At 50.8% G+C, this 121,896-nt stretch overlaps 2 protein-coding genes across 9 annotated transcripts; both read right to left on the bottom strand.

Annotated features, from left to right (window-relative positions):
• Positions 1 to 6,094: 6,094 nt before the first annotated feature.
• On the bottom strand, positions 6,095 to 82,131 carry CUEDC1 (CUE domain containing 1). Of its 4 annotated transcripts, XM_036454292.2 has the most exons (12): positions 82,025 to 82,131; positions 25,224 to 25,591; positions 24,883 to 25,193; positions 20,376 to 20,503; positions 15,490 to 15,616; positions 14,638 to 14,836; positions 13,513 to 13,596; positions 12,009 to 12,080; positions 11,098 to 11,191; positions 10,276 to 10,334; positions 9,388 to 9,458; positions 6,095 to 6,444 (listed from the first exon to the last, which is right to left on the bottom strand). In XM_036454292.2, exons 2-11 carry the CDS (start codon positions 25,267 to 25,269, stop codon positions 9,391 to 9,393), a joined length of 1,188 nt encoding a protein of 395 aa, XP_036310185.1. In that variant the 5' UTR covers positions 25,270 to 25,591; positions 82,025 to 82,131; the 3' UTR covers positions 6,095 to 6,444; positions 9,388 to 9,390. The 4 variants fall into 4 exon arrangements, with proteins under 4 accessions (XP_036310185.1, XP_045443289.1, XP_036310184.1 ...); XM_045587333.1 differs by having other exon boundaries at positions 6,095 to 6,527; positions 24,883 to 25,591; XM_036454291.2 differs by having other exon boundaries at positions 6,095 to 6,502; positions 24,883 to 25,591.
• An 8,581-nt stretch (positions 82,132 to 90,712) lies between these two features.
• VEZF1 (vascular endothelial zinc finger 1) lies at positions 90,713 to 106,374 on the bottom strand. 5 transcript variants are annotated; one of them, XM_045587332.1, is made up of 7 exons: positions 106,077 to 106,374; positions 103,169 to 103,389; positions 100,616 to 101,310; positions 99,806 to 99,869; positions 98,555 to 98,756; positions 97,120 to 97,263; positions 90,713 to 94,082 (listed from the first exon to the last, which is right to left on the bottom strand). In XM_045587332.1, the coding sequence occupies exons 2-7, from the start codon at positions 103,172 to 103,174 to the stop codon at positions 93,655 to 93,657; spliced, it is 1,539 nt and encodes a 512-aa protein (XP_045443288.1). In that variant the 5' UTR covers positions 103,175 to 103,389; positions 106,077 to 106,374; the 3' UTR covers positions 90,713 to 93,654. The 5 variants fall into 5 exon arrangements, with proteins under 5 accessions (XP_045443288.1, XP_036310274.1, XP_036310275.1 ...); XM_036454381.2 differs by lacking the exon at positions 103,169 to 103,389 and having other exon boundaries at positions 106,077 to 106,373; XM_036454382.2 differs by lacking the exon at positions 103,169 to 103,389 and having other exon boundaries at positions 97,120 to 97,260; positions 106,077 to 106,370.
• Positions 106,375 to 121,896: the final 15,522 nt, after the last annotated feature.

Below are 121,896 nucleotides of genomic sequence, written 5' to 3'. Positions count from 1 at the left end.
TGTTGCTCTCAGAGGAAAGCAATGGTATCCTAGTCTATTCCACACACGATGCAAGGAGCAGGAGTACTCCGGGAAGGAGGAAGGTACTATTCGGAAGGAAGGTATCTCGCCTCCAGGCTGCAGACACTCAGCCAGACTGGGTGAGTATGTCCCCAGGACCTGCTTCCTCTCTCCCTCCCTCAGCTTATCTCTCTCACAATTTGATGTTGTAACTCTGTTTACTTGTCTGAATCTATCTAACTGGGCCTCTCTGAGGGCAGGAATCGGGGCTCTTATCTCTGCCTCTCACACCCAGTCCGGTGCTTGGCTCAGAGCTGGCTCTTCGGAAAGTGTTTCCTAGCGAACAGCATGGACGGGTAAAGCCAAATTAGAATAAATGAAGATGCAGCCAGCTCCGTCCTCCCTTGCTGCCTACTCACATCCAGCCCTCTTTCCTGGAGGTCTTACCCAAAGCTGTGGTTGAATGGAAATAACCCGTCACCTGGGCATTTCCAGTTCTGACTGTCCTCTGTGCCTCACTGATGGACAGATCTCTTTTTACAAACCTCTGGGCCTCAGCTTGGTCATCTGTAAAATGGGGGTAATCATAGCACCCACCATCTAGCCTTAGTGTGAGGAGTCCGTGGGTTAATACCTGCAGAGTGCTTAGAGCAATGCTGCTGGTAGTAACTGCTCAATAAATAAGAGTGATAATAATTCTTTCTGACCATCCCATGCTGCTTAAGAGCAATAAATCACAATTTATTGAATCACACCTACCATTAAATCACACCTAGCAATTTGCAAGACACTTTCACACGGCTGCCCATTCATTTCTTCAGCGAACCACAGCTCTGCCCCCAAGGAGAATGAGTTCAGGCAGAGGAGAGAGCACTGTAGAGACCTACACCTGCCCTGGGAGGTCTGTATGCTTGTGGCTTCTTTTGTAGCCAAGGAAACAGGAGCCAGAGTATCCCAGCAGGAGCAACACTCCGGCCTTTTATTATTGAAATCACTCTGCTGGAGTTTTCCCAGCGGGGGGGGGGGGGGGGGGGGGGAGAAAGACCCTTGAAGGCAGCCAGTTCTGGCGGGTGTGGTGTGGGCCCTTCTTTCCTTGTGAAAGGCAAAGCAACCGAGCCTCCTGGGGCTCTTGGGAAATGCAGATTCTGACTCAGTGGGTCTGGAGTAAGGATTGAAACTTTGCATTTCTCCTATTTAAAAATATATATGTGTGTTTTTATTGATTTCAGATGGAGGAAAGGAGAAGGAAAGAGAGAGAAATCTCAATGAGAAACTTCTACCAGCTGCCTCCTACACACCTCCTACAGGGGATCAAGCCCAAACCCAGACCTGCGACCTCCTGGTGCCTGAAACCACGCTCAACCAACAGAGCCACATGGGCCACGCTGAAACCCTGAATGTCTAAGGTTAATGCCAATGGTGACTATATCCACCGTCCACGCCTTAAAAAGCAAGGTCACAGCAAGGCAGACTCATGCAGAGTTTGTACTGAGCTTCACTGCTCTTGACTTCAGAGTCTCTGGAATAATCCTTCTGACCTGATAAGAAATTGTGGCCACTCTCCAGAAATGACAAGCAGGGGAAATGCTGGTGGTATAAGCTTAATGGCCCTTTTAAGAAACAAACAAAATTTGTTTTGCAAATTTTACAAAATATAAGACATGTGGACAGAGTCAATTCCCTTTATTTGACCCAGGTCTTCCTTCTGAAAAACTGATGTTGGGCCTCACGGTGGCCAGAGAGTGACACCTGTGAGAGATAACCACCAGGTGGCAGCAGATTTACACAGTCCCCTCTACCCCCTCTCCTGCCTCACGCCTCAGAAATTTCCAAATTTCCCCCCCAGCTGGCCCAGCCAGCTAATCCAACAAATTAATCTATGCTGTGATAATGGGCAAAAGGAGCTCATGTGCTTCTCTTCAGTAGTATATTTTCCATTTAATGGAAATGATAAGAGACTGTTTTCTAAACCAGATAAAGAATGATTAATAGGTGAGTTCCAGCCACACTGTAGGGTCATGTATCACTATGGAGATATTTTTAAACAGGGGGACCTTTCTGTGCTCCACAAATTGCATCTATGCAGGTGTTCTAGATCTTACCACCTGTTCCCCCACCCCAATAAATAGCTTAGTGTTTAGGCACCAATTCTAGAGTTCAGCTGCCAAGGTTCAAATCCAGGTACTACCACTTACTAAGGATGATGTTGAGTAAGGACCTTAACATTTCTGCGACTGTTTCCTGATCTGTGAAATTGGAGTAATGCCATTGATTTTTATGAAATTAAATAACATTTAAAGTACCAGAAAAGTGACCAGCATACAGTAAGCACTTGTCATCAGTTCTCGTCTTCATCATCCCACACTTTGCTGCCTTTTACCCACCAAGTTCTTCTCCTGTCTTTCCTCCAACCTCAATGCCCTCCCAGGCGCCTCAAAGATAAGGTGACCAGACGTCCCGCTTTTGGCGGGACAGTCCCAATTTTTAATCTTTATAAACATCGGGACTTTTTAAAAATGCTACGGGATGCAGGACAAATTGTTAAAAATTGGGACTGTCCCGCCAAAAGCGGGACGTCTAGTCACCTTACTCAAAGAACAAAGGGAGAATTGAGACCCCAACCTGGTAATAACCACCAGGCAAGTTTTTCTGGGCACAGTGTTCTCCAGATTTCATGACCTCCCCTCAAGTTGGGGCTGAGCTCTAGGGACAGCAAAGCATACAAAAGGGGAGGAACACCGACCGGACCAGACTCCGGAGAGCCTGGCTCAGCATTTCTGCGGGAGATAAATCGGTGAGTATCACCTTGTGCTTACCAAGAGCCCGGGGTTTGCCGGGAACTCGGTGTGTGAGGGCAGATGGCTGGGTGGTCACCTGGCCCCGCTCAGCTCCTACCTGGGATCTGCACACACTGCTCCACGCGGACCAGCTGACCAGCGGACCAGCGGCTTCCTCTCCCGCACTCCTGTTGGATTCCATAAGCTTTCTTTGCCTCCTCTGCCTGCGCCCTCCTCTGTGGCTCCAAACACGCTCATTCTCATCTGCACTAATGGGCACACGGTGAGCGGTTCTCAAACGTTGCTGCATATTCGAATCACCTGGGGAGCGCTTCCAATCCGAGTCCCAGGCTGAATCCCAACCCAATTAAACCAGAGTCTCCGGGAATGGGGCCCAGGCGTCAGAGAACCAGTGCTCTCGAATAGGGTTCCTCAAGCCTTCATGCACATGCAGGTTACCCAGTGCGCTTTTGTTGACATGCACATTCTGGTTCACTGGGGTTGAGATAGACTCTGAAATTCTGGGTTCCTAATCTAATAAGCTCCCGATGATACTGCCGGCCCACAGACGGAGCTTTGAGCAGCGAGGCTGTAGAACTATGGTTCTCACACGGGAGCACCTAGCAGAGCCCTCGGGAGGGCTTGTGAGAATCCACCCCAGGTTCAGACTCAGAAGCTTGGAGTGGGGCGGGATTACATGCATTTTTAACAGTCCGGGGACACACTTGGGGCAGCACAGGTGTAGGGCAGGGGTCGGCAAACTCATTAGTCAACGGAGCCAAATATCAACAGGACGACGATTGCAATTTCTTTTGAGAGCCACATTTTTTAAACTTAAACTTCTTCTAACGCCACTTCTTCAAAATAGACTCGCCCAGGCCGTGGTATTTTGTGGAAGAGCCACACTCAAGGGGCCGAAGAGCCGCATGTGGCTCGCGATCCACAGTTTGACCACGGGTGTAAGGGATGGAGCTCCTCCTGACCCGAAGGAGAGGGTCAGGAGGCTTAGGAGTCTGCTTCCCACTTCACCAGCTCTGGGATGTTGGAAAAGTTATTTACCCTCTCTGAACTGTCATTACGTCATCGGTAAAGCGGCCATTAGGTTAACTGGGCTAGCATGAGACACCTAACAGACTGCTTAGTGCGCTGCTCCTCCAATTTGATGGCCGGCTTGAACTACTGGCAGAGTTTTCAAAGAAACCAACCCATCGCTGTTGATTTCGTTGGTCTGGGGTACTGAGCATCAGGACTTTTTTTATTTTTTTTTAATTACTCAGGCAATTCTATTGTGAAGCCAATACTGTGTCCTGGCCTGGCACCATGGCTCTCAAACTTTGTGTACACCGCACCACAGGTGGCTGGGCTGCGTGCCCAGAGTTGCTGGTTGGGAAGGGCTGAGAACTGTCGCTTCTAATACAGTCCCAGTGCTGCGGGGATTACACTGGTCCCGGGCTGTCGAATGAGCTGGGGTCCGAGGGTAATCTCGGTTTGTCCAGGTCCAAGCAGCATGTTTGGCGCGTCACCAGCTGTCCCAGGCACACCAACCTACAATCCCGCCTCCGTCTGAGAGGGCGTGGGGAGAGCCCCTTTGTGTGTGTGTGGGGGGGGGGGGGGGGGAGCCTGCGTGGTTTGTCCCGAAGGAGAGGGTCAGGCCTCTCAGCTCACACTCGGCGTTGGGGGAGAGGGGTGGCCTTGGCCTGGGCGATGGGGGCCCAGAATCCCGATGCGCAGGTGGGAGCCGCGGAGGCCTGTGCGCTCAGCGCAGGAAGGACTTGCCCGGTCTGGAAGGGCCCGGGCTTCCTCTTGGCGGCCAGCTCCCCGGCGTGGGAGGCGGCCCAGCTGAGCTGGGGGGACCAAGATGTTTGCCCTGGAAGATGTCTGCGGGCCCTTTGAAGCCTGAGCCGGAACCTTCCCGCAGCCTTTTCTCCCGCTTTCTGTTTGTCCAAGGAGGTGACAAGCTGGCGCTCGGGCCTCCCTGCCGGGTCCCTTGGCCTCGCAGCGAGCGGCCTGCTTTCCCCGGGGAACGGCCGCTCTGAGCAAAGCCAGCTCCATGGGCGGCGAGGAGGCACCTGGTGAGGGCGGTGCAGAGCTCTCAGCCTCCCGGCCCCACAGACGCTTATTGGGGGGCTCCCTGGGGGCCCCGGGGGCCTGGGCGCCCCCCGCCAAACTGCGCGAGGCGGGGAAGAGGGCTCAGCTCAGCCCACCCCGCCCGCCGGCCACATCGGAGCACCAAGAGAACACCGAGTCTTTATTACAGGAATCCCTAAGAAACAGCCCCACGAGAAAACCCACACGTAGGAAAAAAGAAAAGAAAAACCAAAACACGAATAAAGCCACACACAGATGAGGGGCGGGCGCTCCCCCGCGGCGCGCAGGGGGGGCGGCCCGGAGCGCAGCCAGGAGCCCCGCCAGGGGCGCTCCTTGGCCCCTGGGGTCAAATCCGACAGGAGCTCGGGCTTCGGGGTCAGGGGGGGGCCCTGTCTGGCCGGAGGGGTTGCCCTCCCCCACCCCCGCACTTCCTGAGCACCCACCGCGCCCTCCTCCTCTCGGGGTGACTGGAGGCCACCTGGCCCACAAAAGCTTGGCTGGCACCCCCAGCCCCCGCGCGGCTGGGCTGCTTCCACACCCCGGGGTGGGGTGGGGTGGGGAGAGGAGGTGACTCAAACCTCGGGCTGCCCGGGATCCATCTCCCCGGAGAGGTCAGCACGGTCTCCTCCCGACCCTGGGGCCGGACACCCTCCCTCTGGCAGTGGTTGAGCCGGGTAAGGTTCGCAGAACCCGAGTTTCCCTTCCTCCTGGGGTCATTCACCTGGATCTTGGGCTCTTGGCAAGGCAGGGGCACCCAGCAAGCCCTTCTGGCCCAGCGCTCCCACCGGGGCTGACAGCCCCTTCCGCTGGCCCCACACTCCTCCTGCCGGACCAGAGTCCTCCAGCTCCGGGGCGGCCACCCTCCCCATCCCTGCTGGGGGTCGAGCCAGCCCCTAACGGGGGCAGCCGGAGGGGCCCAGGCGGGGTAGTCGGCAGATGCCTCTCTTTCCTGGCCCATCGCCCCTCAGAGGGGGGCCCTGTGACTGCCCAGGGCTCTCCCTCCCCGCGCTCTGTGCCAGAGAAGACTGGGAACAAAGGGTATTCAGAGGGAGCAGGGGATAGGGTCGGGGGTCAGGCAGTGTCTGTGGCCCAGCAGGGGTGATGGGAAAGGCTGGGAAGCAGGGGCTCCACCATCAGGCCCAGGAGCCTCTGGTAAGGTCATCCTGCCCTTTGTGGCACTCCAGCCTTTGCCCGTTTCTGCGTGTTTTTGTTTCGTTTTTTGTTTTTTGTTTTTAAGAAGGGGGTTGGATCCTGCATTTCCACTCATTGCCCATAGAACAGCCAGGCTACAAAAGGGGCCCTGGTTGGCCAATCACCGCCCTCCGCCCTCCCCCCTCCCCCTCTTCCAGGTCCTTCCTCCAATCACAGCATGCAACTCCGAAGTTCTAAGTCCCATTGAAAGTGGCAGTGGCTCGGCTGGACTGTGGCTGGAGAATCGCTGGGCCTTGGTACTCAAGCACCATCTGTCCATCTGTCCATCTGTCCGGCTGCAGCGAGGCTCTCCAACTGGGGGCCGGGATTGCTCTCCGGCTGCCTCCACCGGGTCAGGTCATCTCCAGCGAGGAGGAACTGCTGTCATCTGGGAAGGAGAAGGATGGGAGAAGGCTTTTCCACCCGGGGTCCTTCACCACTGGCTCCTGGAGAGATGGTTTTGGGCAGAAGCTACCAAAGACACAAACCGTCGTCTCCTTCCTCTGAGGACTGTGTCAGCCTTGGAACCCTGCCTGGACACACACACACACACACAAACACACACATACACACATATACACACATACACACAAACACATATACACACATACATATATATATACACACAAACACACACATATACATACACACAAACACACATACACGCAAACACACACATACACGCACACACACACACACGCTCCTAGAAATGGTACAACTTGCAGAACACCAGGGACTCTGGCAGCTAGAGATGGAGTGTGGGACTAGAATTCCAGTGGAAGCCGCTGAATGGGAGGGCTGAGAGGAGGGGAGGTGCCCAGCCCTCTGTGACACAGTGGTAGCTCAGATGAGCCAGGCTAGAAGCCTCTGTAGCAGCAGCAAAGTAAATGGGGGTCAGAATTCAGTAGGATAAAGCATCTACCTGCGGACTGAAAGGTCCCAGGTTCGATTCTGGTCAAGAGCATGTACCTTGGTTGCGGGCACATCCCCAGTGGGGGGTGTGCAGGAGGCAGCTAATCGATGTTTCTAACTCTCTATCCCTCTCCCTTCCTCTCTGTAAAAAAAATCAATAAAATATATATTTTAAAAAAAAAAAAAAAAATTCAGTAGGCCCCGCGCACCAGCCTGAGGAGTTCACAAACCTTTAGTGCTCAGACGAGCAAGGGTAAATGGAAGGAACATGTTCTGGTGATGGAGTGAACAGAGTAGGGGTGGGGAAGAGACAAGTGGCTGTTAACCGGGTGATGAGAAGGAAAAGGTAAGAGAAATGACGTGGGGAAGTCAGGGGGAGAGATGGGCCTTCAGCGAGTTGACATCTAGAGCCAGAGAGATAACCGGGGGCATAGCTGGGGTTATGGAACTGAGATGGAGATTCAGATTTTGGAGCCAAATGCACAAAAGTATTACTGATACTGTAACAGAGGGTGGTGGCCAGGCCATGGTGAGTGAAAAGCTTTCTCTCTCTCTCTCTCTCTCTCTCTCTCTCTCTCTCTCTCTCTCTCTCTCTCTCTCCCTCCCTCCCTCCCTCCCTCCCTCCCTCCCTCCCTCCCATTAACCCTCACCAGAGTATATTTTTTCCATTGACTTTTAGAGAGAGTATAAAGGAGGGAGGGAGGGAGAGAGAAACATGGATATGAGAGACACAATTGGTTGTCTTCTGCTCGCATTCCAACCAGGGCCAGGAATCGAACCCACAACCCAGGTATGTGCCCTTGATGGGGAATCAAATCCAGAACCCTTTGGTGTGTGAGGTCAATGCTCTAACTACTGAGCAACACTGGCCAGGGCAGGAGTGAGAAGATTTCAAAGAGGGGTAAGGATGGAGCTACCAGGAGAGGTAGGACTGAGGGAGTAGGAGGAGGAGAGACAGAAAGGGACCTTGAGAATGGGAACCAAGGGAGAGAAGTTTCAAGAAAGATAATGGGCAGAGTGTGCAGAAGAGCACACCGGAGGACATAGCACAGGAGAAGGCCTGTGTCAGTCTGGGGAGGGGAGGGCCTGCCAGCCGGCCGTGGATGAAGGAGGAGGCCCCTTTTTTACAAGCTGGGTGATGTTTAAGATGGGGAATGGGAGCCAAAACTGGTTTGGCTCAGTGGATAGAGCGTTGGCCTGCGGACTGGGGGGTCCCGGGTTCAATTCCGGTCAAGGGCATGTACATTGGTTGGGGGCACATCCCCAGTAGGGGGTGTGCAAGAGGCAGCTGATCGATGATCCTCTTTCATCGATGTTTCTAACTCTCTATCTCTCTCTCTTCCTCTCTGTGAAAAATTAATAAAATATATTTAAAAAAAAAAAAAGATGGGGAAGAGGAGAGTGCAGACTTGAGGAAGGAGCTGGAAAGGGAAATGCTGGAAGACTCGGGAGAGAAATGATGGGCAAGGCCTGTGCGGGAGTGGCTTTGGACTGTCCGTGTTTTCCCTGGGGACCCATGGGAAGGAGACGGCAGCACTGAGGGGCGTGGGGGCCTCTCCCGGGACTTTATGGGAGCCTTTTGGAGCAGTGAGACGTGTGGGTGCAGCCACGTGGGTGAGGAGAGCCTGAGGGGACAGACGGTCGGGAAGTGCCTGGTGGGGAGTCACAGAGGTGATGTGGAGGCCAGGCACCCCGGCTGCAGGGACAGGCCCTGGGAGCTGTTCCTGGCTGTGTCCTCTGCATGCTGGTTTGCCTCACCGCCTCCACAACTACCCTGAGGGCAGCACGTATTCCTGCATCATCTGAAACAGCCACACCTGCCAGACCGTCAGCTCAAGAAGCAGGGGCACAGGACAGCAGCTGGGGGAGGGGCTGGGAGAGGGGCAGATGCTGCTGAGGCCTGGAGGAAGTGACATTCCCCATTTTCTCCCCAAGGGACGCTCAGGGAGAGAGGAGGGACAGCAGCCTGGGGCCAAGGCTCCTGCCAGCATCAGAGCTGACCTGAGAGGGGCCGTTTCCTCATCTGCTTGTGGCAAACACTACCCACCTCACCCCTAACCCCACCCCCACCCAGCAGCCACTGGGAGAGGGGTGTATGTGTGTGTGTGTGTGTGTGTGTGTGCGCGCGCGCGCGCGGCCAGGGTGGGGCCATCCCTGTCTTTTCTACCTGGTCCTCTCAGGGTGCTGTGTGTGTGTGTGTCCTGGACTGTTTCTCACTCATTGCCATAAATTATTTGAGACTAGAGCTGATTATTTTTTTTCCTGTCTGCAGCATCTGGCATTGGCAGGAATGGTTATCCTTCATCAACTAAATAACCAAGTAAAAGAAATGCAAAAGTCTAGTTTCCAACAGAAGCTCGTGTCCCCTGCCACCATGAGGCCAATGAGGAGGGAAGACGGCTGTGGCTCCGGGCCTTACCTCTTACTGTCCTTCCCGTAGGGCCTCCTCCACCTTGGGCACCTCCTGCCGCCGGCCCCGGAAGTCTTCGTCTGAAAAGCAGAGGGGAGCTGAGCAAGAGCACCCGCTTGCTGGCAGGGACACACGCTGACCCCTGGGGGCGCGGGGGGTGGGGGGGTGTCAGGTGAGAAGGTTGCAGGGCTCAGTACAGATTAGGACACCTGTCTGCCGGCCTGGCTCCATCACTGAGCTCCACGGCCCCAGACAAGACTTTCCCTCTGTTTCCTCGCCTATAAAGTGGGGACTCTCCGGATGGCCCCCAGGGCCCCTCGAGGCCTTGTTTCTGGATGTCTCCCGGCCGCCGGAGGCCCCTCTCTCAGAGGCTCAGTGGGCTCTGAGGCAGTGGCTGCTGTCCACATGGCCTCTGAGAGGGACCGGAAGAATGCTCAAGGCCTTGGGCCCACAGACTGAGCCTGCCTGGAGCTTGGTTCTCAAGTTGAAGCCTGTCTGCCCGCCACACTCCAGAGACCATTGCCTGGCAGCCAGCCCTGGCTCTCCGTCTCCCGGCAGAGATCTAGGCGGGGTGTGGCCGGAGCTCCCCTTCGGGGGTGGAAGGAAGGGAGAGGCAACATGGTCCAAGGGGGAGCCTGGCCCTGACCCTCCCCGGCCTCCCATCCGGTAACAGGGAAGCGATCCGCTCCCCGTTCCCCTTTGGCTGCTCAGCTTCTAATACCCTGGGGCCCCTTTTGACAATCAGGGATGGGAGCCTGGGTAAAGATGTGGAAAGCCTCATCTTTTGGGTCACCTGTCCCCCCAAAATCCTTGAGGTGTCACCCACGAAACACCCAAGAAGAGGGCCACTGACTACAGGCAACTTAGAGATCCAGCCACCCCGCCCTCGTGCCTCACCACAGGTGTGGCCCTCCACGTCGTCCAGGAGGTTGGCTGTGGACGCAGCAGCCCCCAGCCTGCCCGGCCATTCAGGAAAACTGTCCCAGAGATGGGTGGGTACTGCCCTAGGACTCCAACTCCCTGCCCTTATCCTCTACCCCCTGCTCCAAGCTCAGGAAGCTCCCACCACACCAGCCTTATCCCCCAACAACCCCCCCCCCCGACACACACACACACACAAGGTCTCCCCCAGACTCTGTTCCTTTCAGCTGGGCAGCCTGGCCCTGACCCTCCCCGGCCTCCCATCCGGTAACAGGGAAGCGATCCGCTCCCCGTTCCCCTTTGGCTGCTCAGCTTCTAATACCCTGGGGCCCCTTTTGACAATCAGGGATGGGAGCCTGGGTAAAGATGTGGAAATCCTCATCTTTTCTCAAGGAAGTAAAAGAGAGAAGGCCTGGAAATGAGGCGGAGAGATCTGAGGATCCGTTCAACTGGAGAAACTAGGGAAAGGCTTGCTGGTTTCGGTAAAACAATCATGTTGTTTACTCCAGGCAAAGAGCACAAACACTGCAGGACAATCCTGAGCCTCCAGGAGGAAGAGAGGGAGGGGGATGCTGGCCCTCTCCCCAGGCCTGGTCATGGTGGTGGAGGTGGGCACAGAGAGAAGGGGCAGCAGGCTGGCAGCAGGGAGAGGGGTGAGGGGTGAAGGGAGGGCCGCAGAACCCGGGCCTAGGGCTGGGGGAATGTGCAACCTCGGGGAACCCAGCCCAGGATCTCGGTGCCCTTAGGACCCACCACTTTCTCCCGTCCCCCTCCCCAGGGCCAGGCCAGAAAGGATATGACTGATGCTTCAACAAGTGTTTCCTCTTTGACTTCCGCATCTTGGTCTTCTCCGAGAAGGCCCTGGCCAGTTCAAACAGCTTCCTCCGGGTGGCTGCAGGCAGAGAGACAGACCTGTGAGCCAGCAGCGGAGCACCAGGGAGCTACCCACCAGGGCTCGGGGCCAATGCACGCAGGATGGTCAGGGAGCTGGGGAGGTGACGCCAGGCTGGTGCCCCAGGGGAGCGAGGCTGCTGTCCTGGGGTGGCCTGCAGGGGCAGCACGGGCTCCAGGGAGCTGGACCAGGGACAGCTGGCAGCCCAAGATCTAGGTATTCCTTCTCAGCTTGACCAACGGCAATGCCTCTTGGCTTTCTTTCCCGCCGCCTCCTCCCATCCCCTCGCCATTTCCAGAGCTGGTTCTGGGATTTCCGTGACTAATCCCAGATTTTCCTTGAAATGGAGCTTGAGAGGACGGCAGCCTGGTGCAAGCACGGCTGTGTGCAGTGGGAGGGGCGGGGCCGGGCGGGGCAGGGGCAGGTGAGCCCTGGCTGGCAGGACTTTGTGGCAAGAGGTCACGGACCCACAGGCCTCTCGCCTGCAGGAAGTGGGCTTAGCAGAGACCTCCCCACTCAGGCCCAGTTAAGCTCCCTCAAGCCACAGCGCATAGTAAAACTTGGGGGGAGAGGGTGCCGCACATTATTTTTCTGCAGACAGACAGCTCAAGAGGATTTAAAACTTAATTTGTCTCCAGACTCAGCTGCAGGGGGAAATGAGGCAAGAAGGCTGAGGCAGCCAGCCTGCGATTAAAATGTCACTTGGGTTCACCCAGAGTCCGCTGCATTAAAAATGCCGGTGGCTCCCCCCCGCACCCCCCCCCCCGCCCGGGGCCGATCTGAGGAGATCTGAGAGGGGGATGTGGGCTGGACTCACATTTGCCCATGTGCTTCAACTTGTCCCTGAATAAGGCATCTTCAGACACAGCGTGGTTGGCATCATTGGTTCCTGGAAGTGAGGGAGACACCGCCGAGGGCCAGTGAGAGAGAGGAGGGACAGCCCCTGCCCTCCGCCCTGCAGCTCTGCTAATCCAAGTCACATTGTTCGCTAAGTCCCCCGTGAGTCCTTCTGATCCATCTCAGAGGCTCCGGTGTCGATAGTTAACTTGGGATCAAGGGCAGAGGCTGCTGTGGAAACCCGCAGATGCACATCTGGCGGGGCCTGAGCTCCAGCCTGTTGCTTGTGAATCAGTCCCACAGGATTTTCTCCTGGGAGCCAGGATCAGCTGCGCTCCCCGCCCCCTGCTCCCCGCCCCCATTCCACTGCACCCTGTAAGGTCCGTGGATTCTGTCTCTGAGGTGGGCAGCCTGTGTGTGTGTGTGGAGGGCTCTCTGGTTGGCAAAGGGCCACCAGGCACATATGCAGGCAAAGCCCAGGTATTGAGTGTGGAACAGGGATCTCTGGGTCTCTCGGTCCCATGTTCCCAGCTCGACCTCGTTTGTGCATCCCAATAGGCTACTGTCCGCCCCTGGCCCTCCTCAGCCACTGAGGGTTCCGGGAGGCATCTGGCCCGCCCTTGACGCAATTCCTGCTTCTCACCATCTTACACATGAAGCTCAAAATCCCCTTCCCCCAATACTACGGCAGGATCTGGCGCCTAGTACAGTGAGTGGTCAGCAAACTCATAGTCAACAGAGCCAAATATCAACAGTACAATGATTGAAATTTCTTTTGAGAGCCGAAAACCGACTATGCATGGGCCACGAAGTTTCAACCACATTGTATGTGCGCACCCGCACATGGTATTTTGTGGAAGAACCACACTCAAGGGGCCAAAGAGTCACATGTGGCTCAAGAGCTGCAGTTTGCCGACCACAGGCCTAGTAGATATTCCCCAACTACCAGATGAATGAATGAATGAATGAATGAACAAACGAATGAAATGAATGAAATGAATGAAATGAATGAAATGAATGAAATGAATGAATGAATGAGTCTTCCCAGACTGCTCCTGCCCTTTTCCTCCCACTGTATTTGCTATAACCAACGGCGTGTCCTTAGCTTTGCTGGTAGCTCTACCCATTTCTTAGATGTATCTCCAAAAGCTCCCCTTGGGCAGAGACCGAGGCTTGGAAGTCTCTTGAGTTCTTCCTGTCCCTCCTCCCCAGATGGACATTATGTGGTGTGGCATGTCCCATTCTTGCCCATGTTTCCAGACACCTCTGAGGAGTTCAGCCCGCATGATAGCCAACTCCAGCTGTGAGCTCCAGCAGCTGCTGGGTTATAAGGACCCAGGGCTGCTAAGCAGAGGGGCCATCTCGTTCCACACTGAGTGCACTGCGGGGACAGAACCCTCCTGCCAGCCCATTTGGTCACCCTTCCCCCAACTCCAAATATGCAAAGCACAGCTGGGGCTTCTCTCCCGGGAAGGCAGGGTTACCTGGGGCAGGAGAGGGAAAGCCAAGGTCATTTCCCACAGCCACGCTGCTGGACTTGGATTTCTGGGACTCGTATTTCAATCGATCTGGAAAAGGACCACATTCAGGACAGAGAAGTTAGCGCCTGGGCTGAGACCAAGGCCAAACCCCTAGACTCGCACACAAGCACACACACACAATATGCGCACACACGTCTGCTGGCTGTCAGGGAACCAGTGCTATCATAGACACTCTTGCCCTGACAAGCACTGGCATGGTAGAATGTCAGAATCAGAGGACTCTGAAGATCATAAAGTCTAACCCTTTTGTTTAACAGGAAATGCCCAAAGACCCCCAGCACTTTTGCTACAGAACTGGGGCCATCCTTCAGCCTCTGTCTCAGCCTCCCCTCCCCTCTGCACACCTTGTTCCTCCCCTTTGACATGCTATCACACACACACACACACACACACACATACACACACACACCACTGTGACCTGTAAGACAGACCTGTCACAGACCTCTCGCTGTGCTCCATCCCAAACACACTCTCTCCCTGAAGGGAAAAGGCAGCCAGGCTGGACAGCAGGGTCCCTGGGCCAAAGACAACCCAAACACTCAAGAGCCCCTGCTCTGACATCCTCCACTCGGGGAGGCTCCGACTCTGGCACCCACAGACCGGTCACCTTTCCCGGAGCTCCAGACACATCATGCCAAGACCAGTGCCCGGCACAGAGCAGATGTGTAAGGGGAAGAAGAGGGCGTAAGAGGGCACATCTCTCTTCCTCTGAATATGGGGGTGGGAGAAGGGATAGCTAGTGATGCTGGTTCCCATTTGGCAGGGTTCTGGGGCTCCCCCAGGGATCATGGGGTGTGGGCCGTGTCTCAGCCCTTGGCCTCCAGCCCCCTGCCTCCCTGAGCCCCAAGGCTCCAGCGAACGTCAGCCACTTCTTCCACCACGGAGAAGGGACACAGCCCCCCTCTCCCCCCCCTGCTCCACCTCTCTCCAGGGCCCACTCCCCCCCGCCCCCACCCCCGTGCTCCACCTCTCTCCAGGCCATCCCCCCGCCCCCCCTGTGCTCCACCTCTCTCCAGGGCCCCCACCCCCGTGCTCCACCTCTCTCCAGCCCCCCCCCCCGTGCTCCACCTCTCTCCAGGGCCAGGAGGAAGTCTCTGTTGCGCTGCAGCTCCTTCATGAACTCCTCGTTCTGCAGGAAGAGCGCGATCCTCTCATCCTCCAGGTACTGCTTCCAGCGGCTCTCCTGGTCCCGGGTCCCGGTCCCAGGCCCGGCCGCGGGGGGCAGGCCGCCCTCTCTGTTCACGGGCTTGGAGCCCCTGGGGTTGCCCTGAGGAGGGGAGCGAGTATGCTGAATGCCCAGTCACAAGGGCACACGAGCATAGACAGCCGTGCACATCTGGGTGGACACCTGTCTGCTCCCAGGACCTGCCAGCCGCACCCTGGGACCCGCATCTCCTCTCGGGACCCAGTCACAGGCCCAGACCCCCTGCACAGACCACAGACCCCTCTGCTCAGGAAGCGGCGAGGGCTCAGCAATGACGTGTCTTCCCCTGGACCGCCCCATGCCTGGCTCTACACCCTGAAGAGTCCTAAAAGGTGATCTGCAAACTGTTCAATAGCCTTTACACGGTCCCCAAACCCAAACCTCTCCCCGCACCTGCGGTCTCAGAGCCCTTGGGACATGCCAACCTCCGGGGAGAGGCGGCCTTGGCCCTTTCCCAGGGAAGGGCAGGAAGGTGCTCTGGCTCCCTGCCATCGGCTATCCCATGCCACCTCCCTCAAGCCTGGGCTGATGGCGGCAGCCAGAGTGTCCTCAGGGCTGTCACCTTCCCGGGTGGAACAGGAAATGAGGCTTTCGCTTCAGCATCCTTTCCCTGCAAACCCAGGACAAGAGCAATCGCTCTGCCCGGGCTTACATATCGGAAAGCGAATGGGCGAGCAGAGCGGCGGCCAGGCAGGCGGGCGGGGGTCCCTCCGTACCTGCCCGCGGTCCAGCTGCTGGGGCAGGATGCGGAGAAAGTCATCGGGGAGGTTGCCCAGCAGCGGCGGGTTCCAGTTCCGGTAGCGCCTCTGGCCGGAAGCGGGTGCGGAGTCCAGCACGTCGATGCTGGAGGGCGAGAGGGGACCGTGAGGAGGGGGCGGTCAGGCCTGGACACGGGCGTCCCGGCCCGTCACTCCGGGATCCTGCTCGGAACGGCACGCCCGCTTCCCGCGGCCCCCGCTGCTTCCGTTCACAGCGGAGCAGCCAGAGGCCTCAGGCCTCCGAGCCTGAGAGCTCTCTGTTCGTGGCTCTTGCGCTGGACGGGGTGGATTCAGACGGAGACGTTTATAAACATCCTCTAACGACAGCAGGGATCGTGTCCTTTTGTGCTCCCACCCCTTGCACCCCGCACAGCTCGAGCTCATGGCTGCTGAGTAACAGGTGTGCTCTGAACAGGCCAACAGCCCAGCCTGCCCGCCCCCCTCCTGCCTTTATGGATGTCATTACTCAAGGGGGGCGGGGAGCATGAGGACACCAGGACCCCTAGAGAGAAGAGCAAATCCCGGCTCCAGTTCTGGCACAGCCACAAGCCAGCGTGGTGGTCTCGGGTGAGACCTGCTCCCCTCTGTCTTTCTCATCTATTGAATAGAATCTGCTGCCTCTCTGCCCACACGGTACAGCCCCTTGAACCCTTGATCGGGGCTCTGAAAGGCACCAGGGGGTGCTCAGGGGCTGCTCTTCCTAGGCTCGGGGCCTGGCAGCCTGGCAGGAGGTCTGTGCCCGCAGCCAGGAGGGGAGGAGAGGGAGAAAAGCAGCAGAAAGCCGTGCTCTCCTCACCCCAGGCTCCTGCCTGCCACCCTGGGCCCGAGGGCAGCCTGGGGCCCCGCCAGGCGCTCCCCACAGCTCCGCGGTGGCCTGCAGCGTGGCAACCACAGGACACGTGTTCGGCTGAATCAGGGAGTGACACACGCCGAAGGCAGCCGGGGGCGGCGGGGGCCACTCTGGCTCCAGGGCCTGGCTTTGATTTGGTCTCCAGCTCCAGGAATCCCGCGGCCCCCTCGCTGGAGGGGAGCTTTTCCGGCCGGGCTGCCGCTGCCCGTGGAAATAACTTCCTCTCCCTTTCTATTTTGGGAGGGTGGCCTGGCGGGGGCCAGGAGGAGGGGCGGGGGCGGCGGCGGCAGACGGGATAACAAGCTGCTAAGTGCGCGGTGGGAGCGGCGCAGGCAGACGGGAGCCAAGGAAACCCCAGCCTGCCTCCTCACCCCCTCGCTGCCCGGAGGAGGGGATGGTCCGCGGAGGAGCCTGGCTGATTCCTAGGCAGTTTTGTGTCTCCATCACTCTGCCTTCTGTCACTGCTGGAGGCTTCGTGTTTTTTGGGGGGGTTTTTTTGTGTGTGTTTTTCTAAGGGCCTAAGAAGCAAGGGAGCAGGCACCCCGTTGCTCAGGGCTTTGAAGACCAGCTTCAATGAATCTCAGCACAGAGACTTCCTCTCCAGGGTCAGCTCCCTTCCTGGGGCTTCAGGGTCTTTATCTGGGACATGGGTGGCCACCCAGGAAAGCTGCAGAGGGAGGGCCCTGGAGTCCCATCTGGACTCCTCTAGACATTTTACTGGAAAGTCCTGGGGGGAGGGTCGGGGGGGGGCAGTGGTGAGGAGGGGTAGTCTTGTCCTTAGCTGATTCCCTCACTGCTGGGCTCCAGGTCCTGGAGGAAGGGCCGGCCCAGCCCCCTCCGGGCCCTGGCACCCGCGGAGATGAGGTCAGCCCGTAGCTGGAGAGACAGGGGGCCCCTGAGCCCAGGCAACTCCACTGCGGTGGGAAAGGAATGCCAGAAATGAGCTGGGAGGCAAATAAAAAACTTCCAAGGCTGTACTTTCAAGGGGAAACAGCAGGTGGCCTGTGCAGAGGGTCCTCTGGGTTTCAGCCTGCCTTTTATTCAGAAGACAGGGAAGGACGGCTGGGGGGATGGGGGAAGGGGGAGGAAGAAGGATGGGGAGGCTCTCCTGCCCTGAGCCTGCCCCTGGACCCCAACATTAGAACGCCACTCCCAATCAGACCTCCCGGGTTACCCACAGAACAGACCCCAGAAGGGTTTCAGAGCCAAACCTTCCAGGCAGGGTTTTGGTAAAAGCAGGGACACTGAGGCCCAGTTGGGTCAGGCCCTCTTCCCAGGGCACCCAGGTCATTCAGGAAAAGCCTGGACCCAGGATCCAGGCCTTCCAGGCACACTCCTTCCTCTGGGATCCCCCTGCCTGTCTGTGCCCCAGCAGGACACGCTCCCAAACCCCTCCCCATCTGCAGGCTCACAGGCACCCCAGTTCCGGGAGGTGATGAAAAGGTGCCAGGCCATTCCTCCCCCAACTTCCTACTCAAATCTGATCTCCAGCAGCAGCCAGAGGGAGATGCTAAAGCACTAACCACACTCTCACTGCACGCACTCTCCAGTGTGAACATCCCGGCTGCAGGACAAGGCCCAGCCATGACCTGCCTGCCTCTCCAGCCATTCCACACACCCTGCAGGTCCCCCGGTGATTCCCTCATGCCTGCCTCCAGGCCTTGACACATGCCCTTTCCTTTGCCTGGAATGCCCTCCTGTCCTCCGCTTCACCAGCTTGCAGCTTGGGCATCAGCTCCTCTAGGCAGCCTTTGCTGTCCCCTGCCCCCAGATCTATGCCTCCCCCAGACTCTGACCTCCATGCAGGGGGCAGTGGGAGCTGTCAAGGTAGTGCTGTGTTCATCGCTGCATCACACACATGGTTCAGCACCTACATACTGCAGGTGGCTCGACCGGTGCTGGGTGGAGAGATGGGCTTAGCAGGGCCATCCTGGAGCAAAGGGGCACCTGTGTGGAGGCTGGAACTGCCCCCTCTGACACTGGCCTCTGAGGGAAGCCTCCCCACTGGTCTCAGTGTTCAGGGTTAGAGCTCAGAGGCAGCCAGGCAGCAGGGGGTGGGAGGAGCAGTGAGCCACCAATGGTAGTAGACTTGACACACGCCTGGCACTCTGCTGAGTGCCCTCCCCTCCCCCCCACACACACACAACTCTCATGCAATCCTTCCAACAATTCTGTGGCAGGGATTAGCATTTCCCAGATGAGGCAAACAAGGCTCTGAGACATTAAGTAGTGAGCCAAGGGCCACAGAGCAAAGGCACCTAAAAGATCAGAAGTTAGGCAGCTGAAGGGAGGGGGTGTGGGGGAGCATTCTGCTCTAGCTGATTCTACAACTCAAGTTCTCTTCTCTGTATCCACCCCCAGCCTAGCAAAGCCTTCATTTCTGGGTCAGAGACTTTTCAAAGTCACAGGGTCTGAACGGGGCCTCCTAAGCTTTGGTCTAATGCTAAGGTCACCTTGCCCCCTGCTTCCAGCCCTACCCCACCCACTGCAGCCGAACACCCAGCCAGAGCAGGGACGGGAGGATGTGGCCCAGAAATCCACACCTGCCTCTTACGGCCTGTTTTCCCTTCTGAAAAATGGGCAGAACCACTCTGCCTAATAGAAATTAAAGCATTTTTAAAAAATATCTTGGGATAAATTTTTTTTAAGTCAGAGGGAAATCATTTAGCCCCAATCCAGGCTGGAAATCCTGCCAAGGTCTCACCCCAATCTACCTACTTACTCCCTGCCTCCCACCCCATTGCAGCCTCCTACTCCCACTTGGAATAAAAGGAACCCAGCTTTGCTCCTGTCCCTGCCTCCAAACACGGCTCCCCACCCTCCCCCCGTAATCTGCTCGGCCTCTCTCGGCTTCCTAAGATTCAATCACAGAGGATTTTCTCATTGGGGAGGCAACTGGACACAGCAATTCAGAGCCCTGGGTTTGGAGTCAAAAGGACCTGGATTCAATCCCAGCTGTGTAGTCTCGGGTGAAATTATGAAATCGCTCCTGGGCTCGGTCTCCTCATCTGTAAAACGGGGGTGCCGGCTGCGCCCACCTCAGAAGCTGTCAGAGGATTTGAATGGGATGGCTCGCCAGTGCTTTGTCAATAAATGGTAGCTGTTATTACTGTCCGTGCCTGTATGATAGCAGTTCTCCACAACCACTGTCTGAGGCTCCCAAGATGCCCAGAAGAGAAGATCCACTAGAACAAGTCACGTCCCCTGCCCCATCATTTCCGCCACCCCTTACCACCCCAGGCCTGACTCACTCTAAGGAACAGCAGCTCTAGGACGAAGAGACACCTGGACTCCAGCAAGCTCCACTCCCGACACGAGGCCCAGAAAAGCAAGCATCTCAGCCACCCAGGGGACCCAGCGGACAGCCAGTTTCATGGTTAATTTCCAAACCACAGAGCCCCTCACCTGGAAGAAGTCTCCAAGGACCTGGCAGGTACTCCCCTGCCTCCAGCTATTGAACTAGCCTAGAAAAAGAGACTTACTCGCTCCCATTGCTTTTTAAATTCCCCACAACATCCCTAGACCAGGGATGCCAAATACATGTCATCCCATCAATCAATACTGGTGACCGTCTGGGAGTACTGCCCTGAGGAGGATTCTGAGGTTCTGTCTCCACCGAGCGGGAACGAGCACAGTGGTCTATCAGGAGGATTTGTCACAGGCGGGAGAGGGGGAATGTCAGTGCACATGTGCCACGTGTTTGTCATTCCCGCTCTGCACCTCCACTGACTATGGGCTCTCAGAAAGCAGAGGCTGAGCTGGGACTGTCCCGTACGGTGTTCGGCACAGCACCTAGCCCCGAGCAGTAATTCAGTGAACGTTTGCTCACGGAAGTTCTTCTTGGTATCTATAGCTAAAATGGGCCTAGCTGCAGTACAAGCCTGTTCTTGCTGAGGGGGTCCAGCCAAGATTCCCAGTGTGTTTGTACTCAGTCCCAGCCCCGGGTCCCTTCCCCACCGCCCTGCACTCGGACGGAAGCTGGATTCTTTCTCACCGGGGAGGCGGGGTGGGCGGGGCCAGGAGGTAAGGCCTGTCGAACATGTGCATGTGGTAAGCCGGCGGGGAGTACACCGGCGGGGGCTCCTCGTCGGAGCTGTCAGGTTCCAAAGTCCTTTCCAAGATCTGTATCAGAGGGAAGAAAGGAAGAAATATTAGCAGCTCTTCCTTGAACTTGAATAACATTGACACACAATCAGGTGTGGGCGAGGATGTGTAGTAAGAGAACTCTGGGTTGCTGGTGGATATGCAAATTGTTACAACCGGCACTTGGCAAAAACCAGTCTGGCTTTATGTACTGAAGCTACATGCATGGCTGCCCCTGACCCCACAATTCCAACACACTCAACAGACAAGAAGGCACATGTCCCCAGAAGAATGTTCAGAGCGGCATTATCCGCCCAAGTGCGGTTCAGAAACAAGCAAAGCAAATCGCCGTGAGAGAAGTCAGAGCAGTGTGACCCCCGGGAGGGTGGGGAAGGCCAGAAAGGGGCGCGAGGGGCCTTTCGGGTTCCTCGGATGTTTCCTGATCCGGCTGCTGGTGAGACGTCCCTGAGCCGCACACGTACGCTTCATGGACTCTTCCAGACGTGTGCTATGGCTGATAACCAACTTTAACATCAGCTACACCCGCTCTCAAAGTACTTCCACGTGCATTATTTCCCCTCAGCCTCAAACAGCTTGGCAGGATCGATGTGGATTGCTACCCTATTTTATAGATGAGGAAACTGAGACCCAGGCTAAGTGACATGGCCAAAGCCACGCCAGTGTTTTTAGAACTGAACCTCAACTTGAGCATGGGTCTCCGCAGCAAAAGTCCCTCCTTCCGTCACGATGCCTGCATCCCCAGGGTGGATTCCCAGGGAGGACAGTGGTAGGGCGTGTGCCCAGATGCCTCTCCCTCTTAGACTCTTGTTTTCATGCAGGAGCCAGAGAGAAGGGTAAGGAGAGGCCAGGGGGCGAGCAAAAGCCTGGGCTCCTGCTGCATGGCCTGACCTGGACCCTTCCTCACAGGCCCACAGAGGAGTCTGGGCAGGAGCAGCTATCAGCCAGGAGAGCCCAGGTCACACCCCCCAACCGGCCTGTATCTTCGCCTCCTGCTCCCGTGTCCTCTCCTCCCAGCTCTGTCCCATCTCCTCTGAGACAAAGAATGTGGGAAGGGCTCAGGGCCTGTCAGTCAGCCCCAGAGTCCCCAGGCTCCACAACTTAACCTCAAGTGAGTTTGCAGAAGTCACTGCTAAACTGACTCAGAGCATTGGCCTGTGGACTGAAGGGTCCTGGGTTTGATTCTGGTCCAGGGCACATGCCTGGGTTGCATGCTCGATCCCCAGTAGGAGGTGAGCAGGAGGCAGCCGATCAATGATTCTCTCTCATCGTTGATGTTTCTATTTCCCTCTGTGAAATCAATTAAAAATATATATATATAAAAGAAATAGGATAAACTGCCTCTGCCCTGCCTCTGCAAGCCTGGGCCGGGCCGGGCTGCAGTCTCACAGGGACACCTGGCAGATGGGCAGGTGGTGAGTGAGCACGCACACATGAGTACACACGTACACACACACACACACACACACACGCACAGGCTCTGTGCATACACAGCCAGCCTGACCCAAGGAGACCTCCCGCCCTGGAATGCACTGACGTTCTTTCCTTTGAGGCGGAAAGTATTTAAACAGATGCTTCTGCAGAAAAGGAGAATGTAGCTGCGTTTCATGCTGCTACCCCAAATTTCCACAAGAAGGGAGAGAGAACACTGTGAGCTCCATTCCTGTGCATGGGCGGGCCCCCGGGACCTGGCAGGGGGCAGCGGGGGCCCCGGGATCTGGCACATCCAGAGTCCATGCTGCCGCCGGCCCCCGGCCCCCGGCCCCTGTTCCCCACACCTCCCTGCTCAGAGGGCCAGGGCTCCAGGCTGAGCCGCTCCTCCCTCGGTGGCCGGTCTGGTCTGTCCCCCCTGAGGCTGGTCTGAGTGAGAGAGGGATGAGGAAGGGAGAGCTCAGTGGGAATCGTTCCCTGAGGGAAGCTACTTGGGGTTTCCCATAACTGGCGTAGGAGTTGGCTCCCCAGATTCAGGGAGATCAGGCACCCACAACGGCACCAGGAGGACCCCCCCCATTTCTCAGCCTCTCCCGTGCCCCGGTACAGCCTCCTGGGGCTGCGAGAACCAGACGTTTATCAGAGGCTCTTGGAGCAGAACGAGGAAACGCCAAGGAGGCAGGCAGTGGGCCAGGCACGCTCCGGAAAGACTGATCCCCCGTCTCCGGGGAGAGTAACCCCAGCCATGTTCCTACCCCATTACCCTCCTCCCCGTTCCCCCCCTCCCTCTCCTTCCCCCCCTGCCCCGCCGGCCTCCCTCCCCCAGCCTCCCAGCCACAATGAGATTGTTCTCCTGACTCTGAAGGTGTGGAAGCTTTCGGCTCTGCGGCCTCCTGACCGAATTCAGGGTGGGTGATGGATGCCTGCCAGGTGCTCTAAGGGTCAGGGTCTGGCCATTCATCTGACAGAAGATGTTTCTCTGCGGCAAGGGTCCCCCTCCGGCCAGCCCACCATCCCTCAGCCCTCAGGGAGGGGGCTTTTTCCAGTCAGCGGTTATTGTCATTCCAGCTGCTGCTCATAAATTTTCCGAAGCGCTTTCCGCTGGCTCAGGAACGGCCCGCCGGCCGGTGCCCCTCGGCCGAGCTCCAGACGTGGGGGGTTGGGGAAACAGCCCAGGAGGGGTGCTGAGAAGGGGCCCAATCCAGAAAGCACGGGTCTTAGAAAAGCAGAAGCACACGCGGTGCAGGCCTCTGTAGGGGACGCTGAAGCCGTGCAGAGGCTCTCCGGGCTGAGTGCCGTGAACAAAGGAGGAAACAGCATCCCACATGCCAGGCCGTCAGAGCAAACAAGATTACAGGGTCAGAGTCCACACAGAACCTTCCTTCCAGCTCACGCTCAAAGGGTGTATCTGTAAACACGTGTGCACATGCACACACACACACACACACTCGCAGTCATACATGCACTCACCCCTCTTTTGCACAAAGAAAATCTCTATTTTCTAATCCTCCCTCTTCTTGCTAATCCAGGCAGGTCAAAGGAGGGGCCTCCAGGGGAAAAGAGACTAAAGAAAACTGGGTACAGACAGCAGCACCATTTACTCACTCAACAACATTCCCTCAGTGCCTGCTCTGTGCCAGGACTGTCCCGGAGCGAGAGGAAACACGAGGATGAGCCAGATGTCATTGCCACAGAGCTTGTCCTCTGCCTGGGGAGAGAAAGCCCCGGCAGCAGCCGTGAGGGAGGCAGGGCTAGAGGGCTTGGCCCTGCAGGGTGACTGAGGGATGGATAGCCGCTGCCTGCAGGGCTGTGTTGAGTTGGACTCTGAGGCCATATCTGGGTCTAGGTTTTCTCGCTGTAAACGGGGGCAATGATAACGCCCCCTCACAAAGCCTGCGAAGACTAGGAGAGAAGAGACATCTAAAGCACAAGGATGGTGCCTGGCACAGGCTGCGACTCAAGGAAGAGCAGTGTTAAGTCCCATCCGCTGGGTCTGTGGCTGCGTGTCCCACCTGCCCCTGCTGGCAGAGACGCTCTCTCTGAGAGACTCTGTGCCCGTTCTGCACCCAGCACTGCAGGTCTCGTGGCGACTGGGGGACCAAAGGTACACGGAGCTCTTGGAGGGGCCAGGGAGACCGGCCATGCCCAGCACGTGGGTTGGTGGCATCTCCCCCGTCCAAAGTGTGAAGAGTGAGGAGAGAAGGGTTTGGGTATCTGTCGCTCACCACTGCCTCCATCGCATCTGATGTCACCCCCCTTCCGTGGGTCCCCGTGCTCTAGGGGGACAGCCCCACCTTCTCCAGGTAAGGCCTCCTCACCTCCTGGTCTCCACGCATTCAAGGATCCTGACAGATGGCCCGGCTGTCAGTTCCCCAGCGACTCATGCTCTGTTTCACCTCGGAGCTTTTGTCCCAGCTGCTCCCTCTGCCCTCCTTCCTGACTCTTCTTTTGGGGCTCAGCTTCGCCATCCCCTCCTCCGGGAAACCATCCTCCCGTCCTGCTTCTGTTTCTCCCACCACAGCTCTCATCACCCTGAGCTGCCCTTGCCTGATCCTTGTCCCTGTTTTCCCCTGGGCCGTGAACCCTATGAGGGCAGAATCTTAGACCTGATCAAGGCGGAGACCCAGAGGTTCAAGAGTAGAATTTCCTGGGGGTAAAAAATACAGACTAGAGGGCTCCCGCCTTGGATTGGCATTCTCAGTGTTGGATGGGGCCTAGGTGTCTGCATTTTTAAGCTCCTTGATTCTGATGACCCCTAGTCTAGTTCCATGCCTGACATACCACTGAGTAGGTGCTCGGAGCTCGTTGAATGTCTGCAGGATTTCTGCCCAACAAACAAGGCCGCTGACAGACTTGGGCACCGTTTCCCTAGGAAAAACTAAGGCTGCTCGGCAGGGGTATAACCCAAGTCTCCTAAGGTTCGAACAGCGCTGGAGCTCCTGGTGCAGTACCAGGCCCTGCGCCCCTACCTCCGGGGGAATGCTGTCCTCCGAGTCCGAGCTGTCCTCATCGCCGCCGCCGGGGCCGCCCTCCAGGTTCATCTGCAGCAGCTGGTCGATGGTGGCGTCCACGGCGCCGCTGTTGGCGCGCAGCACGCACTCGATGATGTCGTAGTCCATGTTGGGGAACATGGTCTTGAAGTCGTCCATGGCCTGGTTGAACTCCAGGCGGCGCACCTGGCGGGCGGGCCGGCTGTTGTTGAGCTCCTGGGAGGTGGGCGCGGCGCTGCCCCCGGCCCCACGCGCCCCAGCGGAGCCGCCCCCGCCGCTGCCACCTCCGCCTCCGCCTCCGCCTCCGCCTCCTCCTCCACCGCCACCGCCACCGCCGCTGCTGCTCCGGCGGAACAGGCTGGTCATCTTGCCCAGCCTTTGGGCGAAGGTGCTGCCCGCCGGCGCCAAGCCCTTCTCCCCAGGTCCCTGCGCCGTCTCGCGCGCTGGGCGGGCTCGGGGAGCTGCTCCCGTGCCTTGGCCTTGGCCTTGCCCGGCCGCTGGGCCACCAGGTGGGGGCCGGACGGGCGGGGTCCCCGTGTCAGGAAGCTAGGGCACGGAGCCACCGGTGGCCCTCGGGGAGTGGTCTTCGTGGGGCGGCGGCATCCGGACCTGGGCCGTGGGAAGCGGCTCGACAGCTGGTCATCCACACCCCCAGAGCATCCTGGGCCGGCTCCACGGACCGTCCCACCTGGAAAGGAGGAAGGCAGAGTCAAGGGCAGAATGCAACTAACTGATAGCCGAGGGGGTTAGGGAGACCCTGCCACGCCCACCGGAGAACTGCTTCCTTCTGCTTTCTCCAGCTGCCCCAGCTCTTCACTGACACGGGAGGGCTGTCCTAGAGGGCAAGGGCTTACTCTACGCCCGGCACCATCCTGTATTCTGTGTGGCCCAACTCAAGACACCACTGAGGCAGGCGCTGGTATCCCCATTTTGGAGACGGGAAAGCTGAGGCATAGACACTGAGAAGGTAGAGGGGCTTCAATGAGAATTCAATAAGGCAATCCTCAGCCCGGTGCCTGCAGCACGGTTAGCTCTGTGACTGCTGCCGCCACTGCCCCAGAAAGCTAAGGAAGAAGCAGGATCAGTCCGCACACTGGCCACGCTGCCACCCAGAGTAGCTGGGGCGGGGTATTCTAAGGTAAGGTGACCAGACGTCCCGCTTTTGGCGGGACAGTTCCGATTTTTAACAATTTGTCCCGTGTCCCGCGGCGTTTAAAAAAAAAAAAGTCCCGATTTTTGGAAAGATTCTTTTAAATCTTTTGGACTTTTTTTAAAACGTCGCAGGACACGGGACAAATTGTTAAAAATCGAAACTGTCCCACCAAAAGCGGGACGTCTGGTTCTAAAGGATCCTTCCCCAATATTTGGATTTATTCCATTTCAACCCCTGGAATTCCCTCTAGAAGGAGATACTGGTCCTCAGAGCGCCAGGGGATGTCTAGCTGGCCTGGGCAGCTGGAGACACGACAGGTCAAGAAGCCTCTTCCGTTAACCCAGGTGCAAAGCCTTGAAAAAGTATTGTGTGTGTGTGTGTGTGTGTGTGTGCCATGCCATATAAAAGGCTGACCACTCTAAGCCAGCCCCACACCCTGCTCTATCACTCAGATGGAGAGATGAGGTCCAAGACTAGGAGGGAGGTGCCCAAGGACGCAGAGCCAGTCGTGGCAAAGCCCGGACTTTCCCATCAAAGGGTGCTCTGCGCATGAGGAGAGAGGGGCTCAGAAACGGTCCTGGGAAATGCAGGGGGAAGGAGCTGATGTACAGAAATGCCATTTTCACAGGACTCTGCAGGGACTCCCAAGCCAGGCTGCCTATCGTTAGCACCCGGTCAGGCAGAAGGCCCCCGTCTCTCAGAGGACTGTCCTCCGCCCCCTCTCACTACACTCAGTGCGGTCTGAGGCCGGGCTGAGGTGTGGCTGTCATGACTGGGAGCAGAGAGAAGGACGGCCCTCAGGGTCACAGTCATCGATCTGTCCCAAGCTGCCTTTGCAACCAGCACGGCTCAAATGAAAAGCAATTTAAAACACATAAGAGAATTAAGGCAGATTGAGGTGTATGAGCTGTGCCAGGCACTTTCACATTTAATCTTTTTTTTTTTTTAAAAAAAACACACACGTATTTTTATTGATTTCAAAGAGGAGAGAAAGAGAAGCATCAAATGATGAGAGAGAAATCATTGATCGGCTGCCTCCTGCATGCCCCACACTGGGGATCAAGCCCACAATCAGACATGTGCCCTGATCGGAAGTGAACCGTGACCTCCTAGTTGAGAGGTCGACGCTCAATCGCTGAGCCACTCCAGCCTGGCTTCACAGTGCATCTAGATTGCAACGCCAGAGACAGATGTTATCATCTCTCCTTTTGATAGCGGTGGAAACCAGTTCAGAGAAGTTCAGTGGCAGGGGCAGAGTCACACAGCCAGGACACGGAGGGGCCAACAGTAGGAACCTGCTACCTAAGAACCAAAACTGCCATGTCAGACTCGCAGGGCTGAGCGCCAAGGAGCCTCGGCAATGCAGCCATGTGTGCCCCGGGCTCAGGGACTGGGCACAGCCCAGCTGACATTCCAGCGCAGGAAATGTGACCCAGAAGGAAGTGGGGACGGGAGGGCAGGAGGGGCGTCTGCTGGATGTGCCCCAAAGCTGGCTCTGTGACCTTGGGGAAACCACTTCACCTCCCTGAACCCCAGCTTCTGGGCACGGGCAGGGCAACAGACAGCCCTGCCCGCCTTCTGAAGGAGGAAGCGAACCAAACCCGCTGAGCCCGTTAGACGCCTTGAAGGCTGACTCGAAGACGCCCTGAATCGTCGCTGTTGGTGACCTGGGGATCGGAAAGCAGACATCACACACCTGTCCTCCCCCAGGTCCCAGGGAGCCAGGCCTTTCACTTCCCAGTGAAGGAGTCCAGGCCTGCCAGGGGGTGGCAAACGGCCAGCCTTCCCTCCAAGCCTGAGCAGACAGCCAAGGCCTGAGTCACTCCCTCCTGGCCCAGAGACGCAGGCAAGCTGCCCCAGTGTTGTTCTCTTGACCTTGCCCAGCATCATCCCAGACAGTCCCCTGGAAGGCCAGGGAGGGTCCACAGAGGGGCGCGGGAGAGCCCAGGAGCCAGAGTCCGAGGGTCCCATTCTAGGATTAATAAGATTATGTCAAAAATAGGGATAATACCCACCGGGCAGGAGTGTTGTGATAGTACTCATAAGGGGCCTGGAGCATAGTCAGCACCCAATGAGACAGGTTGGCGTGGCCTCAACCTCAGGCCTGAGCCCTTTTCCTGGACTACACTCACACCCTGAGTGATCTTATCCAGTCCGCGGCTTTACCATTCCATCCTCATGCTGGATACTGGCCCCTACATCCCCTCGCCCTGTGGTCTCCTGGAACACACCCTTCACTCGACCCTTGCCCACCCACCCACTGCCTCCATGTGGATGTCCAACAGCAGCTCCAACCTAACAGGCCATCCGCCTTTGCGGTTTCTCCCAACCGCAGCCTGCTGCTCCTCACCTTCTCCATCTCTGTTAATGGCAACTCCACGTGGCTCAGGCCAAACACTTGAGTGCTCACATTCTCTTCTACTCCACACCAACTGCAGCAAATTCGGTGTTCCCTGTATTCAAAACGATCCCAGCATCCACCCCACCCCAGCCCACCCCCAGCACCTTCACTGCTACCATCCCTGGTCTGTCTCCCTACCTCCCCTCATGTCATTCCTCTGCCTCAAGCCCAGTGGGTCCTCATGTTCTCAAATGGGCCTTATCGTGGCCCATGGGTGTGCACATGCCTGCATCACCTCTCCAACTTCTCATCAAACCATACATACACACACACACACACACACACACACACACACACAGCCTCACTTCCTCCCTTCTCCTCCCTCACTCTGGCCACCAACATCTCCCATCCAGGAGCCTCTGCACTTTCTCTTCTCACCGTCTGCTACATCCTTCTCACAGCTATCTACATGGCTGCGTCCCTCCCTCCCCTCTGGCCCGCACTCAAGCATCACCTTGTCCGTACTACCTACCCCATCTGCCAGTGCTCCCTAACCCTTCACCCTCCTCGAAGCAGATCCCCGGAGAGATTTCCTACTTAAGTGTCACTGACCATCTTCCCCCGTGAGTGGCAAGGTCATTGCTTTATTCACTGTGGCATCCCCAGTGATGTGCCTGGCCCTGCCTGCCCATGGGCATTTGCTTGGTGGACAAGAAGGGAAGGAGAGACTCAGGAGCACAACAACTAGACCGTCCTCCCTTCCCTTCCTCCTGGGGCTCATGGTTATGGAGGGTGGAGGCTTTTTCACTTCCAAAGCCCTTTCCCCTGTGTGTTCTCCTTCAGTCCTCACAAGAAACCATTCACACAGGGGCATGCCAGACTATCCATCTCCCCTCTTTCCCCTCCCCTTCCCTCCCGGTCACAGACCAAGCCACTGAAGCCAGGCAGTCCAGTGACATGGTTAAGGTGCCATGAGCCATCGTCGCCCAGCCTGAGGGTGGCAGCCAGGCTGGTGTCAGGCTGGTCCCTCCTCTAACCCAGCGTAGGCTCCAGGGGGCAGGAGTCGACTCCCTTCAAGGTTTGACTTGACATTCCACTGCCCCCCCCTCCCCGCCCTAAGGACCAGCACTCTGAAAGTTTAGGGGGGGGGGTCACAAGAGGGGGGGCCTGGAAGGCCAGGGGTCTCCATTGACAGCACTTCCCTGCCCAACCCTTTCTCTTCTGAAAGTGGGTGGGACTGCCCCAGGCCAGCTCTGTCCCTACACACCCCTGGCCTCCCTCTCTGAAAACCCCCCAGGGATAGGGGCAAGGGACAGATAGGATCGGGTGATCCATCTGTGACTGCTTTGATCACAGCCTGGAGAGGGACGCGCTGTATCTGGTCCAAGATCCATCCGGGCCCAGCCCCGGTGCCACCACGCCTGGCCACTAGGTGGTGTCCCAGGGCTCAGGCCAAGGCGAGCAGAGCGGCTTCTCTCTCAGAACCCAAGAATCTGCCCCGCCCCCACCCTTGGACTGACTGAAAGGAAAAGGAACCACCCAACCGCCCCAGGGAGCTTAGAATCCCACATCTGAGAGCTTCAGAATAATGTATTCCCCAAGGTGGGACTTAGGAGGTACACATGCCACCAGTTAGTTTCCTGTGTCCCCGGCAGACATCACTAATCCATCCAAGTGTTATTGTCCTGAGAACTGCTAATTTCTTTCTTTTTTTTTTCTTTTCTTTTTTTTTTTTTTTTAAACAAAGCACACTGGGCAGGCCGCTACCAAGCAATTAGAACTGGCACGCAAGACACAACCTGCTTGCCAGCCCTTTCATTTCCCGGACGAGAAGAGTCGGCCGGGGCTAACTTTGGCCCATCAGGAATCCAGGCCGCAAAAGCCGGCAGGGCCGGATTGAGGTCATGTGACCCCTGGGATGCTTGTGTAACCGTGGCTGAGTTCTGGAGAAACCTCAAGTGGGTAATGGCAGTGTTAATGGAGAGGCTGCTGGGCCGGGCCAGCTGCATCCCTGTCCAATTGTCACCTCAGAGGGGGTGGGGGTGGGGCGTGGGACAGTCTGCCCAGCTTCTTGGCCTCTGAGCTGGAGAGGCCCCAAAAGGGGGAGACATGAAGGGAGAGTGGGACAGGAGACAGGGAGGCTCTCAGGGTGTGTGTGTGTGTGTGAGCGCATGTGTGTGTGTGTGTGTGTGTGTGTGTGTGTGTGTGTTTGTGGGTATGCGTGTGAGCTTCCAGCGGGAGGAGCAGGGCGCAGCCCTGACAGAGGCGTCTTGTCCTCCTGCCCCTGCACAGGCTTGTTTTCTTCCCGAGCTATTAATGTCGCTGCAGCTTCAAAAGCCGGGTGACCTTTAAATGCCGAGCCTCCTGCTCCTGCCCGAGGCTCGGAAATGGCTTAATGGAAACTCGAACGGCCACAGCTGCTGAGGCGGCAGCAGAACCAGCCTCCTTCCCTAGGTGCCTGGAGCTCCTGGGCGGCCACACGGTGCCCACCTCTGGGGTGGGGGGCGGGAGTCGGGGAGGGCAGACAGGACCCTTGGGCATAGCCATTGGGGAAAGGAGGCCTGGGTGGACCTGAGAGGAGGAGGAGGAGGAAGACAGGGAGAGACAGACTCAGCTCTTCCATGCCCTGCTGTGTGATCTTGGGTGAGCCATCTACCTCTCTGGACCACTCCCCATCCTTTAGTCTAATCTAAGGGCAGAGCAGGGAAAAAAAAATCTTCCCCCCCTGAGGAAGATTAAAATCTGTAGAATTTTTTTTTTTTTAAAGGGGAAGCAGGAGAGAAGACACTTCTCTTAATTTTTTTTCTCTCTCTCACCCCAACTCCCATGGCCAAGTCTGTAGCCATGGGGGGTTGTCAGACAAGGACGAGGACACGAGGTGTCAAATGAAGGTACCAAGGTCCTTCCCCGCTGCCTCAGTCCTCAGGACACCCTCATTCATGTCTGCTCCTGAGGCCCAACTAGGAGGCGTGGCTGCCAGAAGAGGCACAATCAAGAAGCGAAGTCTGCCTTCCCGTTCAAAAGATGTAAGACGAAGCTCCTCAGGCACAGCTACGTGGCATCTGTCCGGCTCACCGTGGTAGCTAATGGCAAGAACAGCAATAATGATCACAGAGCACCAGCCCTGCTTCCTGGCACGCCAGCCACTAGTCCAAGCGCGCTATGCATGTTAACGCTTTGCATCCACTCTGCCGCCCCAGGAGGTGTGCAGTACCACTGCTAGTTCCACTTTACAGACAGAAACAGGAGGCACAGAGTCAAGTCACTTGTGTAAGGCCACGCAGCTAAATGGCCACGCTGGCATTTGAGCCGAGACAGTCGGATTCCAGAGTCTTAATCCCTGGGCTTGCCCTCCCGTCCGTATTCCCTGGAGCTGAGCCCAGAGCTGGGCTCACAGCAACAACTCAGCAGCTGGGACCCGAAGTCCTCCTCGCACGGTGGCACAGAGGCTGGGGGCACGGGGTGGCGTGTGCAGGCAAAGCCTCGCCAGGAAGGCAAGAACCCTGGCAGCTTCCTTACAAAAACCTTTTTCCCACCCAAGTTATCAAGTTGCCCTGGCAACCAATTCTTTTCTACCTCTACTTAAGATGGGTGGGACTCCTGTCATAACAATCCCTCTCTCCACCAACAAACATCACCCCCTCAGCCAAGACGCTCACCCCAGGCGCCTGCAAGGAGATCAGACCTCACTGCCCTACCTGGGAGCCCGAGGTCTGGCCTCAGTGTGTGCGTGGGACGCAGTGCAATGGCCCAAACTGGGAGAAGGGAGCCACTGGCCGCTCAGGTGCATGGCGGTGACGCGGGGCTGGCGCCAGGCATGAGCTCATACTGGCCCGGGTCCAGCCCCCAGGAAAGAGGAGCCAGCTGCCCCTCCCCGGGCCTCTCCTCCAGGCAGTGAGGGTGAGGGCCCCTCCACAGGTGGGCCTGCGTGGTCTGGTGCACCCCCTCCTCTTGCTGCACTTCATCCCTTGTGGCCAGAGACCCGCCACTTCCCGGTGGCCTTACCAGGGAGAGCAAGGCCAGTGGGCAAGCGGATGGCTGGGCCCCAGCCCCCGACGGAGGGCCCACTGGGGCAGAGCAGGGCCGGGGCTGGCCAGGGAGCGCCTTGTGGAGGGGTTGGTTTTCCTGGGGCTGAGTTGGGAGGTAAGAGGCCACAGAGCACAGCAGTTCAGGTGGGGCCCGAGCTCAGCGTTCACCCTTACCCCCCCCCCCCCCCCCCCCCCCCCCCGTCCATGGTGGAGAGGGAGTGGACTTCCAGGAGCGAGTTTCCTCCTCTGAAGAACGGAATCCCTGCCCCTCCCGGGATGGGCTCCTGCGGGGAATTCATGCGATGGGCACACGTCTTGTAGGCCCCACCTGGATGCAAGCCCTAAGGCACCTGGTTCTCAGGGGCTGAGTGGAGGAGTTAGGCCTGGGATTATGATAAGGTGACCAGACATTCTGCTTTTGGAGGGACAGTCCCAATTTTTAACAATTTGTCCCGCGTCCCGCGGCATTTTTTAAAAAAGTCCCGATTTTTTTTAAATCACAAAATCGGGAATTTTTAAAAACACCGCGGGACGCGGGACAAATTGTTAAAAATCGGGACGGTCCCGCCAAAAGCAGGACTTCTGGTCACCTTCGATTATGACCTGCCCTCCAGACCTAAAGGGGAGCATGTGCACACAAAGGCCCTCCCTCAGGGGCCTCCGGGACCTCAGGTTGGGGGCTCTGAGACTCCTGAGTGGAGCAGGGAGCTGGTCCCCCCCACGCCTGCCTGACTCTGCCCCCAGAGAAACTTCCTGGGGAAAGAGAAGTGACTGGGACCCCCCACAGGCCCTAGGTTGCCCAGGCCTCCCACGCCTGCTGGGCTGCAGGATGAGGGGTGTCTTAGGCGAGAGGCCCCCTGGACGAGGCACAGGAGCCTGGCCCCAGGCAGAGGGGCCTCCTCAGGAGTGCTGCCTGTGGCCGCTGAGGAATGCAAGCCCAGGGCTGGGAGCAGAGGGGCGGCTGGCCCTGAGTTTCAAAAGTGCAGGCGGCAGCTGTGGCTGGGAGGGCCGCGGCCCCCCTCGGTGGACATCATCAGAAAATTCCACCCCAGGGAGACAGCAGATGAGATTGTTTGGAGCCACTTACCGGGCCAGCTTCTCCCTCCAACCGCAGGCTGCTCCCTCCTCCTCGCCTCCGCCCCTTCTCGGCCTGTGTAGCAGTCCCCAGAGGCAGCTGCCAGGCCTCCTCCCCCGCATCCCTCGGAGCCCTCCCTCGTCCCCAGGGCCTCGCCTCCACATACCTACGTGCCCACACATGCCCTCTGCAGAGGCCACGGCTAGGAAGAAACCTCATGTTCTCACTTCCTCTGGTGCCTGTTGCCAAAGGTCAGAGAACTCAGCGGGGATCTGAACCCTGATCTCGAAACTCCCTGGCCAGTGCTCTCTCCCTGCGCTGGCACACACACTAGCACACTCCAAGCCAGCTCATGTGTCTGGGTGTGCCCGAGTACCAGCTCACTCACACGTTTCACACCCTCCCAGTGCCACAGGCTCCTCTCAGGCCCGCAGCCACAGGGCTCAGACCCCTGCGTTCGATTTCCCCCGAACTCTCCCACCCAGCCCACCTCTCCCCGCACCCAACCCTGACGCTGTGTTTTTAAACTTGCAGCCTAGGGACCGGTTTGGCTCAATGGATAGAGCGTCGGCTTGGGGACTGAAAGGTCCCGGGTTCGATTCCGGCCAAGGGCATGTACCTTGGTCGCGGGCATATCCCCAGTAGGGGGTGTGCAAGAGGCAGCTGATTGATGACTCTCTCTCATCAATGTTTCTAACTCTCTATCTCTCTCCCTTCCTCTCTGTACAAAATCAATAAAATATATTTAAAAAAAAAATAATAATAAAATAAACTTGCAGCCTAAACCCTCACGGATGGGCACTACCAGCACCCTCCCCCTCCCCACAGCACCCCCTGCAAGCCACTCCCTTCTCTCTGCTGCCGGCAGGGCCAGGATGGTTTTCACAGCGTCTGGTACAGCCACGGCGAGGTCAGGGCAACCTGACTCGCAGCAAAACTGGCCAGAACTGGGAAGTGGGACACCTTAGCCAAGGCACCGGCTTCCTGCTTGCCTGCAGGGCCAGCTCCTGGGAGAGGGGGAAGGGAAGGGAGTGAAGGGAAGCCAGCTGAGGCTGGCAGGCCTACCCCTAACACCCGACAGTCAGCGGGAGCAGGCAGGAGCTCCTCCGGGTCCCACAACCTGCCTCTTTGCCTCCGGACGGCCTCAGTCTCCACCTCTAGAAAATGGGGAGAAATAGTCCCTGCTCAGTCTGACCTTTCCCATCCCTGAAACCTCCCAGAGACGCAAGGACCTGCATGGGGCGGGAGGATGGTCAGGGTTGGAGAAAGACACGGCTGTCCCGGGCACAAACCCTGAGGACGCCTCGGCAGAGGGAGGAGACTGCACCCCCGCCCGCCCCCCGGGGCAGGAAGGCCCGGTGCCCTTTCCTCAGCTACGGAACCAAGACCCCTTTCCTGAAACAAACTCCTTGGCAGAAGCCCGTTCTACCAAGTCTCGAAGCAGAAGCCCGCCCTCGCCCCTTCCTCCAGAAATTATGAGTAATCAGAGAGCCTGCCATTAACGCAGCGCTCCTGGGCGTGATGTCAGCTAATCCTCAGGGTAACCCAGGCTGCAGATTATCGCCTTCTATCTTTATCGGAGCCGTCTGACAGGTAGGGAACACTGAGTGACGTGCGGCCCAGAGGCTGCCCAGGACCGCGCTACGTCCAAACTGACGCAGCAGCTCCTTGCAAGTGTTTAAAAAACCTGGACTGAACCCCACCTGCTCTCATCTTTCCAAGCTGCTCGGCCCCCATCCTTCCCCCCCCCCCCCCCCCGGCCTGTTTCCCCACTGCTCCTTGCACGAGAGCCTTGTCTCTCACAGAGTGCTGAGACGTCGTCATCAGCTCCCCTGAGGGGTCTGCTAAGAGCACGCATTCTCCATCCCGCTATTCAATCGGGATCTCAGGGGTGTGGCCTAGGAATATGCATGCTGACAAGCTCCTAAGGTTACTCTGACGCCCCGGAAAGTGTGAGGACCATGACCTTACAGAGCGATGGAGTTCAGAGCCCTGGATTCTGATTATTGCTCCATCACAAACCAGCCAACTTATGCAAGCCATTTTATCTGAAGGTCCAGGTTCCCATCTGAAAAATGGGCAGGGAGGACGATACGATCTCGAAGACCCCTTTCACCCCTGCCATCCCCTGGGCCCGGCCTAAGTCCCCAGATGGTCCATAGGTGTCCGAACTGAGTTCCATGGACTGTTCAGTCCCCAGAGCAGCCAGGACACGCGGAAGATTCACAATAAAAGGAGTTCCTAATTGATTTAGGGAGACCACCAAAAACACCTTGTCTCTGGCTCCGGGCCCTAAACAAATGCCTTTTGGATTATCCACGACACTTACCCTCCCCCTCCCTTTCCCCTGGGCCCCATGAATACCTATTTTCTTCATTCCAGACTGAGCCGGCCAGATTCTGTAAACATTGGATCCCACACCTGAGCTTAGTCAACAGCCATCAAACAAAGACACTGCCAAGTCGCCCTACAAGCCCGCACTCGCCCAGCTCTGTCCATCCCAGGGAAGCAGCGGCCTGGGATGTGGGGGACCCCGTCCCTTCCTTCATCACAGAATGGGCGCGAGGAGCAGGTCCGATAGAGGGTGCTGCCCCAATGGCTCCGGCCTGCACACGGGTCACCAGGCTGTCCAGAGGGAAGGGGCAGGAGGCGAGGGTACGGGAGGCGTTCAGCAGCTGCTGGGCTCTTCCCAACACAGCCAGACGCCCCTCCTTTCCTTGGCCCCTGGATAGCACCGTTAACACAGGAGTCCAGCGAGCGCTCAGGCATTGCTTGCTAGTGGCAAACATATGACTCACTCGCCCCTCAAGGTCTATGAATCCTTGAGCGTGGAATGTGGGGTTATCAGACCCACAGTCCACGGACAGGGGGTGAATTCCGACTCGCGCCACCTTGGTGGGTGGCGAACCTGTGTGCGCATGGGCGTGCACGAACGAATCGAAGGGGAAGGACAGACGGTGGGAAACATCTGTGGCCTGTACCCAGGGCCTGCCGATCCCAGTCATGTAAGAATCCCGAAACAGATCCTCCTCTCACTCTCGGCGAGTGTACTCGCCCCAGACGATCGTGTTGAGCAGTTACCAGTGCTGGGGACGTGTCCACAGGCCCTTTCCACTCAGCCAGGCTCAAGGCTGGGCGTGTGCCCCGGAGCAGGGCACTCACCCTGGTATTACACAAGGCACGTTGCCTCCGGGGAACCCTCCCAGCACAACTTTGAGGTAAGAAGTGCTACTTTGCAGCGAGGAATGGAGGCACAGAGGCCTTAGCTCGCCTGAGGCCTGACAGCCAGGAAGTGGTGAGGTCAGGATTCTACCCCGGAGCCCACACTCCCAACCACTCACCGCACTGTCACCCCACGTAACAGCGGTGAGCCTCTGCATGGGGCAAAGAGAGAAACCGAGGCTCCCGGAGGTCAGCCTGGCAATGGTCCCACCTCCAGGCAGCCGGGACGGGAGAGAAGGGGCGGTGTGGAGTAGGCCCCGCAGCAGGGAGATGGGAAAAGTGGGTGCACCGGGCTCAGAGCCGGGCCGGCCCGTCCCGCCACGTGCCTCCCCAGCACCACAGCCTCCCAGGCCCCCACTCGCTCCCCAGCAGGGCCTCCTGGGGGCAGTCTGGGCTCTGGTCAAGTTGTGTTTCCATCCCAACCACAACCGCAGCGGCCCGGGTGAGTCAAGGCCCGGCAGGAGGAAGTGGCCTCACTTGAAAATCATTAACACGCAGGCCTGAGCTCGGGGCCTTTGTTCTTGGGCAAGGACTGTAGCGTTTCACTTTCAGGAAGGAGCGGGGAGGGTGGGGCCGGCGCGGAATTGCACAACCAGAGGCACAGGCTCAGACACACACACGGGTCCCACGTGGAAACGAGCTTCAACGGCCCGAGGGGAAGCACCGGCAAACCCACGGCCCTCGCCCCCGGCGGGTCCAGGGGCAGAGAGAGGGCAGGCCACCCAGCTCCAGTGCTTTCCCCAGCAGAGAGGCTCTGTGGCCCGTACGCTCCCAGGCAGGGAAGCCAAGCAGCGGGAGGAAGCACAAAGGCCGCGGAGGGAGAGTGGGAACTCAGGCTCCTGTCCCACAATCCTGATGGGAACTCCAGGTCCCAGAGATGAAAAACAACCCCCACATCCAGCTGGGAGGGGCAACCCCAGCTCTGGGAAGACTGCCTTCCTGCACGCCCCCCCTCCCAGCCTCTCAAAAGATGGCTCCCCTCTTCCAAGCACGCAGGTGTTGTGTATCCCCCACAGTCTCCCAGATGCAGGGCAAGAACAGAGAACAACCCCCACAGGCACCCCTATCCCCAAAAGTCTATGCCCAAGGCCAGGTTCTTAGGGGGAAAACCTGTTCTAAAAAATGCAATACAGCCGAAACCGGTTTGGCTCAGTGGATAGAGCGTCGGTCTGTGGACTGAAAGGTCCCGGGTTCGATTCCGGCCAAGGGCATGTACCTTGGTTGTGGGCACATCCCCGGCAGGGGGTGTGCAGGAGGCAGCTGGTCGATGGTTCTCTCTCATCGACGTTTCTAGGTCTCTCTCTCTCTCTCTCTTCCTCCCTCTCTGTGGAAAATCAATTAAAAAAAATTTTTTTAAATGCAATACAAATGGTAAGAATTAAACAGGCTTTAAGGAAGCCCCCCAGGCCTTTGGGTCCCAGGGACTGGGTCCTGCTCCCCTCCCCACCTCTCAGGGGTCAGTTAGAGGCTGAGGGTTCCCTCTGCTCCCCTCCTGCACCTCATTAGAGAGTAACCTCCCGTCTCTTGAGGAGAAACTGGAAGAAACGGGACTCTTGTCCTTTGTCATTTACAAAGTAAGCAGCTCTCTGGAGGACTGGTGCATTGCCCTCTTTTTTTTTGGGGGGGGGGGGTCCTTCTCACACTCTCAGACCCTGCCTGCCCACCGTCCCCCAGCTCCGCGGTAAGGGGCGGCCTGTTTAGGGGAGCAGCCCTCCCCTCTGTGCTGTGGGATCTCTGCCTGGCAGGGGCAGGCCACCCACAGGTCCCGCTCACCCCCCTCAAAGCCTCTCTGTTTGCAAAGGGCTTTCGGGGACAGGAAGCAATAAACAGAGTCAGGTGGCCAGGATGCAGGGGCTGATTCTGCAGTTTATGGGTTTTCCAGGCCTCTTTGTGCTCTCCCACCAGCTGCCCCGGGCTCTGCGGAGAAGCGCTGGCGAGAGACAGGCCTGAACGACGGCCTTCTGACAGGACTGAGCGGGTCTTTCTGAGCACCTTTTCACAGCCTCATAGAGAAAACGAGAAACCCTGGACGGGAGCCCAGCCTGCTTTCAGAGCTGCCTCCTTCCCCCTCCTCTCTCTTTCTCTCGCGCCCTCTCTCTCTCTCTCCACCCCTCTCCTCTCCACTCCGCTCTAAATTACTTCCGAGGAGGCTGGCTCCCAGAGGGCAGGGCGTGCCTGGCCAGGCTGCCTGCGAGCTCAGGCCGGGTGGGTGGCCCACCTTCACAAAGAAGCTCACAGCTTGGCTGAGTTCAGCTGGGAGCACAACTTGGGAAAAGCTGAGACTGGTAGGGAAGGAGGTTCCAGGCTGCATGCCCCCACCTCCCATTGCCAAGCTCAGCTCACATTCCCCAAAGAGGCTGTGAACTGGGGAACCGGCGGCCCACGTGTGCACAGCCAGGAGTGCACAGCGCTGGTGCCAGCAACACAAAGGCCCGCTCCTTCCTGTCTCTCAATGCCAGTGACCGATACATAACACTGGGTACATCCTCTACGTGGAAAGGTGCGCAGCCAACACCTTGAAGGACACGAACCACCAAGTCGCAGAGCCACATGCACATGCTTAAGCATTCCTTGTATATTTGGATATGCACAGGAAGACAAAGATGTCTGAATGGAAGCACAACACACAACAAGGGGCAGTTAACCAAGGAGAAAGGGTTGCGTGCCGTTCACTTCACGCAAACCTCCTCCTTAGATGACTGGATAAGAGGATAAGGAGGACCCATCCATCTGGTAAAAACCTCTGCATCCTTTGAAGTTTTTACAACAGCCTGCATTATTTCTGCAGCTTAAAATTAAGAATTTTGTAAAAGGGTGTATTTCTGGTGGGAATGTAAAATGGGACAGCTGCTGTGGAAAACAGCTGGGCGGTTCCTCAAAAAGCGAAACCTAGAATTACCCTATGACCTGGCAATTCCACTCCTAAGTATATACCCGACAGAACCGAAAGCAGAGATTCACACAGATATCTGGACACCCATGACCATCGCAACATTATTCACAATAGCACACGTGTCGGTCAAAACGTGGCCTACACAGGCAATAGAATCTTATCCCACCATAAAAAGGAATGAAATTCTGGCATTACCATAGAAGGGCCTTGAAAGCGTATTAAATTATATACTGTATGATTCCACTTTTATGAAGTACCCAAAGTAGGCAAATTCCTAGAGACAGACATTAGAATAGAAGTGACCAGGGCCTGAGGGGGCCAGGGGTGGAGAATGATTGGTTAATGGGCACAGATTTCTGCTTGGGATGATGAAGAGGTTCTAGCAATGGAGAGTGGTGACGACATTATGAATATACAAGGCCACTGAATTGCCACTTGGTTAAAATGGTAAATTTTTTGGTTATGTCTATTTTACCACAATAAAAATACGTAAAGAGAAATCAGGCAGGATGAGGCACCGGGTTGCAGAAGAGACTGTGACTCCCCGGGCAGAAGGGGGCATTGCTCGGCCTGTTCAGAGAGCCGGCAGCCGGCACACAGGAAATCCTGCCTGCACAGAGGAGCTCTGTCCCATCTGCGGGCGTGGGCCCGGGACAATGACAGCCCTGTTGCTGAGGACGGTGCACATGGCCTGCAGAGTCACACAGGCCACGAGGCTGGGGGAGACGGTGGTGCAGGGCCACCGTCTGGGGCCTTTGGAATAGCTGGGCTATGATACATGAGGAAAGGTTAGCGTGCCAGAAAATGGAGCATGCAGACATCCACACCAGCTTCTTTCTTCCCAAAGGGGCAAGAGATGGGGAGATGGCGTGTCTATACTTCAGGGGAATAGGATCAGAGAGGGTGACGGGGAGAGAGAGAGAGAGAGAGAGAGAGAGAGAGAGAGAGAGGGGGGGGGAGAGGGAGAGAGAGAGAGAGAAGGGGAATAAGCAGAGGTCTGTCTTAAAGGGTGCGCTGGCAGGCAGAAATCTCACTCATTCATCAATCATTCAGCACACATCCCAGAGCCCTCCCAGGTGCTGGGCAATGGGAATGTGGGGGTGGGGAGGGCAGGAGGCCCCATCCATCTGGTAAATACCTTAGTGTACTTTCAGCCCCACCTCCCGCCTTGCTCTAAAAAGAAATATATCTGTGTAAAAGGGAACCAAAAGCTGCCCCTGCCTCCACTTCTCGCAGAAGGTGAAGCCCCTCTGACCAAAGGCCAAGCATTTCCATCCACAATAGGAAATAAGGTCAACCCTGCCAGCGTGGGCTGGCCTCCCCGCTGCCTGGGCCTCTCACACAGGCGTGCCTGCCCACCAGCCACCGGGCATCAGTCGATACCAGACTCTTTCTTCCCGACGGGGAAAGGCAAAGAGAGGAGCGTGCCAGGTGGGACGCCAGGCCTGGCGGCTGTGACAGGTGAATCCAGACTTCGCAGGTGCATGGCTTCCCGAGGTCTGAGCCCGCTCGCCTCCCATTGTGCAGGGACAGGAGCGCTGTGCCTGGGGCGCCTCTGTGGTCAGAGGAGCTCCGCCTCCCTCGAGATAAGGATGTGTAAACAGCGCCTCTGTTGTGAAAGGGCCTTGTATCCGGGGCTGCAGGGGATGTGCAGTGTGTGTGTGTGTGTGCGTGCGTGTGCGTGCGGAAAGGAGAACAGAACATCTCGACTCAGCCACTCACGGTCTTGGCAGAGACCCACTCTTAGAACCGTACTGTCCAATAAGGTAGCCACAAGTCCCGTGTGGCAATATAAATTTACATTTTAATCCGTTAAAACAAAATAAAATTTAAAATTCCGGTCCTCCGTCGCATCACCACGTTTGGAGTGCTCCGTAGCTGCTGAGGCTAACGGCCATCGCAGCGAACAGCACATTTCTCGCGTCGCGGGAAACGCTATCCAACGGCGTTCTTCTAGGACCCACAAGGAAGCCCTCCTCCTCGGCACAGTGAAGACGGGAGGGCTTCATTGCAACTATTTGGGGGAGACCATGGACTGCGGACAACTGACCTCCAACAGAGGAAGCGTGGGGACGTGCAAAGACCTCCTGGGGGCAGCGAGGGAGAGCGCGGGGCCCTCTTCACCGAGATCAAAGCCTCGGCCGGGCTCTGTGACCCCCGGCTCCCCAGCCAGAGCCGCAGAAGTCCAGCCAGGAGCCCAGGTTCTGGTTTCAACATGCCTTGATTTCCCAAGATCCTCCAATTTGCTTTCCCAGGAAAAAGGGGGGTGCTTGGCATTGTCAGACTCATCCACTGTCCCCATTCTTGGGTGCCCCATGATGGCCCCGGCACTGCCTCCTTGGGCTTCTCCAGAGCCATGGGAAGGGGTCAGGGGGAAAGGGCAGCTGAGGCAGGGGGGCAGGGGTATGTGTATGTTGGGGGGGGGGGGTCAGTGCATAAGTGGGGGGGAAGAAAAAGGGGGTCAGGGACCACACCATCCTCATAAACAAGCCCTATCCAGCTTTCAGACCTAGCCTGAGTTCCCCCTTTCCACCAGGCAGCCTCTGGAAACTCCAGCCAGTATTGATCCCTCTCTGCTCCTCCAGACCATCTGGAGCGCTTGAAGTGGTCTGGTGATCTGAGCGAGGAGAGAGAGCACTTAGTGGCCCATGTGGCACTTCATCATTCGCTGTCTCCCTCCATCACATCAGTTCTTAAAGGCAGAGGCACACGCCAGTGATCCCACATTATCCGGGCGGTGTTCTGCGTGTCCTCGGTGGACTGAATCTCTTTCATTCACAACTTCCCCATGGCCCCCCCCGCCCCGTGACATCACACAGACTTGTAATTAATTATTCACGCATTCATTCACTGTCAATTACAAAACACTTAGTGAGCACCGACTGTATGTCAGAATGCACACGACAAAAACCTCTTTTCTTCCCAGGGACTCAGGACGAATGACAACGGAAGCAGCCAAACGCCACCCTCACGCCGGCCCCAGAGACCGCTACACACACACACACAACCTTGGCCGAGCGGCAGGTGCGGGTGCCCGCCAGCAGGCACACACAGCTGTGGTCACACCCTCGTAGCCACAGTGAAGACTTGGCCGCCTGTCCCAGGCTTCGTTGTTCCCCGGCGAAGCCACCCTGAACTCGGGGATTCGATTTAGGGGCAGATGCTGTTAGGAGAACAGACGTCCAGGCAAGAAGGCAGAGCAGCGGGAAAATGGTTGTGACTGTGCAGGCCTGGACCCCCTGGAGGCAGACAAGAAGACACGGGCTCTTAATGACAAGCGAGAGAAGCAGAGCCTGCCCCATTTCCTCAGACATGTGGGGCTCTGGGCACGGAGGCCTCTGCAGGACAGTGTGACCAAGCTGAGGGGACCGTGGCTTTTCCGAAGCCTCGGGCAACTCTTACTTCTCGGTGCCCCAGTTTCACTATCTAATATCTTTTTTAAAAGCCATAACGCCAGCCCAGCCGGCATGGCTCAGTGGTAGAGCTCTGACCTATAAACCAGGAGGTCACAGTTCGATTCCAGGTCGGGACACATGCCTGGGGTTGCAGGCTGGATCCCCAGTGTGGAACGTGCAGGAGGCAGCTGATGGATGGTTCTCCCTCATCATTGAAGTTTCTAATCTCTCTCTCTCCCTCTCCCTTCCTCTCTCTGAAATCAATAAAAAATATTAAAAAAATAATAATAATAAAAGTAGCAAAGCCAAAGAATGAGATGACGGAGATGCCCTTTGGAAGAATAGAAGGTGACAACAAAGAACGTTAATGCCAGTAAAAAAAAACAAAACAAAAAAAAAACTAATGTCAATAAAAAACAAAGAGCAAAAATGCCACTTTGCAACAGCAAAAGGACGAAGCTGCAAGGAGCAGGGCGGGCGGGGAAGACCTGTCAATGCCGGGCAGAGGAGCCTGAAATGTACACAGGCTCCAGGAGCACGGACCTCAGCTGGAGCCCTGGGAAGTGTTTGCAAGACAAAGGAAGGGCCAGAGCCCCCTACTGAACCGGTACCTGCTGGTGCACACAATCATCCTTCACGCCCAAGCAAGCCAAGGAGGTTCGAGTATTCTGGGTCCCTCCTACTTAAGAGACACTACCGGAGAGGTGGGTGGCGAATCATCAGCTAAGAGGGAAGGAGGACAAGGCAGGGGCCACAGGGGCTGAAACGTGGCCAGGATGCGCAGACACCAGCTGGGGAGGAGAACACCAGCCTTGACTGCTTCAGCCCGCCCTGCTCCTCCAGACCATCTCGAGCACTAGAAGCGGTCTGGTGATCTGAGAGAGGAGAGAGAGCACTTAGTGGCCATCATGATGGCCATGTGGCACTTCATCATCTGCTGTCTCCCTCCATCACATCAGTTCTTAAAGGCAGAAGCGCACGCCGGTGACCCCACATTATCTCCAGTGTTCTGCGTGTCACCACCACACCCAACAGTTCCCTGCTCCTGCACACCAATACCGTGGCCCCAGCAGCCCTCCCTGACCCACTGTGACTCTTTGTTCCAGGAGTCAGACTTCAGACCTCTTCCTCCTCCAGGAAGTCTTGCCAGATACCCTCCTAGGCACACCCTCAGAGCCTCCACCTGATAGATTCTTACTGCTCCTGCACAATCAATATGGCTGTCCTAGTCATATGATATCGTCATTACTAATGTGCCAGCTGGTGGCCCCAAAAGACAGTGCCCACCTGGAGGGCAGGGCTTGTTTTGCTTTTGTTTGTTTGTTTGTTCTCCTTCAGTTCTCTGTCCCTAATGCCTATCTTGAACCTACCCTACAGCAGGCAACCGATCTGCATATGTATGCTGCTCAGGAGAAAAGGAGGAGAGGAAATTTTAGATCAAACAGCTCCACCGGGCAACTTCTCCAGAACTCCAGGGAAATCACAGCAAACGTTTCTTCAGAGCGCTTCCCAGGTGCCACAGAGGAGAGGGGGGCACGGGGAGGTGAGTGTGCCCACCGCGGCCGAGCTGGGCAAGACGCAGGCAGTTTGGCTGCCCAATCCGTGCACTCAACCACTCTGCTCTGGTGTCTGGTTCAAAGGGAGAACGATTTTTCTTTTTTAAATCTGGGGGGGAAAATAGCTACCTCTGAAGTCCCCGCTCTCTGTGGCTTTGGGGTCACAGCGACTCCATACCGGACCCTTCAACAAAGCACCGACCCAGTGGCTGCCACAGGAGCAAGAGCAGTTTCTCTCGCTGCAGGCCCCCCTCGGTGAGGGACCACGGACATGCCGCATCCCTCTGGGAGAGCCGGGAGCCGGGGGTCCCGGCTGGAGCCCCCGGCGATCAGTGAAGACGCAGGGACAAGGATAACGCCATCGGGGGCCTTGGCACTTCTCCCCCGCTTCCCAGTCTCCTGGTCCGCTGGTGAGGGAGCAGCGGAGGGGTGTGGCTTGCACCTGCCCCCCAGGCCTCTCTGGGCCCAGGAACAGGCCAGCGAGGAGGATGTCCCACTAGCCCAGGGGGCTTTCCTCAGAAGGAGCCCCGAGTGGCACAACAGTAGGCGGGAAATAAAACGTATTCCGAGTCGACCAGAGTAATTGAAAACAAACCATATGCCAGGCACTTGGCAAGATACCACCCTGTAGTCTTTATTTAATTTTCACACCAGCCCAACGAAGCAGCTACGCTTCTCCTCGCCTTACCAACAAACAGGAAAGGCGGGCACTGTCCTGCCGAAAGCAGGAAAAGCAAGGAGGCAACCCTCACAGACTCAGGATGGAGTTAAGGGTCTCTGAGTCACGCATTAGAGATAACTGCTCCTCGCCCTCCAGCTTTCTTAAAGACAGACAAAGTAAAGTGGGATTCGGATTAGACTCCAGAAGAAACTCCTTAACTGTAAAGAGACATTCCCAGGATAGATCCTCCAAAATGGCAGGCCCATCTGGTGCCCATTCTGCAGGCAGGAGACTGGACGCCTTGACCTTGACCACCATACTCCCTACCACGCTCAGAGGTCTCCCGGGCAGCGTGGCTCCAGCCCCAGTCTCCAGGGAGGCTTTTAAACAATGCAAAATCTGAGGCTAAACACACCCTTTGCTAAGTTTAACAAGCAGATGGGTCTAGACTCTAGAGCAGCGTTTTTCAACCACTGTTCCGCGGCAGATGTTGCCTGGTGTGCCGTAGGTGCAGACAAGACAAGAATTTTATAATTTTTCACTATTTTGTTTACTTAATATTTTATAATAAAGTAATTATAAAATACTTTCTTTGTGTTTATTTGATTCCTATTCAAGAGAATTACTTTATATATAGTCAATATAGGCACAGAGTTAAATTTTTTAACATTTTCTAATGGTGGTGTGCCTCGTGATTTTTTTTCATGAAACAAGTGTGCCTTTGCCCAAAAAAGGTTGAAAAACACTGGTCTAGAGAATTCAGATATTACAATGAAGTGTGGGGGTTTGTGCATTTACTCAATGAGGTGAATGTGACTGCGTTAAAAGTCAGCACGAGTGCTAAAAGTCTCGTTTCCCTGTTGGGTAACGTGGCTTGTCAAGCCAGCGGGAACGGAGATGACTACAGGAAGGGCGGCCAGCAAACAGCTCAGGCAGAAAACTGCTGCGTGGCCTCTGGAAGCTCCGTCCAGCGTGGGCTGCCCTCGCCCCCTCGCTGCTGGAGCACTGGGAGGCCCGAGAGGACACAGGCACGTCTGGGCGGCCCCACGGCTACGCCGGCCAACACTCCTGCTTTGGCCTGGAACATAGAACAGCCTGGGGGGGTAGGGGTGGGGAGGTTCCTGGGGGACCAGATCATTAGCAAGACGCTCAGTCTAAAGTAGGGGTGTCGAACTCAATCAGAGAAGGGGCCAAAATCTAAAATCCAGCCTAAATCGCGGGCCGAATGGTTTACTGAACAGTCATAAACTGTCATTGTGATGGAAACGCAGCGGAGTGCAGTGATGACAGCGAGGTGCGGGCCACATTGCAAGGCCTGGCGGGACGGATTTGGCCCGCGGGCCTTGTGTTTGACACATGTGGTCTAAAGAGAGGTCCTTCTTGCTGAAACCAGTTTGGCTCAGTGAATGGAGCGCTGGCCTGCGGACTGAAATGTCCCAGGTTCCGTTCCAGGCAAGGGCATGTACCTTGGTTGCAGGCACATCCCAGTAGGGGGTGTGCCAGAGGCAGCTGATCAATGATTCTCTCTCATTGATGTGTCTAACTCTCTATCCCTCTCTCTTCCTCTCTGAAAAAAAAAAAAAAATCAATAAAATATATTTTTAAAAATAAAATAAAAAATAAAGAGAGGTTCTTCTTTCTGAATGCTTCCTATCAAACCAGGCTGCACTGGTCTGAATCCAACACAGGACTTACTATCATTCAGCACAGAACAGTCCTGTGACAATAGCTTTAGAGCTTACCCAGAGTGGGGTTTCTTTAAGGTAAAAGGAGTCACACTGCCAATTAGTTCACTCCTGCAGGAGAGACCAAGGCCCAGAAAGGTTAAAGGTCTCACCCTCCGGGTCCCACCGAGGAATCAGAGCTGGTGCCCCGCCCTCCAGCCCGGTGTCGCCCTGCAGGTGGCCGGCAGCTGCCCTGAGGATGTGGTGGGGCCCAGGCAGGGCTGGGAGTGTCAGTAAACCGCTGCACCCTTTGCTCCATCCGATGGCCTCATGATGCACCCGGCGTGACCACATAGGGCAGGCCAGGCCACGCCAGGCCACGAGGTCCCTGGCTGGACGCAACCACAGCCCCACACCCAGGGTGTTCCAGGCCACCACAGGGCCTCCCTGCCAGTCCCTGCCCCGCCCCCACCGCCCCCTTTGATCCCCGAAAGGGGAGGGGGCTGGAGAGCAAAGAAAGGCCCTCGCTGGGCATCGATTTCGCCCAAAGCAAAGGCAACACAAAGGCTGCACCTGTTTCCATGGAGACGTGATTGGCTAAGCCAAGGAACAGAGGGAGAAACACAGGCCTGTCACCACCTTCCGGGCCAGCGTGATGGATGTTGGCGGGCCAGGGCCCTGACAGGAAGACAGCGGGAAGATTAAAGGTAATCAGAAGATCTCGAAGCCATACCGGCAGCCCTTTCAGTTAGAAGACAAGGCGCCCCCCACTCTTGAGAAAGATCCCGAACAACAACAACAACAAAAACCCCAAAGAGAAATCCAGCATGAGTGATTGTTCACTTTACAAAGGGATGCTTGGCTTGACAAAGGGATTCCTTGAAACACCAAAACCCCACGGTGCCACCGGTGCCGCCTTCGAGTGCTTGTTTTGTTTCATTATTTGCTCCTAGGAGGCTGAGGGAGGACAGGGGAGCAACTTCCAATCGCAAGTTTGTAAGAACAGATGACAAAATTCCTAAGGGGAGAGGAGGAGAGGTGTGGACAAGACATCTGTTTTTTCAGATGTCTGTTGGGAGTGGCCCCCAAGAAATGGAGACGGGGCAGCTTTCAAACAGAAAGAGGAGCGAGCAGAGGGCCTGTGACCGGTCACACAGAGGCACCGCAACCCAGGTTATGCAGGGGAGGCTGGGCAGCACCAGGTCCCTGGTGGGGAAAGGCCCCCCGAAGCCATTAAGCTAAGGGCTAATGTGGGGAGCAAAAGGGGCAATCCTCATGTCCCCGGGGCATCAAGAAGGCCAGAGGCTTGACGTGCTCCTGGGAGAGAACCTGAGGAAAATGCAACCTCAGGCTCAGCAGCCACGGGGCGCGGGAGCAGCAATGGGAGGCTCCCGGCTTGTGCCCACCGCTCATCAAGCAGCAGGCGTTCAGCGCCTCTTCAGCCATGCAGTCATCCTGGGAACCACGCCACACCCCCGCCCGCACAGCACTGCCCTTGGAGAGTTCGGACCAGGCCTTCGCTCCACTCAGTCGCTTCCTGACTATAACTCGTACAGAGGACAAAAGGCAAGCATAACAACATAATATTCACTGAGCCTGGTGTATGAGCCAGACACTAAATAGCCACTGTCTCATTTATCCTCTCAGCCAGCCCAGGAGGGCCATACGATTCTTATCGCCATTGACCGATGGGGGAGATGGGCACAGAGAGGGAGTCATTTGCCCAAAGGCAAGCAGCTAGTACTCAGGAAGCTAGGTCTGCCCAACGGCAAAGCCTGTGAACACGAGGCTAAACGCCTGCGCATCGGCCCACTTAACAGATAGAGATGCTGAGGATGACAGAATGCAAGCAGCTCGCACCGAGGCTGGGCCGGATTCTAAAGCCTGCTCTCCTGGCCCACACAAGACTTTTTTTTTTTTTTTTTTTGTCTTGTGATGCCTCCCCTAGGAAGGCTTTCTTGGTGGGATTCATGGACCGCTGTGGCCGTGAAGTCACTCTCCTGATCTGGACGCTGTTTTCCTGGAACAAGGAGGCATTATTTAGGGTGACATAGGCATGCATCCAAAGTGTCAGCAGGGAGCACACAAGAGGAGCACAAGCTCAGTCTTAGTTCTAGCAAGAGTCCCAAAGACCCACAGCTCTGGAGGGAGACATGAGCAAAAACTCCAGGAGGCACCTGGTTCAATGGTCTTCCCACCGGGGTACCCTGGGGACACCTGGGGACTTCCAGGGGTGTCTGACATGGTCTTTTAGGAAATGAATTTCCAAAACCTCCACTTCCTTACACCGAGATGCGGGGAACCATCTGGTCTACCAGCTCCCCTTTCACAATGGCCCTCCTAAATCCTTCCAAAGGAAAGGCCCATCCCTGGCCATCCCAACGGTCCCCTCCTGCTCTGCCCTGAGTGTAAAAGCCACCAAACAGAGAGACCACTGGAGAACGCAGCCCTCCCGGGGGGAGCGGCGGGGGTGGACATGGAGAAGGGGGCCTTATCTATCTTATCTTCCCATCTGTTTATTTTAGGGTTGGCATTAGGAAGCTGACACAAAGGCACCTGTTTAATACACTTACTGGAATTAAAAAAAAAAAAAAAGAGGAATTAGTTTGACTTTTTCTGACACGAAGTATGATTTAGTGGATGGCTCTAACAACAAGGCCCCGCTCTGCCAATTAGGAATTAGGGCAGACAGTTTCCATAACTGGATTCGCTATTCAAAGGCTGGGACTAACATATATTTTAGGCAAGACTATGACCTACAGTAAGCCTGCAAATACATCCTACTTAAAGTCACGATAAAAATGTTTATATGTAAATTTTATTTTTTTATTTTTATTTTTTTAATAATTGTCTAGTTTCTTTCTTTTTTTCTAAATATATTTTATTGATTTTTTTACAGAGAGGAAGGGAGAGAGATAGAGCGCTAGAAACGTCCATGAGAGAGAAACATCGACCAGCTGCCTCTTGCACACCCCCTACTGGGGATGTGCCCGCAACCGATGTACATGCCCTTGACCGGAATCGAACCTGGGACCTTTCAGTCCGCAGACCAACGCTCTACCACTGAGCCAAACCGGCTTCGGCTATATGTGAATTTTAAAATGCGTAACAGGATACAATTATTCGAAGTTCTTTTGACAGGTGTGGGAGCAAAAAAAATGTTTGCAACCTATTGCACCACTTCCCTGGAGCACACTCAGAGGCTGTGGCTTCCACGCCACCCACAGACGCACCGGGCCACACACATGTTCTCAGGAGAAGGCAGCCACAGTGCCTGTGACAAGCATTAGACCTGGAGCCTGGTGTACGTTTGTGTCTGCTCCTTCTTAGCTGTGTGGGTCTGGCTAAGTCACCCAAACTCCCTGAGCCTCGGTTTCCCCACAAGTAAAAGGGAATAATGCCATAGAAGGCGTACTAAAAACCCTGAGGAGGGGGATATTAAATGAATAACGGAGAAGTGCCTTAGCACAGATAGCCCCCAAAGAGTAGCTAACCAGCGAGTGTTTTCTGTTGGGTCTGGACCACTTTACGGTATCTTTTTTTCTAGAGGATGCTAATCACCGATATTTATTGAGCCTTCACTACGCGCCAGGCACAGGTCTACATGCTTCTCAGACCCCCCAGCTCATTTGTTTTCACAACAATCCTACGGGTAAGGTGTCATTCTCATCCCCGATTTACAAGGATAGAAAATGTTCATACTTGTCCAGCTCAGTCTGCTAGCAACAAAAAGCCCAGGGGTCTGTGTGATTCCAAAGCCCAGGCTCTAAATCCTCCCACGCAGGCTGTGGCCTACCGGCAGCATCTGCCCCAACGGCGACCTTATCAGAAAGGCAGTGTCCTAGGACCCCCTGCAACCTTACTGAACCAGAACCTGCATTTTAGCAGCATCCACGAGTGGTTCCTATGCACATCCAAGTTGGAGGGTCACTGCCATAAACCACCTGTGTGGCTGGTTTACCAACCTGGTTTCATCTTGCTGAAGGTAATATTAGAATGTTTGCTTTCTACACCACACACACACACACACACACACACACACACACACACACACACGCAGCTGGCAATTAAAGCAAGCAAGATGGTTGGGGATTACAATAATCCATCAGTCACACACACGGAATGCATTTTGTTAAAAGGGCTCAGAAGATTCTCACCACGCTGTCACCTGCGGTTACCTCTGAAGAGTGGAGGGGGATGGAAGGGGTTGGCTGGTCAAAGGGGCTTTCTACTTGTATTATTTGAAATCTTTAATAAATACAAATAATGTCATTGGCTGTTGGTTATATAATTAAAAAGGAAAGCATGTTTTAAAATGCAAGTACAGGTCACTGGAAATGGATTGTACTTGATGAGCTGCATCTATCCAAGGCTATGGACAAAGTCCTGCAAGGTCTAGAGAGGAAGTTAGGAGGGGAGGGTTGATGGAACAAAGAGAGTGCTGTGCTTGGAGTCAGAAGACCCAGATTAGCCCAGTCGATGTGGCTCAATTGGATGAATGCTGACCTATGAACCAAGAGATCACAGTTCGATTCCTGGTCAGGGCACATGCCCAGGTTGTGGGCTTGATCCCCAGGAGGGGGCATGCAGGAGGCAGCCAATCAATGATTCTCTCATCTTTGATGTTTCTATTTCTCTCTCTCCCTCTCGCTTCCTCTCTGAAATCAATAAAAAATATTTTTCAAAGACTCAGATTCAAGTTCAGGCTCTGCCTCTAATTTTCTGAGGGACCTCAAGGCTCTCATTTAGCATGTGTGTGCCTGTATTTCCTCTGCTATAAAACGGGGGTAACCCCATACTCCCCTTCAGGCCCTATAGTGGTGGTGCAGGGCCTAACCATACAGTGCAGTGCACGAGAGACCCCCGTGAACCGCAAGGTGCTGTGCTATTCAAGGGCCACGTGTTTTTCTTAAAAAGAAAAGCGATGGGGAAAAAAAAAAAAGCAGTGAAACATTCACTCTCACTCATTCCATTCCCTAAACACAGATAGTCCATGACTTTATAAGGAAGATATACAAAGCAACCTGGATTTAGATTCTGTGAGTCTCCGGCTGATTTTCAAATCCTTATTCGAACTTAGAAGTTAGGCTTGGACATGGTTCAAACAGGAAAAGAAAGGGCTATTTCTCGGTCTGGCCCATTTTCTCTGCGCTTTCTCTGCAGGCTCCCAGCTCCCAAGAGGTGGTTCCAGGGTCCCGTGGACTTCCTGTCTGGGTCCAGCCGCTGCACTCCGCTGTGCTTTCTATGACTCCGCGGCAGCCGCCCCAGCGCTGCCTCCCAGCTGCTCTTAGCACAAAAGATGTGGCGTTCCCCATTTGGCTTGCTGCTGGCCAATGCCTTAGTTTCCCCCACTTTTATCTTACAGTTCAGATTTGCAGAACCGGAAAGAGCAATCCGAGTCACCCCTTGCTCCTCTGAGGAGTGTGGAGTTTGGGTACAGAGAAATACAGTGACTTGCTCACACTCACAGAGCTAGTTCGAAATAAACAGAGCTGGGTCAGCTCTCTCTGACCTTCGGAAATGTGGTAGATGTCTCTACCGTTTGTTTGCAACTTGTCTGTCACTGACCTTGCTCCTCTGTCTCTTCATTCCAGGAGACATAGGAATCGAAGGACGGAAAGCCAATGTGACCCTGGTTGGGTGACTCAGTTGGTTGGAGCATCGTCCCACATACCAAGAAGGTTGTGGGTACTATTCCTGGTCAGGGCACATTCCTATTTGGGACAGGTATGGCAGGCAACCAATCCATGTCTCTCTCTCTCTCTCTCTCTCTCTCTCTCTCTCTCTCTCTCTCTCTCTCTCTCTCTCTCTCGCCCTTCCTTCCTCTCTAAAAATCCTTCAACATATTCTTGGGTGAGGATAAAAAGTATAATAAAAGCTGCTGTCACAGGATTTCCGACACACTGAATGATTCTAAATCCTTGACACTGAGCCAGAAAAGGGTCCCCTGCCACATTTTCCAAGGAGAACTGGGCCTATTCTAAACCACCATAAGCTTCAGTTACAGTCAAGTAAAGGCAAAAGGCGCCTCAGGCCAGACAGGCCCAGCCCCGCTGCTTACATGTAAGACAAAGAGAGCCTACCACCTTTCAGGTTTGGAGAGAAGATTCTAGATAAGAATAAAGCCCTTCAGGCAGGGCAGGAGCCCAAACAGCAACTATTTACTATTGAGGACCATCCAGCCCAAAGATAAGAGTCTAAATCCAGATGCACATTACAATCACCTAGGAAAGGTTTTTTTGTTTTGTTTTGTTTTTAATACTAATGCCTAGACCTTATCCTCAGTGATCTGATTCAGTGATCTAGGGTGGGACCTAGGGAATCATTCTTTTTTTTAAAACAGCCGTTTTTATTGAGATATAACTCACATATCATACAATTCAGTCATTTAAAAGGTATACATCAATGGTTTCTAGTATATTCAGATATGTGTAATCATTTCCACAGTCAATTTTAGAACAGTTTCGTCCCCTCGAAAAATAAACTCATTCTTATTAGCTACCACCCTCCTTACTGTGATTTTTAAAAATCCTATAAATTCTTAGTGTAAGATTTTTTCATCATGATATCAATGTTTTCTATTTCTACCTCTATGACATGCTTATTGTTCTTTTAACCTGTAGAGATAGAAAATTACATCGACAAATTCTTGTACTACTGGATAAACACGGTTCGGCTATGAGGTTCTATTTTATACACAGATGTATTTGTTTTTTTAAAAATAAAAGGCCTGGTCAGTGTGGCTCAGTGGTTGAGTGTTAACCCATGAACCAGGAGGTCACGGTTTGATTCTTGGTCAGGGCACATGCAGGCTTGATCCCTAGTAGGGGGCATACAGGAGGCAGCCAGTTGATGATACTATCTCATCACTATCCCTCTTTCCCTCTCTCTTCCTCTCCCTGAAATCAATTTTTCAGGCCTCAGGACCATCAGGGAACAAAAGAAAGACCCCGCTCCTGCAGCTGCATTCTGGCTGCATGTTGTTTTCCTTACACTGTCCCTGCCTGGCGGTGGCGTCAAGTACACTTTCAATAGCTCTCCAGGTGATTCTACTGTGGGCCTCTGGCTGAGAACTGTGCTCTAAACCAGGGCTTCTCAATCTTTAACATGCATACAGGTCTCCTAAGGATCTTGCTACAATCCCAGTTCTGACTCAGTGAGCTTGGGGTGAGGCCCAAGATGCTGCATTTCCAACGAGTTCCCAGGGGAGGCCCATGCAATTGGTCCATGACCTCAGATGGCACCCAAAACTCCAGGTCTTGGGCGCAGGGCTGGAAAGTTTATAAGATTCTTATGAAGACAGTCTCAAAGGCTAGCTCTGTCTAGCCAGGTTCCTGGAAGCAGACAGTCAACTATATGACCTCAGACTGGGGCACAAGGACCCAGAACCAACGCCTGTCCCCAGATGACTCCCTCCTTGGCTTCCCGTTGGCTTTTTACGTTCTCACAAGAGCCTGCAGACAAGTATGGCCACAAAGGCTCGCGAGCAAATTAATCATGACACCACACCCTGCATTCACGTGGAGCTGCCTTCTCAATGCCGTCCGAGGGAAAAGCTAGAAGGGAAGGGCCTTCGTTACTTTCACTGGGATGAGCAGGGGGGTGTCCGAGAACAGGGCCCAACTTGGCAGGACGTCCCAGCCAAAAGGAGCCGAAAACAATAGCAACTCTCTCGTCAGCCAGACTCCTCTGATCAGCCAAGCAGGAAGGCTTCCTGCCTGGAGCTGGCTAGGTGAGTGCACGGTTGAAGGGACTCCAGGAAACGAGAGCAGGGAGGGGGCTGGGCGGGCAAGTCCCTTCTGGCTCTGAGGTCGGCGCACTGTGTGACACGGCATAACATCACAAAACACTGACCGGGTGCCTACTGGGTGCCAGGGAATTTACAGAAATACTCTCCCTTGTTCCTCACGTCAACGTTGCAAGTCAGGCAGTACAGACTGTTTTTATTGGCTAGATGAGATAATGGAGGCCCCGTGGGTGACAATGGAACTGACAGAGGACAGAGCCAGGACTGGAACCCAAACTTGGCCCCTCCTTCCCAATTCCTGACATTGCTGCTCAAAACTCTTCAGTCTCTCAGTGCCTCAAGTTACCCTTTCACAAGGGCCTGGAAGAAAGGAAAAAAGAGTATAAATCAAAAGAACGGGACGTGGCTTTGGGTCTCCAAGAACAAAGGAAAATGCTTATGATTGTTCTACTGGTTATTAATCATTATCCTCATTAGAAGTGTAATTAAGAGACACTGGGGGAAAAGACGGGTATCTCTCCTGACATGTAGGGTGGCTAAGCAAAGCACTGTAGTCCAGGTCACTGCGGTCCCCAGGCCCTCGGAGAAAGGGTGAAAAGCACCCGATGACTCACAGGTGAATACCCAGGAGCCTTTGGGGGAAGGCTCTGTCTGTGGGATAGAGCGACTCCAAAAACCCAACAGCTCAAGGAAGGAGACCAGGCTGGGTCTCAGCAATATGTTCCTGGCAACTGGGCCACCATGCCAGGCCCAAGGCTGAAAATGAGGTTCCACCAATGCATCAATGGGCCCTGAGAGCGAATGTGAACTGGCATCCCTAAGCCACAAGAAGCTTCTTGAAGCAACCAAAGGCCATTCCGAGTGAGGGCCACACTTTCAGGATTATGGAGCTGAAGAATGAAGGTGCCCTGCTAAGAAGCCCCAGACCTATACCATAGCCAGGCCCCTTCTTGCCAAGGCATTGACCTTGGCAGAGACCCCACTCTGGATGAATGTAATACCAAGAGAACCCAAGTAAGTGGCTCCTGACTGTCATGCGCCACAAAGTCCTGAGACTTAAAGATGAGTTGGGGAGGGGTGGCCAACAATAGGGAAAACACTCAGGCAAACAATGGTACACTATAGCCAACATTTCTCTGCATGAAATAATATGCAGCCATTTAAAATAAGGTTTTAGCTGAAACCGGTTTGGCTCAGTGGATAGAGCGTCAGCCTGCAGACTGAAAGGTCCCAGGTTCGATTCTGGTCAAGAGCATGTATCTTGGTTGTGGGCACATCCCCAGTAGGGAGTGTACAGGAGGCAGCTGACCGGTGTTTCTCCCTCACTGAAGTTTCTAGCTCTCTCTCTATCTCTATCCCCCTTCCTCTCTATAAAAAAAATAAATAAATAAAAAAAAGGCAATAAAATATATTTTAAAAAAAATAAAATAAGATTTTAAAACCATATGATTTCATTAAAATGCTAATTATGCAGCATTACAAGAAAAAGCTATATACAAAAGGCCATCATCAGTAAGGTCACAACTATTTTTTTTTTTTAAATCTATGCACATAAAGAAAGAACAGAAGGAAATACAAGCAAATGTTACCAGTGGCAATTTTTAAGTGATCAGAATGTTCATTTTGTGTTGGAAAAAAACTCATTTTTTTCTTTAACGAACATGGAAACCACATGTTCAAGATGAACACAGGCTGACTGAACTCAGCATGGATGAGAAGTTGGGGTGAAGACCCGCTGTCACGGCGTCCACCCCACCCCCACCCCAGGCAGCCCACAGCCATGGGAACAGACACAGCTGCCTCCAGAGGCCTCCGGACAAGCCAGCCAGCGGGGAACCCTCCCCAAGGGGCTGGAATTCTCGGGGGAACATTAAAAAGCCCTGAAAGTGCTCTAAAGGATTAGGGGGGGAAATGACAGAGTGTGCCGGCCCCGTCCGTCGGGTGCTCTGCCCCAGGCAGAGGCAGAAGACAGCTGCCACTGCGGGGCCCCATGTCCCAGGGAGACCTCAAGCAGATGAGAATTCCTGCTCCCCACCCCGTCTCCCCCCAGCGCAAGGACATAAAAGAGACAAGCGTGGCCATATGAGGCTCGGGGACCTCTTGGGAATGTCAGGGAGAGGGAGAATGGCAGGTCCCTAAGCCGTGTGCAAATGTGAGGAAGGAAGGGGGTTTCGAGGGAAGGAGCTGCACCAGCTGTCCCTGAAAGAAAACTAATTACAGAGGCTGCTCCGCCTGCACGGGGCCTGGTGCTGCAGGCAAAGACCCTCCCCGGGGCCCAGCGTGGCCCAGCTGCCTGTGCCTGAGCGTGGCTGCCTGTGGCTGGCCCAGAGGCGTGAGGCAGGAGTCTGGTTGGGTCTACAGGCCTCGCCCTCCCGGAGCTGGGCAGGGAAGCCCAGGTCCGCCAAGCCGCCTCCACACGTCCTGCTGACGGAGAAGCCTGCAGGAGGCCCGTGTCCCGTGCCAGGCGGGAGACACTGGAATGTGGAGAGGACAAGAAGTTTCCTTCTCTGGAAATTCCAAAGACCTAAGCATCTGGAATAGTTCAACCCTGAAATGGGGGGTGGGGAGGAGCGATGTCCTCGTTCCCTGAAGCTGGGGAAGGGGAGGATCAAATGGAGAGACTAAAACTGCAAGTTCTGCCCTAACCGGTTTGGCTCAGTGGATAGAGCGTCGGCCTGCGGACTCAAGGGTCCCGGGTTCGATTCCGGTCAAGGGCATGTACCTTGGTTGTGGGCACATACCCAGTAGGGGGTGTGCAGGAGGCAGCTGATTGATGTTCTGATTCTCTAAACCTCTCCCTTACTCTCTGTAAAATACTTTTTAAAAAATAAATACATAAATAAATAAAAATGCAAGTTCTCAGGGTCCTTCACTCAGGGCTCAGGGCAAAGAGCTCAAGTTCGCCATCACTGACGGGGCCCCTCTCGAACATCCTCCTGGAAAAAAAAAAAAAATAAAAAATAAAAAAAAAGGCCCACTCATAAAGCCCAGGAGGCGGGAAGGGCTGGGAGTCAGGTGAGGTCTTGTCCCTGTTCTGTGGCTCCCGGCTGGGGGGCTGGGGCAAGGCCCTCGCTCCAGTGGTACCCATCCTCCCTGCTGCGTGAAAAGCGCCTGCAGAGAAATGTATGGGAGCGGGGAGAGTCCTCCTACCAACGACCCGATTCTAAACAGACGGAAGGTGTGTCACTATGATGAACGGGGTGTCATTATAAAGGGGGAGCACTCTGCTTCCCTTCCGTGACCACATGCAAATGAGAAGCAGGATCAGAGGAGCACATTAATTTTTTTTTTTTTTTTCCAAACCATTCACGGGTCCACTCTAAAATGGGACTGGCCAGGGCTGCCTCGGGAAGCCATGAAATGGGACTCCGAGGCTGCAGGGAGAGGAGCCGCTCAGAAGGGGAAAGGGGGGAGGAAAAGGAGTAAACAAACGCATGAAACCAGGGAAGCAGTAAGAAGGTTCGAATGGAGAGTCCACCCTCCCTGAGAAAGAGCCCGAGATGAAAGGGAGGCGCAGCTGGGGGGAAAAACAGGCCTGGAAAACAGAGGGGCCATTGTTCCCGGGACAGACCAGGCCCGCACTGGGCAGCCGCCCGCACCGCCGCTTTGTGCCCTGATGTAATTAAGGGCCCGGCGGGGGCCGGTGTTTGGAACCTTCAGCTCCTCGCTGTTCCCACACAGCAGCTGGGCCGGTGCGAGCGGCCGTGACCGGAGCGGCCCTCGGGTTTCTGGGCGGCTCAGCTACCAGGGGGCAGCGAGGGGCAGCAGGGCCGGGGCGGCCAGGGAGTGGCACTTCCTTCTGGGCACCGCCCCCAGGAGTTTCCTGAAGCCCTGCCACTGCCCTGACCCCAGTTAACACGCCCACTAATTGCTGGGCTCGCCGAGAAGCAGAAAGCCGGAGGAGAAAAGAGCCAGAGTTAATTAAGGAGAGAGACAAAACCAGCCTGCCTCTCTGTTTTTCATTTCCCTCCTCCCCACGGGCCCTGGGTTGGGCGTCTAGTTTCAGAGAAGCTCCGGAGGCAGGAATCTCCATGCCGCCGGGAGCCAAAACCAACAGCGGCACATGGAAATGACTGAACGGGAGCAGCGGGAGCTAGGGGGGCTCCTAGGAGTCTTGCTCCACAGCTCCCCAATTTCCAGATTTCCCAGAAGGGTGGCCAAGGGGTCCACTCCCCCCCACACACACACACACACACACTCCACCAAGGAAAGCCTCACATTCTCAGAGGGCAATGGGACTGTTCTGTAGGCTAAGCAATAATAATGCAGCCGAAACCGGTTTGGGGCAGTGGATAGAGCGTCAGCCTGTGGACTCAAGGGTCCCAGGTTCGATTCCGGTCAAGGGCATGTACCTTAGTTGCAGGCACATCCCCAGTGGGAGGTGTGCAGGAGGCAGCTGATGGATGTTTCTAACTCTTTATCCCTCTCTCTTCCTCTCTGTAAAAAAATCAATAAAATATATATATATATTTTTTAAAAGCAATAATAATGCAACGTAAGCATCTGACAAATATAACTTCATCAAAGCTCACCACTACCCTACTGGTAGGTACTGTTCTTATCCTCACTTCACAGATGGGGAGAGTGAGGCTTAGGTAAGTACGTCCCCAAGGTCAGCAAGCTAGCAAACAGCAGAGGGCTGGTGCAGACCCCTGTGCCCTGACTCCCTCCCATGCCGAGGGTCCCCCCGATATTCTGATGCACCAGAAACAGCCTGCTGGACGGAGCTTACAACCTCACAGGAGGTCTTAGCCAAGGCTCCTTGAGGTTTTCATGAGACCCATGGGCTGCCCCTCCCCCAAGATAAAATGCACGGTTTGACGTGTGTTGTATGTGCATGCACGTTTCAGGGTGCCGGGGGGATGTCAAAGTTCTCTTTTGATTGTCAAAGGGGTCTGGGACCCAAAAACGAGGCTAAGAACCGTGGCCCAATAAGGTTTGCCAAGCTGACTCTAGAACACGGGCCTTCTGATTTGAGGCCTCTGTTGTTTCGCTTCACCTCCTTGCTTTGAAGAAACAGCCAAGAGGGCAGCCTGAATTTCTCCAGAAAGGGAGGAAGTGCTGGCAGTTTAGAATTTGACAACTTGGCACTAAAAACCCACCCGGCCTGCTTGGGCGAGAGAGTGCGGGGTGAGGGGAGGGGCCCGGGGGAGGCGGGGTGTACCTGTAGATGCACTGTCCGTGGGGGAGGGAGGGAAAGGGTTAACAGCTGGGCCCTACAGGATCAAAGGGATTTCCTACACAGTGTTCATTCCTTAAAAACGAGTTCCAACACTGTCCGGATTCTGATCCTGGGTTTGCTAGGAGAGATATTCTTAACCATAGCCCCCAAATGATCAGCAATTAGCACGGTGGGGAAAGTTGCTCCTCCAAACGAATTTGCTACATTTTTAAAGACCACTGTCTGTCTTAAAACAAAGATGTCCTTTAACTGGGGCCACTGTCCTCATTTTCAGAGGCTCCGAGACAGCCAACAATAGCGATGGTGCTGCTGCCCACCTCGGACAGCCGGATTATCCAGCGAGAATTCCGTGGTGTGTTCTGTGCGCTGGGCTCCGTGCTGTACCCACGTTTATCTCACAATCCTCCCCTCAGCTCGGAGGTAGGGGCATTTTTATCCCGGACTTCCAGATGGCAAAATTAAGGCTCAGAGAAGTTAAGCAGCAGCCCAAGAACACACAGCAAGTAAGCGCCAGCGCCAGGATTCCAGCCTGGGTCTACCTGACCCCCCCCCCCCCCCAAAGGTGGGGTTCTAGATCAGAGCCACAAAAAGCGAGTTCACAGACCATCCACACAGGGTCAGCTATGGGTCCTTCAGGTACAGAAAAAGAAAGTAAAGATTTAGAACACTGCCTTAACCGGTTTGGCTCAGTGGGTAGAGCTCAGTCGGCCTGCGGACTGAAAGGTCCCAGATTCCATTCCTGTCAAGGGCATATACCTTGGTTGTGGGCACATCCCCAGTAGGGGGAGGGGGGGGGCGGTGCAAGAAGCAGCTGATTGGTGATTCTCTCTTATTGATGTTTCTAACTCTCTATCCCTCTCTTCCTCTCTATAAAAAATAAATAAAATATCTATATATTTTTTTAAAAGATTGAGAACACTTCTAGCAAGTTGACATTGCTCTGCCATCTGAGCACTGATCACGGACTGATTCCTCTTTGCACAGGGTGTGCACAGGCCAGTTCAGTCACTGTCACGCTTGTGCAGACTGCTCATGCTCATGGGACCACATATGAAAATCCATCCCCAAATGAATAAAAATAAAAAAACAACGCCCTGCCCTTCACTTCAGTTTGAGAAGTGCTGTTTTAAAGGATTCCGCAAAGACAGGGGCATCGACGACACTCAGACGAGTCTGCCTCTGGCACGCCGTTTTCTAGCCCAGAGCTTCTCAGACTTGAATGTGCACACAGGCCGCAGGGGATTTTGTTAAAATGCAGACTGCCGCAGGCCTGAGACCCATTTCTAGCCCGGCGAGGTGGGTATGGCTGGGCTGGGATCAGACTACGAGGAGCAAGGCTCTAATTGGACAAAAGCACTGGGGCTGATGAGGCCAGAAACCGCGCCTGCCAAAGCCGGCCAGAGCCCAGCAAAGGGCCCGAGAGCATGCTCACCACGCAGGCCTGGCTGTGAGGAGGGCAGAAGGCCTGAGCCTGGGATACCCAGGGGCCCTTTTTTCCTGAGGCGAAGAAACAGAAGCCCTTTCTGTCCCAAGGGCTTGATAGGAGGCTGAGAAGAGCAGCTCAGAGAAGCCTTTGCAAACATTCAGAGGAGTCTCCCTAGGGCCAGACCCAAGGAGCAGAGATGCTCTGTGCACCGGCCTGGGCTGCTGGGCCCAGCCTGCAGCGGGACCTTGGACGGTGATGCCTGGGAGGATGACTACACACAAGGGTTAGCACTGCACTTTTTTTCCTAATAGAGGAGTGCTAAGAAATCTAAGTGCGAGAAGCCTCTGAGGAAGGGGCATAATGTGGGTCCCTCCAGGAGGGCATACATGGCCCCTGGGTGGCCATTCCTGCAGCCAGAAAGGGCCCCGGGCAGCTGACCTCCAAAGAGGACAGCCCCTGCTTCCCTGGGGTAACCCTCAGTTACCTGTCCTGTCCCCTGGAAATGCCTGACAGTAGAGACCTTCCTCCTTACTACCGATCTCAGTCTCCCAACGCAGCGGTCGGCAAACTCATTCGTCAACAGAGCCAAGTATCAACAGGACAACGATTGACATTTCTTTGGAGAGCCACATTTTTTAAACAACTTCTTCTAACGCCACTTCTTCAAAACGGACTCGCCCAGGCCGTGGTATTTTGTGGAAGAGCCACACTCAGGGGGCCGAAGAGCCGCATGTGGCTCGCGAGCCGCAGTTTGCCGACCACTGTCCTGACTTATTGGCACAAAGACTGAAGGACTAAGTGCTTCAGAAGGAGGCAATTACCAGGAAGAGCTCCTGCTCGCTCAGGGGGTTCGCTCAGCCATTCATTGATGGAGCAGGTGCCCCCTGCCAGGCACCATCAGGACGTGGGCATCCAGCCTGGACTCATAAGCCGAGGGCCCCTTCCTCCCTCTTCTCTGAGAAGCAGGGAAAGCCCGATGGAAGGGGCCATAAGGCAAAGGGCACTGCCTATCCCGGAGCCAAAGGGAAAGTGGGTTCACACGGGCACTGACGTAGGGGACGTCGGCCCCAGGGTGAGCATGGGCGTTAGAAGTGGATGGTACTTGGCAGGGGCTCCCGCACTGGAGCCACACGAGGCAGAGACAGGCCTGTGGGCTCCTCAGGTTCACAGACAGCAAGCTCAGCCAGAGGGGCTGGAAGGGAGGCCAGCCCCCCTCAGGGAGCGTCGGGCTGAGACCCTCCTCCGTGTCTCAGATGCCCCTCGTGAAACCACAGACCTCTTCCTCCTTTGCAAAAACCCAACCACACTCTCCCACCTCCAAACCCTGCCACGTGCTTCTTCCCTACATGATGACCCCTCTGGGCTTGCAGAAGCAGAAAGCCAGAGGAGCAAAAGAACAGAGTTAATGAACCAGGTCCTCCCTTCTCCCAGAACTGTGTTTAAAACAAATCTCCAGGCACTAAAACGGGGCTTCTCAACACCCAGGGCCCGACAATTCCCTGTCTTGGAGGTGTGCTGTCTATTGGAAGGTGTTTAGCATCATCCTTGGCCTCTACCAAAAAAATGCCAGTAGCACCACCATGCTCAGCGGTGACAACCAGGAATGTCTCCAGACTCTGCCAATGTCTCCAGGGGGGACAGAATCACCCCCGGTTGGAGCACTGCACTCGCGGGACGGTCCACACCCCTGGCTGCACATGAGAAACACCTGTGGAGCTTATAAAACTCCCTCTGCCTGGGCCCCACACACATTGTGATTCTGGTCTAACTGCCATAAGGACACAAGAATGTCTGTCACGCCGAAACCGGTTTGGCTCAGTGGTAGAGCGTCCGTCTGCGGACTGAAAGGTCCCAGGTTCAATTCCGGTCAAGGGCATGTACCTTGGTTTCGGGCACATCCCCAGTAGGGGGTGTGCAAGAGGCAGCTGATCGATGATTCTCTCTCATTGATGTTTCTAACTCTATTTCTCTCTCTTCCTCTCTGTAAAAAATCAATAAAATATATTAAAAAAAAAAAAAAAAAAAAAGAATGTCACTTTAGAAGTCCTTGATATTCCTTGAATGTGTTGGCTGGGTCATCCAGAATCTCTCCCGAAGCATAAGCTATAGCTTCATTTTCCCCTCTCTCCACAGAGTTCCAGACAAAGCTCTGTGAGGTCCCTCCTGTTTTATACTCATCAGCTCCAATTCAACAGCACGTGACAAGGAAGAACTTCCAAACTTCCAAAGGACGCAGAGGGACCAGAATCTAGCCGCCTGACTTGGGTCCTGGTGTCCATAGTTCTGAATGAGACCCCCTTCAGGCTCTCCCTTGGGTGGGAGGGAACTGTTGAGCAGCCAGGGTGCCATCTAGGTATGATAGATCCTCCCTTCCCCCAACTGATGGACGGAGAATGACGTAAACTCCACCTGCAGTCCGAACATTCCTGAACCCCTAACCAGGCACCTTCTACGGACTGACCATTGAACCACCAATCAGCACCTGCCAAATACCCTAAGCCCCCGATTCCTAAGTCCTTAATCATGTGCCTTATATGAAACGACCAATCAGCCTGTGCTGAGCGTCCTAAGCCCCATCCCTTCCCTTTCCTCCCCTCAAAAGGCGCCTTCACCCTGACACACGCTCTCTTTCTCCTCTGGGAGGCAGCCCAGCAGGGGTCTTCTCCTCCAATAAAGCCTGTGTCCTGGTCCTCCGGCCTCTGTCTCGTCTTTCACTGTGCACTCCAGTTTACAGCAGGCGCGAGGCTGGGGTCAGCAGCAGCAGCAGAAACTCCAGTCTACCAGAGGGATGCTGCTGGTCTCGTCGAGCTGACGTGATTTGGGAAGACATACATCAGCTCCTTTCTGGGCTGGGAAGTCTAGGATCTTTTCCCACACCTCCCTCACAATCCCCAAGAGGGCCTGGGGAGCTGGCTGAGAAAGGCCTGGCCAACGTTACCAGCCGTAGTCAGGCCTGTGCCCTGCCTCCGCTCCGCCCCACGCCTGAGGCTGCCCCCACCGGCCACCTCTTCCAACAAAGACAAAGACAAAGGGGCATGCAGTGCGGAGGGGAAAGATGTGGCTATTCATCTCCATCATCTCCCCTCAGACGTGGAAACACATTCAGCGCTCACTCACTCATTCAGCAACGTAGAGCTAGTACCTTCTGAGCTAGCTAAGTGCCTAGAGAGTGGCCACACCATCCTTCCTGAGGTTTCTACCTGAGGGAGCTCAAAGACGGGAGGGAAATCCAGAAACCACGCTCCCCCAAAGACAGCCAAGGCGATTCACGCTCCCAAGTAGCTTTCTCACTAAAATTTACTGGCTAGCACGCAAGAATGCAAATTGCCAGTGTGGTTGCATTACAGTCAGTGAATGATTTAGAGGTGGTTTTTTGTTTTGTTTTTTGTTTTTTTCCCCCCCCTGAGATTTTACTTGCTTGATCTTCCTTGCCAACAGGATGAGCAAGCCTTGGTGATCGGCGTCGGGTGGCCCTGGCCAGCTTGATAAACTCTGTCCAGGGCACCGAGGCCTTCCATTCCGAGGTGACCGTCGGGACGGGGTTTTTTTCCGAGCTTCCTTCCCTCCCTCCGTTGCACACAAACACACACACCCCGTTGCCTAGAGACGGAACACATTCCTGATGCTTACTCTTCTTTTCATGCTCCAGGAGCTGGAGCTTTGGAAACGGGGCCTCCCGGAAACGTGCAGAGGCAGGGGCGAGTAGGGGAACCCAGAGCGGCATTTCCTCACACACACAGCCCCCACCCCCGCCCTGCGCTTTCTCCCCAGATCTGAAAGCCCCAGTAGGCCGGCACTGAAGGGCTTCCACAGGGAACAAGGCCCCCTTTGAAAGCTGTGTTTACCCCAACCCAGGGCCGGGTTGCCATGGCCACGGGCCACCTTGGCAGCCCAGGGCAGGCCGTAGGCCAGGAACTCGCCCTGACCTCCTTCTAGGGGACCCTACTGCCCCCTAACACCCCTTTCCTGAGCCCCCATTGCTGCTAGAAATGCTGATGCTTTTCTTTTTCTTTTTCTATTATGTCCTTTAATTTTACTTCATTTTTAAATGTTGTTTATGGAATTTATTGGGGTGACATTGGTGAATACAATTATATAGGCTTCAGGTGCACAGCTCTATCATCCATCACCTGTGGATTGTATGGCTGGAAATGTTGACTTCCGTCAAGTCCTGGGCTGAAAACAGAATCCTGAAGGGAACCAAGGAGGATCTCGGCTCCTCCAGGGCAATCCAAGAGGCTCCCGGTAAAGGGCCAGCGCCTTGGCAGGCCTGCCGCCTGTGGGCTGGAGAGAGGTGGCCCAGCCCAGCGACACCCGCCTCCCGCCGCCCTGCCCCCTTGTCCTCCGACCCCTCCGGCTGCTAATGGCGATGACTTATTTATGTAATTCATTATCGCCTCATCCGGGAGCCAAGCAGGGCCAGCGAGACCTCGGTGGTGGAGGGGGAGGGCAGGCGGAGCCGTCCTGGGGCTGCGGGCAGCCACCACCCTGTGGCCCAAGGAAGGACAAAGGCAGAGAGAACTCCAACCCTCCTGGCCCGGGAACTCCAACCCTCGCCAGCCCCACATTCCTCCATCGTCCCTTCCCCAGGAGCCGGAGAGCGCCGAGCCGCTAAATAATTCAGCCCTCAAATTGCTCTGCGGTCAGGAAGGTTCCTTCATTTATTTTTTAACTCTCCAGGCTCTGCCGTTTCACAACGGAAAGTACTTGAATCCCAAGCCTGGACCTGGTTTTGGACCCAGAGCCTCCCTCGCTCTTAGGCCAGGACCGAAGTGAAGGAGCCACTACACTTCCAGATGTCTACAGTCATCCGGTTTCAACAAATCGCTGCCCCCCCCCCCCCTCACACACACACAGAGGCTAGGAAGCAGGAGGGGAGGGGAGGAGGGGGTGCGGGCACCCCAGGGGCTCTGCCTGCACCAGGTTGTACCCCTTAGTGCTGGCAGAACTGAATGGATAGAAAGACCCCAGACAGCCTGCTGGACTTGCCTGTCAGCCGTCTCCCCACCTCCAGCCTCTCTCAGGCCTCTTCCTGCACCACCGCCCACCCCTATCCAGCCTTCATGTTGATTCTAACTCTGATGGGGCCTGGGCACACACAGCCGTCGGGCCCTGTAATTGGCCATCTTTGCCTTTTTATTAATAATCTGATGACTAATTAGTTGGTATTTTATTGAGCACCCATTTCATGTAATCCTCCCAATAACCACATGAGGCAGGTACTACAAATACCCGCATCTCACAACGGAGGAAGCTGAGACTCAAGGAAGTTAAGAAATTTCGCAGGTCATTCACCTAGCAAGTGAAGAACAAGGTCTCAGACCCCGCTGTCTAATTCCAGCCTTAATCCCCACCTTCCACGGGCATATGCACAGGCTGCACACACAGAATCTTCCAAGAGCAGAACTAACTAAGCACAGAGAGGTCAAGTGGCTTGCCCGTATTCACACAGCCAGCTGGGGCAGCCAGTTGGACAAGGATCAAAGTGCCATAATCAGGGCTAACATCCTTTTCATATCACACAGTTTCAACTACAGAAGCATCCATATGTACCCACATGAGAGCAGACTCAAGGTACTCTCTGTTTTGCAACGTAATGGTCTAATGGCCTATAAACCTAGCTTGACCACTGGCAATGCTCCATGCTGGCCCATCTCCCCCCCCCCCCCCCCCCCCCCCCCCGTCTCTCAGGTCCCTGTTCCACAACCTTCCAACAAACAGCTCCCCTGCCTCCACCAAGACTTAAATTCTCTCACACAGCATTATAATATCTCCCATCCCCCTTTAGGACAGTGCAACCTCCAAGATTCATAACAAGAAACCCCATACCACCAGCCAGCTCGTATTTATGCAGCACTTCACAGTTCTCAAAGCTTTCTTGCAGATAGTATACAAGTGACTCTAAGTAATCTTGGCACCTTTTTGAGAACTGCCTGCAGCCCCATTCACAGGGAAGGCCCCCCAAACCCAGGAGGTGGTCCTCCAGGCTACAGCTGATTGGACCAGCGGGAGACAACTCACACAAATGGGCCAATCAGGTTCTTTCCCCAGGAATTTGAATCAAAGTTCTAAGATACACTCTGAAAAGTCTGGAATGAGGCAGGTATAGCTGGAAGCTCATCACCATGTTATCTGGCGCACGTGGACAGAAGCAGTGGCACTCTCTGGCTCTGAGCACCTAGGAGGTCAGCCACATTTCTGCCCTTAATTCTTCCCATTCCCCTGTGGCTTCAAAAAGCTTAAGTTGGTTTCTGATACTTGCAATCAGTTGAATCTGAAGTAAAAGATGGGCTGGATCATTATCCTCCTTTTATAGGTAAGGAAAGAGGCTCACAGAGGTGACTGTCATATGACCAACATGTCATAAAAGAGAGCATAAATCCCTGCTATGTGACTTCCCTTCAGTGCCATCCCATGCCTGCTTCTCCTGGCTAAAGGAAGTGTCAGGTGTTCCCTCCCTCTAAGTGTGAGAAGGTGGTCATTGAGGATAAATGATTAGGTTAGAGGTTCTCCAAAAAACTAAAGCCAGGGCAGAAATACAAAACCCTCTTTGTATTGAAGATAGCTCTTTGCCTGCCCCTCTACATTTCCCAGTCTCCCTTGCAGTTAGGTTGGAGCCATGTGACTAGTTCTGGCCAATGAAATGGAAGTGACAGCTGTTAGTTCCTTACCAAGAAAGTCAAAAGCCAGGGTCTGCCATCATCTCTCTCTTCCCCTCCTGTGGTCACCTTGAAGGGCCCCTATTCCTAATGGTGTGGCTACAGGTTGGAGGAGGACAGCCTAACCCACATCAGACCTCCCATGAATGCAAATTTAATCTAGATTGTGTCGAGGGATGTGAGGATTTGACGACTGACAGCATAGCCTAGCCTCTCCTGACTGAAGCGGACTGATAATTCAACCCGGGCCCTTCAGCACATTGCTCTGGTTTGCAGGATGCTACCTGTATTCGTTCAACATTCACTGTTTAGCCAATATTCCTAGAGTACCAATGCCAGGTGCTGTAATGGGTACAGCCAAGAGCACAGAGTGAAAAAGGCCCGTCTCTCCCCGTAAGAAGCTCCCTCTCTGAGGGCCCCCGGGCACCACTGCGGGACCACAAGGTTGGGCTGTACAGGTGTGAGAGCAGGACCTCCCGCCCTGCTGCCACAGAACCGAGCCTGGAGGAAAGGTAACTGAGCCAGGAGGCAAAGACAGTCTGTCCCCGCGGCTCCGCGAGGGTGGCAGCCAAGAGTGAATGCATACCAGGCTTTCCCACCCTGGGCTCTACCAGCTCCCCTCCTGCCAGCCCCATGGCCACACCCAGTGTTTCCCTTGCTCTGGACCCAGACAGAGGAGAGAAGGCAACAAGGAGGAGTCATCCAGACAGCCAGTCGCTGTAGGAATAGAAGTAGCAAAAGATACAACTCAGCTGCCCTCATCTTCCTCGCAGCCAGAGCCTCCCTCTGGAAATCACCCCTCCACTTAACTTATTTCAGCCTCAAGAGGCCCCGACAGCTGAGCTTCACTCCCCTGACCCCCCTTAACCCCTCATGGTTAAGGACCAGCTGGGGAACTCATCAGTCTGCCATGAGCGGGTGTCTCACCACACCCTCCTTTAGGCACAAGCAGTCACGCTACACAGTGGTGTGGGCTGTTCACTGTACAAGGTGCCCATCCAAAGGGGTGAGTGGCTGGGCCCAGCCTATGCTCTGCTTACCCAGCTCTGTACCCAGGGGAAAGGGCCCCCTTTGATTCAAACAAAGATGTCTGCTCTATGCTGTTGCCATAGAAACAATGGAGCTGGAGCTTCCGCATAAGAAATGAAGTCTGGGGATGGGTGCCTGGGAATTTACTATACTAACCTTGCTACTTTTTAAAACAAATATATATATTTTTTTTTATTGATTTTTTTTTATAGAGAGGAAGGGAGAGAGAGATAGTTAGAAACATCGTTCAGTTGCCTTCTGCACAACCCCTACTGGGGAAGTGCCCGCAACCAAGGTACATGCCCTTGACCAGAATTGAACCCAGGACCTTCCAGTCTGCTCTATCCACTGAGCCAAACCGGTTTCGGCAAACTGCTCTACTTTTTGTGTATGTTTGAAAATGTACACGGAATAACAGGTTAAAAAAATTTTTTTAATGAAATGTTACTCGGCTTAGTTATAGGTGGTCCTTTAATAATACTGTCATTTTATTCCATGTTTCGTTATAACGTTGATGAGATGCCGGAGGAGCTTAACTCTGTATCCGTTAGCCCAGTGGTCGGCAAACTCTTTCATCAGCAGAGCCAAATAGCAACAGTATGACGACTGACATTTCTTTTGAGAGCCAAATTTTTTAAACTTAGACTTCTTCTAACGCCGCTTCTTCACAATAGACTCGCCGAGGCCGCGGTATTTTGTAGAAGAGCCACACTCAAGGGGCCGAAGAGCCGCATGTGGCTCTCGAGCCGCTGTTTGCCGACCACGGAGTCAGCCTACAGTAAGACCTGTCTCGTTGTAGGCTGTTCTGCCGCAGCTCTGAGGACCGGTAATGACGTTGAGCGGAGACCTGCGTGCTCAGCCCTTCGCCCTCCGCCTCAGCTGCCACGTCTCAAAAGACAATCACCCCTGGCCCCCAGGGCCGGCAGAAAGGCTCAATTCCATTAAGCGAACTGCTTAACAGACAGTAGGTTCCCTCACAAAAGGGACCTAGTCACAGGAGCCGCTGCAGGAAGGAAACCGAGGCAAAAGGGGGCCCCGGGGCGCTGCAGAGAAAAGTGAGCGCTCCGGGAAATGCGTGCCAAGAAGCCGGAGAGAGTCTGAAAACACAGCCACCCTATCAACGTGCCTTCCTGCGGCTTCCAGGGGGCTGGGCGGACGGAGGGAGTTTCCTCGCAGCCTCTCCCTCGGAGGCCGCCTTTACATTCCTCTGGGGATCCCAGGCTCCGCTCAGAATGCAAAGGAAGGCCCACAGGAAGGTCACAAAGAGGGGCTCGGGAAAGGCTGTGCTCCCCAGGCTCTGGCAGGCTCAGGGCCCTGGGGAGCTGGCAGGTGGGGCTCCGCGGGCAGGAGGCACACCCTCCTAGGAGTGACCCAGAGGTTCCCCCAGATGTCCCCGGGGGTCAAGCATTGGCACAGGGAGGGCCCTGACAGCTTCTGAACAGCCATTCACATCCCCGAAGGCCAAAAGCTATTTTTGAATTGTCTAGCTGTATGGAATAAATTATGGGAATGTCTCCCAAAACATGACCACTGCTGGCTGTGAATGTCCCCAGTGGCTTGTTATCAGAAGAGGACACTGACACCCCTTGTTCACGTCCCCCTCAGGGTTCATGCCCCGAGCCGCACAGGGGTGGAGAGGGCTGGGGCGGCAGTGACGGGGAGCCGGGAACCACTCCCTAAACCCCCGGAGGGGCCTCACCCTTGGCTCCAGCCACTGAGGCCCTGTGTGTCCGCTTGGCCTCTGCCCTGGGAGACCAGCACGGAGGCTCCTTCTCCTGCTTTCAGTCAAATGCCCTCACTCACCCTCCCCTTTCTTTTTTTTCTTTTCCAGGATGAAAGCGAACAGGATGATTCCTTCTCTTATTAAGTCGGCTCATGAGAAACATTTGAGAAGTCCGTGGTTGAGCATCACCCAGTCCTCTCCGTGGCTCATCCCCACACCCACTTCACAGAAAGGCGGGGACGGAAAATTCACTAAAGACGCCCGTCCCTCCCCTTCCCTTTCGTGCCTCACGAAGGCAGAAGGCACCGTGCTGGGCCGTTTCCTAAGCTCCTAAAGCTGTCGCCGCTGAGGGCCGAGTTGGGATTTAGAGACAGGCTTTGCAAATAAGATGCAATAGGAGCAGGAAGAGGCATGTGGCCCTTCGGTCCGCAGACGGCGCGATCCCTCGCAGCAGAGTGACGATCCACCCAGGAACGTCCTTCTCCGTCCCTGCTGGCCCTCTCCAGCTCCGTCCCAAACTTAGAAACAGCTGTTTCCCTCTAACTCCAAAAAAAGCTCTCATACGCTCCGTCTCCTCATTCTTTCCAGCACTGTGATCCGTACACTTAATCTACCTCCAGGCTCGGCTTCTGCCTCCTCCCTCGGCTTGTCCAGTAAGAAGGGGGACAGTCATAGAAGCAGCAGCTCAACACGACAACGTTAGAAAGCCCTCCCACAGACTCCCTGGACAGGCTCCACCGTCTGGCTCCCTGAGTTTGGATCCCGGCTCCTCAGCTCACTGGCTTGTGTGGCTTTGGGCAAGCTGACTTAACTCTCTGCGTCCTGGTGTCCTCCTATGTAAAGGGGTGATGATCTATATCTACAGGGTTGAGTAAATAAATGAATCCCCTTCAAAATGGTCCAGAAAGGTTTCTGGCGTGCAGTCAGCACCTAATAAATGTTAGCTATTACTAGACCATCCCATCCAGTGCGTGGCGAGTGATTATTACCAGCTTTATGCAACTGACGTGTTCCATCCCCAAGTCTTAGTGTGCGCATAATAACAGATTAACCTCAAGAAAAGTACAGCCCTAACCGGTTTGGCTTAGTGAGTCAGCCTGTGGACTCAAGGGTCCCAGGTTCGATTCCGGTCAAGAGCATGTACTTTGGTTGTGGGCACATACCCAGAAGGGAGTGTTCAGGAGGCAGCTGATTGATGTTTCTCTCTCATCGGTGTGTCTTACTCTCTAACCCTCTCCCTTCCTCTGTAAAAAAAAAAATCATTAAAATGTATTAAAAAGAAAAGAAAAGTACAAATTAAGAAGTTAAGTAACCTGTTCAGAATGACACAGACCACATGAGTCTGAGCTAAGACTGAATCTCTGGTCTTGAAGTCCACCTTGCACACACACACACACACACACACACACACACACATTTCACACTCAGGCATGGAAACTTGAGAAGTCCCATGGTTCAGCATCAAAAACAGATTTCCATTCTGTAACACCACACACACACACACACACACACCCCAGAGAGTGGCAGTATTTCAAGAGAGTGTTGCAGGGTTTGCTAACTAAAATTAATTTCCATTTGCTTTAAAATGAAACAACAAAAACCAGACCACGGTGGCCATACAGAAGAGAGTGCCACCCCGTCCAAGGTGTCAAAAGACCCCACGAGGCTGAGGACCTCACTGGCCTCAACGAGGTTTCAGACCGAAAGGGCTCCCTCGGGAGGCTCCCAGGCTGTCAGCGATTTGCAGAAAGGTCAGTGCAAACCATGAGGGAACACATTGTGCAGGCATGGCCCGAGACATGTGGACTTCTGCCAAGTCCATATTTTTTTTAAAACATGCACTGTCTTCACCCTTGATAAATAGCAGCCAGGCACCAGAAATATTTCCATTATCCCCCAAAGCCAGCGTGCCTCCACAGCTCACTGAAGTGGCCGCTTCCAATTTGAGGAGAACTCCTCAATAAACACATCCAAACACACCCCGCCCTCTCCCACTGAGGGGACCAACCTGGCACTTAGGAAAGTTCTAAACACGAGTGGCTGATATTTGTGGAAACCAATGGTTTGGCGAACGTACGGCCTCATGCCCACGTTTTAATGATATCTAATAAGTGGATGAAGCCCATCTTCTTGCTCTATGATGAACACTCATCAGAAGATTTCAGCCCTGGCTGGATGGCTCAGTGGGTTACAGTGTCGTCCTGTTATGTCAAGGTTGCCAGTTCGATCCCTGGTCAGGGCACATGCAAGAATCAACCAATGAATGCATAAATAAGTGGAACGACAAATTGATCTCTCTCTTTCTCTCTCCTTTCCTCTCTCTAAAAATTAACCAATCAATACATTTATTTTTATTTTTTATTTTTTAATTTTTTTTAAATATATATTTTATTGATTTTTTACAGAGAAGAAGGAAGAGGGATAGAGAGCTAGAAACATCGATGAGAGAGAAACATCGACGTGCTGCCTCTTGCACACCCCCTACCGGGGGATCTGCCCGCAGCCAAGGTACATGCCCTTGACCAGAATCGAACCCAGGACCCTTCTGTCCGCAGGCCGATGCTATATCCACTGAGCCAAACCGGTTTCGGCTACATTTTGTTTTTAAATAAAGAAGATTTCTACATCAACTTTCATAAATGCTCTCCTCATATTTCAAGACTGTGATGAAATCACCTGACGAGTGGCTGATATTTGCCACTCGTGCCAGAGAGAACTAGGAACAAAAAGAGTCTAGCATTGATCAACCCAAGGACTTGTGTGCATGCAGATAAGCCTAACCAGTGGTCACGGACAACAGGGGGGTGGGAGGCATGCATGGGGAGAGGTTTGGGATGGGAATGGGGGGATGAGGACAAATATGTGATACCTTAATCAATAAAAGAAATTTTTTAAAAAAGTCTAGCCTTGTAGCCCTGGCTCTACCACTCACTAGCCACAAGATTGTGTGAAATAACAACAGTAATAATAATAAAACAATATAATAACAGCAGCAGCACCTAACTTTTATTGAGGACTTACATCCTGCCAAACATTGTGATCAGGGCTTTATAAGTATTGGATCCTCATTAGCAACCATTAGGGACTGTTGTTACTCTCAGGCTCAGAGAAATGGAGGAACTGCCCCCAGAACACAGCGACGACCGGCAGAGGCGAGATTCAGACACGGGAGTCTGGCTTGATGCTCTTAGCCACATGCCATAGGTCTTTTCAAAATGCTTAACAACCGAGGTCTCAGGACCACAAATTCTGCTAGGAGACATCTGGATGTTCTTTGAAATCCTTTCCGGCTTTAAAATGCAATGATTCTCTCTTTTAGAAATAAATTGAATTTACGGCTGTGAGAAATAAAATACAGTGAAGCTCTAGCTACTAAAGTGGAATGAAACACTGTGTATGCCTCACCCAGAAGCAGTCGGTGGGGAGGAGGAAGAAACTGCTGATTTTCTAGGATAATGATGCCCTGTGAAACAGCCAGACTGGCCCTAAACCATCTCGTGAAAAATGACTGCTTGAGGCTCTTAGAGGATGCACTGACTTGCAAAAAGTCTGCAAGTTCTCAACTATCATCAGCTCTCAAACCTTAACTTAACCTTTTTTTTTTCTTTAAGAAAAGTCAAATGCAAGAAAAGTCTGCACAGTGGGGGGTGAGTGTAGGCTCTGGGTCTCCACCTGCTTATGGAAAAGCCGCCTCGTCCAGGTAGTCTGTGCTTTATGGCTTCCCTGTGTCCTCCTAGCCCGTGGCTCAGTAGCCCTGTAATTGCACAGGGCTTTGTCCTATGCACACTAGCTGATACCTTCATACACTCTCTCCCTCACCACCCAGCCCAGGCTCCGGACACACACACACACACACACACACACACACACACACACACAGTGGGCTGCCTTCCCTGACGCCATCTCTGATTTATCTTCTTGCTCTCCCTGCTCCGCACAGGAGTTCCCTGCCCACCCACCTTGCCACAAGCTGTGCCATGAGCTGACAGAGCCAATGCTGAAACTCTCTCCCAGCTCACACCCCTCTCACCCTCCCCAGTTCACTCTCTCAGCTCCTGGTACGGCCTGAAACCGAAACCAATCTCAGATCTGAACAAAGTGACATCATTTCCTACGCCTGATCATCCTACATAACCACAGAGAATCTTCTCCTCAAAAGAGTTCCAAATCCAGCTTGCTGGTCACCCAAAGGAGCAGACTTCTGCAGGTGACCCCTTGAATCTAAGGCTTCCTTTTCTTAAATATATTTCGATTGATTTCGGAGAGGAAGGGAGAGGAAAAGAGAGAGACAGAAACATCAATTAGGAGAATCATCGATCGGCTGCCTCCTGCACGCCCCACACTGGGGATCGAGCCCAAAACCAGGGCATGTGCCCTGACTGGGAATCGAACCGCGATCTCCTGGGTTCCAACCACTGAGCCATGCCAGCTGGGCAAATGCTTCCTTAATGAATAGGGGATGAGGGGGTTAGACGAGGAAGCAAGAGTTCAGGCCATAGTGTTTTCTGCCGCTGCTTCTCTTCAATTTGCACAAGTGGATTTAAATTCATCGTAGGAACTGCAGTTCACCACCCGGTATTTTAAACTCATTGTCCAGCATCAGTTCAGATTTGGCTCATTCCTAATAAGATTCTCTTCTCTGACAAGCCTTGTTCTCCGTGGCGATCTCTACAGCCACCTTGCTGAGTGCAGCTTAGATTGCTATGCTACATGCTTTTCCTAAATTTGAAAAAATGCGGCCTTTACTTCTGTGCAAGGAACAACAACAACAACAAAACTAAAACACACAAATAAAGCAAGTCAATATAAATGGTCATGCCATCCGATCATAATGATCTTTCAAAGAATTGTACATTTTGGAAAAGACCTTCAGCTGTGTTTTGTAGATTACCCCTGCTCCCAGCACAATTCTGGGTGCCTATCTCTGTGGCTGGGGGGCATATTATATAATGATAATACTTTGGGCTTCAGCAAAACAGAATTGGAAGGGTAAATGTACTTATTGGCCCAACAAGTGGAGGATAAAAGAGCAATAGCTTTCGCATTGTCTGCTACTTATTCTTCATTCAACAAGGTACTGGGGGCCCCATACGTATGCCTGAAGCTCTTCTGGGTGCTGGACCAGCAGGTGAGTAAGATGACCTGCTAGCTCCAGGGGGCATACCATTCCCAGGAACACCTGAATAGGAGCTGATACTTTCTCTAGTTTCAGCAGCCAGACAGCAGTCAATACTTAGAGGTTTCCTGCAGGCCTCTTTGCAAAGCGTGGTTGGGCTCCAGGGCTGCGGGGCACACCCAGGAAGCATGTCCTCTGACCCAGTCAGTGCAGGGCAACCCCCTCCCGTTGGTAGATATGGTTTGTGTCTTGGCTCACTGATGAATGGGTGAGCTGGTCCATGTTCCTGGGCATTCTTGAGTCAAGTCAATGGTAAAATGAAGAGCTAGGCCAGATATCAGCAACCTTCTAGCTCAAGAATTCCAGCTGCTTTGACTCTCCTATCCCTAAGCCGACATAGATCTCCCGGGGCCTCTAGTTCATCTTCCTGTCTCCAGATGAAACCTCTTAAACCACAAAAACCAACAGAGCTGGCTCCCACTTCTGAAGACCTTCGGGGACCCATTCCCCTCTGCCCCTGTGAGTCACCCATCCTCACACCCTCTCTGGACCGTTGTCCTCGCACCTTCCTGGAGCCCTTCCTCCGCAGCTTGGAGTCATTTGCCTCCGGTTCTGCTTCTAAGTACGCAAACCAGAGTGAATCACCGTGTTCTGAGCAGTAACTCTTACGAGACTTTTATTTCTTCTTCAGCGAGTTCACTGCAGGCAATGCAGGCGGTGACTATTAAAAACCACAAAGACATCAAGGAAGCCAGCCACACACCCCCGTCTCTGCTTGATCCTGGCAAAGGTGTTGCAGGATTCAGAAATTGTGACCTTCAGTTCACTCCCAGTTCACAGAGTAGAAGAATTTCTTTGCTCCGTGGTCAGATCAAAAGCTCCAGAAATAGCAGCCGCCTTGACCCTCAGTCAGCTTGCGGGCCCCTCTTCCAGGAAGCCTCCCCTGCCCGCATTCCTCTTGTAGATGTGAATCACTCCTTTCTTCAGTGCTTTGCCTCATCGCAGCCTTTGCAATGGCAGCTGGAGTTCCAGGCTAATGTGTTTGTCTCCCCTACTAGACTGTAAGCATCCTGCAGGCAGGGACCATGGCTTAGCGAACCTCTGCACTCAGGGACAGGCTCTGGCAGACTGTCTGACACTTGACCAGGGATTCTCAGCAGACTGTGCTCGCCTGAACACTGCAGGACACGTTCCAATGATGGTTCCATGACACCTGAACATTGGCAGTCCTTCAAGCAGAGCACAAAACCCCTCCAATTTCCCCCTAACCCTTCACCCCCCAGGTCAGTAGAGGGTCTCTCTAAGAATTTCTCTAAGGATCTAAACTCTATAGCATGGGCCTCTTAGGTTCAAATCCTGGCTCTGCTACTTTCTAACCATGTGATCTTGGGCAAGTTATTTAACCTCTTTATGTCTCCATGTCTTCGCTGAAGAACAGAGATAGCCCAGCTGGAGAGGCTCAGTGGTCGAGCATCGATTTATAAACCAGGAGGTCATGATTCGATTCCCCACCAGGGCACCTGCCTGGGTTGCAGGCTTGGTCCCCAGTGGGGGGGGGGGGGGGAGGAAGGGGGGGCAGGAGGCAGCCGATTAATGATACTCTTTCATTGATGTATCTCCCTCTCCCTTCCTCTCTAAAATCAGTTAAAAAAAAAAAAAGAGAGAGAGAGAGAATATCTCATAGGATCATGTAAGGACTAAATAAGCTGATCCCTGAGAAGCATCTGGAACAGGGTCTGACCCACAGCAAGTGCCCAGTGAGTGTTGGAATGGTCATTTTCCAAGCTTCTTACTTCACAGAATCCCCTAACCCTACAGCATCCACTCTTCTCTATTTATTCACACACACACACTCACACACACACTCACACACACACTCTCACACAACTCACACACACACTCTCACACACACACTCACACACACACTCACACACACACACACACACACACACACACACACACACTAGACTCTCTCCTCCAGGACAAAGGTTAGCATCAACATAAAAAGTCATTCACCCTTCCTCCTTGATTATCATCCTCCCCCGCCCCACCTCTACCAGCTTATAAGGCAAATTCTCCAAAGAAAAGGGAGAAAAGTTGGTTCCACAGCAGGGGTACAAATGCGCTTCTGTCCCCAACTACGCTTCTCTATCCCTCACCCCTGACATTTCAGGCTCCCCAGCTCCCTACTGTGCGGTCCGGTCCCTTCTGCTCATAATTTAAGGGCCTCATCCCATCCATCCCACCCCTCTAAAAGCCAGCCTCTGCCTCTATAGTTTGTACCGAAGATTTGCCTTAACAATAAAAATTTAAAAAATCAAAACATTAGCACCATGTGCAGAAATAATAATAATAATAATAGTGTCTACTCTAAAAATGTTTACTCTTGGTCGCCAGGTGGGAGGGATTTGAGGGTCTGGGTGGAAAAGGTGAAAGGATTAAGGAGTACAGATTGGCAGTTATAAACTAGGACAGCATAGGAAATAGAGTCAATATTACTTTTGAGAACTACAATATATATGGTGTCAGGTGGGTGCAAGACTTATTGGGGGGATCACTTTATAAGTTATACAGATGTCTAATCACTATGTTGTACCTAAAATTAATATAATATTGTATCTCAACAGTAATTGAAAAATAGATACAGATTTTTTTAAAAGAATGCTTACTCTTTATCTGTATACATGTGAGATCTCCTTTAACTCTTTTTAGAGCTGAGAAACTGAGGCACTTACAGAGTCATAGAGACGATGGCGAGCTGGGCTTCTGACTGGGGATGTGTCACTTCAGACCCTATACGCTAAGCCACGAAGCTACGTGGAAATGGGCACAGAGTGGCCGGATGGCCTCCTGGGGGTGGAGGTTAGACCCATGGAGCTGGACCTTTGGATCCCATCGTAAGTGACACGTGGTGCCACCATAACGAAGGTGAAATGGTTTACAGGCATTGTTATCGAATTTGGGATTATACCAAATACGGTATGTTTACAGGCATTGTTATCATATTTGGGATTACGCCCTGTTTTAAAGATAACAGCGATGGCTGCCTTGTGAGGAGTCCGTATACATCAGAGGAACTTACTGGGAGGCTGGAAGCAGAGGGGATCCAGGGAAGCGCTGAGTCAGCCAACACAAATGCACCAACCTGTGGCAGCAGGGGCAGCAGCAGACAGAAAAGTCCTGACCACTGAGGCATGCGAACCTTTAGTCACTGCCACAGGACCCTTCCCTCCCACCAAGACAACTTCCAAATCTCAAGGCAGGGACTGCTGGGTCACAGCATCTGCAAGGCCTTCCATGGCTCTTCCTCCCCCTCAGTGTAAGAACCAACGAAGCAGGCAGCGCCTCCTCCAGGTCAGAGGGGATCTGTCTGAGTGTCAGCTTCCGGCCTCCGATGCTCTAGAATACTCCTGCCTGCGCTGCTTATCGCCAGGGTGGGAACACTCCACCGGGGAGAGTAAATGCAGGGAGCTCCGAAGGAAGAAACAAGTGTGAGGGCTGCTATGCCGATCACAGGTGCTCGCTGTTTCAACAAAGAAAAGTCCCCATGAGCTACCAAGGCCTGGGGACGCTGGAGCCGAAGAAGGGCTTCTCAATGCCAAGGCCAAGACGTTGTAGAGGACAGACTCTCCCCAAGGCCCTTCCAGATCCCCAGCAAGTGGAGAAGCCACTGACGCCTGGGCAGCACCAGGGCACCCACCGTGAGCTTCGGCTGAGAAACCAGGCAGGCCAGGCCTCCTCGGGGATGCACGGGGAATGGGGACAGCCATCTTCTCCGACTCCCACCTTGTGCTGACAGTCCGGAGGGATCTCAGAACCTGCCACATGCAGGCCCTGGTCCTGGACAACTCTACCCGGCCTCTTCAAGAGGAGCAGCATCTTTCACATCGAAACTTCCCACCGAAGCACCTTCTCCCACCTCAACCCCGCTTTCCTGAGAATGAGCTGGGGCTCCTCGAGCACATGGCGCCTAGACACAGTGAAACACCAGCATCCCCAACCCTTAACCTCCCGTATTCGCCTCTAATCTAAAAGCCCTGTGGTCCTGTCCCCATCCCCGGAGCCTTCCCACCACACAGACAGCAAAACCAGCCCCTGGAGAAGGGCCACCCATCTGTCCCATCCTCTGGCTAGCTGTGAGGGAGCTAGAATCTGGCCCAGAGTTTACAGGTTTCCATGGCACCATAAGGTCATGAGGAAAGAGCACCTGCCAGGTCTACTCTTCACCACCCCGGGATTATTCACTGGCTGTTCTGCTGGCCTAGGCTAGACCACAGACTCTAGATCAGGCATCTTCATAGGGTCCCAGTTCTAACGGGCATAGCAGCCCTCTGATACTGCACAGAGGATGTGTCCCTGCACATATGCATGTTGTTGTGGGTCAGTGGTCGGCAAACTCATTAGTCAACATCAACAGTACATCGATTGACATTTCTTTTGAGAGTCAAATTTTTTAAACTTAAACTTCTTCCATCGCCACTTCTTCAAAATAGACTCGCTCAGGCTGTGGTATTTTGTGGAAGAGCCACACTCAAGGGGCCAGAGAGCTGCATGTGAGAGCCTCGGTTTGCCAACCACGGTTGTGGGTGGAAGGGTGGGAAGGAGTTGGAAGTTTTATCTGATTCTCAAAGGGGGCCCATGATCCCAAGTTCCTCCCTATCCATCATCCCGAGGCCTCTCTCCTAGTCTCTCTCCTCGTCAAGGAGGTGCCAGGCCTGTGGCATTACCACTCCTGGTCTCTTAACTCCTGCTCCTTCCAGCTGCAAAAAGTAGACAGGGGGGCTCAAACACAACCCTCCTGCGCACAGGCTTCAGCTTCCTGGAGACCTGAACCAGGTTTCTCTCTCCATCCCAGAGATGCCACTCTCCGTTCAAACTGAGGTCCACCAGCACAGAGAGCCCAGTTCAATCCCACAGGAGCCAAACCTCCCGGGGTGACTTCCTCCAAGAGAAAGTGCCTGGGGCCCCTCCTCTTCTTTCCACACACCTAGCTAACTCTGCCCAGCCTATAAAGACCAGCCTGCTTGGCAAAGAAAAGAAACGAATGACCAGAGAATCTTCCTGAGCCCTTCCTCTCGGGCCAGGTGGTCCAGGGACCCGCAGGATAACCAACAGGAAGGCTTGTCCCCTGCACCCCATCACCCAGCGTCTTCGGTGATGTTCCCGCCTGGGGTCAGGTGGGGGATGCGACGGATGGCCTTCCTGTGTCCTGTATCCCCTCTACTACACCTTATTTCTAAACGCCCCGTCATTCCCCTCACACTCCACTCTCACCCGCCCCCTAAAAAAAATAATAATAAATAAAAATTAAAAGAGAGAGAGAGAGAGAGAGAGAGAGAGAGAGAGAGAGAGAAGAAGAAGAAGAAGAAGAAGAAGAAGAAGGAGGAGGAGGAGGAGGAGGAGGAGGAGGAGGAGGAGGAGGAGGAGGAGGAGGAAAGAAAAATCTAAAACCTCTCTACCTCTGAAACAAACTCCGCTCCTGGCATTTCATGTCAGCATCCATTTCTTGGAGCTAAAACTTCTTTTAAGGGGAAAAGAAATGGGCGAGCCATTCCTAGGTGTAAGGCAACCATGCCAGGAGCACAGGGAGAGGAAAGAATGAATTGAGGCAGACACCACCCCCCAAAGCTCGGGCCCGGGACCCGGAGCCCGGGGGCGGGGAGCGGGGCGGGGACAGAGCTTCCCGAACTTCGCCTGCCCGGACGCCGCCGGGAGATGCGGCTCCCCGGGGACCGGGTGGGACCAGACCTGTGACACCGGCGGGGGCAGGAAGTGACCCTCCCCGCCTCCTCCCAGGAGCTCTGCCCCCCGCGGGCGCCCGCGCCGGCCGCCCCCAACCTGCCCGCGCCCCCCGCCCCGGGCCCCGCGGGGAGGGGCGCGCACACAAAAGGGGGAGCGGCCGTGTGCGGGGCTCCGGCGGCGCCTGCGGGGGAGGCCTCGCTGCCCGCCCCGCGCCCACCCTGCCCCGCGCCCACCCCTGCCCCGCGCGCTCCGCTCCGGGTCCCCGATGCCCGCGCGCCCCGCGCGCCCGCGGCCGCGGCGGGGACCGGGGAGGGCAGCGAGGCCGAGACCCGCCGCACGCACGCGGCGGAGCGGCGAGGCTCCGGGGAATCAAACTCGCGCCGGCCCGGCCCTCCCGGCGGTGCCTCGGCGGTCGCGATCGCGATCGCTGCCCGAGAAGGTGGGGCCGCCGGGCCGAGGCCGGGGCCGAGGCCGGGAGGGCCGCGCCCGGGGCGGGAGGGAGGTCTTACCGAGCAGCCGCCACGCGCGTCCGCGCCCCGCGGGCCGTGGGGCCGGCCTGGGGGAGGGGCGGCGATCCCGCGGCGGCGGCGGCGGCGGGCCCGGCGCGGCTGGGCGGGAGGCGGGGAGACGGGCGAGGCCGGCTTCCCAGCGGCGGCGGCGGGAAGTGCAGCTGTCCGCGCGGGGAGGAGCGGGCCGCGGGCGGGCGGGCGGGGGGGCGGCGGCGGAGCCCCCAGACCCTCGCCGACGCCCTGTCCCTTTGCTCTAGGCCCGCAGGAATGGGGGTGCAGCGGGGGTGCAGATCAGGAAATCCTCGCTGTGCCCTCTGCCCTCGCCCCAGCCGCGGCGCCTCCCGGGCTGTCTGTCTGTCGGGCAGGGTGGCAGGAGCAAGGAGCCTCGGGATCCCGGGCGAAGCTGGTGCGGGGTGTCCCGCCTCCCCGCCAGGCCCGGGGAGAGGCGCCCGGAAGGTGCATCCGGGAGAGGATGGGGCGGGGAGACCCGAGACCTCAACTCCGAGGGGAACCGAAGAGCAGGGTTGCTCCCCCTAGAAGGTTCGGGATGTGGACCCACGTCTGGGGCCTGGGGCAGCTGAGGTGTGGGGGCCCGGGCAGCCCCCTGGGAGTTAGGGTTCAGAAAAGCAAACAACATAAAATGTCAAGGTCAGAGGACATGGTGGAAGGAGGTAAGAATTCAGTTATTACCCACTCACACCATCAGCTACCACCTGCCATCTCCCCATCTCCTCCTCATCACCCCCGGCCGTTTCAGGGGTTTCTCAGACCTGCATAGATGTTCCACTGAACTTGTTCCATACGTGGGAAATCAGCTTTGGCTAGTGTTTTCCCACGTGGTTTGGTTGCAAACTCCACTGGGGGTGGGGGGGTATAGGGTGCAGTAGGGGGTGGTCACCAAGCACCTGGTGGGAAGGGAGCTAGGGGATCTGAGGAGGGCAAAGGCCAGAATGCAGTTCTGGCTCTGCCCTCCGACCATTTGCAAGCGGTCTGTGCCTTCCCTGACAAGCCCGGCTTAGAGACCCACTTACCAGTGTGGCCCAGGCCCCAAGGAGGACCCCCTGTCCGCGCCACCTCAGGCCTTACAGTCCCTGAGCTCCGAGCTCCGCCGAGCTGAGAGAAATCAGAGACATCTGATGGTAAAAACCACAAACCAAAGTGCCCAGACACCCATGTGTTTCCATCATTTGCATGTCAAGGGAAACTTTCTTAAGCAAATTGGGAACCTGAAATAGGGGGATGGGGGGGGGGGACCTCAGAACCATAACCTCCTTATCCCTTCTCCCCAGGCTCCTTCACTCAAAACCCAGGAGGCGGTCCCGTCAACCCCAGGTTAAAGATGTTTAATCCGGAGGAACAGGCCCAGGCTTCCATGCTGACTCCTGACTGCTGTCCTGAGGTTGTGACTGAGAGCCCAGGGTCTGTCCTGCCTGCTGGCCGTCTAGATTACGTGTGTTACCTTACACTTGTCCACAGAGCAGTTCATCTGCCACTTTTCCGCTTACGTGCGTGATCTTCCCGGTCACCCTGGCATTTCTGGGGCCAGGAAAAGGCATCTGCACACATGGAGATGTATGTCCCTGTCTGTGCTCCACGCTGAGTGCTCATAAAAGCAGTTAGTATGTTATTAATACAGTTACCAAATGCAGCCAGTCACTGCAATGGACGCTCCTCCCTGAAGAACTCTTCCTTTCAGCTGAAACCGGTTTGGCTCGGTGGATAGAGTGTCAGCCTGCGGACCGAAGGGTCCCAGGTTTGATTCCTGTCAAGGGCATGTACGTTGGTTGTGGGCACGTCCCCAGTCGGGGTTATGCAGGAGGCAGCTGATCGATGTTTCTCTCTCATCGATGTTTCTAACTCTCTCCCTTCCTCTCTGTAGAAAATCAATAATTATATATATATATATATATATATATATATATATATATATATATATTAAAAACCTCTTCCTTTCAGAGCTATCTTCCTAGAAGCTTTCTTCAGACCCTTTTCCTGCTTTTCAGACCCCTGGGTAACCTCCCTAACTCCCACCCCGGCCTCGGAGCTGAAAGTTCTCCAGGGTCCCAGGCCCGCCTCCCTCCTGCGTGCCAGCCCCTCACGCACAGCTGCCTGCAGAGGCTCTCCGCCTGCAGGCCTCAGACCCCTCACTGCCAGGAGACTCAAGGGGAACTCCAACTCACAGCCCTGGGAGTCTTAGTCCTCAGGTCCCTTTCCCTTAATCCTATTGGTTACCAGTTCTATGTGTTCCTCCTTCCCCCATCGAACAACTGTTAACAGATGGTGCACAAGAGCCTGTGCCTGAAGCTTAAGAACCAACCACATGGTCCCAGCCCCCAGGTGACCTCCTCCCCTCCTCCCAGCACAAAAGGCAGTTTAATGAGGCCCCAGGTGGAAAAGCAAGTGATGTGAACGTCCAGACAGTTAGGGTGACCCCATTCCTTTCTCTAATCTCACCAAAATGACCGAGAAACTCAGAGGAAACTTTGGAAAACATTGGTGCTATTACTTGTGAGTTTTGAAAGAAAACATGGGTGAAGGTGGAAGCAGTGACTTCTCACCCCCACCCCCCCAAAAACTGAGTAAATGACCCCCTTTGGGGACATAACTAGATGGATGCCAGTAGGATTGCCAATCTCAACCCCATGTGAGAGAAGGCTCTCTGGAACCCTCACCCTTTCCCAGAGCGCCAGCGCCAATGTCACGCCTGGGGCATTTTCCATGGGCCTTTCTGCTCTTGCATAGCAAACTGCCTTCTCGCAGTCCCTCTGTCCATCCTGCCAGCCTGTCTGTACAGCACGTGGTCTAGTCCCTGTGTGTTCCAGGAGGCAGGAGCTGTCGTCTGCCTCAGCACCTGAGCCTCCCAGCCCACAGGCTGGCAGGCCCACGAGTGCATCAATATTTGCGAAAGGGCTGGCTTCAACAGGTGGGCGAGAAGTGCCTGGCTTGTCCTCAGACACCGCATGTCTTCCTGGCCCTGGTGATCCTCTGTGAGGCTCCAGGGGTCCCGCCCTCTGTACAGAGGCTGCCCGCAGTTCCTGAACAAGGCGGTGAGGTGGAGAGCAGGCACAGATACGTGGAATTCCATGTAACCATTAAACTTGCTTTTCAAGTATATTTAATGCCTATAAAAACGTTACGATGTTATGAGGAAGGGAGGCCACAAGCCAGCACACAGGCAACAGGAGCCAATTTATTTTTATTTAGTTATAAACATAGAAGGAAATATGCCAACATGTTAACAATTGTTAGATGAGGGGTTTTATAGATAACTTCTTTTATTTTGTTATTAGTATTTTTCCAGATTCCCCCCCCCCCCAAATTTCCTCCATTAGGCATACATTTCTTTAAATCAAGCATGTCAAACTCAAAGGCTGAAACGGGCCAAATAAACCAGGCATGCAGCTTGGAGCAGCAGAGTTTAGCTCCTCCTAAACCCCCCGCCCAGTAAGTATAGTGGAGTGGCTAAATGCCAGTCAGGCCAGGGGGCAACTACACCTCTGCTGCACTCGCTTACAAGCTGAACCCGAGTTTCTGTCTCCTCCTCTCTAAAATGATAAGAACATTATCTTTCTCCTCACTAGATAAAAAATAGTAATAGAAAATGATATCCCTAGCCAGTTTGGCTCAGTGGATAGAGTGTCAGCCTGCGGACTGAAGGGTCCTGGTTTTGATTCTGGTCAAAGGCACATGCCAGGTTTCAGGCTCCATCCCCAATGTGGGTGTGCAAGAGGCAGCTAATCAATGATTCTCTCTCCTCATTGATGTTTCTATCTCTCTCTCCCTCTCTGAAATCAATAGAAATATGTTTAAAAAAAAAACAAAAAACATACAACCCATGATTCCAACACGCAATGCTCACAGTATGCTAGTTAGTATTCACATTGTTAACTCATGCATTCCTCACTGGCCCCGTGGTCGGGATTACCAAGAGGCCTTGTCTACGGATTAGGAAACTGAGGCCCAAGTTTCTCCGAAGAGCCAGGATAGGAATTTGGGCGGTTTGGCTGCAGTGTCTGCTCCTCCTCACTCTAACACACCTAATGAAGGATGCCTGTTTCACTTACTGTCATTTGTATCATTCCAGGGAGGACTGTCCAGAATTAATTTGGCCCAGATGTTCAGATCTGGTTCTTTTCAGGAATGAAGATCGGTGGAGGAGGTTGGGGGTGGGACAGGATGAATATTCCTGAGGGGCACTTGGGGAGCAAGGCCACAGGGGGAGAAGCCTCCAGGCTCGGGTGTACCAGGAGGGCTCCTTCCTGCTTAGAGGGAGGAGCCTTTGCAGGTCAGTGAATGACAAGGGAAGGAAGGAGGGGCAGCTAGAATGACCTCATCAGACTGGCCCCTGAGTGAGGCTCAGGACACTACTGGAAATGGCCAAATAGCTTACTCTTTGGCAGAAGAGCATCCTGGGACTGCATCACAGCCAGCTCCAGGTGAGGGAGTAGTTAGAGGACCTGGAGGTCTCTGAGGGAACTTTCCCATACTGGATGTGTCTCTAACAGAGAACACAGAAACCTCTCCCTGAGGAGGGCTGTGCCTGGTGGGGCAAGAGGACCCTGAGGCTATGACAGGACCGGGTCCTCCACGTCCAGACCTTCAGCCCCAGGTCTCACACTTGAGCCTGTAGGGCCTGCCTGCTCCCTTTGGGGCCGGGAGGGTGGGGAAGTGGGTATTCTGAAAGGCAACTGTGGCCTCTCCCAGAGATGTAAAACGCAGCCCCCCACAAACATCTCCCCATTCACCCATACCTACGTGATTTTGATATAGGATAACAGTAAACTGATAGATTGGTCTGTACTTCGGAGAACCAACACTGTACTCGGAGGCACGTCATCTGTGAATGCCATAGGACTGAATTTTATCTGTTTACATAGAATATGTAAAAATATTGTGCAAAGTTTAGAAAGGAAAGCCGCATTAGAGATGGAAACTAAGGCAGGGGCATAGCGATGCTCCCCCGACCAATTAGAACACAGGAGGTATCGACCAATCACAGCTCGGCAATGCTCTAGTGGGGGTGGGGCCATCACGCCCGGACTTTTCCGTTTGCTTAGGCTCCCTCCCCGTGCAGCTCTAACTCCAGCCTGCCCTGGGGGAAAGCGGAGAGCGGAGCCGGCACCAGTAGATTAGGATAAAGGTTGGAGCTTCCCATCCCACCTAGGGAGGTGGTGGCGCTCCCTGTCCTCTGGGCAAGGCAGGAGGTCAAGCCTGTGCCAGGCTGACAGCAAGCCCTAAGAACTAACTTTCTGAAAGGAGGGTGAGGTCTGCAGAGGGAAGTGGACAGGTGCCTTCTCTAGATACAGCGCATGTGGGGGAACGAGACTGGAAGGAACAACTTGTCTGAAGCAGGATGCACCATCCCCAGATAGGCGCCTTGTCCAGGTCTCCCAGCTTGGCGATTCTTCCCTGCCTCTAATCTGAACGCTTGCTGCCACATCTCTGGCCAGCTGTTTTTGAGATATGCATTGGTTTTTTGTTTTGTTTTGTTTTGTTTGTTTTTAAATCCTCACCCAAGGACATTTTCGTTGTTTTTCAGAGGAGAAAATGGGGGGGGGGGGGGGAGAGAAGGGGAAGAGAGGGGAGAGAAGGGGAATCTTGGTTGCCTCCCACACGTGCCTGGACCAGGCAACGCGCCAGGGATCAACCTAGGTGTGTGCCCTGGAATCAAACCTTTTGGTGTAGGGGAGGGAGGACACTCCTACCAACTGAGCCACACCAGCCAGGGCTGAGATGTATCTTCCATCTAACTTTCTCATTCCTGAGATGAGGATCTGGTACCCATGTTGGACACCCATCCTCAAAATCTCAGTGTGTGGTGGTGAAGCATGCAGGAAGGCATTCGGTTCCTCTGAGCCAATGGTTGCTCTTACTGAGACAGGAAATAGGAGAACCAGATGGAGGTAGGGTATACTGAATCTGCAGCTCCTTTCTCCACACTAGGCTCTGAGCTAAGCACTTCATAGAACTTAGATTCTCAAAAACCTCACTAGGTTGGAACCAGTCATTCTTATTTTATAGCCAAGGAAACGAGCCCAGAGAGGTTATGTAGCTTGCCAAGTCACACAGCTCCAAGGGACACAGCCTGGATTCACACCCCAGGCCTGTCTGATTCCAACCATGAATCACACAGCACCTCCCAGTTGGCTGGCCCTTCTGCCCGGTCCCACCCTCGGTTCTCTGGGGGCCTCCCTGACCTGCTGCTGCTACATCCGGCCTTGGTGCTTGGATCCTGGTTGTGTTTCAGGCTTCCTGAAGGAAAGGCAGTAAAAACCACAGGCTGCTATGTCCCCACTCATTTGGAACCAGAGATTTATGGGATGTGGCTACACATTTGGAACTCGTAGAGTTGAACTTAGAAACTAGTTCATGGGTCCCCACCAAAGGGGCAATCCCTACTAATCACAGGAATCTTACCGGTTTCTTCAGCTACTGACACTGTCCTTCTGCTGGCTGAGAAGAACACATCTTTTCTCCTGCCCATTGACTGAAGCTGAAATGACTACCGCTGGCCTGTACTAGCAACCTACAGTCCTCTTCGTACTCATGTCCAGCCCAGGGCGGATGCGTGGAGAGGAGGGAAGGGCGTCAGCATGGGGGTTACATCACAGGAAACACAAGGATATTTTCTCCAAAATCTCTTCCTTTCCTGAGTCTCTTCCCAACTTCCCTCTTTCCCTGCTTCCCCTGCCCCCCGTAAACAAAGGCGATTCCTCTCTGGCTCTTTACTCACCATTTACAAAGCTAGGAACTTCTTCAAGCCAGATCTCTGAGTGGATTTAGGCTGACAACAGTAGTTTGTAGCTTTGGTGGTTCCTAGTCCCCCTGAGACTGACAAACGACCTAGCTTCCCATCCCAGTCTCCAAGGCTGCCTCCCCCCTCTGGTGAGCAGCCTCTTGAACGGACACATCTGCTCCCAGCAGTGGACCTGAGCACTCAGTGGCAGACGGAGCTGCTGGACCACCTCCCTCGGTCTCCTCACCCTTTTCAGCTGCCACGACAAAAGGAATAGCTCACCTGCAGAATAGAATACAGTCCTCAAATGCCCGTCTTTAGCCTAGTAGTTCTTGTTCCGGGCTCTTTATGGGTGTCTTTAGGGAAAAGTGGCATTCAGGTAACAGCGGAGGCAGCCAAATGTAGGTGACTTCACTTTGAGAAAACCCCATAAACAATGTGAATTTACCTAAATACCCCAGAGTTTTCTTCCTGCATAGTTGGAAGAATTTACTTCTACAAGGATAGAGATTTTAAGTTCTTATTTTATGCACTCTTCAAAGAGATATTGAGGTGTTGGAAGTGAGATGTCAAGATAATCAGGGATGAAGAAATTTCTGAAATTATTTGGTACAGAATCTGAAGTGAAAATCTGTCCCCTAACCCTGATAGGGGCAGTTTTTGTAATGTGAAGTATACTTGACCCTCATGGTCCAGGGCCAAGATCTGGGTCAAGTGCCTGTCTCAGGAAGAGGAAAACTAACTAGCCCACCCCTGGAGGGTTGATCCAAGGAGAGGGCTAGATTATACAGTCCAAAGCAAAGCCCTTGACCCTCCCTCCATTCCTTTCTTAGAAACTTAAATGGGCCTTAGATTGCCAAAAAGTGGGCAGTCAAGAGAAACGGGAGTCCAGACCTTAGTGAGTGCTCAGCTGAACCTGCCTGCCTGCTACTTTTATAGGACAGGGGGAGATTAGCCACTAATCTGCCAGGGTCAGACCAGCTGTGGGGGGAGATTTATAGGCCCAAATGGGGTCAAATGCTATTCTTTCAGGCTACAACAGCCTTCAAGAAGGATGGAAAGAGTGTAAGACTGAAGGCGAGATTTATTAGGGCAGGGAGGAGAAAGTGATTACCATCCCATGAACAAACTGGGCTGCCTTCTAGTCCAGCAAACCTTGAGGATACTACAGAAAAATCTTCCACTATCCCATCTATTTCCCAAACCCAGGTCTACAGAGAAGACCAAACTACAGGGCCCCTTGAGCAGGGACACCTGGACAGCCAGGACTGGGAACTCAGTGAAATACTCAGTTCCCAGACAAAAGCCACACCAGGAACACTTTTCCTCCAGCTGTTTTCACTAACTCAATAGAGAGACGAAAGCAATTATCAGAGGAAGTTTGGGAAGCTTCAATTCTGTATAAAACAGATGTAGGTATCCAAAACTTTTTCACTAAATGACGTGTCAGATCAACCCAACTCGATTTGCTATCTGGTGATCCTCTCACTTGGGTACTTGTCATCTCTCCCAACAGCCTCCCTGTCTTCATCACTTTTACATGCCCTTCAGTACTTAATAGTTCCTGACACATTATTGGTACTCAGTAGAAAATTATGGATCTAGTAAACACAAATGGATTAAGGACCCAGCCTAAAGCCCCTTTAAGAAACTGGGTTCTGGAGCCTGATAAACGTTTTAAGCCCATCTTCTCTTTTGGGTAGGACAGGGGATGGATGCCTCAAGGCCCGGCTTCCTGGGATTTTACTCGAGCTGATTGGCACGGGTACTTCTGCAGTCAGCCTGGTGCATTTCCACCCTCCCATGGTATCCAATACCAACCAACCTGGCAGTACCTTCCTCTCTCTCTAGACCAACTCCATCACGTGTGTACCTGGAGAAGCGGTGCTTGAAAATTTTCTCTGTCATCGTAGTGAATTGGTGAAGCTTCTGAGGTATTAAGCAATCCATCATAACATTTGTGACTGGTTAACTTTAATTTGTCAAAATAAATCTGCAGTACTTTGCATGATAGTAATACAGTGCTGGTATTGACAGGAAAAACCATCATCTGCTTACAAAGAAACCTTCATTTAGGAGCACACCTTAGGAGGGAAATGAATACACAATAAAAGGCAAATGCAGGCCAAGCAGCGAGCCCTAGAGCATAACAGGCTGTCAGATTTGAGGATTATCTAATACAACTGTTTAGCTGCTAATCTGATAAAGGGGAAGCTCTCAACCAGGTTACAACCAGAAGGAAAAAAACAAAATCTCTGCTTTTTCGTAGAGCGGTGGCCGTTGTGCCTTCAACACTTGGTTAAATCAGTTCATCATCATCAAAACTCAATTCCAGTTCCAAGACATAGGAGAATTTCACCATACCACCTACTAGATCCTCCTCTCAGTGGCCCACGCCAACACCATCCTGCCATCTCTCTCCCTCCCAAAAGAAGACACAACGTGGTTTTATTATTGCGAACAAGCTTCTTAAGTGAATAAAGAATGCATACAAAATAGCATTTTAACTGAAGTCATACAATGAAGTCTCATTCCTGTTTATTATACAATGAATTGATAAAACAATAATTTCTAGTATATATCTTTTTTTTAATTTTTTAAAAAGAACTAATATTTTCAGGGTTCTGACAACCACACTCTAGCCTGGGGTAGGGTCCACACCTGCCCCCACCGAGTACTGCTCCTCGGGCCACTGTGGAGGAAGCCTGGGCTGTTCGAGTCATGGAGGATCATGATTACCAGCCTCGTCAAAGAGGACAGGTCCCAGCAGGCAGACCCAGAACCTGGTCCTGGTCCTGCATGCCAGGAAATGTGGGCTTCCTCCAGATGTGGCCACCGCCTGCCCAGTCCAAGCCTCAGTAGGGCCACGCCTGGACTTTCCCTATGAGTCCTTCCAGTAGTCCACACATAATGCTCTACATATTAAAAACAAACCATTTTTGTACTGTGGATAGGAACAGTTATAACAAAGTCATAGCTACATATTTTCTCTACGTTTTGTTTATTGAGACAAACTAATTAAAAGGCACAAACATAGGGCATGTTTACATGGACATTATAACAAACATATACATTAAAAGTGTAGGAATGTGTTGCCTTCCTGCTAAACAGAAAGTTCCTAAGCTTTTATATATACAAAAGTTGTACAATTTAATGTCCTAAAGTACAAAAGATCATTTATAAAATTATTTTACACTAAGTACTATTTATTTTACTTTTTACTATGTAGTTCAACCCCCTCGAACTGTTTGTATAATGAATGACACACAGATACCTATCCCTGATGTAGGAAGTCAGCCTTAGATACAAGTTATTTTGATGCTTGAACTGACACAGCGGGGTATAAACGGAAGTCATCCAGTTTGATAGTCCTAAAAACATTCTGCAAGATTACCACACTAATTTCCATTTCTCTTAACTGCAAGATTAAGGAAAAAAAAAAAAAAATCCCAAACATATTGCAACTTAAAATAAAAATCACAGCATCTTGGTTTTAATAACTCTTTTTAAAATACAATGCTTTAACATTAACGTGTGGCATGATGGTGTATCTGTTTCCCTTGCTTTTGGTTTCTACTTTATGTACAGAGATAAAATATCCTGCTAATAAAAAGCACATGTCTTAATGTGCACAATCATTGCTGGTTTCTACAGGGAATGCAGACAGCTAGCTGTCTCCCTGAAAACACCACAAAGCTGTTACAAGTGTTTTCGCAAAGAAAAAAAAAAAGTGATGACAATATTTACAAAGTTGAATAAATCTGCACAATAACTTGATTAAGAAATGAAAGGAGAAATGAAAAAAAAAATACACACTGCTTGTTCTGAAGGGGCATACTACCTAGTTAGTGGTTAGAATAAAAACTGTATACAATTTAATATAAGACATAAACTCTAGTGAGCAACTAACATATCTTTCCCTGTTGTAACATCAACAGGCTCTGATTGGGAGAGAGGGGCATATCACATCCCAGTGCCTCCAGCGTCTTCCAATTTAAAGCAATAATTTTAAATGTCCCAAAGTATTCCTTGGCTCCTGAATAGGAGTCCCATTGGCCTCCATGTGTTAGGAGTCTGCCTGTCCGCACGCTTGACTTCTCCTCTGTCCATTGCGGCCTTTTCTTACCAAAACACAATTTGTATATTTTGGTTGTATTTTTTTTTTGTTTGTTTTTTGTTTTTTAATTTTTTAAAAAAGTCAACTACAGTGCTATATTCCATCAGGATTAATATGCTTAGCAATATTTACATCTCCAAATATCAGGTCACAATCCCTATTATATGTTGAAGTTAGAATGATAAATTATCATATGCTTTGCATATCAGAGCTGGTATCACCTTTCCCATAGGGAATGCTGCCTGAAATTAACATATTCCCAAAGGTAAAATGCATATTCTCTGAAATGCATTTTATTATGACAATGCATGTTTTACTCATAAAAACAATAAACACAAACAATTCTACACTAGCTCTCAATCCGTGGATTTAGAACTTCAGGTTAAAATAAGCCATCCACGTGATAGTCAGAGAAGAATTCTCCTAGTGTTTAGAATAAAATGATTTATTGGGATTAGAAACTAATGCTGTTTTTAAATTTTGAAATGAGTTTTGCTTTCTTATGATTGGTTTTAATTCTGGCATTTCATCTTTATCAACCACTATCCTGTTTAAGCAATGCTGTCAGCTAAAAGGAATTTTTTATTAAACTAAAGTGGTCCAGTGATAAGTTATACATATACCCTACTTTGAACAATCCCAGCCAAATTGGAGAAAAATGCCACTACACTATTACTAATGTAATAAAATCTCCCAATTTCATGGTTTACTTTTTACTTTACTAAAAGTTGCTGGTAAATATTTACTTTAAACCATATTCTGATTTTATAATACTGTTTACCAAGGTGGTGACGTAGGCAAAGCTTGGGGTAAAAAAGGCATACTCTCTACGGGCCTCATGGCTATATTGAGAGGGGCTGCTAGCGTCATGGGCGTGGGCAGATTCATGGGAGAGGTGATGGTGACAGGGTGTGCTATGTTCACTGGAGCAGTGACAGGAGTGGGGAGGTTGACCGGGGTAGTGAGTGTTAAAGGAGAGGTCATGGATAATGGACTGGTTATGGTTACAGGGTGCCCTATGTTCATGGGGCTGGTTATGTTAACTGCACTTGAAACATTTACTGGACTTCTCATGCTCATTGCAGCTGCCACTGTGACTGGGTTTGACATAGTCCCAGAAGACACAGAGGACGTTATATTGAATGGAGTAGTGAGAGTCACAGGTGTCGTAGCAGCCGTGGAGGTTTGGCACAGGTTAGCGGCTTCTAAAATAAGAAGACAAAAGGAAGGGCCTTTAGATTCTCAAAACAGTGAACAAAATACACTAACAGCGTTTGAATCAACTTCTTTTAATTAAAAAGAACAAATATTTAATAAATTGAATTATATTTCTATCAAGTAGTCAACAGGAAGGAAGGATCCTTCTGAGCACCAGACAGGGGACCAGGAATCCCAGCGTGTGCAAATCTCTTTTCTGATGCTATACCTCCCTCAGGATCTGACTTAGGCCACTTGTTTAACGGTGGCAGTTGTGATTTCAAGTTTAGATTAATTACCTACCTCACAGTGATACTGGGAAGGCGAGTTAATTTCTGTAAGGCACTGGGGGGAGGTGGTGCAGAGAGATCAAGGATGGCTAAAGTATTCTCATTATCACTTCATGCCCTTCCTCTGAGTTCTAAAGACTTTCTTGGGAAGAGCCAACCACCAGCAGGCCAGGCAACAAGAGCTGTTTATACAGCGCTGGGCCAGTGGTTACACAATAACTGTTAATCAGAAAAATCTTCTCATAAGGCACATTGTACCTAGCAGAGGGAAGTGTGTGTCCTCAATGCTATATTTACTCTTAAGCCTTCTCAGAGGTGAAACCACATTCTGTTAAGGTTTTAAAAATCCAGAGGCAGAGATTGATAAACAGTCTTAGAAAAATCACTTTATTTAAATGATATAATCACCTACTTTATGCTAAGTCATTTAGCTATACATATTATACACACCACCAACCATACTAGGGAGGACTTCACCAGGCAAGAAGACCCTGCAGTGAGTTAGGGGGACCTGGTCCTTGTTATCCAGCAAAAGCTTAAAGAAAATTTCCTTCAAAGATGACAGCCCCACCCCTCAACAAAATTCAGCACCACCTGCTGGTGTGCCACAAAAGAGTAAGAAGACAGAGCAGTGGACTGGCTGTGATTTGGCTGTCAAAATGAAAAGGGGGGAAAAAATGTATACAAGACTAAAGATGGAGGTCTGCACACATTTCTCAAGTGGGTCAAATAACCTCAGGCAGACCCTTGAGTCAATGAGCAGCCCTTCCTTGATCAGGATGATGTAGCTCTGGCATACTTCTGTACACCGTATCAGGAATTCCTAAGTCTGAGCCATGATCACAGTCATTTATGGAGCTTTATAAAAAATTATTTCCCAGGAAACCTAATAGTGAGATTTAGATGGAACCTGAGAAATCCACAAAGATGATGACCTGTCTTCCAAGTTTGGGAACATTATTTAAACCCAATATTGAAAAAGGATATGCTGACTCAAGTTTAAGTTTTCAGGTCAGGAGTCTCTCCCCCAAAATATGACTTATACTAACATGAATATAGCAGTATCTAACATTGGTGGTCATTTCCAAAGAGATTCATGATACAAATGGGAATACAATCACATTCTGTTTCATGGAGGTCAGAAGATGAGCTAAACAATTGAGTCTTATTGTGCAAGCAAATTGAAATACAATACCAAATAGAAGAGGACAGAAAGAAAGAAAGAGAATGAAAGAGAAAACCAACTCACTTTTGAGGTGATGGTACCATTACTAAGGATATTCTCCTGTTTTCACCAAAGGAGTTTTTACTCTCCCATCTGCCATCTCCCCACCTCCTCCCCATGTTTTCTTTTTACCTAATAGTGTCCTTTTCTATGACTTAAAACACTTTCACCCTTCTCTAAGTAAAACAGTCTTCATAATATGCTCTCAACCTACTATGCTATTATCATAGCATATTCACACATATACATTTTTCTGTCCCTTCTCCCCCCAAACTCCCACCACAAAACATTTTATCAAAGTCATGACAAATCTTCAATTGGGAGACAGGAACAAGCAGCACCTGAGGAAGGGTGGAAAGCCTATCTGGACTGCTGCATTCTTTTCCTCCATGCCAGTAGATGTATGAAAACGATGCTATTCCTTTTATCTTTATCCAAGTACAGAGTGTTTAGAGGGGATCTGAGGAAGGGAACAGCCACACCACATGAAAGCAAAGGATGGAAGAAACTACACAGCAAAGGAATTACAGAGGAGCCCACATGCAGAGGATTCCTCATGAATTTAAAATAAAACGGTAAGACATGGGAAGGGTGGGAATTTAGGAATCTGTCCTGTGGCTGATGGTACGCTGACAAAATGATTTACTTGAAATGGCTGCGCAATAGTCCAGAAGTCAAACCTACAACTGGGACGTTAAAAAGCTGTGTTAACAATGGATATTTCAAAGGATTCTTAGAGATATCTAAGAGAAAAGCAGACCATTCTCAATTACAGCAATGTCTCTAACAACTGAAGTACATACATGTTAAGCCAATGCCAGCCCCAACAGACTGAATGACGCTAAGGGTGAGACCAAGAGAAAAGACATCAGCATTTAGAGTCTGAAACATATAATAAAACAATATAGAAAGAACACTAACCAGCAGAAAATAGCATTGCTATAAGAAAATAAATTTATATACACATAAGGATATTTCATCTACCTCTGTAAGTGGGGATATTTTAGAAAAAAAAAGGGAGCTCCCTAATGCATGGAGGTTGACATAAAAATGAACCAGCCAGTGTGGCTCAGTGGTTGAACCTATGAACCAGAAGATCTTGGTTCAATTCCCAGTCAGGGCACATGAAGGCTCAATCCCCCAGTAGGGGACATGCAGGAGGTAGCCAATCAATGATTCTCTTTCACCACTGATGTTTCTATCTCTCTCCCTCTTTGAAATCAATAAAAAATTTATTTTTAAAATAGACTTTGAGCATACACAGCCAAGGACCAAATTTGATTCTAATTTGTAACAAAAAGTAAACAAAAAGAAAGAACTTAAGAAATAGTGGAAAATTTAATTTCCTAGTAAAAAACTTATCTGAAAGCTTGAAAGCTTTGTTGCCAATAACTTACACTTCCCAGCATCTAATATTTCCATAAAGCTGGACTCTCTCAGCTATGACTTCTTTATTTTGATCACTTGGCATACTGAATGAAAACACTCCTCTAGCCATACTTTGAGCACTAGACGCCTCATCTTTCTTACCTTTCTTTCTTGCTTTGACAGCTTCTTCCCACAGTCTCAGTGTCTCTACCTGTTTCCCTGGCCAGCTTGTCACATGCTGCTGCTGTTGCTGCTGCTGCTGCTGCTGCTGCTTCTGGTTGCTGCTCTCTTCATTCATACACGCTACTCCAAAGACAAACCAGAAACACCCCATTTACCTCGAAAAAGTGTGGCTATTTTTTCAAAATCTAAAACTTAGATATACTTTGACTCTTTATGCCTCTATGATGTTTGTCATTTAACTTGTTAGTTCTTACTATAGTGCACCCTTTTTGCTGCTTATAACTATCTTGGTCAAAATAGATAATGAATAAAAACACTGGAGAGCTAGAGAAAACCAATATAAAAGAGAAAAAAATGTTTTGCTATATTAAAAAGCAAGTTTTAGAATGGAACCTGGGTAATCTTATCATGGACTAATTAATGCTCATCAAAATACCTAAAATACTTGGTTACTTGATCACAACGATGTACACTTAAAGTACATTTTTATAAAAGTTAACAGAGAATGACATGCTAGATACTTACAAGTACTTACAAATAACCAAGTGTACTTACAAAGAAGCAAAAATGGATGAGAATAAAACACATTAAGTGTTCTTTCCTATTCCCTTCTGTCCACCTAGAATTTGATGTTTTCTGCTGCATAGAGTACATATATAACAGAATACATAAAGTAGTAGAATATATAGCAGAATAGAATTAGGCAAATACTTTTTTTCTGATAGTTCAGAAGATTTTAAAGAAAAAGCCTGGATAAAAGAAAATATTGAATTTTATCCACAAGTCTCTGGAATATTCTATCTTCAACTCTGAATTTAAGGTAAGCAAACACTAAAACCTTAAAATGGATTTGCTATCCCATTTCTCTACGGATTTGGGTTTGAAAAGCAAACTAATTAACACTGTTTTCATCTTTAAGGTTACTAAGGACATGTTATTAATACAATCAGGAGTTAGGAGCCACTGATGCTTGAGAATCTTCCTAACAGTAAATAAAAACAATTAAAATTGTCTCAATATGACACAACTTCCTAGTGTGGCTTTTGCTGTCACAATTTTAATATACTAGAGCTTTTTATTCAAACACCAAAGAAGAAGGGACACATTGAAAAATAGCTGAGGGAAATTATGCTATTCTAACATAGGTGTTATTAGATAAACACAGGATTGAAAGAAAAATCAGTGCTGCTCGTACACATGCATATGATGAATATTTCCAATACTAACATACACGCTTTATTATTGCATGTTTGCACACTTTATTAATAACAGGAAACATGTAAGGTGAACAGTAATACAGTGTTGAAAAAAAAATAATACAGTCTTGAGAGTACAGCAAAAATACCTTCGATATATTATAACAACATCTAGATTTCATCAATCTAAAAAAACTACAATTTGAAGCATCACTTACTTTTAGTGATGCCTTGTTTACATGTATTACAGTTGATACTTTGGCTCTGCCCATGCGTCTTTAAGTGGCTGGTGATGTATGCTGCGCTCAGGAGCTTCCCACAGATGTTACAGGATACCTTGCCTTCGTGGCGTACCATGTGTGTCCGCAGTCTGTCTTTGGTGGCAAAGGCAGCAGTGCACGTCTGCATGAGGGAGGAAAACTTTTTTTAAATATAGACTATCCTGTTCTACTCATTTAAAAGTACGTTATATTCTAGGCATTATCCTACCCATATGAGCAAGCTGAGTTGGTTGAATTTTAATTGTATGTGTTACCCAGACTCATAATTAAACACTTGGTGAATTTTAGACCCTTACATTTTAAGGGAAGAACAAATATCAACATAGAGTAGTGAGAAGATGTGAGCATGAGAATCAGTTAAACCTGGATTTAAATCCAGCTCCCCAATTCACTAAACAGTGTAACATTTCCTATCTGAATTTCTTTATCTATAAAATGGTAATACCTACCTCACAGAATTACTGGTGGATTAAGAGCCTGACACAAGGTCTTGCACATAGAAGACACTCACTCAAAATTATACTAGCTTCCTTTCTCCAATTGGGTATTTCTTAGAATTCAAATAATTTCTTTAATAAAATCATCATTAACAAATTTAATGGAAAGGAACACAAAAAAACTTCCAGCAACAAATTAGAATTACTGATACCTAAGACAGTAATTTAATTTAGCAAGATTCTTAATCTTTTCATTATCACAATTCATGCTGAATAAAATCATTAACACCAACAGATTTTCAAACAACTAGAAAATGCTCCAATTTGGCAATAGCTGACACAAATCCAATAAGTGATAACTTTTGGAGGAAAATCTTACTTTCTTCTATTACAGTTAAAATGATCCCAACCATCAGCCCAGAAATTAATTTAAAGCACTTCATTCATTTATCCATTTCAATACACAACCTCCTCAAAACTGTAATTTTTTTCTTATAACAATAAATGCTGTTGCCCAAGGAAAGAGAAATGTAGCTTAACAAAAACAACACATTTACATTTTCAAGTGATCTTGCACCACAGAAATAGAAGCTGTCATTTATATTTTATAAATCCAGAATTCAAATGGATCACATTTACTCAAGTCAGTGATTTTTAAGACTATTCAAGAACGGTGAGATTTGATTGGCTCAGACCTTCTGGATAATGTGCATTAAGTGCTACACTAAGGATAAGTCATTTTAACTCTTACTTGGCATTTGAAGGGTCTTTCTGTTGAATGGACATGTTTTACGTGACAGCTTAAATGGTCAGGCCTGTGAAAGAGAGAGTTTCAACAGAAGATATAAGGGAACACACATAGAAAAATACTACTTACTGTGATGTTTACATACTTGGCAGATTTGGGTGGGAGACATTTTAAAGAAAGCTAACAGAATTAACAACTCCCCGATGCAAGCCTCCTTACTTCTCTTACCAGAAACAAAAGTTTTACCTGTTTTCTCTCCTAGTCAACATCAAATCATATTAGATCTTGATTCTTTACAATTACAAAATACCCAAAGTTTTAGTCCTAATACTTGCCAGAAGCAGCTCCTACTAAGTACACTTTCTATTTTTAAAGCCTTTAAAAATGAAAGTTAGTGAAATGTTAGTAAACACAGAAAAACATTCTCCTAAAAGTTTTATTGAGCATATCCAAGGTCATCCCAACTTCCAGAAAATAAGTTTCTTTGATTTACACAGACAGTGAACCTCATGTCAGGTCACCCAACTGAATTGGAATCTGGTGGTTTTTCAGTGATAAGAAGTATCAATGTGCCAAATGAAGGCCTGCGTCCATTAAGGTACTTCTTAAATGAAATAAGTTAATCACGATGTCACCACTTGTCAAACACACCCAACTGAAATTAGACCTGGAGGCGTAAAACTTTACCTATCACCAATCTCCTCTGATAGCACAGGCCTACCCACATCTATGCTCACATAAACATCTAGAGCACACAGAAACTGAAGTTCACTGAATACCGTAATGAAAAAAAAGCAAAGCAAAATGCAGTACCTCGAGAAGCCTTTCCCACAAACACTGCAAGTATAGGGTTTGGTGATGCCTCCTTCATGAGACCTCACATGGTAAGTCATCCGGTCCTTCCTCTTGAAGCGCTGGTTGCAAATAGGACACTCGAAGGGCTTTTCATCTGAGTGGGAGAGCTTGTGCCGGTTGAGGTGGTACACATCACGGAAGGCCTTCCCACACATCTCACAAGCATGGTTTTTCTTGACAGGCTTACTGGGTTTCTTGACAGACTGGGTCACAGGCATAGCTGTGGTGCTGGCACTGCTGCTGGGGTTGGTGCCCGAGGAAGATGTAGTGACTGTTGACAAGATGCCTGCAATGGTTGAGACCAGCGAAGTTCGGCTGCTGTCCCCAGCGATGGTGGAGATGAGAGGAACCACGGTGGTGGGCGTTTTCTTTGCCCGGGACACCAACTTGATCCCCGTGTGGCAGGACTCGTGGCGCCTCAGGTGATAGCTGTCCCTGAAGGCTTTACTGCAGTAAGTGCACACAAATGAAGTTTTGGGTTTTTCTTTTTTAATTCCAATGGCATCCTTTAATGTTTCTGGTGGAGCCTGAGGTTTCTGAGTTATTGGTATGGGAAGCAATGGTTTCTGATCAGGGGGCTCCACAGCAGAGCTCAGGAGGGGCAGCAAGCTGTTTTGTGCTGCCTGCTGTTGGTGATGAGAGCCTTCATGGGTCTAAAACCAAACATTTACACTTCAGAAACTCAGCCTCTCACAATGACCTTCAAAATTCAAAATGCTCCAAACAATAGAGCCCAGAAGAAACAATCAAAGAGCCTGTAAGCAACTTTCTACAGCAGAGATCCAGCAATCAACTAGTTACTCTGAAGAGCTTCCAGTAGAAAGCATTAAAATCACTGTGCAGACCCAAAACTTTGGCCACTAAGTTGCTGACAGTGATCTTGCTTTCAAACAGCTGACTAAACTACACACCACCCTGGTTCATAAGGGACACACCAGCTGATGAAATTAGTTTGCATTAGTCTGTCAGGGCTGAAACCAAGTTTAAATAACTTGTCAAAAAAAAATTACACTCCAGACATATTTAACAGTACTTTGCCATAGTAATGCACAAAACACACACATAGTTTCTCTCTCTCTTAATCATCTACTTGTCTGTTACCTAGAAAAAGGAAGGCATTACGTCTCTCTCCCTTTCAATCACGAAACTCATAGCGATTGAGAAAGGAGGCTGTTGCCAGGTGACAAAAGGAATCTAATTCTCTGAATACACATGCTATTTAAGTTTACTTTTTAAATTTTCACCTAATTCTACTAAAAGATTTGGTTGAAATGAAGCCTGCTATTAACCAACCTGGAAGGCATCTGTGAAGATAGCCCACAGCAAAACACCTGTCAGTTACTTCTCAGTTCATACAAGTCTGAATCCTTTAACAACACTAGCTTTTCAAACCCTAAGCTCTCAAAGACAGACCAAGAGAAAACAAACTATAAATAAATAATTAAAATTCCTTTCATTTTCATCTTCTTCCAACAGTTGTAGGTTTTGTCCAAGTATTGGGCATTCACTGTTAAAATGTGCTCCTGCACTCCAAAACTGTGGGCTGGCCATTGTCTGGAAATTTACTTTAGCTGCACTGAAACCAACATTTCATCACAGATCATGTTCTTGGTATTTATGACTAATTATTCTCTTGGTTTTGATTCTTTCAAAATTCTCCATACCTCCATCCTGATAAACATTTAGGAAATGATGGGGGAAAATTCCTGAAATAGTTCTTCCTAATATGTTGTACTTTACCAACATTATTTTTGAAACTCCTGACAGTGAGCCCAAGCCCCTATGCTGGAGTTTGGTAATCCTAAACGGATATATGCACTCAGAGGTTAATGGTTCCAAATACTTGAAGCATTCAACATCCTAGGAGGAGCCCATCCCATCATCTTAGATACTCTAAACACCTTTTTACCCTTCTCATTGTCCAACAGTTAACTTGATTAAGGAGGGAAAGAGAAAGACACACACTCACACAGAGCTCCTCCCCTGATGGAAAAGAACATCTATCATTGCTCCATATTTTATTACTTGGTGGCAGCACAACAGTTAAGCTCCAGGCTCCCCCCAATCACTGGGAGGCATGGTATCCAAAGGTACCAGTTTCAATTTAATAATTTTGCTTGAATCTCCCTTGGAGTCCTGGAACTGTTCATAGAAATTGTGTATTTACTTTTGAGTCTCTTTTTGGACTTAGCGATCATACTGAATTATAGTCCACTTTTAATTTATGGAGCTCGTGTAAATGTCAGTGTTTACGCTGATGACATTAGTAGGAACTAAAGAACCTGAACGCTAAACTTACCCCTTTTCCAACCTGGCTGTAGGATACCCAACTTTCCATACAGTATACAAACGGTTAATAGCTGAAGATAGCCCAAGATATACAATTTCAAAGGCAACAGATCAGATAATAGGAAATGCAAATCTTCTGGGCAAAGTTCAGACTTACAGTGTTTAGAGGCATTTTTCAATTCTAAACAACCATTAGTTTGATGGAGTACTAAAAGCACTTACTGCCATTTCACCAATTCGGACGTCTGTGGCAACATAAAGTATTTTTACAGCATTGCTGAGGCTCACTCTCACAGGAGGGTCACACCAGGTCCCTGGTTCTTGGTGAAATGCTGCAGAATGCCTCGACCACTATGGAAATCTCTCACTCTGAGGATTCCTAGGTCCCCACGCTTCTACATGAAGCCTTCTAAGAAGGGAAGTGGGTTTCCCCAACTTGTTCTCTGGGGGAGAGACAGTGAAATAACCACCACGGCCTGACTTTAGTAAGTGATTTAAAATATATGCATAACTTCTGGGTAGACTTTTAATTTGCTAGTATCATCATATCAAAGTTGCAAGGCTTTTTAAACCCTCCCAAGCCTTCCTTTTTTTGTGACCGGCAATAAAAACAAAACAGAATGTTATTTCATCACCCAGGTGGTAGGAAATGGCACCATGAAATCTCCAGTGCCAGAGGGTAAAAGATTTTGTACTGAAACAAATTAGCATCAGTGAGTCATATCTTGAATGTCCTGTTAGAAGAATCATCCATCAAACATTTTAATAAGTATGGCTTTCACTTTCCACCAGGTTATCTGGAAAGCAAGCATGTATTCAATTGTTTTAAACTATAAATTTCAATAGGCTGCCCCAGGAAACAAAATAAGAGTTTTAAGTCTCCATTTTCCCAGTGAAAATTACTTAAAACTGGAACTAAGTCTGTTCATACCTTTCCATAGAAAAGACTGAAATATTTTCTTTACCCATCCAACTGTCCTCAGCTCTAAATTATAAGTTTTCCAACAATTTTCACTGCACACATTGCCAAGCCCAGGATCAAATATGAGCTTTCACACTTCTCCATCAGGTGGAAAAAATGATTTTAATCACTGAAAAAAATTAAATAATATAAAATCGAATTAAACAGTTTATCAATAATAAATGCTTGGCATTTGCTTTATCCAGGAAAAGAATAATGAAAATATTCCAAACAATTTTTCAACTAGCTTTCCAACAGTGAGTTATGTATGGGTTTTTTTCTTTACATAAAGAACTCCTGTTATGTTTCAATCTCCATTAAGTTTATAGGCAGCACGTTTAATATGGTAAATTTAATTCATTCCTCACATTAAAATCACTTCAGTAGCCTATTAATCCCATATTTTAAAGTGATCATTTGAAAGCTTTTCCTATAGAAGGCATTCGCCACCTTTACACCAACCTGGAAGGCAGCTAGAAAATAACATGCCAATTATTTTCCAATGCATTTTTAAGTTCATTTAACACAATTATCAAGCTCGGATAAAACAATGCTAGGTAAGATTAAGAAAGTGGGAGAAGTTTCTGAGCCCCATAGTTTTTAGCATCTTCAATTTGAAGAAGCCTGAATTTGTTTCAACAACTACTTAAAAAAAATCAAACTACTCACATGTGAAAGACTGCACGTCTTAAAATAATCAAGCAGCCACTACACAATAGGTAATGTTTGAGTCCTCCAATGTTCTATATTAGCTCTACTGAGACGGGTCCAGTGGCTGGGAGAAGTTTCTAAAAATTTTGCATCCGTTCCTGGTTAGCTCCAAAAGGTCTCGAGAGCGTTTGGGATTTCACTAAGTTATTCAAAGTAAGAAAGAAAGAAAAAAAAAAGAAAAAGAAAAAGAAAAAAAAACCTCGGAGAGGCGGGAAGAACGCACTTCAAGTGACGAGCTTCCTAACCTCCTCCGGCTCCCAAGTTTCTCCGTGAGCTCAGCACTGCTGCCCGCGAAGTGTTTCGTTTGCAAATAGACACGAAGCAAGAAAAATATAAAGTTCCAGAAAAGTCTTCCAAACAGGGGCCCCCCACCATAAGCGGGCCGGCAAAGGGCTTGCCAACGCACGGGCTACAGCCGCTTGGAAGTTTCTTGCAAGCAGTGAAGATCAACACCCCAAAGAGTGACTCATCGGGGGCTTTGTAAGCGCACTTTGTTTGCTCGCTCCGCTTTCTGTCTCCCCCGCTTGGTTGGAGGAAACGTCCGCGATGGAGCGAGAGAGAGAAAAGCGCTCCGGGAGGAGGTCTGGCCTCCAGGGCCCCGGCGCTCACCGTCCCCGCCCGGCCCGGGCCCGGCGCGGCCGGGGATTCCCCGGGCGGAGCGGGGCGGCGGCGGCGGCGGCGGCGCTGGACAGAGGGAGAGGGTGTCAGCTGCCTAAGTCGGCAGAGGATTGGTAAAGAAAACACGTAAAATCCAGTGAAAAAGTTTGAGGAAGGCGTCCGCACAACACCCCCCAACTGGGTACACACGAGGTGGGGCGGCGGGAAAGGGGAGTGGCGGGGAACCCCGGGATACCCGCTATTCGTGGGGATGGGGCGGGGGTGGGGAGAATCAGAAAGTCACCACACACAACAAGAGAGCAGGGAGCTGAAAAAGAAAAAAAAAAAGGAGAGCGAGCGGGAGATGAGTGTGCGTGTGTGTATGAGTGTGTGTGTGTGTGTGTGTGTGTGTGTGTGTAAACACACTTGGAGTAGGACCCGGGGACCGCCTTCCCCCCCGGGGCGGCCCGGCCCGGCGCGCAGTGGCCGAGCGGCCCGCGCGGTGCAGCGGCCGGCGCCCTCCTTTCTCTGGGCCGCGGGTGGTGACAGCGGCTGGCCTCTTCCCTTCCCCTCCGGGGCGGGAGGGAAGGGTGTGTGCGTGTGCGTGAGTGTGCCGGGTGGGGGGGCCGGGTTCACCCCGAGGCCTGCTGGCTCCCCCGCACCCTCGAGGCCGCCTCTCTCACCTCGGCGGCCCCGCTCCGCCGGGCGGGCGGGCAGAAAAACAAAGGGGGATTAAGGCCGGGCCGGAGCGCGGCGCCGGGAGAGAGGGGAGGAGGAGCGCCCGCCCGCCCGCCCGCCCGCCCGCCAGCCCGGGGCCCGGCCCCCCTGTCCCCCCCGTCCCCCCGGGCGGGCCCCCACTACCTGGAACAGGAACGTGGTCCAGTTGGCCTCCATGGCTGTGGCGGCCGACCCCCCTCCTCCCCACTCCCCCCCGCTCGGGGCGCCTCCTCAGCCGGAGGAGGCGACAACAAAGCGGCGGCGGCGGCGGCGGCAGCGGCAGCGGCGGCTCCTCAACATGGCAGCGCCGAGCGCGGCCACTTCCGGTAACCTCCGGGACGCACCACCGCCGCGGCGAGCGCGGGCGGGGGGGGAGCCCCGACCCGGCGGCCGCCGCCCCCAGCTGCTCCGACCCCTCCCGGGCCTCCGCGCCGCCCGCCCGCCGCCCGGGAGCTCAGCCAGTGCCTGCGGGCGGTGGGGTCAGGGCCCCCGCGGGGGGGCCGGGGTGGGGCCGGGGGCGGGGATGGGGCGCGGCGTCCCCCCCCGCGGGGGTGTGTGGTGCTGCGGTCCGCGGCTCCGGCAGCTGGAGCAGGGGGAGCTCAGGCGAGAAGATGGAGGACGCCAGGGTCTGGCGCTGGCTGGCTGGGCACCGCCGGGCCGCCGCCCGTGACTCGGACGCGGTGTCCAGCCGTGCCGCGTACCTCAGACCCTCCGCGGAAGGCTCAGCCCCCGGGGCCACCCGGCTCTCCCGTCGCTCAGGCGCAGCACGCTCCCCGCCTCCAAATCGGGGGAAGCCCCTTCCACCGAGTCCCCCCTCCGGGGTTCCGTTCTCAGCGCGCTAGATCCTTCGCGCTCCGCTGTCCGCAGCATCCAGCTCTGAGCGGCCTTCCAACTCAGGCAGGGAATCCCACTGGGGTGCAGCCTCAAACCCTCCCAGAGCTGAGGGAAACACTTCCCACGCGGAGATGTCATAACTGGGTTATTCTTGGGTGAAGGGCTGAGCTTCCCAACCTCCCCTTAACTCCAGATAGGATGTGAAATTCTACCCACCACCACTTCTCCCGCCAAAAATAAAAACAAAGTGAGAAACTACAGTCAAGAAATTATTTTAATCCTTTAGTACAGCCAGCTTCCTCACCCCTCAAAACAAAAATCGGAACTTCTGGTTGGACAGCGTCAGATGTCACTGAGGTGACCCCAGCATCTGTTTGCAGTTCCAAGTCTTCCGTGTAGGCGTCACTGCTACTGTTATAGTATGATGATGTCTGAACGTTTTCTATACTTTCCTCACATAGAGGTAGCTACTGAGAATAGGCAAGCTATTAAGTCCAAAAAGTCTCCTGTAGCAGGAATTGAAGGGGTAGGCTGTATCAGTAATATTTCTATAAACTCTGGTTTACAAAAAACTTCTCACTATTCAGGACTTCAACATCTTTCATAACCAACTGTCTCCTATCTTCCTCTCCAGACACATTCTAATCAAGGTCACAATCTCCAACTTTTCCCATAAATATACAATTGGTTACTGCTTGAAGGCCTCAGGAAGAATGAGTTCCGCAGTTTGGATCAGTAGCAGAAGCAGGTAAACACATCAAGGAACCAGTCAGCCTAAGCCAGGAGCGGACAGAAAATTAAGTTTCTGATACGTTCCCTCAGCTGAACTGCTCCCATGTCCCTGGTCTCCTATAAATGTCCGTTAGTCTCCTTTAGAAAGAAAAAGAAATCCGGAAGCCTAAAGTTTATGTATGCATGCAAGATAGGGAGGAAATTAAGATACCTAAGGAATTAACTAAAGACCTTTTTGCTCTGATCTTGGACATTACAAGTTCTTTCATTTTCATTCAGTAAAGAAGACGGGCTTCTTTCTAGCCTCTGGAATTCGTCTTGTTTCCTCCTCCCCTCTGTAGCCTCTCCTACTTGGCTGCCTTTCAAACCGTGGTGAAAGTTAGCTTCAAGATTGTGAAAATTAGTATTTAATGAAGACCATTATTCTAATGACAATATTGCTGGACTTTCTTGAAACCTTATCCTGGGATCTAGAAAGCTTTTCCATCAACGTTTCTCACAGCACGGCTGCAGAGAGTTTTCCCACTAACAGGAAGTAGAGGTCAAGTGAAAACAGTCCAGTTCTCTTTATAGAAGAACTGGGATTCAGAAGTATCACACTTTTCTTAAAATGGCTAATTTTATCTGTAGCCATAGATGAAACCAGAATTCATGATTGCTCCCCAAACCCTCCCTTAAAAAGGAAATCTAGCCACTTATTAAGATGAAGTTTTAAACATAAGAACAATTATGCAAAATCAATCAGCTCTAATTGTTTTGAGGAATATAATGAAACCAGTAAGATCAAAGAAGGGGCATTTCTGCTTATTCTTAGGACAGACAATATCCTTCACCACAAACAAAATGAGCCCCTCCACAGACCATACTGGGGTCCAATAAAAAGACTAGGATTGGGGAGGGGGGGGCGGGGAGGAAGAAGAGACTAGGGATGTCTCAAGACAGTAAATTTACCTTGATTATTGTAAACAATGTTCAGTGAGTGAATAAATAGTATTACCCTCAGATACGATAAGTAACTAAAATGTCTGGTTCCTAAGCAAAAAATACACTGTGCCTATTCACCCAAATAAAACTCAGGATTCCCTTCCTATTTTCTTTCCCACCCTTATCCCCCTGCCCCACCTTGTATAACCTGTCAACCTTTCAAGGCCTCAATTTCCTTTTCTGGAAAATGAGGACAAAGTAAATACCTATCTTATCCAGGTGATTTGTGGATTAAATAAGAATGTGTAAAATGCTTATAAGTATTTCCTAGAATAATATAACAGAAGCTCAGTAAATGTTTTTATTGGTGTTGAGTAGTTCCCCATTAACAGCTGCATAAGAGCCAATTAATTATTCCTTTCTTTTAAAAACCCTCACTCAAAAAGCGAGGATATTTTTTCCATTGGTTTTAGAAAGTGGGAGAGGGGCGAGAGGAACCTTTATGTGACAGGCACATGAATTGGTTGCCTTCCACCCTTATGGGGAGTAGGAATCATACCTGCAACCCAGGTATGTGTCCTTGACACCCTTGCCTGAGAATCAAACCTCAGACCCTCCAATGTGCAGGCCTACACTCTAACCACTGAGCATGCTGGCCAGGGCTCTTCCTCTTCCTTTGAAAGTGACAAGTTTTTCCTCATGCTCTATCCCTTTCTCCTTTAAAAAGCCCTAAGGTAAGTGGCTAAAAGGCTAAATGATACTTGACAAAGGAAGATGCCTATTAACCTGTTAACTGAGCGGGACCTATAAATACGTCAAATGTAAACAATATCGGGAACGGGTAGGATGTATGAATATGTCCTTGAAATATATGTTGCGCCCCGAGAGGGACGGTATATATTTTTTGTAATCTTTAAAAAATATATATTTTATTGATTTTTTACAGAGAGGAAGGAAAGGGGATGGCTAGAGAGTTAGAAATATCAATCAGCTGCCTCTTGCACACCCCCCACTGGGGAAGTGCCGGCAACCAAGATACATGCCTTTGACTGAAATCGAACCCGGAACCTTTAGGTCCGAAGGCTGACGCTCTATCCACTGAGCCAAACCAGTTTCGGCTATTTTTTGTAATCTTTATCACTGTTTGTAAAATTTATAATTTTTTAATTCGACGTGTCCATTTTTTGTTGTTGGTATTTTCTATTTTTTTTATTTTGTATTTTCCTTTGTGCTTTATATATATAAACGAAAAAACATATATTTCATTTATTTTCATTAAGTATAAATAAAAAATAATAATATGAAATTACGTCCTCCGGGCGTGACGTACTGACATGTCCTAGTGAAAGAGTACGTGCCCGTTACAGGTTGCGTCATTAAAAAGGGAACTCCCCAGTTAACAGGTTAAGATTAGCTTTCCTAAAGACAACTTTCAGCAAACATTAAAAAGAACAGGATATTTCCTTTCTTTATTTGAGAGGACTTTTAAATTCTATGAGTACATTAAGGGTTAGGATTAGATTTGGAATCCTAGGAATAGAAAGCATCTCAGCTTCATTACCTGTCTCCACAGGTTTGTTGATAGACCGATCAACAAACCAAAAACAAATCAAATTCAAACTTTCAGTAGAGAAGATCTAATTAGAAGAAGCTTTAAACTAACAAGTTCCTGGACTATCTCATGAAAGAAAGCGATGACTGATAATCCACAAATCTAGTAAAAACCAAGACTGCAATATTTAGAGATACCAAAAAAGTGACCAGAGAGGAATGTTATCCTTCATTCCCAGCCTCAATGCAATTGAGAAAAGCACACTCTACACCAGACCAAAGGAAAACCCCTCTCCTCCAAACAAAAACAACCAAATCTTGATGAGAGGAATGCTTAAGTACTCTTCCCACTCCCTCCACTCTACCCCAAGCTCCATAAACACACTGAAGGGCATAAGCCAAATGTCTGTGGCCCGTGTGGTCAGAAGTTGGGTTTTTGACCGAAACCGGTTTGGCTCAGTGGTAGAGCCTCGGTCTGCGGACTGAAAGGTCCCAGGTTTGATTCCGGTCAAGGGCATGTATCGGGTCTAGTAATAATTAATGTCGTTTTTAAACATTCGTTTAAAATCTTGCTTGGCGTTGACTTGTATTGACATAACCTTCAAACACGTGGTATCTACAGAACGTGTGAAGTGCAATTAACAAGTTTTGCTTGAAAAAGTTTGTGTTTGGTTTGGTTTTTGTTGCAAAACTAGGGCTAAGAAGATGGCGGATGAAGAGCATATTCGGCACTGCATGCTTTACGAGTTCCAATTAGGAAGAAAAGCAACTGAGGCTGCAAAAAACATCTGTAGTGCTCTTGGTCAAGATGCAGTTCGCGCCAGAAAATGCCAGCGTTGGTTTGAGAAATTTCGCGAGGGAAATTTTTTGTTAGATGACAAGAGTGGTCGAGGCCGTGTGTCCAATTTTGATCAAGAAGCTCTTCAAGCTCTTTTGGTGCAAAATCCTCAAATTACCCAACAAGAACTTGCGACAACTTTAAATTGTTCACAAAAAACAATTTCCAATCAATTGCGTGCACTTGGCAAAGTCCAAAAGTTTGGAAAATGGGTTCCTCATGAGTTGACCGACAACAACCGTAATCAAAGAATCACAATTTGCAGTTCGCTCCTCTCTCGTCAAAACCGTTTGCCGTTTTTAGAGCAAATTGTTACCGGAGATGAACAATGGGTGCTGTATGTTAATTTGAAAAGGCGGCCTCAATGGTTGGACAAAAATGAGGCTCCGCAGCCCACGCCAAAACCTGACTTGCATGCGAAAAAAGTGATGTTGTGTGTTTGGTGGAATTTTAAAGGAATTCCTCATTATGAACTTTTACCATCTAACCAAACCATTACAAGTGCAGTGTATAGTGCCCAATTGGAAAGGTTAGCCCAAGCTTTAAGAGAAAAAGAACCCGCGCTGATTAATCGGAAGGGCATAATTCTTCACCACGATAACGCACAACCACATACTGCAAGAATCACTGCTGAAAAACTGCGCCAGTTGGAATGGGAAGTTCTCCCTCAACCTGCATATTCTCCTGATATTGCCCCTTCCGATTACCATTTGTTTCGTTCTTTGCAAAACTTTCTTGTTGGAAAAAAATTTAATAATGAAGAATGCCTCAAAAATGCAATGACCGAATTTTTTGCATCAAAATCACAAGAATTTTACAACAGAGGGATTAAAATGCTTCCTGAGCGTTGGGCACAAGTAGTAGAAAACTAGGGCTAAGAAGATGGCGGATGAAGAGCATATTCGGCACTGCATGCTTTACGAGTTCCAATTAGGAAGAAAAGCAACTGAGGCTGCAACAACTATATTGTTGATTAAATTTTGTTGTATTGTTTAAATAAATTCGATTTAAAAAAGTATTAGAAAACGACATTAATTATTACTAGACCTAATACATTGGTTGTGGGCACATCCCCAGTAGGGGCTGTGCAGGAGGCAGCTGGTCGATGTTTCTCTCTCATCGATGTTTCTAGCTTGCTATCCCTCTCCCTTCCTCTCTGTAAAAAAAATCAAAAAAATATATTATAAAAAAAAAAAGTTGGGTTTTTGTTTCAATTATACCACCAAAGTGGCATCACCAGTTATTTTTATTTTAAATGTGAAGGTGAGGAAAGGGAAACAATAAAGATCTCCCTCTTTCCCCTAATAACTATTAAGTTCCTTTAGAGCTGGGAAATAGTCACAGAGAAAAAAAGAGAACAAATCTACCCATTTTCTTAAATTGGGAGTTGAGGGTTCTTCAATACTCTGCTGTTTCTAAAAAGGACACATATCCAATATACCAAAGCCATGGAAACACATTTATCACTTTAACACTTCTTGAAAGAAGCTGCCAGAAATCAATGTTAAGCCTATCAGTTTCATCCACAAAGCATTTGTTTAGAAATACTGACATTTTACAGCTCCTAAATAGTAAGCAAAATAGTATAGGACACAAGAAGGAAAGAAACTAAGGTCAAAAATACACCAAGTAAGAAATTCAATACAACTGGAAAACACTCTCAGGCACCAACATTTCTCCTTTGGACACCTGTTCCTCCCTGCCCTCAGATGCCCCAAGCCCAGGGTAAAGGCTGAACTTGGAAAAAAGAAGTTGATACTTAAAAAGTCACTCAAACTTGGTGAATCTGAACCCAACTACAACGCTTAGCTCAGTTTGCCCTAGCTGGTTTGGCTCAGGAGTTGGCCTACGACTGAAGAATCCCAGCCAGGTTCAATCACCGACACACGCCCGGAGGCAGCTGATCAATGATTCTCTCATACCATTGACATTTCTCTCTTTCACCCTCCCCTCCTCTGAAATTAAAAAAACAAACAAACAAAAAACCTCTTGTTAATTGCCAAACATAACTTAAATCTGTGTATAAAGTTATTCTGGTACAGAAGTAAAGCTTTTTTACAGTAGTTATAGCCTCCAACTCAAATACATTCCATTGGTTAAGAGGGATGTAATAACACTAACCGGTATTGTGCTATCCATCTATTGTACTTCTAAATACTCTTGTGCAGTGTAGGGGCAGAGCAAAACCATAGATATATCATGTGAATACTCTTTACCTAAACTCCAATAGAAACAGCTATTCAATGTCTTCTTCATACCAAATTTGGGGATAGTTCACAGAAGAGGCTTTTGTTTCTCTTGAGTCTCCAAAGAGCATATTAATACATGCAACTTCTATGGCTCTTTTGCTGATATTCCTTCCTCTCCCTTTCATTGGCTTAGATTTTTTAAAAGCTGCATTGGGTAAATCTGATTTTCAACTGAGGACCCCTTCATCTCTCAGTTGAAGGGAATGAGAACTACTGAAACCTGTGTGAGGAATCTGAGTGAGGGAAGGGAGTGTGGTGACCTAAGACACTGGTGTGATATCACCAGACTTACCTAGACTAAGCTTTAGGAAGTCTGCTTCATTCTGGAAAGCAATGCCAAGAGATGGGACACAGGCCAAGACAGCATAATGGCTGGCTAAAGCTCCTGTAAAGATGCTTCTTGACCCTGAGAAGCTGCCTAAACTTTTCCAGTCCTTGGATCCTCCATAAAAGCAAGTAAGCTCTATGGAGGGACAACTGTATTTAGCATTTCCCCCTCAGGCTGTCAATAAAGCACACTACTAGAAGCATTTCACCTTTGGTTGCCTGAGCAGTGACATCAAGCTCTTTGTTAGACCTGAAGAAAGAGGACCAGAATTCCTAGAGGGCAGGATAGATTTTTGACTCGATAATTTAAGATGTTACACGAAAAATGGTCAGATTCAGAACATCTGGATTTTTCCTTTGAAGTAACTTAGTCTCTTTAACAAAACAAGGCCCTACTCAACTAGTTGACAGAATTAGCTCTCTAGCCCCAAGGCCTGACCCTGTCCCTCTGCTAACTTTGTTTCACTGATCTTATATAAGCACAGCCCCAACCCAGTTCCCCAGCTGTTTCCTCTTGTTTTTCTAGCTCCCTCCCCCTCCCCCCTTTACTTTCCCCTTTCGTTCAGCAGAGAATGCTTAGAAAGCAGATGGCAAGTAGTGAATACAAGCCAGTGAAAAACACTTCCTGAGCATAAAGGTATAAACCAATCCCAGAAACAGATATCCTGGGAGTTGAGATACATATTCTGCCTTTTGCCTGAGGAAGTCCTCACAAATGTCCCATACACATAGTTTTTATGCCAAGGCAGTTACTCTGATCACCTAAGCAAGGCACATGGAAGGATCTGAGTTGGCACTAATAATCTAATTAGCCCTCTTCATCAGAGCTAAGAAAATTGAAAGTGAAGCTTGACTACGAGAGGTTAGTTTGGGTTTTATTCCATAGTGATCTTAAAACCAGAATTTTGGAATAGAAATTCTCCTGGGAAAATAGGGAGGGAGGGAGGGGGATAGCACAAGTCCAACATTCCAATTAATGTTTAATTTAATAAGTCTCTCTTGGTGAATCCAAGTGCCACCTGGTAAACAACTGGTCCTAGAGATAGAGCATGGGTGTCATAGAATCAGCTCAGATGAAGCCCCCAGTTCAGGCTGCACTAATTACAACTAAGATTGACAAGATTTTGAAAGACTAGTCAGGACACCCCAGAGAATAACTTCCTAGTTCATAATTTATTCTAATCAGTTTGAAGATAAAACAAATGTGGACTCTTAATGTGGACTCTCTCCTTAAAAAATAACTCATGTGTAGAACTATTCTGTAACTATTATGGTTTTGCTATTTTAGTAAACACGTATTTATTGAGCATCTATTGAAGCCAGAAACTACTTGTCACTAGACTTTTGAGTCTCCTAAAAAAATAAAAAATAAAAATCTCCTCCAGTAACGAAAAGTAATATAGACAGACATTTGCTCAAAGTGCTTAAAGAGCACTAGGAAGGAACAACTTTTTAAAAGGGGCTCTTTGTCATCTTAATATGAAATCAAAATTTCACTTTTTTGGTTCTTACATAGTGTTAGCGATGACATAGAATTGTCACCTAGGGTTATAAACTATAAAACTGATGTCGCCTTAGCCGGTTTTGCTCAGTGGATAGTGTTGGCCTGTGAACTGAAGGGTCCCAGGTTTGATTCCAATCAAGGGCACATGCCCAGGGTTGTGGGCTTGATCCCATTGTGAGGTGTGCAGGAGGCAGCCAATCAACGATTCTCATCATTGACACTTCTCCCCCCACACTGAAATTAGTAAAAAAAATAAAAAAAATTATATATTAAAAAAACAAACAAAAAAACCCCCCACAAACCTGATACCTCTGAGACTGAATACTCAGGACCAAGTGTAATGCAGACTTTTACTGCAAACTGGAAAGTTAACCCACATCGACTTAAAACCTATCTAACCAACAGTGGTAAAGTAATTCAATCTGGTTTTATGTTGTGGATCTATTTAACTAATACAAATTTGTGTAAAGGCAGTTACCAAAACAAATGCATGTTTATAGACGTTTACCCAGGGTTGCTTCTATGCTACATCTCTTCGTGGGGTGCTGCCTAGAGTGCTAGCCAGACCCTGCATGACCTGCTGTCCTTTTATTGTGCCACCCTGATAAGTAGGGGTCAAAAGAGGGCAAGGGCTTCTCTGATGCTGGCTGTGCACTGCACACTGGAAAGCCAGGGAGCTAAACACATCAGTCTGGCTGCTGAGCCACTGTGACTACATTAACTCCTGATTTGGAACTACCCCCAGAAACCAGGGCTAAAAAAAAATGAGTCAAAGATGGCACCATGGGACACCCTGGTGGCATCAGGTGGGTATTACAAGCTATGTTCCAAAACGAATCCTAACCTCCCCACTGGATATGACTGGCTGGCTTTAAAAAAGGAATGCTGTTAAGTCAGTTTCCCAAACTTTTGACATATGTATACCCCTTCTATAACTTTCATAACGCTGAGTACCTCTGATACTCACGAGAACGTAGAATTAAGCGCAGCTAAGCACGGTGCAGTGCGTACCCCCACCAAACTGTGGATAGTGTTGGCCTTTGGACTGAAGGGTCCAGGGTTCAATTCTAGTCAAGAGCACGTGCTTGGGTTTTGGGCTTGATCCCCAATGTGGGGCGTGCAGGAGGCAGCCAATCAATGATTCTCTAATCATTTATGTTTCTCCCTTCCACTCTGGGGGGGGGGGGAATATATATATATATATATATATATATATATATATATATATATATATATATACACACACACACACACACACACACACACACACATACATACACACACACACACACACACATACATACTTTAAGTACTTTCAGTAAGGTTTTTTTTTGTGTTTTTTGCCCTAACCAGTGTGGCTTAGTGGGTCAGAGCGGTGGTCAGCAAACTCATTAGTCAACAGAGAGCCAAATATCAACAGTACAATGATTGACATTTCTTTTAAGAGCCAAATTTTTTAAACTTCTAATGCCACCTCTTCAAAACAGACTCGCTCAGGCCGTGGTCTTTTTCGAAAAAGCCACACTCAAAGGACCAAAGAGCCGCATGTGGCTAGCGAGCTGCAGTTTGCCAACCACGGGGTTAGAGCATCAGGCAGGCATTGAAGGATCTCAAACATTCCCCATCCCTGGCAGGGATGAATGTGGGGGGCAACCAATCTGTTTCTCTCCCCCAACCCTCTCTCTCCCCTAATACCACCCCTCCCTTAAAAAAAAAAACAAAAAAAAAACGGAAAAAATTCTTTAGGTGAGGATTAAACAAAAGTTATTTTTATCCTAAGTCTTTGCATTTTCTCCTTGAAGTTTTCCATTTTAAAAAAAGGCAGCAAAGTCACTACTTTGGGAATAAACCCAATCTGATAATAGAGGATCACACTACAATCTAATCTATGGGGTAGGCCTGCTTAGGATTTCATAAATCTATTTATTCTCATTAAGGTGTGTGTTAGTATACTAGACATCTTGAAAGTGTTAGAAGTTTTAACTGTCCTTACTCCAAAGGTTTACCATATAGTCGAGGGAACTGCAACACATATATATTAGAACAGCAGAGTTCATTAAGTGTATGAACTACATGTCACTATGTAAACATGCCAAAGCAAGCAAAACAAATACAGTGCAATTAGTTCAAGAATTGCACTTTATTTTTATTTAAATATATTTTATTGATTTTTTTACAGAGGGAGAGGGATAGAGCTAGAAACATCGATGAGAAACATTGACCTGCTGCCTCCTGCACATCCCCTACCAGGGATGTGCTGGCAACCAAGGTACATGCCCTTGACCGAAATTGAACCTGGGACCTTTCAGTCCGCAGGCTGATGCTTTATCAACTGAGCCAAACCGGTTTTGGCAAGAATTACACTTTAATCAGGAAAGGGCAGAACAACTTTTAAGGGCCAGAGAGATGGGGGTGCTTATAGGATTTTGGTGTGTTGTATGCTGAATGTTAGTTGAAGTTTCTTGGTTTTGGGAACTGCTTAAGCTAGTTCCTCAATAAGCATTAAAAACCAGGGTCCCTGCCCTAGAATAATATATCTAGTTTCTTCAGTCTATGTAAATCTTTGTATCTGAATCTCTTTATGGAATAACTCATTTAAAAAGAACCAAAATGATACAATCGCACTGCGAAATCTGAGGGAACCCTCAGTGACAGGACCGCTAAATTCAAAAGTGATTTAAAACTTTTTTCTGTAATAAGCTTAAGAATGATGGTTTTAAAAAGGAGACCCAGGAGCAAACAGCAAGAAAAGGAACTATTGCCCAGCTGGTGTGGTTCAGTGGTTGTCGACTCATGAACCAGGAGGACACTCTCAATTCCGTCAGGGCACATGCTCGATCCCCAGGGTGGGACATGCAGGCGGCTACTGATCCGTGAATCTCTCATCACTAATTTCTCTCTCCCTCTCTTTCTCTGAAACCAACAAAAATAACATTTTTTAAAAAGGAACTATTCTCTTTTATCAATTCTTGATCTAAACTCAAAGTGTGCACAACATGCAGCAAAACTTTTTATTTTTGACTTTGCAAGACTGATTTTTGGGGAAGCACTTTTCCAATTATACTTGGCTTAGGTTAGCATTTAAATTAATTTGCATTTCCTAAAGAGAAATTATCTAACGCAATGTTAGAATTAAAATTTTTCTCCAATAATGCATCCAGTTAACCAATAGTTTGTGAGATAGTCTTCTATACAGTGCTTTGCTTTAAGAAGTACTAAGTTCTTTTCATCTTGTTCAATCAGCATTTATTAAACTGTTAGCATTGCATTTGGCTCATTGGGAAATACAAGTATTACAAAAATTCCATAGGGCATGAAAGATTAACACAAAACATTCCACAGTAATAAATTGTGAGACTAAATGCATCAGAGAAGACAGCTATTATTTGGATTTAGCAGCTTATTTTTCATAGTTGCAGAAATGAACTTTGAGGATGACCAGGATTTAAAGCTTCAGGTGACTGCTAATTGAGTGGGGGGATGGAGAGCGAAGAAGTCTGAAAACATAAGCAAGTACACAGAAGCAAAAACAAGCATAGTCAGTATTCATCAGAGGGGAAGATGTGATTGAAAATAGTGATAAATTTTAAAAAGGTAGACTATAATTCATTGATTCATATTAGGTCAAGTAGTTTTTGGAAGATCATACTTAATGGTCAGGATAGAGACTATAGTCAGTGAAATAAGTTAAGACATTTTAGTAATAAATTTGGTGCACAGACAAGGATGCTGATATGGCAAGTGAAGATGGAGGACAAATCCCAACAGGATTTTAAAGAACTCCATTTGACAAGAAAACACATCTCTATAGCCTAGCTTAAGTTAGATACAATGGTACTGTGACCAAGAACTAATGATACAAAAAAATTTAATGTCTTCAAGAAGTATTAGAAACATTCTAGGCCACAATATGGAAAATGTTCTAAATATTTAGTTCTACTGCACAGTAATATAAGTTGTATAGCGATTCAGTCCCAACTTAAAATTGAGACCTACATTTACTGCTTCTTTGACAGGTGGGAAACAAGTCTGGCCTGAAAAATCATTTGGTCTGGCCTTGCTATACCCGTAAGGGTAAGCTAATTAAATGTTTGCCCAAATATAGGCTACTTTTTAAGTTTGTAATTTGTATGGTCCGGGAATAATGTTTTAAATGTCCCCTGGCAGAGAAAAAAAGGTTCCCCACCCAATCTAAGATACTCAGAAAAGGATTTCAATTTTCCAGGTTTCTCTTCCAAAGCAATTGAATAATTCATCTTTTGAGTGTCTATTCAGTGTAATAACATTGTGTTACATGCCTAGGAGGAAAGGGGATTAGAGGTTATAACCTGTTAGAAGACAGGTATATGGTAACACTAAGGACCAATAGTACTTTTTTCATTTATTAATCATGTTCCACACACTGCTTTTGTTCCTTAGAAAATAAAACATTAAGTCTGTGCTAACATGCAAGGGAGTGATTCTGTTTGATGGGTGTGTCAAAATTTTCAGAGGTAATTTCTTCAAGTACTACTTGAGGTATTGCTCATACTCATTTTCTTGACTAAACTAGACCAAATGGGACTAAGAAACTTGAATACAATATTTTTAGTGACAATTTCAACAGGAGACCAAGTTGAAGTTTGTTTCCTTTAGATTTTTGCAATGTAAGATTGGGGGAGATATGAATGACAAATACTAAAGAACTATTCTCAAATAATTTTCAACTTAAAATGGCAATAAGTAAACACATCAGGAGAAATATATACTTTTTGATCACAAGATACTACTTCTCTGCCTACTTAAATAAGGCCCAGAAAATATAAACAGCCAACTTGACTTACAGGTTTTTAAAAGACACAGCAATGCTAAGAAATAAGATCACTCCAGAACTGTTTCATGCCATAAAAATTAAAGGCTTCTGAAAGCATATTCATCTTTTTTGGTAGTAAAGGACCAATTTTATGCCAAGACTACCCTACCCCCGCCCTGGCATTTCTACTTCATCCAATTCTTACACTCTATGTCTTACTATTCCATACCTGAAGATATACAGGGTGGCAGAAAACAAGTAGAATCATGTCTTCAGCATTTTCTCCTAAGATCTAGAAATACTTTCCTGGTTTATATAAGCTTGGTACTCATGAAATTAAGCTCTACTCAAAACCTAAATGGATCCAGAAGCTGAAAAAGGAAATTATTTTTCCCAACAGATGACAGAGGTAAAGTTATAGGAAGAAAACTTAACTGAAAAAGAACCAATCTCTAACTTTGGAGCAGACATACACTATTTAGTTGGTTTCCACCTTGCTATAATGGATCCTTTACCATAGGGATAATTTCCTGATTTTGCATCATAGCTCCCTCTAGTGGTTTTAAGTGATTTCCCCTAGCATTTCATCAAATAGCAAGGTGAAACATTGTGGTTTTCTTAAATCACCTTAAGACATTTAGCATCCCTACAATTTGACATTTTGCTCACAGGCTCTGTTTCCACTATCTTCACATTGATAGTTCTATCAAGAGTTGATAGAGGATAATTCTAAGTTGTAGAGTAGCAGGAGTACACTTTATAACCTGGTTGTTGAGGTTAACTCTTTTGTACTTTTTAAGAGATGAAAAAACACTCAGGACCTGATGAACTTACAAGTGTTTGACAATCTGTTTCATGCCTACCTAAATAGTAACCTCCTAAGCAAAGCATGAATAACCTTTCTCCCTGATAACCTATTGAGGTTACTTCTGCCTAAATTAACTTCTGCATCAAGTCAAAAGACTAATTTACTATGTACTATAGAAGCACCAAATGATTTTTGTAAGAAACACCCCTCAAATACTCGTTCAGAAGAACAATGCTGATTTAAGTATACTCTGACTAGATATATTGTACCTATATCTAAAATGTCTTGTAAAAGAAAAAAAGGTATGTCTTTGCCAGGATGACTTTGTTCTATAGACAATATGAACATGTTTCCTTATAATTTTTTTACTTCATGCCAATTCCAGCTATTCCTATAGGACCAGAATGATCAGTGTTCCTGAAAATAAAGTACTAGAAAAAAAAGAAGAAAAAAAAACTGCCCTAAAAGAATGCAGTATTCTACTGTATACACTAGGAAGGCAAACTATTTCCTTCAGTGAATACAAATTCAGTGAACCCACTATAGCAACAGAATATAAAATGTTGAGTCATACCTTTTCTTTTCTTGTGGCCTAAGTTGGGGAACTTATATCTCAATATCCACAGAAACCGGTTTTTACTCACATCCAAAGTTACACAATCTTAGCCTTATATATTCTATTATAGTTCTACAATCCCCTTTCCAAACTCGAGGACAAATGTATCTGAAATTCAGAGCCTGTTTACAAAGATATGGCATACAGACCCTATATAAAACACAAGACCCTCAGCAAACCCGTGATAACTATATGACGCACATCAGTATTTCTGCAGGAAGGCAAGTTAGTTAGGTACAAAATGAAAACACTAATTTTTGTCAGGTTTTACATTCAATTAGTCCAACAAAATTAGTTTTCAATGTTTTTTAGTTAAGAAACTGTGAACCCATTTTCTGCCTTTGCATTCTCCATACAGTAATAAAGTTAAACCAAAGGATGGTTATGTTACAATAGAATCTCAATCTAATTTCTCTCCTTTTAATAACTACTTGATATAGTGTACAGTATACAAAGCAAAAAGGCACATGTAAATCCATCTTCATAGAAACTTAAAACACCAGCCCTAATGAGCAAAATGTTTCAAAAACAAAACTAAAAGTTATAATTCTGGAATCTTAAGCACAAGTGGCTATATGCACTAGAAATGTATTAAAGTGTGAAAATTAGGAAAACATTTCAAACAAGGGAAATGTTTAAATTTCAAACATTAAGAAATTAAACATAACTTAATTCTTAAAATACAATTCAGATCCCAAATAGGAATCAGAAAATAGGTTTCTTACCTTTTGTTTCCAGCATGTGGCTGAACAGCAAGATGGGTTACTCAATCTGATGTTATGAAAAATA

This window comes from Pipistrellus kuhlii, unplaced genomic scaffold (assembly GCF_014108245.1).
Source record: "Pipistrellus kuhlii isolate mPipKuh1 unplaced genomic scaffold, mPipKuh1.p scaffold_m20_p_28, whole genome shotgun sequence".
Classification (NCBI taxonomy): domain Eukaryota; kingdom Metazoa; phylum Chordata; class Mammalia; order Chiroptera; family Vespertilionidae; genus Pipistrellus; species Pipistrellus kuhlii.
This window is presented reverse-complemented; position numbering and strand designations above follow the sequence as displayed.

What these genes read in the sequence shown, in the direction of transcription:
- CUEDC1 (XM_045587333.1), bottom strand. Translation starts at nt 25,269, where the DNA reads ATGACCAGCCTGTTCCGCCGGAGCAGCAGCGGCGGTGGCGGTGGCGGT. An exon ending in GTTGAAGCACATGGGCAAAT is followed by an intron (nt 11,192 to 12,008) that starts GTGAGTCCAGCC and finishes CTCTGCCTGCAG; the next exon opens with CCACCCGGAGGAAGCTGTTT. An exon ending in CGTGGAGGGCCACACCTGTG is followed by an intron (nt 9,459 to 10,275) that starts GTGAGGCACGAG and finishes TCTGCTTTTCAG; the next exon opens with ACGAAGACTTCCGGGGCCGG.
- VEZF1 (XM_036454381.2), bottom strand. Translation starts at nt 106,109, where the DNA reads ATGGAGGCCAACTGGACCACGTTCCTGTTCCAG. An exon ending in TAAACAAGGCATCACTAAAA is followed by an intron (nt 97,264 to 98,554) that starts GTAAGTGATGCT and finishes TTGTCTTTGGAG; the next exon opens with TAGCGTGTATGAATGAAGAG. An exon ending in TGTCAAAGCAAGAAAGAAAG is followed by an intron (nt 94,083 to 97,119) that starts GTAAGAAAGATG and finishes TTCTTATTTTAG; the next exon opens with AAGCCGCTAACCTGTGCCAA.